At 43.1% G+C, this 125,469-nt stretch overlaps 1 protein-coding gene across 2 annotated transcripts; it reads right to left on the bottom strand.

Moving 5' to 3' along the window:
* Nucleotides 1-32,298: 32,298 nt before the first annotated feature.
* CSF3R (colony stimulating factor 3 receptor) lies at nt 32,299-112,725 on the bottom strand. Of its 2 annotated transcripts, none has more exons than XM_044287720.1 (17): nt 112,590-112,725; nt 95,225-95,354; nt 93,115-93,230; nt 89,000-89,275; nt 86,350-86,473; nt 86,051-86,238; nt 84,584-84,732; nt 81,198-81,351; nt 80,273-80,355; nt 78,689-78,896; nt 76,059-76,238; nt 74,473-74,571; nt 73,933-74,079; nt 47,752-47,892; nt 43,494-43,590; nt 39,689-39,767; nt 32,299-34,176 (listed from the first exon to the last, which is right to left on the bottom strand). In XM_044287720.1, the coding sequence occupies exons 3-17, from the start codon at nt 93,167-93,169 to the stop codon at nt 33,742-33,744; spliced, it is 2,415 nt and encodes an 804-aa protein (XP_044143655.1). In that variant the 5' UTR covers nt 93,170-93,230; nt 95,225-95,354; nt 112,590-112,725; the 3' UTR covers nt 32,299-33,741. The 2 variants fall into 2 exon arrangements, with proteins under 2 accessions (XP_044143655.1, XP_044143654.1); XM_044287719.1 differs by having other exon boundaries at nt 93,115-93,195.
* Nucleotides 112,726-125,469: the final 12,744 nt, after the last annotated feature.

The raw sequence follows: 125,469 nt of genomic DNA, 5'->3' as shown, positions 1-125,469 counted from the left end.
ATTCTGTGTTCCTGGCGAGTAGCGACTGGACATCTTCCATCACCGCACGGCTGAGGATTTCCCCCATCCTCAGCCGTGACAATATGACAGAGAACAGTCCTTTGGGGGAATGAGTACCTAATCGATATCAAGTCTTACCAAAAAAGTGTCAGGGTTAAATGGTAGTTTGATGTAAAGTGAAGAGTAGATTAGAAGGGCAGTTTTTTTTCCAGAAACCTGTAATAATTGGGCATTCCCAAAATACAGTGGTCCCTCAAGATACAATATGAATTCGTTCCTGGAGGACCATTGTATATTGAAACTATTGTAAAGCTACTTTCACATTAGCGTTGATAGCGTTCATACAACCGCATGCATCTGTCATGAACGGATACGGTTGTATTATGTCTTCTATAGCCATGAACGGATCCGGTTGTTTTATGTCTTATATAGCCATGACGGATCCGTCTTGAACACCATTGAAAGTCAGTGGGAGACGGATCTGTTTTCTTTTGTGTCAGAGAAAACGGATCCTTCCCTATTGACTTACATTGTGTGCCAGGACGGATTGCTTTTAGCGTTTTTCTGTCCGCGATGAGGATGCGACTAAACGTAATGGAATGCATTTTGGTGCATTTCTTTTTGTTCAGTTTAGTTTTGTCCCCATTGACAATGACTGGGGACAAAACTGAAGCGTTTTCTTCTGCTTTTGAGATCCTATGACGGATCTCAATCGCGGAATTGAAAACGCTAGTGTGAAAGTAGCCTAAGTTGAGTTATCGGTTCCAAAGCCCCAAAATGTCCTCCAAGATAAGAGAAAATAAAGATTTATTAAAAATAAGCAGAAAACTAAGACAGATAAAACAAGTCCTTACATATAACAGTCGGGAATAGCTGCTAACTAGCTACTAATACAGCGATTTTACCAGAAAAGTGACCTTGATCGGTTGGATCTCAGTCTGAGACATTGGATGTTGAGTCTAGTTTCAAGTTACGATGGGTCAGAAATGACCATTGTAAGTGGAAAATATTATATCCTGAGGCCACTGTATCTTGAGGGATCGCTGTATATGTAGCATAGGCGTGCGCAGCCTATTGCATTAGGGTGTGCACTCTAGAGCACAAACACACATGCTGCGCGCATGTATGTATGTATATATTATATATACACACACATATACAGTATATACACAAATACACTCTGCATACATACATACAGACCCGCACTATCAATATAATGAAGGGAGAACTTACCCCTATTTTGCGCCCTATAAGAGGCTCCGACCCATAAGACGCACCTAGAGGGACACTTAGAGGGGGACAATAAGAAAAATTATTTTTCATTACACCTGAGGTCAAACCACCAATCAGACCCCCAATGTTAATCATACCTCAGCTGACAGCCCCAATAAGACCCCCAATGTTAATAAGACCTCAGATCAGACCCCAATGTGAATGATCCCCAATCAGACCTCAGATAAGAGCCCCAGTGCCTCATATCAGCCCCCAGTGCCTCATATCAGCCCCCAATGCCACTCTTCAGCCCCCCAGCAGCCCCCTCCAGCCCCCCCAGTGCCTCATATAAGCCCCCAGTGCCTCATATCAGCCCCCAGTGCCCCTCTTTAGCCCCAAGCAGCCTCTCATCAGCCCCCAGTGCCTCATATCAGCCCCCAGTGCCTCATATCAGCCCCCAGTGCCTTCATCAGTCCCCAAATAAATAAAAAAAACACTTACCACTCCTGCTCCGGACACCGCCGCTCCTCACCGCCCGCTCTCTGTGTGTGGTCACAGCGTGGCCTCAAACTGTGCGCAGCCTTCACAGTGGAGCACCGAGGACCAGGAAGGAAGAGGTGAGTATAGCGCTTTCAGCGCTTCCCCGCCCTGACAGAACATTGAGTTGGCTTGATTAGTGTGTGCCCAGGCACACCCGTCACGCCCCGTGCGCACGCCTATGATATGTAGTAATGTGCCGACTTGATTACAGCCTCTCCAGCATAGATTGAGAGAATCTTGATATATTTTAGAGAGCCTGTATGGAGTGTAATACCATCTGAAGACTAGTTTGGAGTAAGCATCATGATGGTCTGCACATGATGTGCTGCGCACTGAAGTTAAATAGGCTTTTTTCAATTTTGTCATAGGGATGCTTGTGTTCAATTCTCTCTCCTACTTTCGAATGTGAGAGATGTGTGAATCCAGATAGGGTTCTGCTAGTGTTCTGGTTCTGGCCAAGCTGCCAGTTCGGTTGATGTACTGCTCCAAATTAATTAAGATAAGTGCACGGAGAGATCAGACAGACAACTCACTGCATGGGGTTAAAAAGGATCTCTGGTTTATTTCTGAAAACAACAGACAATACATAGTTTTCACGAGAGGAGGGAGTGAGAGGGGGGTGAAAGATAAAGTATATATTTTCTATTGGCTATGAACTCTCTACTTTTCTGTAACCTTGACGGCCAGAGGAAATTCCTCCTTCCTCCCCCCTTGCTCCTGGGTGAAACCGTTACTACGTCTTTCTTTGTAACTGCTTGCTTGAGCTGAACGGAAACCACAAAGAAACACATGATAAAAACACAAAGTAAGATTCTAGTTTATAGGTGTTGGCTGAATGCCTGGCCGCCATCTTAGCTAAACATAGTCCTCAACAAGCAAGTATCCATTTTGTATCAATAGTCCATAACAGTCCCCCCTTGGAGACTTGATTGTAGACTTTCCCTTCGCCTAGCGAATCCCCTGGGCATACCATTCGTATCCTCTTCACCCGCAGTGGCGACAACCTACCCCTTATAGGTAGGCTCCCGGTTGCTCGGACTTGTGGTAATACCCTGGGATTCATCTCACCCTATCTCAGCCAGGCATCATTGTGAGGAGGGGGAGCTGTGTTGAATGATGTTTCCTTCTGTCCTTCCTCATCGTAGAGGAGCATAATAGGTCGTTCATCAGTTTTCTTCATTCTTTTTGAAAAGCGGGTCACACAAATAAGAACGAGCTTAATCACTACATATATCACCAATATTATTAGGGCTACCTGCAATATTACCTGGACAATTCCCATGAGCCAACCCCCAATACCTTTGAACCAGTTATTGGGGTTAAGGGGAGAGAAGGTATCAGACCACCATGTATCTTTATCAGCTTTATGTGCATCCAGCCACTTATCTCTTAAATCCGCCATCTTCTCTATATCCACCTTAACTTGCAAATTACCCTGCGGGTCTATGTAATGGCAACAAGAGGGTCCCACAATCTGGCACATACCACCATCTTTAGCTGTAACATAATCTAGAACTAATGTGTGTTGGTTGGTGACAATGATTAACTGGTTTTGCACAATGTTTGAGGTATTCATAAGTCTCATCACTTCCCATATTTGGTCATCCAGGTAGTCTGTTGCTACTACCAGATGATCCCACATCTGCGCTATCATGGGATATATGAAGATGGAACTAACAATTTTGTTGGTAATGCTCATCTCTACTACATGTGGCTTGCCATTTGGTCTGGGTGTGTTATCTTTGGCCCTACGATACAAGGTGTGCTTAGGTACTGCATTTATGTCAATTTCAGAGTGTGGTACTATAAAGGTGGCAGGAGTAAGCCTGGCGATGGTGCACAGTCCTGTGACATTCTCGGATAACCATTTGTATGCTTTGTGTCCACAAACTAAGTATATGTCGTCTGGAACTGCTACTGCTGTGCCATTGAATAATCGGGTAATTAGTTTGGCTAATTGTGTCCCTTTCGCCAACTCATATCCTTTTGACTGACTTTCGGTGTCGTTAGCTAATATACCTGTCAGGAGATCCTGTACAGTACGGTTGTTACAGGGCAGATCCTTTCCGTTCTCAGCATCTACACCAATACACTGCACGTGGCTGTCTGTTTTTGAATCATTGCAACCGGAGTGTATGTGTGGACTAAATGTCATACCTTTGGTTTGTACTTGGAGACAATAACAGTGTGGCCAGCTAGGAAAACATGTGACATTAGCCCAGTGTCCCTCTTGCCAAGGAGTAGAGCTATAATCTACCGAGGGTCCTGATCTGTTTATCATGAGCCATGGGGCATCTGCCCACCCTGCAACAGGTAAGGCTACTTCCTTGTCCTTGTTTGTACTGGATTTAACTTGGTGTATACTAGTGAGAAAGATGGTAGAATTAGACAGGTCAATCAGTTCAGAAAGGTCCAGGGGTATTGCAAAATAAGGCATACTGGTTGAACTCACGGGACTGTGGGTACAGATCCAACAATCTCTCAGAGTTTCAGTCTCCTTCAACCCCTGGACTAAAATTTGATGGTGCCGTATCAGTGAATTGTCCCATTCATCACCCAGTGGCGTGAATACTGCAGATATGCCCACTGTCAAAGTCATGATCAGTATGTGAATCCTCATGGCTTATGGTTCCTGGGACGGTGGGACAGCCTTCACTCTTTTACAATGAGAAGCGTGGATCCAGGTGGGTCTCCCTTCGAGTTTCACAGAGGTTGGAGTGGTCAGCAACACCTGGTAGGGTCCCTCGTATCGTGGTTCGAGGGTGCTTCTGACGTGTTTCTTGACCACCACCCACTCTCCAGGTTTGAGAGTGTGGCTTCCCTCTAGGGAGTTAGGATCTGGAATGGAAGAGAAAACTTGTGCATGTATATTAGACAATTGCTTGCTCAAGGCTATCACATATTTTGCAACAGATTCATAATGCATTTGTAACTGTTGTGGGAAATACTGTCCCATTCTTGGCCCTGTCCCAAATAAGATCTCATATGGGGTTAGTTTGTGTGGGGGCCTTGGTGTATGCCTAACTGAAAAGAGGGTTATAGGCAAACACTGAACCCAATTAAGCCCTGTCTCCCTGGTCATCTTCAGCATTTTAGATTTTAACACCCCGTTCAATCTTTCGACTTTGCCGCTGCTTTGGGGCCTGAAGGGTGTGTGATAGGCTAAGTGTGACCCTACCATCTTCCAGCCTTCTTGGGTTAATCTAGCAGTGAATGCTGGGCCCTGATCACTCTCAATGACCTCAGGTACTCCGAACCTACAGACAAGCTCCTGCATCAGTTTTTTTGCAGTAGTGGTTGCTGTCTGGTTTCGGACGGGGTAGGCTTCTGGCCACCCAGAGAACAAGTCTATCACTACTAGCACATATTGAAACCCTTGGCACATTGGCATCTGGATGTGGTCAATTTGAATCCGTTGGAACGGGTACTGGGCTTTGGGGAGACATTTGGTTGGTGTAGGCTCAGGTCTTCCCGGGTTGCACTGCGCACAGATGAGGCAAGACTGAGTATGCCTCACCAGGACAGGGGTTATCCCTGGGGCCACCCATATTTTGTCTATTAGTTCTTTCATGATGGTCTTAGATTGGTGGGTGGGCCCATGAGCTATTGAAGCTATCAGAGGATAGAGAGCTTTGGGCAGAGATGCTCTCTTTCCTTGGGTCCACAGTCCAGATTCTTTCTCTTCTTGGGCTGACTCTTTTAGCCAATCCAATTTTTCTTGTGGCGTGGCCTGTTTCTGTATTTGTTTCAGGAGGTCCCATGTGATTTCTTCTTGTTCCAGGTCTTCCTGTGTTATCATAATCTGGTCTGACTGGACTCTTTCCTCTTTCACTGCTGCTTCCTTGGCCGCTTGGTCAGCTAGGGCGTTTCCTCTGGCCTCAGGGGTGTCAGCTCGAGTATGGGCCTTTACTTTGATCACTGCCACTTGGTTGGGCAGGAGTACTGCTGCCATTAGGGCTGCTACTGCTGCAGCATTCTTAATCGGGGTTCCTGCAGCTGTGATGTAATCCCGGGCCTTCCATATTAGTCCAAAGTCATGAACCACTCCAAAGGCATATCTAGAATCTGTGTAGATATTGGCGGTAGAGTCTTTTGCCATGAGGCAGGCTTCAGTGAGGGCAATGAGTTCAGCTTCTTGTGCTGACTGGTCTGGGCGCAATTGTCTTGCACACAGCACTTCATGCTCACTTGTGACTGCCATGCCTGTATGGAACTTCCCCTTGTCATCGGCGTACCTTGAGCCGTCCACAAAGAGAATCCAATGAGGGTTTGTCAGAGGAGTGTCTTGGACTGATGGTGGTGTCCCTACTTCAGCTTCCATCATTGTGATGCAATCATGTTCTTGTTCCTTGTAAAGAGAGTCGGTTGAGGCCCATAGTTCTTCTTCCTGAAGATCCTCTTCAGCATGTAGATAAATAGAATCTTCATTATACTCCCCCCTTGGAAGAGGAAGGAGTGCAGCAGGATTGAGGATGTGGCACCTCTGAATGGTGACATTATCTGGCAGAAGCAAACTACACTGAAGCCGGAGGTGGCGCTGTGCAGTGAGGTGTTTAGGTTGAGTCTGCTGGAGGATGGCAGAAATGTCATGGGGAGCCAGAATAGTGAGGGGATGACCTAGTACCATATTAGAAGTGGTGGCCAGCAGGGCACTGGCTGCATGTACAGCTCTGACACAGGAAGGGGCTTCTCTGGCTACCGGGTCCAGTCTCTTTGTATGGTAGGACTTTGGGGTCCTTCAGGGTCACAGTGACTGGTGGGACACTGAGGTATCCAATATCCTGGGGTCCTCTGGCCCAGAGAGTATTGGGGATGAGGTGCAAAATGGTTTGCAGCGAATCCCCTTGCTCATATGAATCAGTGCTGAATTTTATTGTCAGACATCCGGCAGCTGTGGGTGTCACATAATTTGAGTGAAAACCACAAAGACCAAGAAGCGAGACAGTTTCTTATCAGAAAGAGGATCTCAAACTAACACAGCAGAAACTAACATTTCTGTGAAAAGAAAAAAGGTGGGGGTCAACTGATCCCCCGCAGCTGTCCTGCAATGTGGTGGAATGATCTGCTAATTTAGCTTTTGTCCATTTCTGTAGTTGTTCTATAAAGAATTCTCCAGACTCATGATCCCGGGGGTCAAAGTTAGCACCTTCAAGTTCAGGGATGTGGATTTGATCCGTTATCAGTGTGGAGTATTCACCTGTCTTGTTTTCCACTATACTTTGCAGGTCCGACCATGTGCACCCATAGGTTTGATGCACTTGGGACAGTTTCCTGAAAAAGGGCATGGGATGGGTCTCAGGGTCAGGCAGTAAATTCACTATGGTGAATAACTGTTGTGGGGTGAAAGACACATATTTTGGTGGTCCCTGTGGCCGGTTAAGTGCTAGGGCTTCTTTCAGTGTCTCAAGGTTTCCCTGCTCAATTTTCTGTAAGTTCTTTTGTAACTCTGTAATCTGACCCTGCAGTATTTGATCTTGTGAACGTCGTGATGGGCGCACGGTCATGGGTACAGTCCACTGTGGTGCCAGGGGTAAAGTTGGCGGATCACCGTAGTCTGTCGGGGTACCCCGCGAAGGAGTCTGCATATTACCCGGTGCATTTTGTATGCCCATTGTGGATTCTGCAGCACCGTCTGCATCCCCCTGTTCTGCTTCATCAGGTTGCCCCCCTACCATTATAGGAGTAAGGGTGGCAGGTGAGTGGGGTAGCATGAATGTACCGTCCGGGTTAACCATGGGGTACAAGGTAGTAGGAAGGGGCAAGGGTGACATAGGAGTGACGGGGGGGTCCGGACCGAATGATATTAAAGGTCCGTTCATGGGCGTTGCCTGGGGACAAGATGGCGCTGTAGCTAACACGGGAAGTGATGGGACGTGCCGGGGAGTAGTTACCAAGGTGTGGTTTTGTGGGTGGGGAACCCCACAGGGAAGGCACGTATCACGGGAGGAGGGATTCTGTTGACCACATGTTTTGCAGGTCCACCCACCTGCTTTCTTCCCGGCGCCATTATAGGGTGGTGGCAAGTCATGTATCAATGCAACACCAGGCTTACAGAAATATCTCTGTCTTTTCTCATCAAAATTTAGTTCCCCCCCGGTCTGTTCAAATTCTTTACTACAGTCCAACCACACACGGACCATGTCTGTCAATTTATCATCTTCTAACTTCCCCCTCTTCTCGTTTAACAACACTTGCCAGGTGGCAATACATAGGATGCCTCCTTTACAGACACTATAACTCTTCTCCAACTTAGTTAATCCTTTTATGAAACGTTTGCCTCTCCTGTCCGCCACGTACTGTTCAGGTGAACAGTAGCCCTTCGGGACACTTTCCTCATTTCCCATTATCTCTCGTACCTACTGAAGCCGCCTAAAGACCTCTGCATAGAGTAATCACTGGACGTGAAGACCTTTGAGTCCCGGTCAGCACACTCTGGGCTACCGCGAACCGCTCTCCACCCATCTGTGATCGTCCCCTTTATGGAGATTCGAGTCAGACACCGGGCTGAACTCCGATACAGGCACACAGGAGAACTCCGTGTCTCAGTCAATGATACTTGTCAACAGGGTCTTCACAACTTATAGGCACAACACAGTACATCAAGACTTTAAAAAAACATATGGGGTTCTTACTTTCATGCCCTCGAGGACGTCCCAGACTGCTTCCGCACCCCTCCCTCAGACGAACACCAAGAGGCTACACCAGGGGACACTTTATAGGCAAGATGACTCAATTTTCCTACCTCATATCACGGGTTGCGATCCCGGTGTCCGTTAGTGCGCCTCTCCTCGTCTGGTCTCTGGGGGTACGGGAACAGAGGGTCCAATCCTCGAGCCCCACGATTGGGCGCCAAAATTGTTCTGGTTCTGGCCAAGCTGCCAGTTCGGTTGATGTACTGCTCCAAATTAATTAAGATACGTGCACGGAGAGATCAGACAGACAACCCACTGCATGGAGTTAAAAAGGATCTCTGGTTTATTTCTGAAAACAACAGACAATACATAGTTTTCACGAGAGGAGGGAGTGAGAGGGGGGTGAAAGATAAAGTATATATTTTCTATTGGCTATGAACTCTCTACTTTTCTGTAACCTGGACGGCCAGAGAAAATTCCTCCTTCCTCCCCCCTTGCTCCTGGGTGAAACCGTTACTACTTCTTTCTTTGTAACTGCTTGCTTGAGCTGAACGGAAACCACAAAGAAACACATGATAAAAACACAAAGTAAGATTCTAGTTTATAGGTGTTGGCTGAATGCCTGGCCGCCATCTTAGCTAAACATAGTCCTCAACAAGCAAGTATCCATTTTGTATCAATAGTCCATAACAGTAGTTGTAGATAAAAGGTTTTTATCCTTATCAATGATTTATTTATTTGATTATTCATTAATACATATACTGTACTTGGGGAGGGATTTTAGGGGGTGAGAACTCGTTTTTATTCAGGAAGGTGCGTATTTGGAGATATTTATATAAATCTGATTTATCTAGTCCGTATTTATTGCTCAAGATTAGAAAATTATGAAGTATTGGGCCTTTGTAAAGATCTTGTATGGTCTTAATACCTGATTGTATCCATGAGGCGACTGATATTTCCGGGATGACAATATCTAGGACTTGTAGGGGAATTTCCATTGTTATAAGGATTGGCAGATTTGAGCATATTTTGATGTAAGATTTCCATGTTTGGAGAGTAGATTTGACTGTCGGCAGTAAGTTGGTATTATTTATATTGCCCACATTAGAGGCCAGTAAGAGAACGTCTAGTCTTTCAGTCTGACTAGTATGTTTCTCTATGTTCACCCAGAGTTTGTCGGATTGGGGAGTCCACCATGTTGTTGATTGATCAAGTAGCGAAGCAATATGATATGTGTTAATATCTGGGAGGGCCAAACCACCATGGTTTTTATGTCTGGTCAGTACCCCAGCTGCGATTCTAGGGTGTTTGTTTGACCAAATAAGGCTACATGCACACGAACGTTGTTTGTTTCCGTGTCCATTCCATTTTTTTGCAGATAGGATGCGGACCTATTCATTTCAATGGGTCCGCAAAAAACGTGGACAGCTGTCCGCATCAGTATGTCCGTTCCGTTGCCCTGCAAAAATAAAAAATAGTGCATGTGCTATTTTTTTCTAGTTTGCGGACAAGGATAGGCATTATTACAATGGATCCGCAAAAAAAAACTGATCTGCAAAAAAACCAAAAACGCTGCCATACGGAACGTCATCCGTTTTATTTTTGCGGACCGCAAAACACATACGGTCGTGTGTATGTAGCCTAAATCTGTTAAGTTGAGATTGAAATTTTTGAATTATTTGTTTTGGGATAGCTAGGGAAATTGAGCGGAATTGGTATAGGATGTTGGGTAGTATTAGCATTTTATATAATGATATCCTTCCCCACCATGATATTTCAAAGGAGTTTAAGTGGTTAATATCTGATTGGAGTTTGAGTGAGTAGTAGTGGTTTAAAGTTCTTAACCATATTTGAGATCGGATATGATAGTTGAATGCGTAGGTATGGAATGCGATGTTCTTGCCAATTATAGGGAAAAAGACTGTATTATCATTTTGCTAGTATGGGATATATTCATGCCTAGAAGTTGGGATTTTGTACTGTTGACTTGATAATATAATATGGAGCTAACGGTTTGGATAATAGAGTATATTTTATCTAATGATCTGAGGGGGTCGTCTGAGGAGGTAATTATATCATCCATGAATAAGCCAAGTTTATGCGTATAATCTCAGATTTTTGTCCCTGAATTTTCCAGGGAAGATCTTTTTTTCTCTGCAAATGTTTCTAGGGCCAAAACGAAGAATATGGGGGAGAGCGAGCAGCCTTGCCTAGTCCTTTTTTTTTTTATTGAGATATAAAGCTTTAATACTTTTTAGGATAGGGCCAGTGAAGCCGAATTTTTCGACTGTGTTGAACATATAATCCCAATGTAGTCTGTCAAATGCCTTCTCTGCGTCTAAAGATAGGAGCAGAGAAGGCATTTTTTACATTTCTATCCATTTTAAGATATTTATAAATCTACGTGTGATATCAGGGCCTTGCCTTGGCGACAAACCCGACCTGATCTGGATTTACAAGAAGCGGGATGATATTTTCTAATCTGCAAGAAAGATTGGGCAATAATTAGTTACTAATGAGCGGTCCTTATCTGGCTTGGGGATCGTGATTATAGTTGCTTGCATCATTTCAGTAGGAAAATGACTGTCTACCATTGCTTGGTTGAATATATTCTGTAAGTGTGGGTTTAGAATGTGTGAAAAATATTTGAAGTATTCATTTGAGAAGCCGTCTGGGCCTGGTGCTTTTTTTTTAATTTTTTTTAGTTTAGGTGAGTTAATGTTTTCCATTATTTCCCTAGTAGAGAAATGTGCGTTTAGAGTTTCTAGTTGAAAGCCTTTGTTGTATCTTGTTTGTGTTGTGTTGTTGAATTGTCATCTTTTAAGTTATATAATGAGTTATAATAATCTCTAAAGTGGTTTGTTATATGTAGGGGGTTCAGTAATTTACTATTGGTTGTTGTATCTGAGGTGAGCGATTGAATTTCTCTTTTTTATATTTTTCACTCGATTGGCCATGAGAGATGAGGCCTTATTGTTTTGGCTATTGTTTGGCTATAGTAGTGTAGTTTAAGTTTTACAAGTTAATAGTCATCTAAGGCTGGTTTCACACGGGCGTTGCGGAAAAATGTGCGGGTGCGTTGCGGAAACACCCGCGATTTTTCCGCGCGAGTGCAAAACATTGTCATGCGTTTTGCACTCGCGTGAGAAAAATCGCGCATGTTTGGTACCCAAACCCGAACTTCTTCAAAGAAGTTCGGGCTTGGGATTGATGTTCTGTAGATTCTATTATTTTCCCTTATAACATGGTTATAAGGGAAAATAATAGCATTCTGAATACAGAATGCTTAGTATAATAGCGCTGGAAGGGTTAAAAAAATAATAAAAACGTTAACTCACCTTATCCCCAAGATCGTGTAGTTCCCGGTCGGTCTGTTCTTTAGCTGTGGGCTTGGGCTGAATGACCTTTGGTGATGTCAGATCACATGCTCCAATCACATGGTCCATCACCATGGTGATGGAGCATGTGATCTGACATCACCACAGGTCCTTTAGTCACAGCTAAAGAAGAGACCGACCGGGAACTAGGCGATCATGGGGATAAGGTGAGTTAACTTTTTTATTATTTTTAACCCTTCCAGCACTATTATACTAAGCATTCTGTAGTCAGAATGCTATTATTTTCCCTTATAACCATGTTATAAGGGAAAATAATACAGTGAATAGACTGTCACCTAGAACCCATGCGTGGAAATCGCACCGCATCCGCACTTGCTTGCGGATGCTTGCGATTTTCACGCAACCCCATTCATTTCTATGGGACCTGCGTTACGTGAAAAACGCAGAATATAGAACATGCTGCGATTTTCACGCAACGCATAAGTGTTGCGTGAAAATCACCGCTCATGTGCACAGCCCCATAGAAATGAATGGGTCAGGATTCAGTGCGGGTGCAATGCGTTCAACTCACGCATCGCACCCGCACGGAAATCTCGCCCGTGTGAAAGGGGCCTAAGAGTAGTGACCTACCTTAATTTTGTCTCTTTTTTTAATCATATGGTCTAAATTTTGTGAGTAGTTTGTCATTTATTTTTTTTTAGTTTTTTTTTTATACTGCAAACCATATTTGATTAAAAGACCCCTGGTGTATGCATTGTGGGCATTCCAGAGAGTAAACTTCTTAGTCTCAGGAAGGTCATTGTTCTGGAAATATTCCTGAATGTCTTTTTTCTAGTTTATGCTGTTACTCTTTATTGGCAATCAGGTAATTATTAATATGCCAAATGTATTCTGGATTGGGTATGTTGGTTTCTTTTATAGTAGTGATTAGAGGGCATGGTCTGACCATGTCACTTGTCCTATTGTTGAGTTAGATATTAATTAAAGAGAGTGTCTATTAGCGAAACAGTAATCTATTCTTGTATATCTATCATGACATGTTGAATAGAAAGTGTAATCTCTCTCCATTTGTGTTAATGCAGCACCAGGAATCATATAAATCCTTCTCCAGTAAGCATAAGTTCAATGAAGGGGTAGGTCTCCTGTTCTGGCTAAGTCACCAAATATGAATAGATGACCCTTTTGAACTTTTGCAAATTTTGGGGCAAATTTGTTTAAAAAAGAAATCTGCGAAGCATTGGGGCCATATAAATTACATATTGTGTATGTTATATTATTCAGCTTACATACCAAGACAAGAAACCTTCCCCTGTTATCTTTCAATAGACATATTTTCTCTAATGCTATGGAGTCTTTAATTGCAATGCATACACCCAACTTTTTTGTGGTTGAGTGTGAGTGATTTATGCATTCTAGAGGCATCTTCTAGCAGTAGATGGGATTCTTGAATACAGATAATGTCTGCTCCATTGTTTTTTGCTTCCCTCCAGAGAGAATGGCGTTTATATGGGTGATTAAGTCCTTATACATTTAAGGAGAATACTTTAATAGTAATTTTGTGTTGTTGTGAATAGCTTACGGTTGTCGTAGATCCTTTGGATAGACTGTAAGTCTTTGGTTTGGCTTGACTGGCATAAATCTGTTTGTCTGGTTGGAAGGTCTTCTGAGGACGAGTTGTTGTTGGGGTGGCCATCTGGTTGTCATCTGATGTTGGTTGCAATAAGGACCTAAAAATAAACAAAGCAAAAACGCAAACAAAAAACAGTAAAACTATTCCTTGAGGAATTAAAGTAATAGAGCGTGATCTGGGCGATCAACAAGTGTACGGGGACAGTCATTGTGGACTTGTTCATCTCATGTGTTGTGAGGTTCAGGCCTCCTTAGAGGCAGGGATCCATTCCTCTTGAATATTCGTTGTATAAGTTGCCACTGAGTAAGTAACTTCTCTTGTTCCACGTTTAGTATGATGTGGGTTTTCCCTTCTTTGTGGAGAATTTGCTTGGTGGGGAAGCCCCATTTATAAGGGATTTTGTTTTACCTCAGACGTGCCGTGATAGGGTTAAATTTTTTCCTTTCTAATATAGTCGCTTGTGAAAGATCTGTAAAAAGCACTATTTGTTCATAGGGCTTAGGTAAATTGTGTATTTTTCTTGCCGCTGCCATCATTTCTGCTTTAATGTGGTAAAAGTGGATGCGGGCTAGGATATCTCTAGGTTTGTTTTCAGGTGTAGAGTTAGGTTTAGGGAGTCTGTGTGCCCTGTCCACTGTGAGATCTAAGGGTGTCGCCTCTGGAGAAGGGTTTTCATTATATTCTGAACATATTTAGGCAGGTCACTGGGGAGAATTGCTTCAGGAATCCCTCTGAGCTTGACATTATTTCTTCTGGAGCGATCTTTGCCTTAATGTTTGTAACGTCATCGTCCAAGGAGTTATGTGCGTCAACTAATGTGTTTTTAATTGAGCTTTTGAGCATCTACTTTATAAGGTCAACTGTGATAACCTTATTAGAGGTGGGAATGTGGGCAAAGACCCCCATAGTATGAGGGGAGAGAGAAATAGACTTTCCTACCTCAGGATCAGAGGCTGGCATGTTTTCCATTCTTGGTCTTTGTTTAGCTGGGCTCTTGACTGAAGAGGAGTCTGACTGTGCTGCCTCATCATTTTTCTCCACTGCTCACTGAGACAATTCTAGGTGTTTTGGGTGTTTTGTGGCTGGCATGGCCAGGTCTATTAGTACTAGAACTTGCATTATTTGCATGCTGTGGTGGGCATCTTTGTTTTCCTCCCTCCTGTGTAGAAGCTGCTGATGAGCCACTGTTGCTGGTGCTGCTGGCTGAATCCAGTCTCACCGCTCTCTCCTTCCTGCCTCTCTTCTCTGTCATGAAGAAGTCAGCTAGATGTTTTGAAGGCTCCCTGCTCCTTCTTCCTTTCACCATGGTCATGTCATAGTGGTTCTTTAGGTAGGCAGAGATTGATTAATTAGCTCGGCCGAGAAATACACAGACAGATGCAGGTTGATTTGTCTGAGAAGATCTAATTTGACCACCCCAAGTAGTTTATGTTATACATATCTCATTAAAGGAGTTAACAAAATACTGAAGATGTTTACAGTACTTATGATGGTGACTATGTCACTTTCCTGCTGCCCTTTTTGGAGAAAGGTTGCAGTTTGGAGGCCTGAAACTGCTTGTATAGTTGCTTGTAGCTGTGTGAGGTGAGGAGCTCCTCTAAAGTGCATCCATCTCAGACGGAGCTAAGCCACACCACCCCACAATGGAAGCTTCAGTTTCAAAGTGACCATACAGCTCACCGTTAACACCATCATTTAGGGTTAGGTATTATTATTTTTATATTATATCACAAATTTTTATTCCTAGAGCGCGTGGGATGTAGATATTACCCTGCTAGTATATCCCACATCTACTTCAAACCCATATGACTTTAATGTGTCCCTTGACCTTGTGACATTACAAGCACCATACAGCGCATGGGATTTAGACAATACCTAGGGGTGAGCGAATCGAGCTTCCGAGCAAGATCCAAAGTCGATTTGTTCCTAAACTTCGTTTTAATGCTGGACGAAGACCTGTCTCTGTACAGCATTAAATTGTGCGTACTGCGGTGAGGTAAAATTTGTTAATTGCTGCATCCAAAAATGTCTGTACAGAAAATAGTGAAAAACCCCTGATTCGCCATTTTTTTGTTATCTTGTCCCCCCAAAAATTGAATAACAGTGATCAAAAAGTCATATCACAAAAATGGTACCAATAAAAAGTACAGTTCGTTACACAAAAACAACCCCTCATACAGCTCTGTAGACCAAAATATAAAAAAATGATGGCTGTCAGAATATGCAAAGATTTTTTTCTAAAAGTTAAAAAAAGTCATTAAATAATAAAAACTATATAAGTTTTGCATTGCTGCAATTATATTGAGCCGCAAAATAAGGACGTCATGTCATTTTTAGAGCACAGTGAATGCTGTGATGTCAAAACCCCAAAGATCTTGGCGGAATTGTGCGTGTTTTTTTTTTTTTTTTCAATTTTACCCCACAAAGATTTTTGTTTCCTGTGTTTCAATACAAGACATGGTAAATTAGATGGCGGCATAAAAAAATGCATCTTGTCTAGCAAAAAATGAGCCCACATATGGCTATCTGATCTGAAAAGTTATGGCTGTTGGAACACAGGGACGAAAAATAAAAAATGTAAAAATGAAAATAGGCCAGGTCTTTAATGGGTTAACATTTTTCATAAATGGATGATTGATGTGGGTCCCATCTCTGTCTGTGGGGAGTTTCATACTAGCGTTTTTCTTTTCCAGTATTGAGTTCTGTCCTAGTTTTATCCTAATGCATTCTGAAAGGAGAGCATTCAGATGTCTTCAGTTCAGTCCCTCTTACGGTATTTGGCCGGAGAAAATACCGCAGCATGCTGCGGTATTTTCTTCTTTCAAAATTCTGGAACACTTGCCGGAATGCCAGATCCGGCATTACTTTCCATTGAAATGCATTAATGCCGGATCGGCCCCAAGTGTTCCGGAAAAATGGATCCAGTTTTGCTGTCTGCGCATGCGCAGACCTTTAAAAATGTGAAAAAATATAAATACCGGATCTGTTTTTCCAGATGACAACCGGAGAGATGGATCCGGTATTGCAATACATTTGTGAGATGGATCCGCATCCGGATCCGTCTTGAAATGGAATCCGTTTGCATACAGATACGCAGTTCCGGCGACCCTAGTGTGAAAGTACCCTTAAGAACGGGATGCTGTCACGCATTGCAGTGAATGGAATGCAGACCATGCATGAGTGGTTCTCTCCATTCACTGCTGAGGAACTTCTGAGTGTGCATGCTCCATAGCAGTGAATGTTGATAGCCAAGGATACATGTCCTGCTCCCCATTTGTGGCAGCGTGCAGCAGTGTCCATCCTAGACACAGGAGTGGGTCCAAGTGGTAGAACCTGCACCTATCAGATATTTATGGAACATCCTGGGCTTTCAATATCAAATCACCGGGGGTTGGACGTCCTGCAACCACGCTGATCAGCTGTTTAGGAGTTAAAAACTGCACAGCTCCATTCTCTGTGTAGTGGATGGAGATGGGTACTTGATAGGTTCAGTCCAATTGAGCTGACCTATACAATGGATGGAGCTGTATAGTTCTGGTATTACAGCTACTCCCAACAGCTGACCAGTGAGGTGCTTGACCCCAGTTGATCTGATATTGATGACATATCCGATGGATATAAAAAACGGCTGATAGCGGCCACTAATTCAGTAGCAACCATTTGTACACAGTGTGCACAAGGTGGAGATTTTACCATTAAAGTCAAAGGGGAATCTGTTGGTGAATTTTCATTTAGCAGCTGAAAACAGTGTCGGACTGGGGTACTGAGGGTCCACCAGTGTAACTGATTCTGGGGGCCCACCTAAGTGCTCCTGCAAACAAACTGATTTTTTTCCATGTTCGTACTGTTCCCTTTACTTCAATGGGGCCGGAAAAAAATTTACTCTGTATGTCCGCATGGCCGTTCTGCAAAATGATAGAACATGTCCTATTATTGTCGGCCTTACAGACAAGGATAGGACTGTTCTATTAGAGGCCGGCTGTTCTGTTCCACATAATGTGGAATGCACCCACCCGTGCACACATCCATGTTTTGCGGCTCTGCAATTTGCATTCTGCAAAACATCCAAAGGTCATGTTCATGAGCACCTACAGTGATAACAGAAATACTAAAGATGAGGTATGATGGCAGACATTCACAGCAAAATGCACAAACATACATGTGGCAGAATTTACACATACAGTTAGGTCCATATATATTTGGACAGAGACCACATTTTTCTAATTTTTGTTCTGTACATTACCACAATGGATTTCGAACAAAACAATTCAGATGCAGTTGAAGTTCAGACTTTCAGCTTTAATTCAGTGGGTTGAACAAAATGATTGCATAAAAATGTGAGGAACTAAAGCATTTTTAAACTCAATCCCTTCATTTCAGGAGGTCAAAAGTAATTGGACAAATTAAATGATTGTAAATAAAATGTTCATTTCTAATACTTGGTTGAAAACCCTTTGTAGGCAATGACTGCCTGAAGTCTTGAACACATGGAAATCACCAGACGCTGTGTTTCCTACTTTTTAATGCTCTGCCAGGCCTTTACTGCAGCAGTTTTCAGTTGCTGTTTGTTTGTAGACCTCTTCTTTGCTTTAATAAACGCCTGGGTTGCTTTCGCTTTATGTTTTGGGTCCATCTTTATTATGAAACGCCAATCAGTTTGGCTGCATTTGGCTGGATTTGAGCACACAGTATGTCTCTGAAAACCCCAGAATTCATCCGGCTGCTTCTGTCCTATGTCACATCATCAATAAACACTAGGGACCCAGTGCCACTGGCAGCCATGCATGCCCAAGCCATCACACTGCCTCCGCTGGGTTTTACAGATGATTTGGTATGCTTTGGATGATGAGCTGTACCATGCCTTCGCCATACTTTTTTCTTTCCAATCGTTCTGGTAGAAGTTGATCTTGGTTTTATCTATCCAAAGAATGTTCTTACAGAAGTGTGGTGTTTTTTTAAGATTTTTTTTTAGCAAAGTCCAATTTGGCCTTCTTATTCTTGAGGCTTATGAGTGGCTTGCACCGAGCAGTGAACCCTCTGTATATACTTTCATGCAGTCTTCTCTTTATGGTAGAATTGGATATTGATACGCCTATATCCTGGAGAGTGTTGTTCACTTGGTTGGCTGTTGTGAAGGGGTTTCTCTTCACCACGGTAATTATTCTGCGATCATCCACCACTGTTGTCTTCCGTGGTCTTTTCGAAATTGTTGAGGTCACCAGTGCTTGCTCTCTCTCAGGATGTACCAAACTGTGGATTTTGCCACTCCTAATAGTGTAGCAATTTCTCAGATGTTTTTTTTTCTGTTTTCACAGATGAAGGATGGCTTGTTTCACCTCCATGGGTAGCTCCTTTTACCGCATGTTTACTTCTCAGCAAAATCTTCAAAATGCAAGCACCACACCTCAAATCAACTCCAGGCCTTTTATGTGCTTAATGGAGAAGGAAATAATGAAGGAATTGCCCACACCTGCCCATGAAACAGCCTCTGAGTCAATTGTCCAATTACCAGTAGTTTTGGTCCCCTTAAAAACAAGGTGCCAATTTTAATGTGCATACCCTCAAATGAAAGCTAAAAGTCTGGACTTTATGTCCATGTCCACAATATAACTATAACTTGAATATGTTTTAGTAAACAGGTAATAAAAACAAAATTTGTGTCAGTATCCAAATATATATAGACCGAACTGTATATGGATATCCTGCACTTAAATCAGTCAGAAACAAGACACATGCAGCACACACCAATCACTTATTGGACATATGTGGCACACAAGACACTCATACATGGGTCACATGCCACTGATACATATATCACATACTGCACATACACCACTGATATATAGAACATATATAGCGCACACCATTCACACATAGGTGTTAAAGGTGTTGTCTCACTTCAGCAATTGGCATTTATCATGTAGAGAAAGTTAATACAAGGCACTTAGTAATGTATTGTGATTGTCCATATTGCCCCCTTTCCATCACATTGTGCACAGCACATATCCGTGATTATTACCACCATGTAATCCAACAGCGGTGGCCATGCTGGCACACTATAGGTAAAGGTGTTGGCCTATGCCTTCCAGCCTTCCCCTATAGAGTGTAAGCACGGCCACCACTGCTGGATTACACTGTGGTAATAACCACGGATACGTGCTGTGTTTAATGTGATGGAAAGGAGGCAATATGGAGTATCACAATACATTAGTAAGTGCCTTGTATTAACTGCATGATAAATGCCATTTACTGAAGTGATGCAAACCCTTTAACCCCTTTAACCACTACATGACCGCCGCACGCAGGATTGCGTCCTGGCTGTGGCCCTGTTATTCCTCCTGGACGTGCCGATGCGTCCTCTCGCGGGACGCGAGATTTCGGGCAGAGCTGACCCGCACATGCGCAGTGCGGGCCGGGAATCATTACAGGAGTATTTCGGCACCAGCCTGCCAGCCAATGATCAGCGCTGGCAGGTTGGTGACTTTTTAAAAATCGAAACACAAGCCATATAACACCTTATATTTATAAATATAAGATGTTAAATGGCTTCTGTGCTCCTCTGCTGGTCCTTTTCGTCGATTGGTCCCAGCAGAGGAGCAGACATCACAGTGAGTACACACCAAACACTACACTTAGCCCCCAGATCACCCCAATTAACCCCTTGATCACCCCTGTCAATCACTAGTGAAAGGGGAAAAAGTGATCAGTGTAAACTGTCACTTTTTTCCCCACTAGTATTGACTGTTAGGTTTTAGGATAGTTTAGGCCTCTTTGTTAGGTAGTTAGCGTCGGTTAGCGCCCAGCCCACCGCACCGCAGTCACTGATTCGCTGATTAGCGTATCGCTAATCAGCATTGGTACTTTTGTAGTATCTGTAAGTGATCAGAACTGATCACAGTTAGATCTATAATAGTATTAGTGTCACCTTAGCTCGCCCTCCACCCAAAACGCAGTGTTTGCCCGATCAGGCCTGATCGGTCGCCTACACGTGCGTTCACCCACGCCCGCCCCGCCACAGTGACAAAAAAAATTATTATTTTTGGATCACTGCACAATCACTTTACAAGCGCTGCGGCAATAAAAAAAAAATCAGTTTTGATATTTTTTATCAATCGCAGCGGCTTCCGGTACTTTGCTAGCCTCCCATTTGTAAGACAGGCTTGCTTTTTTCTTGGGTAGTCTCAGGGAATACCCCCTAAATTTAGTTGACCAAATGGCAAGTAAGGGGTATTCTTCTGAAGAGGCCTACAGGCTTCTGACCCAATCGGATGAGGAATGAGAACCCTCATCTGACGAATCCAGCAGGTCAGAATACGAACCTGTAGAAAGCAGTGGCAGTCTGACCCAAAGTTCGGACGAGGAGGTTCAGGTCCCTGATACCACCAGGCGTACCCGGCCCTGTGTTGCTAGACCACAGGTTGCGCAGGATCCGCTTCAAGGGCAGCAGAGTGGGGCTGGCGCTGTCGGATTACGTGGTGAGGCATACACCAGCAGCGCAGCCCATCCTGGACCTAGTACCAGCACTGCCGTACAAGGTAGTGAACTGGCGTGCACCAGAAGGGCAGTTGAAGCTGGTACGGTGGCACGTGCATTAGTTCCCCCTTAGCAGCCACCGCACAGACAGGCCCGTAGAGCCCCTAGAGTCCCTGAGGTGCTGGCAAACCATGATTGGCAGCCCCCAACTTTAGCCGCACCAGTAGTTCCCCCTTTCACCGCCCAGTCTGGAGTTCGGGTTGAGACAGCTCAGATCGGATTGGCACTGGGGTTTTTTGAGCTGTTCTTGACTGCGGAGCTGTTGGACTTAGTCGTGGCAGAAACAAACCGGTATGCCACTCAATTTATAGCCGCCAACCCGGAAAGCTTTTATGCCCAGTCTTTCCGGTGGAAACCCGTCCAAATTTCCGAAATTAAAACTTTTCTGGGCCTTCTCCTCAACATGGGGCTGACAAAAAGCATGAATTGCGGTCATATTGGTCCACGAACCCAATTCATCACATGCCCATGTTCTCTGCTGCCATGTCCAGGACACGAGTTGAGACCATCCTGCGTTTCCTGCACTTTAGTGACAACAGCACCTCTCGTCCCAGAGGCCACCCAGCTTTTGACCGTCTCCACAAAATTTGGCCCCTCATAGACCACTTTAACACCAAATTTGCAGATTTGTATACCCCTGAGCAAAACATCTGCATAGACGAGTCCCTTATACATTTTACCGGGCGCCTTTGCTTCAAACAGTACATCCCAAGCAAGCGCGCCCGGTATGGGGTCAATTTGTATAAGCTCTGTGAAAGGGCCACAGTCTATACGTACAAATTTCGAGTCTATGAGGGTAAAGATCAGACCCTGGAGCCGATCGGTTGCCCTGACTACCTGGGGAGCAGCGGGAAGACTTGGTGTCCCCCTTATTTGGCAAAGGGTGCCATCTTTATGTGGACAATTTTTACACAAGTGTGCCCCTCTTCAGGCATTTGTTTTTAGAACAGATTGGCTGCTGTGGCACCGCGCGACCTAGTCGCCGGGGCTTCCCCCAACGGCTCGTTACCACCCATCTTGCAAGGGGGGAGAAGGCTGCCTTGTGTATCGAAGAACTGCTCACGGTGAAATGGAGAGACAAGCGTGACATTTACATGCTCTCCTCCATTCACGCAGACACGACAATCCAAATTGAACGAGCAACCGGAGTCATTGAAAAGCCCCTTTGTGTCCACAACTATAATTTGTTCATGGGGGGGGGTGGACTTCAATGACCAGATGTTGGCTCCCTATTTACTTTCCCCCAGAACCAGACGCTGGTATAAGAAGGTGTCTGTATATTTCATTCAATTGGCGATGTATAATAGTTTTGTTCTCTACAGTAAGGCTGGGAGAACAGGATCCTTCCTCAAATTTCAGGAAGAGATCATCGAGAACCTCCTGTATCCAGGAGGTTCCGTGGCCCCAACCACCAGTGTGAGTGAGCTGTCTACATGAGCGACATTTCCCCAATGTCGTTGCGGGTACCTCAAACCAACCCCACCCCAAAAAAAATGTCGTGTCTGTAGCAGGAGTGGAATAAGGCGTGACACCCGCTATTTCTGTCCTGACTGCCCTGACCACCCTGCCCTATGCTTAGGGGAGTGTTTCCGGAAGTACCACACACAGGTACACTTAGCATAGGGATTGCGTCACACAGGACAGGCACACAGGGCTCTTAGGGCCATTTCACTCACAGCTGCTGCAAACCTCTCCTTTCACCTGGGACAAAGCGCATAATGTACTTCGCCACATCTCTGGGCGATTTGCGCTTTGCACATTGTCCCATGGGGAAGGAGAGGTTTGTCCTATAAAAAGGTAAAAAAAGCAAAACAAAAAAAAAATCACCAGTAAGCAAAAAAGTTAATGTTCTGTTCCAAAAGTTCAATAAAGTTTATAAAAGTTAATGTTCTGTTCAAATGTTACTATAAAGTTCATGTTAATAAATTTATTGCGTTGCTGCCTGGTTATTTCTTTTTTTATTTTTATTTTTTACCTTCTGGGTGGACCAACCGAAGAACCAGCTGCAGCACTGATGTGCATTCTGACAGAAGCATTGCGCTGCTGTCAGATTACACAAAAGTCGGTGTATGCGGCGCTGCAAAACGAGATTTCTCCTCTGCAGTAAAAAAGATACGTTTGCCGAGGCTTATGAGCTGAGGGGCGGTGTTCATATGCTTTGGCAAACACTTTGTATATAAAAAAAACAAAAAAAAAAACCCGAAATGATTTATTCATCCACATCGATTGATGTGAATGGAGAAATCGGGTTTGCCAGGGCATACGGGCTGAGTGGGTTTAGATGTTGGGCGGAGCTCCTATGTCCTGGCAGACACCTTTCCCATCCTTTTTTTTTTGGGCAGAGATTTTTCATCCACATTGATCGATGCGAATGAAGAAATCTGTGCCGTTCATTTTTTCTTTCAGCCCAGAGGTTGAACGGAAAAAAAAAAAATCTCATTACCCGTATGCTCAATATAAGGAGAATAGCAGAAACTCCTAATGCTGGCCATACATGTAATGATTGCGGAGACCCTCAAATGCCAGGGAAGTACAAACACCCCACAAATGACCCCATTTTTGAAAGAAGACACCCTAAGGTATTCGCTGATGGGCATAGTGAGTTCATAGAAGTTTTTATTTTTTGTCACACGTTAGCAGAAAATTATGTTTTTTTTTTCTTACAAAGTCTCATATTCCACTAACTTGTGACAAAAAATAAAAACTTCCATGAACTCACTATGCCCATCACGAAATACCTTGGGGTGTCTACTTTCCAAAATGGGGTCACATGTGGGGTATTTATACTGCCCTGGCATTTTAGGGGCCCTAAAGCGTGAGAAGAAGTCTGGAATCCAAATGTCTAAAAATACCCTCCTAAAAGGAATTTGTGCCCCTTTGCGCACCTAGGCTGCAAAAAATTGTCACACATGTGGTATCGCCGTACTCAGGAGAAGTTGGGCAATGTGTTTTGGGGTGTCTTTTTACATATACCCATGCTGGGTGAGAGAAATTTCTCTCTAAAATGACAACTTTGTATAAAGAAATGGGAAAAGTTGACTTTTAGAGAGATATTACTCTCACCCAGCATGGTATATGTAAAAATACGCCCCAAAACACATTGCCCAACTTCTTCTGAGTACGGCGATACCACATGTGTGACACTTTTTTGCAGCCTAGGTGGGCAAAGGGGCCCAAATTCTAAAGAGCACCTTTAGGATTTCACAGGGCATTTTTTACACATTTGGATTTAAAACTACTTCTCACGCATTAGGGCCCCTAAAATGCCAAGGCAGTATAAATACCCCACAAGTGACCCCATTTTGGAAAGAAGACACCCCAAGGTATTTCGTGATGGGCATAGTGAGTTCATTGAAGTTTTTTTTTTGTCACAAGTTAGTGGAACATGAGACTTTGTAAGAAAAAATAAACAAAATCATCATTTTCCGCTAACTTGTGACAAAAAATAAAGCCTTCTATGAACTCACTATGCCCATCAGCGAATACCTTAGGGTGTCTACTTTCCAAAATGGGGTCACCACCACCTCTGTCACCAAGCATCTCAACCATGTCACACGGCAGTATTCAGCTCTCCATCTCACAAACATTTGAGAGAAAGCGTAAATTCCCACCTAGCCACCCTCGATCCCTGGCCCTGAATGCCAGCATTTCTAAACTACTGGCCTATGAAATGCTGCCATTCAGGCTGGTGGACACAGACAGCTTCAAACAGCTCATGTCGCTTGCTGTCCCACAGTATGTTGTTCCCAGCCGCCACTACTTCTCCAAGAGAGCCGTGCCTTCCCTGCACAACCAAGTATCCGATGAAATCAAGTGTGCACTGCGCAACGCCATCTGTGGCAAGGTCCACCTAACCACAGATACGTGGACCAGTAAGCACGGCCAGGGATGCTATATCTCTCTCCCTAACTGCACACTGGGTAAATGTAGTGGCGGCTGGGCCCCAGGCGGAGAGCTGTTTGGCGCACGTCCTTCTGCCGCCAAGGATCGCAGGGCAACATTCTTTGCCTCCTGTTGCCTCCTCCTCCTACTCGGCTTCCTCCTCCTCTTCTTCCACCTGCTCATCCAGTCAGCCACACACCTTCACCACCAACTTCAGCACAGCCCGAGGTAAACGTCAGCAGGCCATTCTGAAACTCATATGTTTGGGGGACAGGTCCCACACCGCACAAGAGTTGTGGCGGGGTATTGAACAACAGACCAACAAGTGGTTGCTGCCGGTGAGCCTCAAGCCCGGCCTGGTGGTGTGCGCTAATGGGCGAAATCTCGTTGCAGCTCTGGGACTAGCCGGTTTGACGCACATCCCTTGCCTGGTGCATGTGCTGAATTTGGTGGTGCAGAAGTTTATTCACAACTACCCCGACATGTCAGAGCTGCTGCATAAAGTGCGGGCCGTCTGTGCGCGCTTCCGGCGTTCACATCCTGCCGCTGCTCGCCTGTCTGCGCTACAGCGTAACTTCGGCTTTCCCGCTCACCGCCTCATATGCGACGTGCCCATCAGGTGGAACTCCACCTTGCACATGCTGGACAGACTGTGTGAGCAGCAGCAGGCCATAGTGGAGTTTCAGGTGCAGCACGCAAGGGTCAGTCGCACTGTGGAACAGCACCACTTCACCACCAATGACTGGGCCTCCATGTGAGACCTGTGTGCCCTGTTGCGCTGTTTCTAGTACTCCACCAACATGGCCAGTGGCGATGACGCCGTTATCAGCGTTACAATACCACTTCTATGTCTCCTTGAGAAAACACTTAGGGCGATGATGGAAGAGGAGGTGGCCCAGGAGGAGGAGGAGGAAGAGGGGTCATTTTTAGCACTTTCAGGCCAGTCTCTTAGAAGTGACTCAGAGGGAGGTTTTTTTCAACAGCAGAGGCCAGGTACAAATGTGGCCAGCCAGGGCCCACTATTGGAGGACGAGGAGGACGAGGAGGAGGAGGATGAGGATGAAGCATGTTCACAGCGGGGTGGCACCCAACGCAGCTCGGCCCATCACTGGTGCGTGGCTGGGGGGAAACGCAGGACAATGACGATACGCCTCCCACAGAGGACAGCTTGTCCTTACCTCTGGGCAGCCTGGCACACATGAGCGACTACATGCTGCAGTGCCTGCGCAACGACAGCAGAGTTGCCCACATTTTAACGTGTGCGGACTACTGGGTTGCCACCCTGCTGGATGACCGGTACAAAGACAATGTGCCCACCTTACTTCCTGCACTGGAGCGTGATAGGCAGATGCGCGAGTACAAGCGCACGTTGGTAGATGCGCTACTGAGAGCATTCCCAAATGTCACAGGGGAACAAGTGGAAGCCCAAGGCGAAGGCAGAGGAGGAGCAAGAGGTCGCCAACGCAGCTGTGTCACAGCCAGCTCCTCTGAGGGCAGGGTTAGCATGGCAGAGATGTGGAAAAGTTTTGTCACCACGCCACAGCTAACTGCACCACCACCTGATACGCAACGTGTTAGCAGGAGGAAACATTTCACTAACATGGTGGAACAGTACGTGTGCACACCCCTCCACGTACTGACTGATGGTTCGGCCCCATTCAACTTCTGGGTCTCCAAATTGTCCACGTGGCCAGAGCTAGCCTTTTATGCCTTGGAGGTGCTGGCCTTCCCGGCGGCCAGCGTTTTGTCTGAACGTGTATTCAGCACGGCAGGGGGCGTCATTACAGACAAACGCAGCCACCTGTCTACAGCCAATGTACAGAGAGGATGGACAGGACAGAGTGTGTTAATGTAAAAACCCCTTTAACAAATATGTTTTTTTTTCTGTAATGGAAGTATACTGTATGTCAATTGTATGACCAGACATAGTGTGAATTTCTGTCCAGTTTGCTAAAAAGCTATAATTCTCAGTAAAGTAAGTTACATACCGATTGAAAAGAAATTCCTAATACAACCAATGATATTTTATTTCGGTAAATATAATTCACATTCATAGTAAAATAGACTTTAGCTTATTCTGTGGATTTCCTATGTAATAACAATATGTAAATGTAAAGAAGAAACCGTAATAATTAAAAACACATCACATTCTGTATAACCAGCATTTATACCAATGACAGCTACTATTTACTTTATGTCATTTAACATTATGGACTGTTCTTGATATTATGAAAGCATAAATTGCAGAGCAGAAGAGGGACAAATCATATTGGCAGAAATCATATTAGCAATCTTATCCACATCAGCTGCTTTGAAAATTGTAGAGGATGTATGTGTGATAGAGATATGGAGGTGGCATTTATCAAAACGGGTGCAGAGGAATATCCTCTTAGTTGCCCATAGCAACCAATCAAATTGATCCTTTTATTTTCCAAAGGAGCTCTGAAAAATGAAAGGTGGAATATGATTGGTTACTATGGGAAACCAAGGCAGTTTTTCATAGCACCAGTTTTGATAAATGTCCTGAAGGGATGTGTGTGCTAGAATGTCAAACAGAAGGGAAGGTAGTGATGAAGCAAGGCAATCCAGAGTAATCCAAATGCTTGGTTTACCATCATAGCTTACATTTCTACTGCAGAAAATAACAAAGGCAAGTATGAAAACTGACAAACAGTACTATACCATAGATGTATTGCTTTGCATTAAACAGGTTTGCTGAGATTTTTATACTAATGACCTAGGTGGGGGTCCGACACCTGGGACCCCCGCAATCAGCTGTTTCAGAAGGCAGCGGCGCCCATGTGAGTGCCGCGGCCTTGTAGCTTACCAAGCAGAGTGCCGTACATTTTATGGTGGCTGTGCTTGGTTTTGCAGCTCAGCCACATTGAGTGCCTTCTCAAACAGCTGATCAACGGGGGTCCCGGGTGTCAGACCCCCACTGATCAGACCGTACTATTAGATGTTCAGCCTGGTGGACACAATTTATAATGCACTGATATACATTGAAAAATAAGGCCTTTGGAAGCCCCTGCTCCCCTGCATGGAATTTCAGTATGGAGTTTGATGCATAGATTTAGGATACCTGCATAAGAAACGGATTACGTGTGGTTTTTCCTCGCGGATTGTTGTAGAAAAACTTCAGTGTAATACCGTACCAGTAAATTGTAGATTAGACAAATCTCATGTACTGTATACTTAGCTTTTTTCTTAGGTGCAGAAATTGACCTGTTGTGCAGGTTTCGAAATCTTTAGCATGTCAATTGTTATTGCGGTTTTATTGTGCAGATTTCAAACTTTTCAATGGAAGGATGAGAAAATCTACAGAACATCCATATCAAATCTGCACCAAATACCACATCAAAAACTCACAAAAAACATACCAAAAAGGTGCTAAATAGTGCAGATTTATGTGTGTTTTTTCTGCAGTTTTGGTGCAGATTCCTTGCGGATTTTCTGCACACAAATCGACACCATGTGCATGTAGCCTAGCTCTTTGATAACGTATTATATGTATTGTATCAGTTTGTTAAGCATATACGGTACTTTACTACCAACAGTAGATGTAGGTTTCCTACAAGATCGTTTGGGAAATGTAAGCTTTAAATTAGTAGTAAGACTTTTGAATTTGAGCTACATTCAGTACTATATTTGTGCTCGTGTGTCTAAAGACAACAAGACAACCCCATTCTTTAAGGAAGCCATCTGCTGATGAGCGTAATTTCATTTCCTGATGTTGTCTGGGGTAGTTGTTTCAGAACACAAAATATGTTCGTAGTTTTACGTAGTGACCATACAAATAAGTGGCCAACCATGTGATACATTGCCAGACTGAGTTTACCAGCTGTAGCTAGGAGGTCCACTGAAAAATCTGTGTGTTCCATATGCGCTAAAACTACATATGGACAGGGTTTGACTTCCTTTCATCTTTTATGAAATTTTAAAACATAAGTATTTAGAAATTTCAATGCTTTCTACAGTTTACTGGCTAGTCTTTTCACAGAGCAGGACTATTTTTTTTCCTTGAGCATCACATGGTCTTATCAATTTACAATTAAATGTTTGATCTGTTTTCACAATTTTGCTAGAAGAGCCCCCTGGAAAAAAAACTGTGTCCTGCTGTTGAGGCAATCAAAAAGGTGCAGTTTGCAGGAGAACCTGACAACATGTAATCATGCCAGGTCCACACGTGCGAGAGAGAAAACAGACGCCAAAATGTGTGGCAACTAAGGATTAGCGGACCCGTGGATGTTGGGGTTCGGGACCCGAACTTAAACCTGAACCCGAACCCCATTGAAGTCAATGGGGACCTGAACTTTGGTGCACTAAAATGGCTGTAAAATAGTCATAGTAAGGACTAGAGTGCTGAAAAAGGAAGCAAGATGGGGGTAAGAGCAGTACAGTTGCTCTGCAAACAAATGTGGATAGAGAAATGACTTAAAATAACATAGAATAGAAAAAAATAAAAAATCTTGAACTAGGAGGCGGAGGTCAAAGTGGAGTAGGAGGTTGAGGAGGCGGTGAACGTGGCAGTGTAGGTGGAAGCGGCGGTGGAGGAGGTGGCCAACACTGTTTTAGTTGTGTTTTTTTTTTTTCATTTATTTATTTATTATTATTTATTATTTTTTTTATAAATTTGGGAAGACCCCAAAACATTTGGAAATAGAAAAAAGAATGCAAAGAGAAAGTGCGCTGGAGTATAACAATGGCTGGATAAGGCCGGTATACATGCCTATTCAGCACAAGGTACAGACAAGTCCTGTGGGATCCATGCCTGGTTCATTTTAATGAATATGAGCTTGTCCACATTGGCTGTGGACAGGCGTCTGCGCTTGTCTGTGATTACCCCCCCCCCCCCCCACCATGCTAAACACACGTTTGGGCAATACACTTGCTGCAGGGCAGGCCAGCACCTCCAAGGCGTAAAGGGCAATCTTAGACCATGTGCCCAATTTGGAGACCCAGAAGTTGATAGGGGCAGACCCATCAGTCAGTATGTGTAGACATGTGCACACATACTGCTCCACCATGTTGCTGAAATGCTGCCTCCTGCTAAGACGTTCCATATCAGCTGGTGGTGCTAGTTGTTGTGGCATGCTGACAAAGCTTTTCTACATTTCGGCCATGCTAACCCTTCCTTCTGAGGTGCTGGCGGTGCCCCAGCTGCGTTAGCGACTTCTTCCTCCTCCTCTGCCTTCGCCTTGTGCTTCCACTGAGCCCCCGCTGTCAGGTGTGAATGCCATCAGCAGCGCATCTACAAGAGTGCGATTGTACTCGCGCATCTTCCGATCAGTTAGATTGTGGGCAACTCGGCGGTCATTGCGCAGGCACTGCAGCATGTAGTTGCTCATGTGTGCCAGGCTGCCCAGAGGCAACGACAAGCTGTCACCTGTGGGAGGTGTATCGTCTATGTCCTATGTGTCCCCACAGCCACGCTCCATTGATGCCCGAAGTTACGCTGCAGCGCAGACAGGCGAGCAGCGACAGGGTGATAACGCCAAAAGCGCGCACAGATGGCCTGCACTTTCTGTAGCAGCTCTGCACATATCGGAGTAATTTTTCAGGAACCTCTGCACCACCAAATTGAGCCCATGCGCCAGGCAAGGGATGTGCGTCAAACCGGCTAGCCCCAGAGCTGCTACGAGATTTCGCCTGTTATCGCACACCACCAAGCCAGGCTTGAGACTCAGCGGCACCAACCACTCATCGGTCTGTTGTTCCATGCCCGTCCACAGCTCTGTTGTTCCATGCCCGTTTTTCCCCCCAAACAGATGATTTTCAAAACAGCCTGCTGTTGTTTCCCCCTGGCTGTGCTGAAGTTGGTGGTGAAGGTGTTACTCTGACCGGATAAGAAGGCTGTAGAGGAGAAGGTGGAGTAGGAGGAGGAGGCAACGAGAAATGTCCTGCAATCCTCGGTGGCGGTAGGGCATGCCCCAAACTGCTATCCGCCTCAGGCCCAGCCGCCACTGCATTTACCCAGTGTGCAGTTAGGGAGATATAAAGTCCTTGCCCGTGCTTACTGGTCCACATATTAGTAGTTATGTGGACCTTGCCACAGATGGTATTGTGCAGTGCACACCTGATTTTGTCCACCACTTGGTTGTGCAGGGCAGGGATGGCTCGCCTGGAAAAGTAGTGGCGGCTGGTAACCACGTACTGTGGGACAGCCACCGCCATAAAGGTTTTTAAAAGTCTCTGTCTCCACCAGACGGAATGACAGCATTTCAAAGGCCAGGAATTTTGAAATGCTGGCATTCAGGACCAGGGATCGCGGGTGGGTAGGGGGGTACTTCCTCTTTCTCTCCAGTGTTTGGGGGATAGACAGCTGAACGCTTCCATGGGACAGTATGGACATATTGGGTGACGGTGGTGGATGTAATGGTGTTGCTGCCACATCTTCTGTTTGTGGGGTGGCAGATGTCACTGTCACTCCAGAGGGAGAGGAAGAGGCCTAGACTGCAGCAGAAGAGGGAGCAAGAGGAGCCTGAGATCTTTTGTGGTTTTTCAGGTGTGTACTTCACTGCAGCTCGTGCTTTGCACTTAGATGCCTGGTCATGCAGGTTGTGCTCAGGTTTAGAACATTTATGCCTCGCTTCAGGCTCTGATTGCACAGCGTGCAATCCACTTATGTTTTGTCGTCAGCACATTGTCTGAAGAACTGCCACGCAGGGAACTCCTTGGAGCTGGCTTTGGTGTGCTCAGTCCCTAGGTACGGTGGGCAGTAGCAGGCATTTTGCCTTGTGGACGGCTACTCTGCTTTTGCACCCTGCTCCCTCTTTTGCTGTGTGGCTGGGGCTTTGTGACCACCTCTTCCTCAGTACTGCACACTGTCACTTACATGACCTTGATTCCATGTGGGGTCTAGGACTTCATCATCCTCCACATCTTCTTCCACCCATTCTTCACCCCTGCCCTCCTTGCCGGTCTGCACACGGCAAAAAGCAGCAGCAGTTGGCACCTGTGTTTCGTCATCATCAGAGACGTGCTGCAGTGGTTTTATTATGGAAGCGCTCATTAGTACCGGAGGACCAGGAAGTGGTCTGTACTCACTGCTTCCTGGTCCTCAGCTGTCGGCTTTGAAGGCTGCACACAGCATGAAGGCGCTCTGTGACCTCAGGCTGTGCACGCCAGTTCACAGCACAGCCGACAGCAGAATTAAGGGGATCGCGATATAGGTGAGGAGCGGCGATGTCCAGGAGCAGGAGAGGTAAGTGTTTTTTTTTTTTTTATAAAACATCAGGCTGCTGGGGGCATAATGGGGACTGAGAGACATAATGGGGGCTGAGAGGTATAATGGGGGCTGAGAGGCATAATGGGGGCTGAGGCATAATGGCTGATAATGGGGGCTGAGAGGCATAATGGGGCTGAGGCATAATGGCTGAAAATGGGGGCTGAGAGGCATAATGGCTGATATGGGGGCTGATGAGAGGCATGAGGCTCTTATCAGAGGACTGATTGGGGTCTGATTGGAGGTCTGATTTGAGGTCTTATTGGGGTCTTATTAACATTGGGGGTCTGATTGGGGCGGAAAATATGGTATATATATTCCCTGTCACGTATAAAGTGCACGTGTATCTCACACCAAAAATGGGTATCTGTCACCCATTGAACTAACAGACGGATTAACTATTATATTTTTGTGTCAGGGGTACAAAAATGGTTAGAAAATTAAGCCAGCACCTCCACATATGGTGTCTCGTGCAAGGAACCGGTCCAGTCCGTACAGATCCAGAAAAGTAGTAAGAGATGTCCAGCACCGAGATAAGTAAAATTCTTTATTCTACCATGATTCAGATTGTATAGATCTAAACGTGTTGGTAGCGTCACCATCATCTATGTACAAAAATCGTGCCTTGCACCCACAAAAAAATCGCTATAGGCCACCCACAAAAAAAATAGCCAGAATCCTAACACTCTTCCTTGCTTCAGCTGCCTGCTTCCTGTCCCTGCACAAGAGCTGATAGGTGGTGCTACACGGGATCCAGCTTGTAAAGAGGCTGGGTCACATGATGCACCGGCCAATCACAGCCATGCCATTACTAGGCATGGCTGTGATGGCTTCTAAGAGCCCACAGCTTAAAAGCTTGTTGATTAGCTGCCTTGCAGCCTTTCAAAAGCTTTATTAAATGCCCAAACACCAAACTCAAACTTTTCCGGCAAAGTTCGGGTCTGGGTACTTTACAGTTCGGGTTCGCTCAACACTAGTGGCAACCCTTTGCTAACTTACAATATCTTAGTAGGATATTTGAAAAAAAAGACTCAAAATGGAGTTTCAATGTAATTGACAAAGTGAAAAGTAGGGTTCTGTATAGGCCCATTTCAGGCTGTGTCCCACAAAACATGATGACTGGAACAAAAAGACATTCATGTGTAATCAATCTAGGCAATAAGGCTTCTCTAGCTGATGTACCCAGGAACAAAGAGCTAATTTTCTGCTTGTTATACAATGATATGCTTGGAAGATGAATGCAACTCAATGAGGGATTGTCTAGACAATTACGTTTTGTTAACAGCGTCAGAACGGTGATATAATAAATTATCCCTGCAGTTCCTGTTCTGATGGTTTCTGGTCCCATGGATGCTTTCGGCCTCCCGATCCCTTTTGACATGCAGGAAATGACTGCTCAGCCAATCACTGCCTGCAGCAGTTAACCACCTCAGCTAGTTATTGGTTAAGTGATTATTTACTGTAGGTTGAGAGGAAGCAGAAACCAGTAAGGGACTGGGAAGTGTCAGAACAGGAGCTGCAGTGGATTAGTGACATAAGTATGACTTATTTTGTGTAGGTTGGATAACACCTCCAAGGCTTAAGCAGCTGTTAGGTGTTTAATATATAAGGACAGTGGAGGGATTTCCTGAACGCTTGGATGCACTGTGGTTTGAAACAAGCATAAGTCTGTAAAGAACAATGCAGCAGCTTATAGGAAAACCAAGTATATTGGCTATTTGCAGAAAACTTCTTGAAACAAGTTGAATCTTAATCCTCACAGAGCTGTAGAGCTTTTAGAAGAGGAAAGTCTTTCATATTTTCCTCTTCCATTAGGAACACACTGTCCTCATGGCTGCAGAAGTGAAACCATGTGTTCTCATAATTCTGGGGGCTAGGTGATGCATCACAGAGAAGAGGTTGGGTGGAGTCAGATCTCACATAGAGAGAAGTTGGAGGACTCTGTTCACGGTAACCCTCTGTGATTACCTTGGCATACTGGACAGTATCAACATTTACATAATACCTCAACTTATTTAGATCTTCTGTAAAGCATGATGATTGTTTATTGGATGCATGTCCATAATCTTCAAAAGACTTATCTTTGACTTGAGGGGGATTCTTTACTTGACATCCCTCCACAATGTTGAGTTCACTTGTGATAATCTGTGATACATCACTAATGGCAAAAGTCATTTTGGGTGTCTACAAAAATAAAACAATTATTAGGAGGAGCCTAAATCAATTCTATATTACCCTGTAGAGATACAAATTATAACTTTAGAGATATGAACAGCATTTGCCAAAAGCTATAGCTTTGAAAAAAAACTTCCCATTGAAATATGTAATGTACTGTACTGTACAATCTGAATTGTGCACACTGGAACATAATTTAAAGGCTACAGACACCTTTGGGGGCAATTTTAGTTAATATTACATTAAAGGGGTTATCTCATGACGAATGTAAAAAATTACACTCCGAAATCATATAGTACATGATAATCTCTTTCTAACAAAGCTAGAACCAGCCCTGTACCTCACATGGGTCTAGAGATTTCCCCATTCATTGCTCTGCTAGATTTATATCAAGCTAAGGGGGCGTGTCTCAGCTCTACCTATCACAGCTCAGGAGGCAGTTGAAAGATGAAACTGAGCATGTGCAGATTCAGGTGCTGGTTTGAAAACTGTAGAATATTTTTCGTGAGACAACCCCTTTAAGCTAAAAATCTTTTTTTTATAGTTTTTTTTATTAAAAATGTTCAGCCCCTTTCTCTGTACAGCGTTGAGATTCTGTAGTAGCACCGGTTTACACTGTGTTCCATCAACACAGCTCATAAACACTTATTATAACTCAATTTGTATCTTACTGATAAGAATATGGCTTAAATAAGTGTTTATTAGCTGTCAGGAGTTCAGACATAAAGTCTATACATGACTACACTATAGATGATGGCTCAAAGTGAAAGTAAGATGCTCACAGACAGTCTAAAACTTTACCCTTTATGACAAAAAACGCTAAAAATGTTTAATAAAGACCAATTGAAAATATATATATTTAGACCAAAATGAGTAAAATGCAATCATAAAAAATTTGCCTCCAAGGGTGTTCATAGCCTTTAAGTATAACATGAATATCTTCATCTACTACAAGACTTATGGTCAAAGTTAAGGTTGTTAAAAGTTTACAAGGTTACGGTTGTGTAAATTCCTTTTATGCATTTTTTACATTATTAAAGTAAACCTCCTGTTCAAGAAAAAAATCACATTCTCTGGCGAACAAACAGATCACTTACATGGTGCCCTATTTTTCATCTTTTCAACTGCAGAGATATGAATTCTCAGGCTCTTCTTTTGCCATCCAAGATGGCAGCACTGTTTCTAAGACTACCTGGTGCATTTGGTGGCCGAAAAATTTTCTTTCTGCTGTCCTCAGTTTGGCCAGCACTGCTCACATGAGCAGTGCTAACCAATCCTAGAGCAGGGCTGAACAAGCAGGGAGTGTCTTGGACTGCCACCGCATTGTGCATCAAGTAGTCTGAAAATCGGTGAGGCCATCTTGAGTGTCAGAAGAGAAGCCTGGGAATCAATGGATCTGCAGCTGATAAGATAAAAATAAAGTCAGTATGTAAGTCTTCTGTTCTGTCCCCCGTTAATTAGATTTCTTTTTCTTGAACTGGTGGGTGACTTAAATCATGTGTTACTTGCTTAAATATGATCTATTAATTTATTCACTTGTGTTTTCCTTTCTCACTTTTTGCACTGCTTGTTTCACTTTCCACTCCGTCATTTTATTTATTCTATGTTGACATCAGGATGAACTCCAGTGAAAGGAAATGACCATTACACACTTTGGAGGCTTTAACAATGTCTCCAGTATGAAACAGGTAGGTGGCAATTTCGTTATAAGCAGGGGCAGACACGGGGCCAATATAAGTAGGCAGGGCCAACATGAGAAGGTGGGGCAAGCAATTCTGTAGTGAAGCACAAAATACCGCCTAAGCAGAACCAAATACACCACGCAGCACAAAATCCTGCAGTCTCCACTGCAGCATTCAACTCTTTCACCGTCCTAGGGACGACAATACAGTTGAGTAAAAGAGGGAACTTTCATGTGCCAGCCATGTACATAAGTACCAGATGCTCCTGTCTATGGGTAGTCTGCCCCTGGTTACAAGCCATTTAAATATGTTTGTGTCAAAGAAGATTTCCCAGTTATATGCATTAATTAATTCCTTCACTACTATAAATAGATGTAGTTTCATAGATAAATGGGAGGAGGAATTAGGTATAAAGTTTGATAAATGGGAATTGCCAAAGGTATTATCAGCCTCAGGAAAAGTTTCTAGATGTGTGAAACTTCAAGAGAATAGCTACAAGGTTCTTACACATTGGTATTATACTCCAAAACGTTTACATACTATGTTCTCTGAAGTTAGCCCTATTTGTTGGAGATGTGACCTCGCTATAGGCTCATAGAGTCATATCTGGTGGTCGTGCTCTAAAATACAAATTTATTGGCAAGAGGTCTGTAAAATTTTATCCAAAATAAGCAGAGTAACAGTTAGGGCGTCACCCAAACTATGTCTTTTTAGTTTAATGGGGGAAATGACGGGTACAAAATCTAAAGTGACCCACATCTTATGCAAAACACTATTGGCTGCCGCTCGTATTCTTGTGGCGGTGTATTGGAGGAAACCTGAACCCCCACCATTACAACACTGGTACTTGAAATGTGACCAAATTTATAGATTGGAACAATTAGCCCATTGGGATGCTAGAACACCTCATAAGTTCTCGGAAATATGGAATCCGTGGAAAAGGTTTAGAGGGTTTGACGACTAAGATAGAACCCCCCCCCCCTACCTAGAGAGAATTTGGCGTTGTCTGCTGGTAATAGTCTTTGAAGATAAAGTGACTACGATACCAAGACTAATTTTTCCTATACCCTTTTTCCCCTCTGCCTCCCCCCCCCCCCCCCAGTTCCCAAACCCCCCCCCCCCCCTACCTACCCTTTGACGGGGTATGTTTTTTCCTCAGGTTATGTTATGTTCTTACCTGATAAAGCGATAGAATGATACATTCCATATATATATTCCTATTGTATTGGATGTTTTTTGCCTATGCTGATATGTACAAGATCTTGTCACTGCAAATCTTTTACTGACTTTGTGTATTTTTCATATTGTTATGAAACAATAAAAAACTATTTGAAGTAAATATGTTTGTGTCTCATTCTTAATGTTTGTCCAAGAGAAAGCACCAGTGAAATATGTGCTGGAGAGTGGTGTTACCTGTTTGGTCTGTATTAGGCTGCTTTCACACTAGCGTTCGCTGGTCCGCTCGTGAGCTCCGTTTGAAGGAGCTCACGAGCGGACCCGAACGCAGCCGTCCAGCCCTGATGCAGTCTGAATGGAGGCGGATCCACTCAGACTGCATCAGTCTGGCGGCGTTCAGCCTCCGCTCCGCTCGCCTCCGCACGGACAGGCGGACAGCTGAACGCTGCTTGCAGCGTTCGGGTGTCCGCCTGGCCGTGCGGAGGCGTGCGGATCCGTGCGGATCCGTCCAGACTTTCAATGTAAGTCAATGGGGACGGATCCGTTTGAAGATGCCACAATGTGGCTCAATCTTCAAGCGGATCCGTCCCCCATTGACTTTACATTGAAAGTCTGGACGGATCCTTACTAGGCTATTTTCACACTTAGCTGTTCTATGCTAAAAATAATGCAGACGGATCCGTTCTGAACGGAGCCTCCGTCTGCATTATTATGAGCGGATCCGTTCAGAACGGATCCGCCCGAACGCTAGTGTGAAAGTAGCCTTAATCATTGTTATTGCTGTCTACAATACTGGGTTAGTATATTCACATGATGTTAACATCTGGTATTCTGGAACTTATTAATTGTTAACCCTTTGAAGTTTGTTTTTATTTATTATGGTGTTTTTGTACAAACCGGATTCCCAAAAAGTTGGGACACTAAACAAATTGTGAATAAAAACTGAATGCAATGATGTGGAGATGGCAAATGTCAATATTTTATTTGTAATAGAACTTAGATGACAGATCAAACGTTTAATCCGAGTAAATGTATCATTTTAAAGGAAAAATACGTTGATTCAAATTTTCACGGTGTCAACAAATCCCAAAAAAGTTGGGACAAGTAGCAATAAGAGGCTGGAAAAAGTAAATTTGAGCATAACGAAGAGCTGGAAGACCAATTAACACTAATTAGGTCAATTGGCAACATGATTGGGTATAAAAAGAGCTTCTCAGAGTGGCAGTGTCTCTCAGAAGCCAAGATGGGTAGAGGATCACCAATTCCCACAATGTTGCGCAGAAAGATAGTGGAGCAATATCAGAAAGGCGTTACCCAGCGAAAAATTGCAAAGACTTTGCATCTATCATCATCAACTGTGCATAACATAATCCAAAGATTCAGAGAATCTGGAACGTAAGGGTCAAGGCCGTAAAACCATACTGGATGCCGTGATCTCCGGGCCCTTAAACGACACTGCACCACAAACAGGAATGCTACTGTAAAGGAAATCACAGAATGGGCTCAGGAATACTTCCAGAAACCATTGTCAGTGAACACAATCCACCGTGCCATCCGCCGTTGCCAGCTGAAACTCTACAGTGCAAAGAAGAAGCCATTTCTAAGCAAGATCCACAAGCTCAGGCGTTTTCACTGGGCCAGGGATCATTTAAAATGGAGTGTGGCAAAATGGAAGACTGTTCTGTGGTCAGACGAGTCACGATTTGAAGTTCTTTTTGGAAATCTGGGACGCCATGTCATCCGGACCAAAGAGGACAAGGGCAACCCAAGTTGTTATCAACGCTCAGTTCAGAAGCCTGCATCTCTGATGGTATGGGGTTGCATGAGTGCGTGTGGCATGGGCAGCTTGCATGTCTGGAAAGGCACCATCAATGCAGAAAAATATATTCAGGTTCTAGAACAACATATGCTCCCATCCAGACGTCATCTCTTTCAGGGAAGAACCTGCATTTTTCAACAAGATAATGCCAGACCACATTCTGCATCAATCACAACATCATGGCTGCGTAGGAGAAGGATCCGGGTACTGAAATGGCCAGTCTGCAGTCCAGATCTTTCACCTATAGAGAACATTTGGCGCATCATAAAGAGGAAGGTGCAACAAAGAAGGCCCAAGACGATTGAACAGTTAGAGGCCTGTATTAGACAAGAATGGGTGAGCATTCCTATTTCTAAACTTGAGAAACTGGTCTCCTCGGTCCCCAGACGTCTGTTGAGTGTTGTAAGAAGAAGGGGAGATGCCACACAGTGGTGAAAATGGCCTTGTCCCAACTTTTTGGGGATTTGTTGACACCATGAAATTCTGATTCAACATATTTTTCCCTTAGAATGGTACATTTTCTCAGTTTAACCTTTTGTTCCGTGATTTATGTTCTATTCTGAATAAAATATTAGAAGTTGGCACCTCCACATCATTGCATTCAGTTTTTATTCACGATTTGTATAGTGTCCCAACTTTTTGGGAATCCGGTTTGTACAACCCAGGTCACACCACATTTTAAAAAGAGTGTAAGATTTTTTTATCAGTTTATTTTCCTAATCATAATAACAAGGAATTTGTATTGTCTGCAATTTGTGTTCTGTGTATGGTTTATTGTTGGATAAGAGGTTTTAACTGCATTTATTGTGATAAAACTGAAATGAAATGGATGGTGCATTGTCACCTCTTCTAAGAAGGAGGCCCACTTTCCCATTTGACTGTTAGCAGGATCTGGAACAATAGGGCACAACAGATTCTTCACCCTGTTATAATAAAAGAAGACAAAACATCATGTTTAGTCAACTGTGCACACAGAACAATTGAAGAAACATTTTAGCCTTTCAATAAAATGTACGTATAGATTAAAAGATAGATAGATACCGTAGATAGATGATAGATAGATACAAGATAGATACAAGATAGATAGATGATTGATAGATAGATGATTGATTGATAGATAGATAGACAGATACAAGATAGATAGATAGATAGATAGATAGATAGATACAAGATAGATACAAGATAGATACAAGATAGATAGATACAAGATAGATAGATACAAGATAGCTAGATAGATACAAGATAGATAGATAGATACAAGATAGATACAAGATAGATAGATAGATACAAGATAGATAGATAGATACAAGATAGATAGATAGATAGATACAAGATAGCTAGATAGATACAAGATAGATAGATAGATACAAGATAGATACAAGATAGATAGATAGATACAAGATAGATAGATAGATACAAGATAGATAGATAGATAGATACAAGATAGATAGATAGATACAAGATAGATAGATAGATAGATACAAGATAGATACAAGATAGATACAAGATAGATAGATACAAGATAGATACAAGATAGATAGATAGATACAAGATAGATACAAGATAGATAGATAGATACAAGATAGATAGATAGATACAAGATAGATAGATAGATAGATACAAGATAGATAGATAGATACAAGATAGATAGATAGATAGATACAAGATAGATACAAGATAGATACAAGATAGATACAAGATAGATACAAGATAGATACAAGATAGATAGATAGATACAAGATAGATACAAGATAGATATATACAATATAGATACAAAATAAAAGAATTCCGCAGCACATCCACGTAGTAAAGAAAATGAAAAAAACTTTATTCACCAAGCATGCTTGGTGAATAAAGTTTTTTTCATTTTCTTTACTACGTGGATGTGCTGCGGAATTCTTTTATTTTATATCGTTGGAGGTGGATCGCCTACTCAGCCGCTGGCACTCCGAGTATACTACACAGACAGTGGTGCTGCCCACATTCCTTTTTTATCAATATAGATACAAGATAGATAGATAGATACAAGATAGATAGATAGATAGATACAGGGCCGGTGCAAGGATTTTTGCCAACACAAGCGAAGCTACATTTTGGCGCCCCCCCCCCCCCATCCATGATCACATCATTACCCCCCCGCCCGGACGGCCCTGGACCCATCCATGATCACATCATTACCCCCTAATGGGTCACATTTTACCCCCCCGCCCATGGCACATCATTCCCCCACGGCCCCCGGCCGACCCTTCCTGGCGGCCTGGCCCCATTCCCATGTCACATACAGTGACATACTCAGAGTACAGACATTTACATTGTCCCCCCGGCCCTCCCTCCAGGCTCCATCATGTCACCGTCACACAAACTAGCGCCAGAGCAGAGGCGCTCAGGCTTAGCAGGGCATGATGTGTTTAAATTTTTTTTATTACAAAACAACAATTAATATTGGGGGAGGGGGGGGCGGTTGGGGTGTGTGACACCCCCCTTCCCCCCCAATATTAATGATTGTTGTTTTGTTATTAATTTTTTTAAACACGTCATTGATGTCGTGCTAAGCCTGAGCGCCTCTGCTCTGGCGCTAGTTTGTGTGTGCGCTAGATAGCCTAGCGCTTTGCGCTCATCTCATCATTTTGAATTAATTTTAAATCAAATGATCATATTAATTATTATAAAATAACATTCAAAATTCAATTGGGACCTACCCTAACAAGTCCTGACCCCTGTTTAGTCCTGAAAGCCTGCCGAGTGCCAGTGTGCGTCTTCTGTCTGAAGGTCTGACTGACTCTGCTGAAGCCTGAATATATATGACTGACTGAAGAATCATGATCTGATCTAAGGCTACTTTCACACTTGCGTTGTTTGATTCCGGCAGGCAGTTCCGTTGCCTGAACTGCCTGCCTGATCAGGCAAACTGTATGCAAACAGATGTAATTTTTTTCTGACTGATCAGGCATTTTTCAGACTGATCAGGATCCTGATCAGTCAGAAAAATGCCTGATCAGTCAGAAAAATGCATTGCAATACCGGATCCGTTTTTCCGGTGTCATCAGGCAAAACGGATCCGTTTTTTTTTTTCATTTTTAAAGGTCTGCGCATGCGCAGATCGGAAGGACGGATCCGGCACTAATACATTCCTATGGAAAAAAATGCATTCAGGCAAGTCTTCAGTTTTTTTCGCCGGAGATAAAACCGTAGCATGCTACGTTTTTCTCTTTTGCCCGATTAGTCAAAACGACTGAACTGAAGACATCCTGATGCATCCTGAACGGATTACTCTCCATTCAGAATGCATGGGGATATGCCTGATCAGTTATTTTCCGGTATAGAGCCCCTGTGACGGAACTCTATGCCGGAAAAGAAAAACGCAAGTGTGAAAGTACCCTAATCTGATGAGAATTCTGATTCTGATTCAATTTCTTGGCGGGCGCAGGCCACGGCTGCCGTCTGACTCTGCTGAATATATTATGTCTGAGTGACTGAATTAGATCAGAATTCGGTCACTCAGACATAATATATTCAGCAGAGTCAGACCTCAGACGGCAGCCGCGGCCCGCGCCCGCCAAGAAATTGAATCAGAATTATCAGATTAATCTGATTAGATGATCTAATCAGATTATGAAATACAACACTTTCATTGTAGCTACTATTATCTGACCTAGAAGAATTTTGCTCATTTCAATATACTGTATGGTACAGAGCAGCCTTTCAGTATAATGCAGTACATATCTATGCGCCTTGTGTATTAACAGCACATACATAGTTCCTTTCACTTGGCTTGGCTAATGCTGTACTCACTGTTCATCTCTAAGCCTGTAACATCTTTCAATTTCTTGGCGGGCGCGGGTCGCAGCTGCCTGTGTCTACTCACGCCCCCCTGTGCACTGCAGGTCAGGTGACTTGAGTTGTCAGTCACTAGTAGTGGCAGCCAGAGCGGCGCGCTGCTGAGCCAATGAATGAATATCTATCATTCATCTGTGCTCATCTATCTCTGCCTGCCAGTGCCTAGCTAATGCTATGTTGCCCTGACTAGCACTACGAGTCCGGCCGGGCGGCCCAGCCAGCACACAGCCGCACTCGCACACTGTCCACACAGGGGGAGGGGGGCGGGGCAAGTGATATCTGTTGCCCTGAGTGAGTCCCTGTCCCTGACTACTGTCTCTAGACTAAACGAGCGCCGCGGCCGCCGGCCGGCACCCGCAGGGTGGACGCGGCAGGTTCAAGTAACAAGTCAGTCAAGTTATAAAAAAAAAAAAAAAAAAAAAAACATTCATCCATTCTTCCGCCCTGCGGCGACCGCTTGGTCTGCCTTATGGTAGCGCCGGCCCTGGATAGATACAAGATAGATAGGTAGGTCTATAGATAATAGATAGATAGATAGATAGATAGATACAAGATAGATAGGTAGGTCTATAGATAATAGATAGATAGATAGATAGATAGATAGATAGATAGATAGATAGATAGATAGAGAGATAGATAGAATTGGTTGTGCAAAGTAGTTATGTAGAGAGTGGGACATGTTATAGGAAACTTATACTGTAAGACATGAACAGTTCAGAGATAGTGTAGGTTTATACAGAATATATTATCACTAGTATGTAGACAAAGCTGTTAGTATAAATTATTATATTGCTTCTTTATAGTAAATTTACCTTTCTTGTTTCATAAAGCAGGTAATAATCATGAAAATAATGACCAGGAATCCAAAAAGAATGAAAATTATGAGCATCATATTGATGTCTTCATTGTCTGGATGGTAAAGATAAATTATCAATGTAAATATATACACAATGTAAACATTTCTTTAGTTACCCGTGTTCTGAATAATATGTTTTTTTCACTTAGATCTGTAGCTTCTATACATCTTGTAGGGACACTAGGGTCGCATATTAACTTGCCTATATATGAATATTCTATGTATATTTTCTTTTCGCAAAAATCTGGTAGATGGTTTTCTGGATGTACTTGTCCCTCCATCCATGTAATCTATTTCCTTTCCTGGCCCTTTACCTTCCTCCTTTATTTGGACTTTTAGCACTTCACTGTGGTCAGAGAGGAAAGGGGATGAGTGACTCAATTAGAGCATCACACATTACACTCATAAGCAGGGGTGGACTGGGAACTTAAAGTGGCCCTGGAAAAAATAATAATAATAAAGACCCCAATGTTGTACATGGCTCCAAATTACCAGGGTAACACAAGTAGGTGGGGTCAGCAATACCATAGCTCAAAATACCGTCTCAGCAGAACCATATACCACAGTGCAGTATAATATACTGCCCCAAAAGCTGTCCCTCTGTGGTGGCAATAGACGGCATGATCTATTCTTCTCCAGTTTTCTCTGGATAAGATGCGGAGCAGGAGGCCTAGGAGGTTAGATGCGAGTCACAGCAGTAGAATTCAGTAAGGCATGTGCGGTCGCTGGGCGGGTATATGAATATCTGATTTTCACAATTAGTACCGTGAGCTCATTATGTACCTGGTCAGCGGCAGAAAAAGGCTTGGGCAGCACCCTGGGCATTGGCCCCCCAGGAAATGTCAAATTTCATTTGAAAGGGGCTGAGCTGCTCCTAGGCCTAGATAATTGTTGAATGTGCCATCACAGGCCTAGGAAAAGCAGAGAGAAAACTGCAGCGCTACTGTAAGCACCGGTGCCTTCTCAAACAGCTGATCGGCGGGGGTCCCAAGTGTCAGGCCCCCACCAAATACTGATGATTTATCCAGAGAATAAGTCATCAGTAAAAATCTTGAAAAACCCTTTTAAATCTGGTTTTGGACAACTAGTGAGACTTCAGCATATACATATAGATGTACCCATCAAACAGAGTTGGTGAAGCCACCTGTTTTGGTTTTATGTTAATCTTCTTACTTTTTACTAACAGATAACATCTTCCTGTCACAGCAGCAGTAAACTTACAATGGGTCGCCTATTAATATAGAAGTTTTATCATGTGCTGACTGCTACAGAAGGACAATAGTTAGCATTTAATTTTAAATAACATATTACTACCAAAATGATAAAAAAAAAAATCTGGCAAAAATTCTATGAAAATGGATTTCTGTGAATATTGATTTAAAGAAAACACCCCTTTCTGACAGAAGTGTCCCTTTTGCCAAGGTGGTTGTGTAGTCTGATATAGATATGGTTTAAGTAACAGACAAATTGAGGAGTTCAAACAATCTAAAGGGTAAAGTGTCTTAATCTCATGTGAGCTATAGCTACAGTGGTGATTTGTGTCTATATACAGTAAGGTGCATATTTATTAAGACCGGAATTTTAGACGTCTGTTTTAATAACCCCGATACCTGGTGGTGGAGCCGCTGGAGTTATTAAGAGGCGCCGGCTTCTACATAACTTCGGCAGATCCACAGCTGCTTCTAAATTTAAGACTGCTTCCTAGCTGTCTTACATTTATACAATTTTTTATGCCTAAAACAGGTGTAGAAAATGGTAAATGAGACGGACCCTTCCCCGCCCACTTTTTAGATCTGGCATGAGCAGGGAGAAGTAGAAGATTGCAGTGCAAAGGATCTTTGCGCCGCAATCTACACCAGAAATATGCCTAATTTAGGAGTATTTAATAAATGACCCCCTATGTGTCTTTTGGTTTTAGTTACGGACTACTCTAGATATCCTGTCTACAGTGTTGACTTTATGGATAAAAGCTCAGTTAGAGATATTTATGAAACAGTCTTTTTTTTTTGCAAATAGAAGCCAATTACAGTGCCGTTTTTATCTCCTTATCTAGTCTTGAAAAATGTAAGCTGTGTTGTGATTGGTTATTATGGGTAACACTGTTTTTCTTTTAGATAGTTCCATACATTTTTCACCAGCCTACATTTAAAGGGGTTGTCTCATCTCTCAGGGCTCTGTTCTCGATATAGAGGTGGGACCCGCACCTATCAGACAATGGGGACATATCCCAGCGACATATCCCAGCGAGATGAGACAACCCCTTTAATACATTTAATACCTCACAATACATGGAAAAATCATGGACCCTCCAATATTGTCAACAACCAATGTAAAAAAGGAGTATAAACATATCCACTTTGATATGAAATGCATGTTGAGGTGTTAGTTGGATTTATATTAATTATTGTATCTTAATCTAACATGTCTTGTAATTGCTGTGACATTTAACCATTTTCTGTACTCTGCTGTGTGAGAGTTTTATTTTTACCCTTTAGCTCCCATATAGTACATTGTTTATGTAATCAGGCAAATATAATAATACATTTTTTATATTTTTGTATATTTGTACTTTTTTTTTTTGCTCTGGTATTCTGGTAAATCTACCCCAATATGTTCAGTCTCCCTGGTTTTAGACCTTCTAAATTGTGACATGCCTGTATTACACCTGCCCATTTTTCGGCAGATGATCGCTAAGGAGGATTCGTATGAACACTCATTAGCGATCATCTTGCAGTGTAATATTGCCGCCAATTTCCCTATGGAAAGCCAAATCTTTTGACATGTTAAAAAATTATAGTTTGCAGACAGCATATCTTGGTTTCTACCGGCAAACCACTATACAACATGGAGACGGGTAAAGGCATAGCGATGACTCCTCCCCATGCTGCAGAGGAGATTGCTGCATGAATAGCAGAAGTCTCCTCCGCTAGCAAGCAGGCGATTGCCGGGAGGGAATCGTTTGCCACATCAGGATGTACAATACAGCCTTAAATGACACATTGCATGCAGGGCCCTGTACGGCACCACATGGAACCCCTCCTGGTCTGTATCATATACCTGCAGGCACTATGTTAGGCAGGGTATTCCCCCCTACAGTATTACCATTATGAAGAATACAGTGGAGCACACCACAACATTTTTCTTACAGATTCTGAATCTGAATCTGTGAAAATAAAAACACTGGGGCAGATATATCAGGATAGGTTTATCTTGTGCCTGCACCATTTATAGTTTTCACCAAATGTATTATTTGGATTGTTAAATGTGTCTAAATCTGTTGTTTTAGAAAGTGGTGAAAGGAAGATGTTACACAATGCACCACAAAATTCCTATTGGCTCCACGGTGCTCCACAAGGCTTTATACTACCACGGAGCTGGTATAGTTTTTCCTAAAACATGCATCAAAACTGACTAAGATTACAAGAAAACAAGGTGCAAAATTAATCTAGACATAAGCTTGATGCAAATGCTAGAAAACTTTTTCTAGCCTGTTATAAATGAATCTAATATGTATTGCTTACGCTTCATATATTTGACATACAAATGTGTACCATGCATGCTGGTCCAAATGAAGATACTTATTGATATATCTGCCCCAATGTGTGTTTCCATATAAACTCAGAGGGTCACAGGTTTACAGTTTGGGCCTATACCACACCAAGGCTGCTGTATGACTAATCTGTGGTCAAGAGCAGGAAACCTTAGTTCTAATGGAGACCCAGGCAGTCTGTTAACAGTCAGAGCAAGATTTCCACAGTAAATTACAAGAGGAAAGTTGCCTCTAAAGGTGGCCATACGCATTAGTCTAAAGTTGATCAAAATTGAAGATTTCCACTAAAATGAACATTCGTTGGTTAAAATTTAACAATGAACTATAGTTTTAGCTGATAAATGATAGATCATTATTGTTTGAAAAGAAGTCGGCCATGTTTGATATTTTCGGCTGATAGTCGGATGAAAGATCTTTTGTTCAAAGAAATATTGTTCTTGAATAAAAGATCTTTCTTTGAAATAATGTTAGCAGAAAGATCTTCCATCGCCCGATTTCATTGAACATGTATGGGCAGTTTGAACAACTAAAGTGTGTATGTCTGTATATGCGAAATGAACATTCACCAGATGTTTGTTCAAATTGTGTTCAACCATCAACCAACTTCCAGCTTAAGTCAATAAAGTCCTTTATAATGTCCAAAATTGTTGAATATCTTGCTTACCTAGTGGTGCAGTACGAAGCACTATAACAGTCCCATTCACGCTTCCCCCAGATGTTGAGCTCCTCAGAAACACTTGATATGTGGTTGATGGGAGCAAATTTGTTATGTTGTAATTTGTTGTTGAGTAATTTAGAGATGAGCCTAAAACAATAAAATAAAATATGTATTTCCATAAAATTCAATAGCTCAGTTATGATTATGATATGGTTTATCATGATGCTCCATGACATAATTAATTGCAATTTATTCACACATTTCCATGAGGAATAACAGATGACAGATCATAACAGGGTTAATTAAACAAGAAAGTGTCACGCCCATGTGTGGGAGGGAGACACCACACCGGACGAAGAAGGAGAGGGAACAAGGAACAAGGCCTGAAAGCAAGGGAATAAAGGAGGACACCTCCTAGTCAAATCCCTATTTATTTATTTTATATAGCGCTACTATATTCCGCAGCGCTTTACAGACATGATCATCCAACTGTCCCCAATGGGGCTCACAAGCTAAGGTCCCTATCAGTATGTCTTTGGAGTGTGGGAGGAAACCGGAGTACCCGGAGGAAACCCACACAAACACGGGGAGAACATACAAACTCCATGCAGATGTTGCCCATGGTCTGATTTGAACCTAGGACCCCAGCGCTGCAAGGCAACAGTGCTAACCACTGAGCCACCGTGCTGCCCAGTCACAGTCCTGACTAGCTATCAGTATGAACAGACCCCAAAGTTCATACGCAGGAGTACCTAGAGTCCTAACTCGCCCTATAATACCCTGGTGATAGTGAGAGGACTTAGACTACCTGTTTCTCCAGAAAGGAAGGACAACCAGGAGTCTCCCTCAGGCCTACAACAAAGGGCAGGGGGAAAACAACACACAGATAAACCAAAATAAAATGCAAAAGAGAAAGGAAACACTTAACTTTCCAGTAGCTTTGGCAGCCGAGAACCAAACACCAGCAGACCACAGATACCACTGAAGCTATAAACCGCACAGCATTGTGGGAGAAGCAACTATAAATAAGGAAAGTTAAATGACCACAATAGCAACACCTGGAGGTTAGAGGTGAGAAACACACAGTCATCTATTGATCCACAAGGAAATCTGTCAGATCAAAGCACATGTTGCCAGTCTCACAGATCTTTTGTCACCCACAGAAAGATGCTCCAGAAGTAATGTATAGAGAACGCAAGTATTAAAGGGGTTTTCTGAGACTTTCATACTGATGACCTGTCCTTTGAATAGGTCATTAGTATCGGACTGGTGGGATTCTGACAATCTACCAATTATTTGAAAAGGCACGGGCACTCACAGTAGCCCTGCGTCCTTCTTTCAGCTCACCAAGCACAGCACCTTCCATTTGATAGTGGCTGTGCTTTGTATAGCAGCTCAGCACCATTCATTTCAATGGGGCTGAGCTGCACTTGGGCCATGTGACCAATAAATGTAACGTCACATGGACTAGGCTAAACTGTGAGAAGGCTGCAGTACTAATACGAGCGCCAGTGCTGATTACTGGGGTTTCAGAGAATTTTGCAGAAAAATTATTTCTAACCTAGCAACATAAAGCCTCATTGTGAGGTATACCAATCTCAATATATTATTTAGCATTCTAATCTTTTTTATTGTTACTGGGCATGGTTAATATATGGCAAACTACCAGAAGGACCTGGCTTTGCACGGGTATATGTCATCTATTTCAATAAATGTTTGTATGTAACCTCTACAGCACCCCGCCCCCTTAACAGTGACCTCCACAGCACCCCACCCCTTAACACTGATACCCCCACAGTGCCCCACCTCCTTAAAATGGGACCTCCACAGCAGCCCACCCTCTTAACTTTGACCTTCACATCAGCCTTCCCCTTTAACAGTGAGTTTCACAGCACCCAAACCCCTTGACAGTGACCTCCACAGGGGCCCGTCCCCTTAACAGAGACCTCTACAGCACCCTGCCCCTTAACAGTGACCTCCACCATTCCCTGCCTCCTTAACAGAGATCTCCACAGCGTCTGCCCTTTTAACAGTGACTGCCACAGTACCCCGCTCCCTTAACAGTGACCTCCACAGCGGCCTGACAATCGTCCAATCAAATTCCTTTTCTTATGGGGCATTATTGTCTTTAATTGACAGTATATAAAACCCCACAGAATTAGTATACACTTAAGGTCATGTGAGTTACATCAGCCTTTACAACAACGTTGGTGAAGCGTCACAACCAAAATCATATTAACTTACACATAGGCCTCATGCACACGACCGTTGTGTGCATCTGTGTCTGTTGTTCCGTTTTCCCTGATTTTCTGCGGCCCCGTGACTTTCAATGGGTCCGTTGAAAACTCGGAAAATGCACCGTTGTTCATCCGCGTCCGTGATCCGTGTTTCCTGTCCCTCAAACAAATAGGACCTGTCCTATTTTTTTGACAGACAACGGTTCACGGACTCATTCAAGTCAATGGGTCCGTGAAAAAACACGGATGCACACAAGATTGCCATCCACGTCCGTGATCTGTGGCCGTAGGCTACTTTCATACAGACGGATCCGAAGATCCGTCTGCATAAAAGCTTTTTTAGAGCTCAGTTTTCATGGGGACCCTTCAAGTTAGATAGGGACGCTTCAAGTTAGAATATACTACGAACTGTGTACATGACTGCCCCTTGCTGCCTGGCAGCACCCGATCTCTTACAGGGGGCTGTGATTCGCACAATTAACCCCTCAATTAACCCCTCAGCCACCAATGAGTTAAATACAGGGGAGGGAGGGGGGCTGCACTGGCCACCAATGAGTTAAATACAGGGGAGGGAGGGGGTCTGCCCCTGCTGCCTGGCAGCACCTGATCTCTTACATGGGGCTATGATACGCACAATTTACCCCTCAGGTGCGGCACCTGAGGGGTTAATTGTGCTGATCACAGCCCCTGTAAGAGATCGGGTGCTGCCAGGCAGCAGGGGGCAGTCATGTCCACAGTTCTTAATATATTCTAACTTGAAGCGTCCCCATCACCATGGGAACGCCTCTGTGTTAGAATATACTGTCGGATCTGAGTTTTGACGATCTAACTCAAATCCGATGGTATATTCTAACATAGAGGCGTTCCCATGGTGATGGGGACGCTTCAAGTTAAAATATACCATCGGATTGGAGAAAACTCCGATCCTATGGTATATTAATAGGGACTTTACATTGAAAGTCAATGGGGGACGGATCCGTTTGCAATTGCACCATATTGTGTCAACGTCAAACTGTACCGGATCATTTTAAGTCAGGACGGATCCGTTTGGCTCCGAACGGCCAGGCGGACACCAAAACGACTTTTTCCTTCATGTCCGTGGATCCTCCAAAAATCAAGGAAGACCCACGGAAAAAAAAAAAGGACACGGAACTACGGAACCCGTTTTTGCGGACCGTGTCGTTGCATGAGGCCATAAGCTGTTTTATACTAAGAATGTCCTTCGTTGCCTATAGCAACCAATCAGAGCTCATATTACTGACCTGTAGCAAAATAGAAGCTGAGCTGTGATTGGTTGCTATATGCTCCTGTAGTTTGGCGGTTAGGTTACTAAGAGTATTTTTTGGCAAATAATTGGAAAGCGCGGGATGAAAATTTCCTCTCAAAACATAGTCTATGATGTTCCCTGAGTCACAGGAGGCTGTGCAAAATTTAATAATTGTAAATGCGATGGTGCAGATTCCTGTAGTGGACATACACACATACATACATACACTCAGCTTTATATATTAGATATTGTGAAATAAAGTACATTTTAGGGGAGATAAAACTTTTTATGTAATGTGGGGATTCGCTCTGGTAGACAGGGTGTGCGGACGCAGTACAGAGGCAAATTACCAGTTCTTAAATCAAACTTCCGTGTTTATTCACACATAAAGCAAAAACAAAATGTCACTTTGCAGTCTTGGTGTTAGTTCACACACAATGTGAACTACCACATAACAAAAATCACCTTGTTGGCAGTTCTGCCTCCAGCAGTCCATAGCAGGCTTTTAGGGGCCCATTTCCCTTACAGGCGGGTCTCAGCCCTCCAGGACGGCAAAAGCCTCAGATCCCAGCACACAGACCTCCTGAGTTCCACTGTAAGGCCTCTTTCACACTACAGTATGTTGCATTCAGTGTTTTGCGTTCCGTTTTTCACGGATCCGTTGTTCCGTTTTTTGCTTCCGTTGTGGTTCCGTTTCCGTTCCGTTGTTCCGTTCCGTTTTTCCGTATGGCAAATACAGTATACAGTAATTTCATATTAAAAATTGGGCTGGGCATAACATTTTCAATTGATGGTTCCGCAAAAAACGGAACGGATACGGAAGACATACGGATGCATTTCCGTATGTGTTCCGTTTTTTTTGCGGCCCCATTGACTTGAATGGAGCCACGGACTGTGATTCTCGGCCAAATATAGGACATGTTCTATCTTTTCAACGGAACGGAAAAACGGAAATACGGAAACGGAATGCATACGGAACACATTCTGTTTTTTTGCGGAACCATTGAAATGAATGGTTCCGTATACGGACCGTATACGGAACGCAAAAAACGAACCGTATACGGAACGCAAAAAACTGTAGTGTGAAAGAGGCCTAAGACTGAGGTAATCCTCATCATCTGGCAGTGCTGGCAGTATTTTTAGGCCTGGCAAAACCCAGCCTGGAACATGGGGAGTAGTCACCCACCCAGCAATTTGACTACTCCCAGTAAGAGCCGTCCCGGATCAGCTATACAGCCATACTAAGTATTAAGGTGTCAAACAGCAACTGCTGCTGACACATAAAAACCGGCTCTTACTCCACCGACGCCAAGAACCTCGGTGACACGTACCTATCATTGACGATGATTCCTTGTATCTTCTTACAATAATTGTAATATTTATATTTATTTTTGCTACCTTGGCAATTCTTCACATAGATCGTAACATACATTGGGGGACAGGTCTGCGTAACAGAGAGATCACTGAGGTTCCAGCTGCCGGGGTACACACTGATAACCAAACTCTGACAAGGAGTACTGTAATTTCATTCCTATATAAAACACTATATATGAATAGAAAATGTTGTAACAAATTTAAAAAGGTGTGGTCATGTTGGTTACAGATAGAGATTACTGCTGTGTGACTAGTGGGTCCTGAATTGATCTGTGAGATAAAACTATTTCCTTATGAAATGAAGGGAGGTGAACACTAGAGATGAGCGAATTGAAGTTGACGAAGTGGAATTCTATCTGAATTTCAGCAAAAATTCGATTTGCACCGAATCCAAATTTACTCACGCTTCGTGGTAACGAATCATATTTTTTCCTAAAATGACTGCTGCACATGTTAGGACATGGAGCAAAGAACTCTGGAAACAAGGGATCACCCACAATGTCATGCATGCAGCCAATCAGCAGCCAGCCCTGTGATGTCACAGTACTATAAATAGCCTCAGCCATCTTTGATTCAGCCATTTTCCAGTGTACTTTGGCGTGTATAAGTGGGGGAAAAAAGGGCTTATTAGCCGTTGTGTGGTGAAGTGAGAAAATTACAGCCCTTTTTGGCTTGTATTAGTGGCAAAAAAAGTATTATTTTCCGTTCAACGGTGAAGTTATATGTTCTAAAGCCTTTTTTAGAGTGTATTAGTGGCAAAAAAAAGTATTATTTGCTGTTCAGCGATGCATTTATATGTTCTAAAGCCTTTTTTGAGCTGTATTAGTAAGATGGAGAAACATTTCTGTACACATTTTTTCATTAGAACTGTTATTTTGCTGTTTGTCCACAAGAGGCCACTGTTCCTCCACACAGCATTCATCTTGATTGAAGTCTTCTCCCGACCGGGCCGAGCGCTGAACTGAATGCGCGTTCGCGGCTCTGTAGAATTCTGGCCAGGAAGAAGTCACCATCATGCATGCGCAGCGACGTGCGCATTCAGGACAGCGAGCGGCCCGGCTGGGAGAAAAGAAGGAGTCTTCTGCGCAAGCGCAGCCACCGGGATTCCAGAGAAGATTTGTGGCCGTAACCAGGGGAGACCAAAAGACAACAATGAGGTAATGTCACCGCCAATTCCGTGAGAAGGTCTGGCAGACGAATTCTCTACCTCTTGCATGACGTTCTTTGTCTTGGTTTCACTTTGTCATCTCCTTTCCTTCTCCCAGGTGTCACCTATTTAGATTAATCATCTCCCTTTATATTCCATCCTATTCTGCCTCACTGTGCGGTTTATAATATTTCCTGGATAAAGTGTTCACTGCTGGAGGCTGCTGCTGCTGTTTGCTCAGATAAGTCTTTTCATTTATTGTGTTTCCTTGCTGGCTTGATTCTAGGTGACCCTGACTCCATCCGTATTAAGTGCAGGGAGCCGGTGGTCGTGTCCCCTCACTATTATAGGGTTTTCAGGTGTCACACAGTCTTAGGTACGTGGGCGTGCAATCGTCTACCATTGAGACCCTTGCATGGGCATAGCAGTCAGGGAGACCTCTTAGGGTTTTATAGGGCTCACCTATATGCTCCTTAGTTTGGGATCAAGCCAGTCGGACGTTTATTCATATGTTCCAGCTATCTGCAACATCATCCGTGACAGGTAAGTGGGGATGAATTTTCTCCTAAAAGGTGGGAATTGGTTAATCAAATATATTTACAAAAATGATCACTGTCAAATCATTAACGGATTTAACAGTGATCATTATGATGGGATAACCCCTTTAAGTTTTGCTAAGTAATTAAATATGCATAAGAAGTAAAGCTGATGACTCATTCTGCTGCTGCTGTAGCTCAGAAGAAACAGGAAGTGAGAGAGCAGACATGTTTGGAGAGACAGAGGCTGGGAGACAGCATCGGGTGACAGCCGCGTGTCAGTGAGACTTGGGATGGCCGGAGTCACTGTTGGAAGTGACTGATGTAATCCAAAAAAGAGAGGATCAGTTCCCGGAAGGATAGAAGAGCCGTGGAACGGAGCTACGGACCCTGCAGGGCCTCATGGTGGATGGAAGGACTTGTAATTCCGTTTAAGTCACCATCGGATAAAGACCATACCCAGGTCGTCGGTAAGCCAGATCGTGCACGCACCGCAGTATATTGTGGATGCCTGAAAAAACTAGAGACTGTGATATAGCCTGCATTTAGTTAGACAGATAGGGATTCTGTGTGCAGCAGGTTACAAGGATCGTGTCACAAGCATTGTGTTACAAGGATTGTGCTACAAGGACTGTGTTACAAAGATTCTGAAACTATTCAGTGCAAACTTCAGCTACTCCAGCGTCTTGGCTGGGAGTATTAGGCTACATGCACACGTCTAAGTAACGTCCATCACACAGCCAATTTTAGCACCAGTGAAAGTCTATGGGGCTATTCACATGGCCGTTCTTTTAACGGCCAGTGAATAGCGTCCATCCAAAAATAGGACATATCCAATTTTTGGCCGTTTTCACAGCCGAACGGACCCCATTGAAATCAATGGGACCGTTTTTAACGGCCGATTGACAGGAGTGCACCCTGTTAAAAATGGGTACACAGGACATTTAGGGGTTAAAAAAAATTCACCTCATCCACTTGCTCGCGGAGCAGCAGTCTCTTCTCTCTTCATTGAGCAGGACCTGAAACTTCATTGAGCAGGACCTGAGCAGGAAACTTTGCTTGAGAAAGATCGCACAGATCGAAACGTCACATTGTATTGGTGAATAAACTTTGAAAGAACAAGTCTGGAGAGTGCTGCAGTTTCTTTTATGATTGCATATAAAAAAATTATATACACTGTGGGGGACATTTATTTATTTAGCTGGGGGCCTACATGGGGGCATTATGAAAGCTGGGGACACTATAAAAAAATTATATACACTGTGGGGAAATGTATTTAGCTGGGGGCCTACATGGGGGCATTATTAAAGCTGGGGCACTATAAAAAAATATATACACTGTGGGGAACATTTACTTAGCTGGGGGCCTACATGGGGGACATTTATTTAGCTGGGGGCCTACATGGGGGACATTATTTTAGTTGGGGGCCTACTATCCTGTGGGTGTTCTCAGAAGGGTGGTCTAGAAATAACTGCCAATCAAATTCATCCATTGTTCATGTCCGTTTTTAAGGGACATGAAAAACGGATCCAAAACGGATGCAAAATGGACATTAAAAACGGACACATGGCCAGAAAATGGATGCACACACTGATGCAAAATGGCCATGAAAAACTGACAGTGTGTCCGTTTTTAACAGACATTTTTTCCACTGTCGTGTGCATGAGGCCTTAAGGACATGTGCAACCGTGTCGTTTAGGAACAAGGGAAGGGAAAATTATAGTATGTACCTTTAAGATTGTGAGCTCTTGTGCTGCACCGCGGGCTGCCTGTATCTTGCATCCCACACAATTATTCCTGTTCTCTAGGGTAATAATAGGTAAGCGAGACAGTGATAGTTGTGCTCGCAATAGGTAAAGCATTGCAAGTGGTGTCTGTCGGCCATATTGGGGTGCCATGCTGTGCTGCACAGGAATCACGGCAGCCAAGCCGAACGTATGTAACTTCAGGACATTTTCACTACATTTGAGATTGTGTTCAATTCTACTGTTCAGTAAAGTTTCTGTTTTTGCAAAAGCTGGTGTCAGTGTTGCCTTCCTCGTCTGTGACTTCACTGTATTCTGGTACACATACATACGTACATATTAGTGGGGAAAAATGGGCTTATTAGCCGTTGTGTGGGAAAACAAGTGGGAAAAGTGAGAAAATTACAGCCCTTTTTGGAGTGTATTACTGGCAAAAAAAAAAAAAGTATTATTTGCCATTCAGCGGTGCAGTAATATGTTCTAAAGCCTTTTTTGGCATGTATAAGTAGGAAAAAGGACTTATTAGCCGTTGTGTGGTGAAGTGAAAAAATTACAGCCCTTTTTGGCATGTATTAGTGGCAAAAAATGTATTATTTGCCATTCAGCTGTGCAGTTATATGTTCTAAAGCCTTTTTTGTCGTATATAGAGACAAAAAAGTATTATTTGCCGTTGTGTGGTGAAATGACAAATTACAGCCTTTTTTGGTGTGTATTAATTTCCTTTATATTTACTTATTTGATCTAACAGTATGTCAGACAGAGAAGTGACAGGCCCTGCACAGGGGAGGGACAGAGGCCTAAATGTTTGTGGCACAGGGACAGGTTGCAGCAGACTAAGGGGGCGTAAGCTAGCTGTTGTGTCTTGACCTGCAACCCAGCAGTTCTTGAATGGTTGACTCGGTCATCCATTTTGTCCCAAGTTACATCAGACACCCCCAGCCAAGAGTCTGTGGGTTCGTCAGATACAACCCTTAGTTGGCATGGCCCGGAAGAAGGCCCTGTGCCCCCACCTGTCCTCAACCTGCCTCTGTTCTTTTCTGTTCCCTCAGCCATGAAAGTATTATATGCTGTGGGCTCAGCTCCACTATACAGCGAGGACAAGCTACTAGAGGACAGTCAGCAGCTACTGCACAGTGAAGATCTGGAGGAGACATCCGCCGCTTCCTCTGGTAGGCGGGCAAGTACTGATGAGGAGAGTGGCTTGGGAGCCGGTGTTGCGAGCGGTCAGGCTCCTGGCTCAGAGACTGTTGAGGAGGACATTAGTGAAGTGCAGACAGTACTCAATGATGATGTAGCCGATCTCAATTGAGAGCCGGGTGACGAAGGGGCTTCATCATCATCGGGAGAAGAGGGTGGCAGCTGGTCCGTGAGACAGCAGCTGATCCAGCAAGTCGGTAGCGTGGCTGGGAGTCAGCAGGGTGGGAGGTCGGGAGCCAAATGTGCCTGGGGTAGACCACCCACTTTACAGGAGCCTACTTGCCTGAAAAGTAGTGGTGCAGGGGTTCACGGAGGCAGCGGCGGTAGCAGTCAGTCAGTGCGGAGTGTTGGGGGTAAAATCACCTACTCGGCGGTGTGGCAGTTTTTTGTTAAGCCGCCGAAGGAGGTGAACATGGCCATTTGTCAAATCTGTGGGCAGAGGGTGAAGCGTGGCCAGGGTGTCAATGTTGGCACCACAGCCCTGCGTCAACTATATGCAGCATCACCAAAAAGTGGCCTGGGAGAACCGTGGTGGTCCAGCCTGCCGCAGAAACCACTACATCACCCAGTGGCATGTACCCAATTTCAGGCAGTCAAAGCTCCACAAACTCAGCCGAAGGGAGCTGTCTGTCCTTCCAATCATCTGCTAGCCCTGATGCTCCTGCTCCTCGCCCTCCTACTCCTCATCAGTTATTCCATCAGCAATCGAGCACCGAAGCGATTTCCAAGAGACAACAGTATGAGTGCACTCATCCAACGGCGCAGAAGCTGAACGTGCTCCTGGCTAAGTTCCTGGTGCTGCAGCCCCTCCCTTTCCAAGTGATGGACTCTGCACCTTTCAGAGAACTGATGACTTGTGCCGAGGTGGAGAGTCCCAAACTGTCATGGTCCTACGACAATGTCTGCCTCTGCCTCATCATCCTCCACTGTGTCATCAGCCTCCACTGCAGAGACAATTCACAGTGTTCTTCCAGCATACCACATGTGCAGGGCATGGCGGTGTCACACTGTTCTACACCTTGTTTGCCTGGGCGAACTGAGTCGCACAGGGGAGGAACTGCTCCGTGTCCGTCATCAAGACAACTCAAAATTGCAACCATGGTGTCCGACAACGGGAAGAACATGGTGTCGGCGCTACGTCAAGGACGGCTGAGCCATGCACCCTGCATGGCGCACGTGTTCAATCTGGTTGTCAAGTGGTTCCTAAAGTCTTCCGTGGCCAGGAAACCTTGCATGCACTTCAGCCACTTGTACACCGCCAAGCACACTCTCCTTAAGCTGCAGCGGCAGAACGGGGTCCCCCAACATAGGCTGATATGCAACATTTCCACCTGTTGGAATTCCACCCTCCATATGTTGGACTGACTATATGAACAGAAAAAGGCCATAAATGATTTCTTATTGATCCAAGCAGACAGGAGTACTCCCCTGTGTAACTGCAATGTCCGCCAGTGTCAGCTCGTGCGTGACACCTGCCATTTGCTGAGGCCCTTTGAGGAGGCCACGTTATTTGTCAGTCGCTAGGACTACGGGATGAACAACGTCATTCCACTGCTTCATATCCTGGAACAGATGCTGGTACATCTGGCTGGTCAGGGGACTGGAGACATGGCATCTACATCTCATGGCCACATGAGCCCTGTGGGGGCTGAACTGGAGGAGGACATTGGAGCACAAGCAGTGTGTAGCGAAATGGGTTGTTTTTGTACACAGGTGATAGGAGAGGAGGAGCAGGAGAAGCCGGAGGAGCAAGAGGGAGATGAGGAAGACGAGGAAGATGACCCAGGCACACCGTGGCAGTATACAGTGGAGATGGAGGCAGGGAGTCCCTCCGAGTCACTTGTGCAAATGGCCCGCTGCATGCTGACTTGGGTAGTGACAGCCGAATTGTCACCATTCGGCAGAGGGATGACTTCTGGCTCTTCACCTTGTTAGACCCCCGCTACCGGTCCAAAATAGGGTCTTTTTTTACACCAGCTGAGAGGGAGGACAAACCGAACTACTATAGAGACATCCTATGTAGTGAGTTGGCCGCTGCCTATCTTGCCCATCGTCCATCCTTTCACAGGTCTGACCGCTCTCTCGTTCCACTGCCATGGCTGCTGTGGCAGGGTGGAGGGGTAGGAGCAGTACCAGCTCCATCAGCAGCAGCTTGAGTCTAGAGTAGATGATGAGCAGCTTTCTTAACCCGCCTAGTGAAGAAACTACTCACCAGCAGCAGCAGCTAGACCTGGAGCAGAACCTGAACCAGCAGGTGGTGGCATACTTGGACAGCACCCTGCCATCTCACATTGAAGATCTGCTGGACTACTGGGAAGCCAAACTGGATTTGTGGCCTTAACTGGCTGAGTTTGCCCTGGAAGAGCTGTCCTGCCCAGTTATTAGTGTGGCATCAGAGTGGGTGTTTAGTGCGGCGGGGTCCATAGTTACCCCAAGGAGAACTTGCCTGTCCACCTAAAATGTGGAGAGACTGACCTTTGTCAAGATGAATCAGGCATGAATCAGCCAGGATTTCCACCCACCAATGCCTGATGCATCAGAGTAGATCATCCATGCTGCCTCACCCAAACCTTGACAAAAGAGACCTGTTTCTTCTGGCTACCTGCCTCAGCTACTATTCTGATGCTGCCACCCGCCTGATGCCACACATCTGATGCCAAGTGCTCCTTCTTACACCCACCATCGTCAGCAGGTACTGTTATTACCACCCATCTCCCCACTCTGTCACAGGGTCACTCTGTGGTCTCCTGATGCTGCTGCCATCTCACCAGTCAGGTCTCCTCATGCTGCTACTGCCACCTCCATACTCTGTCATTGTGCCACTTTGTGCCCTCCTCATGCTGCTGCTAAATCAACACTATGTCACTGGGCCACTCTGTGGCCTCCTCATGCTGCTCCTGCTCAACAGACAGAATCAGTTTTTTGGGGGGTTATTGTCCTGACGGATCAGAGGAAGGGCAAAATAATCAGTGACATCAACACAAACTTACTGCTGACACCCTCTTCACTCTGTCAGGGGGACTCTACTTGTATAAGAGTTTAATAGAACAGGTTCTGTAGACATCTATGTGGAATCAGCTGACGACGGTGTAAAACGAGTGCGCTCTTTCACGCTACAGTAGGATCTTGGGCCTCTGCACCGTTCTTTATACCTGGCGCCAACATCGACCTGTAAGGCTGAGTTCACACTTGAGTTATTTGTGCGGTTTTGGCCTCTTAACTGCCCAAATAAGTGAAGTGTGCAGTGATTCTAAGAGCGACACCTGTCATGTGCGTGTCATAGTGACACACAGTATTGTTTCACTACTACAGGAGACTCCCTATGCGTACTACTACAAGGCACAGTGTTCTACGCCACTATATAGGCTCTCTGCAGCCAGGAAATAGATGTTTTTAACGCGATTCGCCGCAAATAAATTCCGATCGAATTCCGATACACATGGTGTAGGAAGGCGCAAGGGTCCGTCATTGACGGAAGGTATGTGTTACTGGCCTCGGTAAGGTAAGAGCCGGTATTTTAAGTGTCAGCGGCAGTTAGTGCTGACTGACACTATTTGTTAGTTAGTATGGCTGTAAAGCCGATCCGGGCCAGCTCTTATTGGGAGCAGCCAAAGTGCAGGGTGGGTGGCTAATCCCCACGCTCCAGGCTGGGTTTTGGCTGGGATAAAAACCCAGCCAGCAGTCTCAGCTGGGGAGATTATCTTCCACTTCACAGTGAAGCTGTGGTTTTGGGAGCTCTCTGTGCTGAGGTCTGAAGGCTGTGTGTCAGGCGAGCAGGCTGCCTTACAGCCTGCAAATGGACTTTCTGACTTTCTGAGGCTGAGCATTCAGTCGGGTGTGAACTGACACCCAGGATACCAGGTGAATGTTATTTTGTTTTTTCTGTGTGTGAACAAGCACCAAGCCTGAAAAGGGGCTGTTCTGTTATGTTATGCGTGTGAATAAACACTGAAGATTGATTTAAAACCTGGTCCATTGCCTCTATAATGCGTCCGCTAACCCGCCTACCAGAGCGAATCCCCACAACGGATACTGTCTGTGTGTGTTCCACATTTTGAAGAAAGGAACGTCAGGCCCTATGATGGAAATGCCCATTGTTGTCTGCAAAAATGGACAAAAATAGGACATGTTCTATCTTTTTTTGCGAGGCCACGGAACAGAAGTATGGATGCGGACAGCATGCAGTGAAATGAATGGGTCCGCATACAGATGCTGACACAAATATGCGGTCGCCTGAATGAGCCCTTAAACAGCAGTTGATTGGGGCTAATGTATGTGATCGACAACATCATTGATCGTATACATTTAACCCCTCAAATGTGACCCAGCATCTGGGCGGTCAAAAAACAGGAGCACACGGTCCCGCCTGTGCACCAGCTCCCCCTTACAAGAATTGGGGTAGCTGGATTCAGTGGGTGGCAGCCTCTGTCCCCCTGAGTGACAGAAGGCTTCTGCGCATTAGTCTCTATTAGTGTTGAGCGAACTTGTGTTTTAAGCTCGGCGTCTAAAGTTCAGGTTCGGGTTATCGAAGAATCGCGTTATGGATTCTGCTACCACGGACCATAAAGGAATTTAGAATCCGTAATGCGATTCTTCAATAACCCAAACTTTAGACGCTGAACTTAAAACACAAGTTCACTCAACACTGCCTGCCTGTGGCTGGTCTTCATAGAAACTTATAAGGGTTATTTATTAATACTGTTTTAAACGCCGGTCTTTATAAGCCCCTGCGCTGGCGGTGAATCCGACGAAGTTATATGGAGGCGCCGATCTCTACATAACTTCGGCAGATCCACTGCCGCTTCTGAATCTACGCCAGCTCCCTTGCCCAGTCATTGAGGGGTTAAAGTACATTTAATTAATTGTGACCCCAATGAGATAGTTGCATATTAGTTTTTCTTATGGAAATTTTTCAGTGAAGTTTAACAAGTGCTTCTTAATATTTTTGTAACTCATTGAATTTTTCGCTGAGATTTTGTAACCATTAAGCTCTCCTGAGAGTAGTCATTTGTAAAATGTAAAACTCCAGCAGTTTCCCTTATCAGTCTGTCCACAGATGAGTTGTAGCCCAGGTTACAACACACTGCCATCTGCTAGGAACTACGTAGTCATCAATATAGTTAAGTAGTCACAAGAGAGAGAGGAATCTTTTGGGTTTTAGATTGTTCAAGGGTTTAAATGAATTACAGCAAAATGATTAACACTATGGTATATTCTGACGCTTTATACTTTCTTCATTGGACATTTTGAACATTTGAACTTCTGTTTAAGGACTCATTCACACGACCGCACAGTGTTTTGCAGTCCGCAAATTGCGGATCCGCAAAACACAGATGCCTGTCGTGTGAGTTCCGTAATTTGCGGAACATAACAGGCAGTCCATGATAGAAATGCCTATCCTTGTCCGCCAAATGAAAAAGAATAGGACATGTTTAATGGATGCAATGGATGCAGACAGAAAAGAAAAATTTGGGGTCAGTCAGCACATCCAGTACGCAGGTGAGTGTTGCCATGGCAAAACAATATACAATGCAGCAGCACTCTGCAAACCAAATAAAGTACAATAATGCCAAAATAATAGAAAGTATTCTGGTGCTCATGCTACACTAATAAATTTGAGATGCTTGGCAAATCATTTTGTACAAAATTATTTGGAGCCGTCTGCCAAACGTCAAGGCGATCTCAGTAAGACGGGAACCCAACACTAAATACCACATTAACTGGTGCTATACTGGCCTCCATTACATTCAGGGAATGCAGGTTCCACATGCATGCCGAGCCCACATTATATTATGCCTCTTATGGTGCCAAAATGGCCTCCATTATATTCAGGGGATGCAGGCTCCACATGCATGCTGAACCCACACTATATGATACCAAGTTTCTCAAATTTATTAGCGTAGCATTAGCACCAGAATACTTTCTATTATTCTGCCATTATTGTACTTTATTTGGTTTGCAGAGTGCTGTTGCATTGTATATTTCTTTGCCTTTGTGCTTTCAGCCATGGCAACACGCACCTGTGCACTGGATGTGCTGACTGACCCCCAATTTTTCTTTGCAGTTTGTATTGGAGGTGTGGCTGACTCTGTTGGTCGTGCACTCCTATAGGCTGATTTTAATTAGTATAGCTATAAAGCTGTAGCCTACTCTACCTGTATGTATTGGTGGCCATTTGGCACCAGGAAAGGTGGAATACAGAGTGGGCTCAGCATGCTAGTGGAACCTGCATTCCTTGAACATAATGGAGGCCGGCACCAAAGAGGTATCATATAGTGTGGGTTCACTACTTTCTATTGTTTTGGCATTATTGTACTTTATTTGGTATGCAGAGTGCTGTTGCATTGTATATTTTTTGGGCCAATGGATGGGTCTGCATTCATTACATGACAGCTATTCAGATGAAAGGGCATCCATGTAATACCTGGACAGCTTAAAGTGGTTTTGTCACTTAAGCAAATAGCATTGCAAAGCATTTATTACGTAGAGAAAGTTAATACAAGGCACTTACTAATGTATTGTTATTACCCATATTGCTTCCTTTGTTGGCTGAATTAATTTTTCCATCACATTATACACTGCTTTTTTCCATGGTTACGACCACCCTGCAACCCATCAGCGTGGCCGTGCTTGTACAGTCGTGGCCAAAAGTTTTGAGAATGACACAAATATTAGTTTTCACAAAGTTTGCTGCTAAACTGCCTTTAGATCTTTGTTTCAGTTGTTTCTGTGATGTAGTGAAATATAATTACACGCACTTCATACGTTTCAAAGGCTTTTATCGACAATTACATGACATTTATGCAAAGAGTCAGTATTTGCAGTGTTGGCCCTTCTTTTTCAGGACCTCTGCAATTCGCCTGGGCATGCTGTCAATCAACTTCTGGGCCAATTCCTGACTGATAGTGTACTGTCTTCTTTCATAGTTTGTTAATGTGAGTGCTCATGTGTGTGCCTTCAGCACCATCTAGTGACCTTTAGCTGTACGTGCATCTTCTGCCTTTTTAGGTTATGCATATTCATTAGGTCACCTGACTTCCTGCTCACAGTGCTTTCTGGGAAAGAGACAAGCTCCTGCTTCCTTTTTCTCCTCACCTCATGGAAGGAGCAGCTGCACATTGTGTGTCTCTTACTAAAGCATCGTCGGTAAGGGATTTATTTATGTTTTTGTATTGGTTTTGTGTACATTGTGCTGTATACTCAGTTCTTGTATGTTAATTTTCCTATAGTTTACCTTATCTACTGCCGGTTAATAAAGCCACAGATTACAGAAAGAAGTCTCATCTTATTAACTAGTAGAATGGTGATATCTGCCTGTTGAACTGCATATAGACCCCGGGGGTACATGTTGTGAGAACAGGACAGTAAACGACGACTTCTAGCGAGAGAAGCACACCTGACTACACAGAAGTCTGTTACGGTCCACGCAATATCTGCAGACGGACACTACAGCGACTTCTATACAGTCCAGTGCTGCAAGGAGATAGCCGCTTCAAGCAATGTAGACACATTTGATTGCATACTGTGACCGCTCTCTAAGCACAGCGACCGGCATTCCACAGCACAGTAGTCTCCACGCGGTTAAGTGTCTTCATCAACACCATGTCGCGTAGCACAGTATCAAGCTACAAGACAAGATCAGGGAAGGATGGTTCCACCAAATCATCTTCCGTTAGCAATGCAGCCGCCATTGCCCGCGCAAAGGCAGAAGCCGCGAAGGTCAAAGCAGCCTTTGCCGAACAAGAAATGAAGATGAAAGAAGAAAGGGCTGAGAAAGCAAAGCAACAGGTCCTCTTAGATGCAAAGCTAGAGAAACTCGCCGTAGAGAAAGAAACGGCAGCCGCCATAGCTGAAGCAGAGTTCTTGGAAGCAATGGAATACCCGAAAACCGGAAGTCACCGCAGTGTGCTTAGTCCAGAACTCGGCCAGCAAGATCCTGTACAACGCACTTCAGAGTACGTCCGTCAACACTCCAGACCAAACAGCAATGCCGATCCATTCCCTGGAACCGAAGATGTCACCTATGCCACAGAGCAATCGTACCGTCCAAAAGAAAGAGTAACGCTCGGAACCCAGTCCTACAAACAAGAGAGCCCAGAGCCACGTGACAAAACTCCAGCTAACTTCCCTGCACACCACGGAAGCCAGCTTCCAGTCCAGCCTGCAGAGCCACCTTATCCCACAAGACGGTATGACATGGGCTGGCCTAAGTCAGAGACTCCATACAGGTATGATCGCACACCACACTCTCACTGTGACCTTCCACCTCCAACCAACCTTAGTAGTAACCAGAGCACAATAGACTTTGCCAGGTTCTTTACTAAACGTGAGCTAGTTACAAAGGGACTGGCGAAGTTCAGTGATCGCCCTGAAAACTATAGAGCATGGCGGGCCTCCTTTTATAACATTACAAAAGACTTGGGTCTGTCATACAGTGAGGAGATAGACTTCCTTGTAGATCGGCTTGGAAAAGACTCTGTAGAACATGCCAAGAGAATCAGGGATATTAATATAAACTACCCAGAGATTGGCCTAAAAATGATCTGGGATAGACTTGATGAATGTTATGGTTCTGCAGAGGTCATAGAGGATGCATTGTTTAAAAGAATTGACGAATTCCCTAAAATATCTAGCAAAGGGTTCCAGAAACTTAGGGATTTAAGTGATCTACTGATGGAATTACAGGTTGCCAAAGCCGAAGGGGACTTACCGGGGCTTGCTTTCCTCGACACTGCCAGAGGTGTCAAACCTATTGTATTAAAGCTTCCCCACAACCTACAGGAGAAATGGGTCTCCCACGGGTCAAGGTACAAACATACCTACAATGTGCCATTCCCTCCCTTCAGTGTATTTGTTGACTTTGTAAGGCTAGAAGCTAATATTCGTAATGACCCTAGCTTTGATCTATCACAGTCTTGTGCCACTCCCTATGACCATAGACCACATAAAGGATCAGTGGCAGTGCACAAAACTAACATTTCACCTGCAGATTCTTACAGGCATTACAGCTCCCCCAGCCACGAAACAGTCAAAGATCCTGGTAAGCAGTGCCCTCTACACAAGAAGCCACACCCTCTTCTGAAGTGCAGAGCCTTTAGAGAAATGTCCATAGGAGATCGCAAAGCCTTCCTCAAAGAGAACCGCATTTGCTACAAGTGCTGCTCATCTACATCACATATTGCCAAAGACTGTCAGGTTAGTGTAAAATGCACAGAATGCAACAACTCAGATCACAACACGGCCCTACATGCTGGGCCTTCCCCATGGACCTCATCACAGAGTAACAGTGCCAGAGAGCATGGCGGGGAGGAAAGTACCTCTGAAGCTAACCCACCAGCAGTTACTTCACAATGCACTGAAGTCTGTAAAGGTCTCATAGGCGGCAGGTCCTGCTCAAAAATCTGCCTAACAAAAGTATACCCAAAGGGCTGCAGAGACAAAGCCATCAATGTTTACGCCATCCTAGATGACCAAAGTAATGCGTCCCTAGCCAAATCTACTTTCTTTGACATTTTCAACATCAAAGGGCCCAACACTCCTTACTCTCTGAAGACCTGTGCAGGTACTGTAGAAACAGCGGGGAGGAGAGCTAGTGGTTACCTAATTGAGTCCATAGATGGTAAAACGTGTCTTTCCTTACCAACTATTACTGAATGTAACCAAATCCCTGATAATAGACACGAGATCCCTACACCAGAGGTAGCCATACATCACCCCCATTTACAGCGTATAGCCCATCTCTTACCAAAACTTGATCCTAACGCTCAGATAATCCTACTCCTGGGGAGAGATATCTTACAAGTTCATAAAACTAGAGAGCAGATTAATGGCCCACATCATGCTCCTTATGCCCAAAGGCATGACTTAGGATGGGTCATAGTAGGAGATGTCTGCTTAGGAAGCATACACAAACCAACTTCCATTAATAGCATGCTTACAAGCACATTAGATAATGGAAGTCCCTCTATCTTCCAACCATGTAAAAACAACTTCCTCATAAAGGAATTGCCACATAGTACTCAACTACCTTGTTCTTTCATAGACTCTGTAGACCACGACATAGCTTGTGACAGTGACAAAGACCACTTAGGTTGCTCAGTGTTCCAAAGGACCAAGGAGGACAATCAGGTAGCAATGTCCCACGAAGACAGATTGTTTTTAGAAACCATGCAAAAGGAAATCACTAAGGATGAAACAAATAGTTGGGTAGCACCCCTTCCCTTCAGGCCTCAAAGGCAACGTTTGCCTAACAACAGAGAGCAAGTCTACAGACGTTTTGTCTCTCTAAGGCGTAGCTTCCACAAGAAACCAGAAATGAAAGACCACTTCTTTACTTTCATGAGGAAAATATTTGAGAATGGTCATGCTGAGGTAGCTCCTACCCTTAAAAACTCAGAAGAATGTTGGTATTTACCCATATTCGGGGTTTACCACCCAAAGAAACCGGGCCAAATTAGAGTAGTGTTTGACTCTAGTGCAAAATATGAAGGCGTCTCCTTAAACGACGTCCTGCTCTCAGGTCCAGATCTTAACAACAAGCTCCTAGGAGTACTGCTTCGTTTTCGCAAAGACTCTGTTGCCTTCATGGCAGACATTCAGCAGATGTTTCATTGCTTTCTCGTTAAAGAGGAACACAGAAACTTCTTAAGATTTCTTTGGTTTGTTGACAATGACCCCACAAAAGATATTGCGGAGTACCGCATGCGGGTACATATCTTTGGTAACAGCCCCTCCCCTGCAGTTGCAACTTATGGTCTTAGACATTCTGCTCAGGAAGGCGAACTAGAATATGGGTCAGACGTCAGACAATTCGTAGAAAGAGACTTTTATGTAGATGACTGTCTAAAATCACTACCCACTGTTGAGGATGCAATAAGTCTCCTTAAGGGAGCTCAAGAAATGCTTGCATGCTCAAACCTGAGACTCCACAAAATAGCCTCTAATAGTAAGCAGCTGATAGAAGCATTTCCCTCTCAAGACCATTCAAATGACCTACAGAGCTTAGACTTAGGGACTGACTCCCTTCCTATACAACGTAGCCTTGGTCTCCTCTGGGATCTAAAATCAGATACGTTTACCTTCCAAGTCAGCCAGGAAGAGAAGCCCTTTACCTGTAGAGGTGTCCTGTCTGCCTTAAACAGTCTTTATGATCCCTTAGGATTCACTGCCCCTGTTACAATCCAGGGCAAATCGCTACTTAGAGACTTAACTCAGGAAACATTGGATTGGGATCACCCACTATCCCCTGAAAAAAGAAACCTATGGATAGAGTGGAGAAACTCCCTAAAGACTTTATCTAGCCTGCATGTTCCACGTTCTTACGCTCCTGTGCCATCCACAGAAGTAAAAACACAAAAACTCTATGTATTCTCTGATGCGTCCATCAAAGCAATTGCCGCTGTAGCGTATCTTAAAACTATAGATAACAAAGGTCAGTGCCACACAGGGTTTGTCATGGGCAAAGCAAAACTCGCACCACTTCTCGAACATACAATACCCAGGCTAGAACTCTGTGCCGCTGTACTAGCCGTTGAACTAGCGGAATTAATTACAACAGAGATAAACCTAGAGATTCGAGACACCGAGTTTTATACAGACAGTAAAGTGGTCCTGGGCTACATTTACAACCAAACTAGGCGTTTTTACGTTTACGTTAACAACCGAGTGTTAAGAATCAGGAGGTCCACTATCCCAAAGCAATGGCACTTTGTACCTACTGACCATAACCCAGCAGACTTAGCAACCAGGTCAGTTGCTGCTAGTCACCTTAAGAACACAGTTTGGTTCACGGGTCCTGCTTTTCTATACAACTCAGAACATTCTTCTGCCTGTGACTCATATGAGCTGTTAGATGCAGATTCTGACAAAGAAATCCGCCCCCAGGTATCTGTACTACTCACTGTAAATTCGTACAATCAGCTCGGTAGCCACCGTTTCATCAGGTTTTCCACCTGGAAGTCACTTGTGCGAGCTATCACCTGCTTAGCACACATAGCCTGTAGAATCTTGAACTCTATTTTCCTACAAGTGGGTAATGCTAGACTCTCTCATGAATGCCTTACAACCTTTATGGCCGAAGTCTCAGCCATTATCAATGCCAGACCCTTGGCTCCGATATCAAATGACCCAGGAGATCCAGTACTGCTTACGCCTGCCTCTCTACTTACCCAAAAGACTGGTATAGTGAGTGCTCCTTCTGGAGAGTTTGGCACCAAAGATCTCTACAAACGCCAATGGAGACAAGTGCAAGGCCTTGCCGATACCTTCTGGAATAGGTGGAAGAGGCAATATCTTCCCACCTTACAGACAAGAACCAAATGGCACACAGTTAAGCCCAACCTAAAACCTGATGACATTGTTCTTGTTAAAGACTCTCAGGCTCAAAGAAATTATTGGCCTTTGGGCCTCATTACTAAAGTGTTCCCAAGTGAAGACGGACATGTCCGTAAAGTAGAGGTCAAGATTTTCAAACAGAATGAGACCAAACTGTTTATCAGACCTACTTCCGAACTAATCCTACTGTTACCTGTTGAGGACTCTAATGGTGACATCGGCTGATGTCAAGCGGGGAGTGTACTGTCTTCTTTCATAGTTTGTTAATGTGAGTGCTCATGTGTGTGCCTTCAGCACCATCTAGTGACGTTTAGCTGTAAGTGCATCTTCTGCCTTTTTAGGTTATGCATATTCATTAGGTCACCTGACTTCCTGCTCACAGTGCTTTCTGGGAAAGAGACAAGCTCCTGCTTCCTTTTTCTCCTCACCTCATGGAAGGAGCAGCTGCACATTGTGTGTCTCTTACTAAAGCATCGTCGGTAAGGGATTTATTTATGTTTTTGTATTGGTTTTGTGTACATTGTGCTGTATACTCAGTTCTTGTATGTTAATTTTCCTATAGTTTACCTTATCTACTGCCGGTTAATAAAGCCACAGATTACAGAAAGAAGTCTCATCTTATTAACTAGTAGAATGGTGATATCTGCCTGTTGAACTGCATATAGACCCCGGGGGTACATGTTGTGAGAACAGGACAGATAGCAACCCATTCTTTCATAATCACTTCTTTGTCAGAATTAGTAAGTTTTTGTTTGTCCACCCGCCTCTTGAGTATTGACCACAAGTTCTCAATGGGATTAAGATCTGGGGAGTTTCCAGGCCATGGACCCAAAATGTCAATGTTTTGGACCCCAAGCCACTTAGTTATCACTTTTGCCTTATGGCACGGTGCTCCATCGTGCTGGAAAATGCATTGTTCTTCACCAAACTGTTGTTGGATTGTTGGAAGAAGTTGCTGTTGGAGGGTGTTTTGGTACCATTCTTGGCTGTGTTTTGGGGCAAAATTGTGAGTGAGCCCACTCCCTTGGATGAGAAGCAACTCCACACATGAATGGTCTCAGGATGCTTTACTGTTGACATGACACAGGACTGATGGTAGCGCTCACCTTTTCTTCTCCGGACAAGCCTTTTTCCTGATGCCCCAAACAATCGGAAAGAGGCTTCATTGGAGAATATGACTTTGCCCCAGTCCTTAGCAGTCCATTCACTATATTTTCTGCAGAAGATCAATCTGTCCCTGATGGGTTTTTTTGGGGAGAGAAGTGGCTTCTTTGCTGCCCTTCTTGACACCAGGCCATCTTCCAAAAGTCTTCGCCTCACTGTGCGTGCAGATGCGCTCACACCTGCCTGCTGCCATTCCTAAGCAAGCTCTGCACTGGTGGCACTCCGATCACACAGCTGAATCCTCTTAAGGAGACAATCCTGGCACTTGCTCGACTTTCTTGGACGCCCTGAAGCCTTCTTAACAAGAATTGAATCTCTTTGCTTGAAGTTCTTGATGATCCTATAAATTGTTGATTGAGGTGCAATCTTAGTAGCCACAATATCCTTGCCTGTGAAGCCATTTTTATGCAACGCAATGATGGCTGCACACGTTTCTTTGCAGGTCACCATGGTTAACAATGGAAGAACAATGATTTCAAGCATCACCCTCCTTTTAACAGGTCAAGTCTGGCATTTTAACCCAATCAGCCTGACATAATGATCTCCAGCCTTGTGCTCGTCAACATTCTCACCTGAGTTAACAAGACGATTACTGAAATGATCTCAGCAGGTCCTTTAATGACAGCAATGAAATGCAGTGGAAAGTTAATTTTCATGGCAAAGAAGGCCTGTGCAATTCATCTGATCACTCTTCATAACATTCTGGAGTGTATGCAAATTGCTATTATAAAAACTTAAGCAGCAAATTTTCCAATTTCCAATATTTATGTAATTCTAAAAACTTTTGGCCACGACTGTACACTATAGAAAAAGCACCAGCCTTTGTGAGCTCCCCTGGTCCCAGCCGCCAGAAAGGCTGGCATATTTTCCTATAGTGTGCAAGCACGAGCATCACTGATGGATTACAGGGTGGTCGTAACCATGGAAACGAGCAGTGTATAATTTGATGGAAAAAATGGGTCCAGCCAGCAAAGGAAGCAATATAGATAATAACAGTACATTAGTTAGTGGCTTGTATTAACTTTCTCTACATGATAAATGCCACTTGCTGAAGTGTCAAAACCCCTTTAAGTGTGCCAGGGAAGAGCGTATCTATATGTCCATATCAATAACTATCAATAACCCTTTTAAATAGGATGAATATATTGCTGTCTTTAGAAGGGTCTTTAAGGCTACAACATTTTTACAGCATTTTACTAATGCATCTAAAATGAAGCAACTTTGAAAGCATTCTTTGTTAATAATTGCCTTTAGTTTTGTGTTTACCGCTGTTATGCAGAACTGTCTCCATAGTAACAGACAACAAACAAGGCCTATGTACAGGTCCTTCTAAAAAAATTTGCATATTGTGCTAAAGTTTATTATTTTCTGTAATGTACTGATAAACATTAGACTTTCATATATTTTAGATTCATTACACACAACTGAAGTAGTTCAAGCCTTTTATTGTTTTAATATTGATGATTTTGGCATACAGCTCACGAAAACCCAAAATTCCTATCTAAAAAAATTAGCATATCATGAAAAGGTTCTCTAAACGAGCTATTAACCTAATCATCTGAATCAACTAATTAACTCTAAACACCTGCAAAAGATTCCTGAGGCTTTTAAAAACTCCCAGCCTGGTTCATTACTCAAAACCGCAATCATGGGTAAGACTGCCGACCTGACTGCTGTCCAGAAGGCCATCATTGACACCCTCAAGCAAGAGGGTAAGACACAGAAAGACATTTTTGAACGAATAGGCTGTTCCCAGAGTGCTGTATCAAGGCACCTCAGTGGGAAGTCTGTGGGAAGGAAAAAGTGTGTCAGAAAACGCTGCACAACGAGAAGAGGTGACCGGACCCTGAGGAAGATTGTGGAGAAGGACTGATTCCAGACCTTGGGGGACCTGCAGAAGCAGTGGACTGAGTCTGGAGTAGAAACATCCAGAGCCACCGTGTACAGGCGTGTGCAGGAAATGGGCTACAGGTGCCGTATTCCCCAGGTCAAGCCACTTTTGAACCAGAAACAGCGGCAGAAGCGCCTGACCTGGGCTACAGAGAAGCAGCACTGGACTGTTGCTCAGTGGTCCAAAGTACTTTTTTCGGATGAAAGCAAATTTTGCATGTCATTCAGAAATCAAGGTGCCAGAGTCTGGAGGAAGACTGGGGAGAGGGAAATGCCAAAATGCCTGAAGTCCAGTGTCAAGTACCCACAGTCAGTGATGGTCTGGGGTGCCATGTCAGCTGCTGGTGTTGGTCCACTGTGTTTTATCAAGGGCAGGGTCAATGCAGCTAGCTATCAGGAGATTTTGGAGCACTTCATGCTTCCATCTGCTGAAAAGCTTTATGGAGATGAAGATTTCATTTTTCAGCACGACCTGGCACCTGCTCACAGTGCCAAAACCACTGGTAAATGGTTTACTGACCATGGTATTACTGTGCTCAATTGGCCTGCCAACTCTCCTGACCTGAACCCCATAGAGAATCTGTGGGATATTGGGAAGAGGAAGTTGAGAGACGCAAGACCCAACACTCTGGATGAGCTTACGGCTGCTATCGAAGCATCCTGGGCCTCCATAACACCTCAGCAGTGCCACAGGCTGATTGCCTCCATGCCACGCTGCATTAAAGCAGTCATTTCTGCAAAAGGATTCCCGACCAAGTATTGAGTGCATAACTGAACATAATTATTTGAAGGTTGACTTTTTTTGTATTAAAAACACTTTTCTTTTATTGGTCGGATGAAATATGCTAATTTTTTTTTTTAGATAGTAATTTTGGGTTTTCATGAGCTGTATGCCAAAATCATCAATATTAAAACAATAAAAGGCTTGAACTACTTCAGGTGTGTGTAGTGAATCTAAAATATATGAAAGTCTAATGTTTATCAGTACATTACAGAAAATAATGAACTTTATCACAATATGCTAATTTTTTTTAGAAGGACCTGTAGTCTGTCCACTACTTTTGCCCAATTTTATACATTTTAAGCTAAAACTAGGTTGTGAAGTTGGACATTAAAGTCAGCATAAATTAGCATCAATCAACATCATTATCTTTTTATTATTTTGTTAAAGATTGATTTAAAAAAAGGCAGATATATATGTATGAACCCTAACTCTTGGGTCAGGAGGTAAGTAATCATGACAGAATATACCAAGGCATCTTTTTCTGCTGTTGCTAAGGAATATGAGAAATCTTACTGTGCTCTCTTCCACTCGTGTCAATCCAGAAAACAGTGTAGTTGGTAATAAATCCATTGCATCTTTGCTCCGGAATTGGCTTCCATTGCACCGTTGCCTGGGATTTGCTGACAGTTAACAATGTGATTTTTGGAGAAAAATCTGGTGCTATGAAAGAAAATGTAAAATATAAACGATAGGCATTCCTTATAGCGTTGATACACCATCACCCACTGCACCTTACAGATCATGTTTGTCAAACAGCAGAAAGAAGAAAGGCCTTGGGCCACTAACCTTGTGTTGACTATGTGTATGATAAAACGTTATCAATTTAGGTGGTTTTCATTTATGAGTTACTACATACTATAATGGACTACACCTACAGAAGAGATAGTACCTTTAGTCAATTCATATGTTACTGTAAATTTACAATCTGATACTATGAGTGTCTTATAAACAATCCTTCAGTACATTTGCTTCTTTTCGTTCCTCATTTTTATTAATGAAATCCACATATGAGATGTATGATCTGATATTTGAGTGGATGCAGCTGTACATTACCTCCTTCTTTTAAGTACACCTCAGTCTCCCTGGCCATTCCTGTAGAGTCGTTATACAATGGATATAGTCTCACAGTGTACTTTTGGAATGGTTGAATATCTGGAAAATGAACACATTGGTGGACATTCTGGAATATGGTAATTCAAATGGATTTGCATTGTAGCCCACTCCTTTTCTTATAAAAAGTAAAAAAAAAAATAATAATATCCTCATGTTGTTCTCTTGTATCACATGGCCCATTGTGTATCCAGTTGGATAAGAACTAATATAGCCACCATTATTGTACTCATAATGGCTGTCATCGTATACTCCTTAATTTCTAGTCTGTCCAGATATGCAGTGTTAGATTATCACAGCTTTCACACTGCACAATTAGATAAAATTTATTTTCATAGTCGGGCCAAGCATCAAGACAACCGCTGTGAATACTGTAGTGGTGGGCATATTTGTTGGTCCCCAGCTTTTCATGAAATAATACACTAGTCACATAAGAGAGCAACCCAAGAATCTTAAATGGTAAAGATTAGGTCTTGGCTGCTGCCCATCTGCTTTTGCCCTTGTCTGGCACCAGCATGGTATAAATATACTTTTTATCTGATTCTTTTCAGACACAGCTTGCCTGGGATACATCCCCTAATAGGACCTTTTAAATGGCATAGTCAGAAAGCACGTCTCTAACAACTAGTTTTCACAGACCACTGAAAATAAATTATCATTAAACCAACAACAGTAAAGGGTCCAAGTGGTTTGGAGTTAAGGCCCTTTTACATGGACCGATGATCAGCCCATCTAAACACCCCACAGATCAACCAACAAATGAGAAAACACTCATTTGACAACATATCAGACCTTTTATGTAGCCAAAAAGATCATTGCTTGTTGGCAGCACATCTCCCACGTAAATAGAAATGTGTTGCCAACAATATTCAAACTGTATGGGTAACAAACGATCATTTGGCCCCAATGCAGCTTGCATTGGCCTCTATGAAGGCCCTTTAAATGAGCTCCAATTGACATTTTATGGTATCCACAACAGACCCATACTTAAAACAATCAGACAGAGTAATCAGACAGAGTAATCAGACAAAATAATCTCTTATTAAGTGAACCATTCTATAAAAAGTAAAAATATAACAAATTCAATTGCTTAGGCTAGTTTCACACTAGCACTAAACTATTCCGGTAGGCTGTTTCAGTAGAGGAACAGCCTGCTGGAGTTTATCACATCCAGCACAGCTGGAAACTTCCACAGCACCACAAGGCCCCATTGACTATAATAGTACCCAGCGGGGTGCTGATTCCTGATTTACTGATGGCCTGATTCCGACATTATTGCCGAGATTCAGTCGAATTCTTGCACTAATGCTGGAAACAGGCCAGATGCTCACTGGGTCCTATTATAGTCAATGGGACTGGTGGGGAAAGGTAGTATCCGGCTGTGCTGGATGCAATGAACTCCAGTAGGCTGTTCCGGTTTAGCGCTAGTATGAAACTAGCCTTATACAGCACCGCCATAGTCTGTAGGAAGTGACAGTTCTGCTAAAAAAATCTATATCACTGTTTATATAAGTGCCACTATCTCTTACCATGCAGAACTGAGCTTCTGCCTGCTTTCTGTTCAGTTTTCCAGTATATTTCACAGTCAGGCAGCTCCAAACTTTTATACCACTCCACTAGATAACCATTAGCTGAAGCCTGAGGATCCCAAGTTACTTGCAAGCTGGAATCACCATCAGAAGACACTTGCATTTTAGACACCGGTGCTCCTATAGTAACAGATGAAAGGCATTTTGTAACATTTTCTGCTAGATTAAAATAATAGATTTAGGTCTATCAGATATCAGGAAAATTCTGGTTGATCAAATTATTCTCACAATCACTTCTATATAGGCAAGCTCACTACCGACAATAATAAAGGGGTTTTCAAACAGAATAAAAAAGCTTGGCCATGGGCTGAAAATGCTTTAAAAACATAACCGAGATTATAGTCGCCTCACCAATCTCCCGCTTCTACCCTTTGTGATTAAGATTGGTGTTAAAGGGCATCTGTCAGCAGAATTGTACCTATGACACTGGCTGTGATGACATTTACACTGCCTTGCCCTGTCAAAGTAGAGTGGGCGTGACAGTTGCAGAGAGAGCAGAGCCTCTAGGTATAACAGCAATGCCTCCGCCTAGAGGCTCATTTGCATACAATAAAACATAATTTTTCTCAGCAATGCGGGCACATATGCCTTCAGCTGCCAACATGTAACAGGTCAGCCAGTTTCATAGGTACTGATCTGCTGACAGATGACCTTTTAATAGTTGTGGATATGCTCATAGGAGTGAATTTATTGCATCCCCCACTCCAGTTTTCTGGTGGAAGAAAACTGCAAACACTGTTTGTGTCTTTTTCCCACCACTTGTGCAAATATTTTTGCGTAAGTGGCATTTTTCCACTACCCAAAAAGTAGACGTGGCGAGGGCAGGAGGGAGCGGGACCAATAGGCCAGGCATATTTGTCTTCTTTTACGCCAGTTTTGTGGCGTAAAAGAAGACTGAAATCTACGACAGCTAGAGACTGGGATAAATTTTAGTTTACATGCAAACACTGCTAGAGCCAGCCCTGGGATATCATAGACCTGCGTTAAACATCAGCACTTTATGATTTTACCAACAAAATATAAAAAAGGCAAAGAATCCCAACAGTTTTAAATTCCTAATGTGTTGTTCACACTTATCTACAGGAAGCTAAATCTAGTTGGTTTGGAGCTATAGATTGTAAGCCCTGGTAGGGTCCTCTCTCCTCCTGTACCAGTTGGTAACTCGTCTTGTTCATGCTTATGGCAGTTGTTCTTTATTATGTATATACACTCACCTAAAGAATTATTAGGAACACCATACTAATACGGTGTTGGACCCACTTTTGCCTTCAGAACTGCCTTAATTCTACGTGGCATTGATTCAACAAGGTGCTGATAGCATTGTTTAGAAATGTTGGCCCATATTGATTGGATAGCATCTTGCAGTTGATGGAGATTTGAGGGATGCACATCCAGGGCACGAAGCTCCCATTCCACCACATCCCAAAGATGCTCTATTGGGTTGAGATCTGTTGACTGTGGGGGCCATTTTAGTACAGTGAACTCATTGTCATGTTTAAGAAACCAATTTTAAATGATTCGAGGTTTGTGACATGGTGCATTATCCTGCTGGAAGTAGCCATCAGAGGATGGGTACATGGTGGTCATGAAGGGATGGACATGGTCAGAAACAATGCTCAGGTAGCCCGTGGCATTTAAACGATGGCCAATTGGCACTAAGGGGCCTAAAGTGTGCCCAGAAAACATCCCCCACACCATTACACCACCACCACCAGCCTGCACAGTGGTAACAAGGCATGATGGATACATGTTCTCATTCTGTTTACGCCAAATTCGGACTCTACCATTTGAATGTCTCAACAGAAATCAAGACTCATCAGAGCAGGCAACATTTTTCCAGTCTTCAACAGTCCAATTTTGGTGAGCTTGTGCAAATTGTAGCCTCTTTTTCCTATTTGTAGTGGAGATGAGTGGTACCCGGTGGGGTCTTCTGCTGTTGTAGCCCATCCGCCTCAAGGTTGTGCGTGTTCTGGCTTCACAAATGCTTTGCTGCATACCTCAGTTGTAACGAGTGGTTATTTCAGTCAACGTTGCTCTTCTATCAGCTTGAATCAGTCGGCCCATTCTCCTCTGACCTCTAGCATCAACAAGGCATTTTCGCCCACAGGACTGCCGCATACTGGATGTTTTTCCCTTTTCACACCATTCTTTGTAAACCCTAGAAATGGTTGTGCGTGAAAATCCCAGTAACTGAGCAGATTGTGAAATACTCAGACCGGCCCGTCTGGCACCAACAACCATGCCACGCTCAAAATTGCTTAAATCACCTTTCTGTCCCATTCTGACATTCAGTTTGGAGTTCAGGAGATTGTTTTGACCAGGACCACAACACTACATGCATTGAAGCAACTGCCATGTGATTGGTTGACCAGATAATCGCATTAATGAGAAATAGAACAGGTGTTCCTAATAATTCTTTAGGTGAGTGTATACTCCATGTACAGTGACATGGAATGAATTGTGCTTTAATAATAATAATAAAAACAAGTGTAAATTGTCAGTAAAATTATAATTTTCTTTATCAATTGACTAGATGCCGACCCAGTTCTTGAGATTTCCTTTCTGCTTACCATTCCTGGTGAGGAAGATCTCTGTCTCCGGAGAAGCTCCAGCCTTATTGTGTGCCCATATAAAGACACTCTTCTTTTCAGGAGGCATGGAGATAGTACAATTGAGAACGGTTGTGTTGCACAAAATGGTGTCTGCCTCACGTGGATCAGAGGAGTTCCTTACTATGTACCACAAATGTTCTGCATTAGCCTTATTTTTCTCCAGTTTCTGAAGAAAATGAAGAAATTTATCAATATCCTTTACTCCCAAAAGCTGCAATTGTGCAAGTAAATAGTTTAATACTGAACATTCAAAGTTATATATACGATGTGTAATGCATCGAATGTCATTTCATAAATAGTACTATGATATCATATGTCCTTTTTAGGTGAATTGGTTAAAGCGGTTCCGCAGTTTGTTTAAACTGAAGATCTATTCTCTGGATAGATCATCAGCATCTGATCGGCAGGGGTCCGACACCAGGGACCCCCGCCGATCAGCTGTTTGAGAAGGCAGCGGTGCTCCATCAGCGCCGCGGCCTTCTCACTGTATACCGCAGGCCTAGTGACGTCGCGACTAGTATCAACTGGCCTGGGCGGGGCTAAGCTCCATTCAAGTGAACAGAGCTTAGACCCGCCTAGGCCATTGATACTAGTCGTGACGTCACTGGGCCTGCGGTAAACAGTGAGAAGGACGCAGCGCGACTGGAGCGCCGCTGCCTTCTCAAACAGCTGATCGGCGGGGGTCCCGGGTGTCAGACCCCCGCCGGACAGATGCTGATGATCTATCCAGAGCTTTTTGTGAAGTGAGGTGCAATAGTGATGCCCTCATTGCACCAAACAGCTCATTTGCACATAAAAAATGAATGATTTCTCAGGAATGCAAGCACTGATTGGAATGAGGGAAAAGCGTTGGAATCAGGCAACCACAGCACATCTGACACTATGGAGGTATTTGGTGACAGATTCCCTTTAATATAATTAAAGCAAAATATTGTCTGTCTTTTTCCTCTCATCATCGTCTTCTTTTTTTTTTATATCTTCCTTCTCCTATTCCTTCTGTGACTTTCCATGTCTTTGTCATTGGTGGTATGGTTCCATCCATATTTTAATTCATATATTTACTTATTTACTTAATTCTCATCTGCAATAAAAGTTCTCATGTACTAATATTTTGTGTCTCCTCCAACTTTTTTCTGAGTTCTTTACCCTAAAGCCCCTAAAAAAATTTACAGTTATAAAAATCCCTGTCTCGTTGTACATGCCCACCATTTAGTATAGAGCAGAAGCTGCTGAGCTTGGGCAGTTCTGCTCAATGATTGGCAGCTATCTCTGTATGCACAGTCACTGCATCGGACCACCCATGGGCTCCTAGGCTTAGAAAAGCAGGGATTTAAATGAATAAAATACATGTTATACTTAATCTTTTCCTACAAACGATTTACTGTATATGAATCTGCTCAGCAACTCTATGTTCAAAATGACAGGTTCCCTTTAAATATTTTAAGCCAAACACTATTTCACTAAAATTAACCTAATATTTCAAATATTCTATTTTTCTTGTTCGTTATAGTAGCAAATTAGTGCATGTTCGTGTGACCATACCTTCCACATTAGCTGAATTTTCAACGGCGTCTCATGTGTAGATTCCAACAGCCGCCACCAGGTCTCTAATTTTACAGTTGGAACTATGATTTGAATAGTATTCAAGAAGATAAAAAAAAATATTTTAGTGGCTTACTATATAGATGCTAATAGCAAGGAATTAGAACATGGAAAATAATGGGGCATTTAAACTCTGGTCATTTTTGCCAAATACATAATTATATACTAAGTTACCAGTATTAAATGGAACGTGTCTTCAGAAAAGACCTATTGTTTAAATCACGATTTTATGTTACAGAATTTTTATGTGTTTTTATTTTATTTTTTCATGTCAATGTCAATTTTCACAGTGGTCACTAGGCCTAAAATATGTTCTGTCCATTGAGATCAGCTACATGAGCCATAGACACAATGGACAAGTGTTGACCCTATTGACTTATATGGGAGAGTTTTTTAGGCATGCTGTATGATATTTGCTGTGCTATCACCTACTGTATATGGTGGATCTTGTGTTATCTACAAAACGTAACTGAACAGAACTGAGTGCTCCAAAATGCATTTCGTTCCGTTCTCATACCGGAGAGCAAACCGTAGTATGCTGCTGTTTTCTTTCCGTCCTGGGATGCGGACCAAACGGATCCATCATGACGCACAATACAAGTCAATGGAGACAGATCAGTTTTCTCTGACACAATAGAAAACTGATCCGTCCTTCCATTGACTTTCAATGGAGTTTATGACAAATCCGTCTTGGGTATGCAGATGGTTGTATTATCAGTAACGGAGGCGTTTTAGCTGAACCCTACCGGATCCAGCAAAAACGCTAGTGTGAAAGTAGCCTTAAACAATTTGTCATTTTCTGATGACACATTCCCTTTATGTAGTACTGATTATTGGTAACTTTTGTCTCGATAATAAAACTTACCTGATTCCAAAGTGGTAACGCTTGTTATTGGTCCCCAATCGCTCCATTGTCCTGTTAGATTTTTACGGATACAACGAATTTGGAAATCATATTTTTCATCACTTAACAAGCCACACTGGTCCATTGTTTTTACATTAATTGGTATCTCTGCAGGCTAAAGAAAACGAACATAGTTCAGAATAGGTTCTTTTATTGTAGTGAGAACAAGTTACTTTTAGTTTTACTATACCAAATCATATTGGGAGGTGAAAGCCCAGCTTCGAATTTATACAATTAGCATTGATCTCAATGGAAACTGTGAAAATCTCATTGCACTGATTTGCCTTTAATGTCTGCTTCAGGAAAATGCTGCAGTTTCATGTCGGGGGAAGCAAGAGAAGGAGTTCAGTGCATGGACCCCCTAGTACCACCACCACCACAGACCCCAAAGCACTGGCATATTCTGTCTCCATGGTGAGTATGCCACTGACATGGATCCAACTTATAGTCATGTATATGATCCTTTAAATAAAACTCACCTGGTATATATTTGGAACTATCCAGTGTAAGAACCTGCGTGAATACATGGATTTTATGTGTTGCAAACAATTTGCATTAAGAACATACACTTGCTAAATAGATACGTGTTCCACTGTACATATATGATCCAAAAACACCCTTCATAACAATTTACTAGTTTGGAGACCATTTAAAGAGTAGTGCATAAAGGCTTACAGGATGGAGCAATATACTAAACCAGAGCTTTTCAAATTATAATGTGCCACCAAGTTGTTGGTAAGGTGTAGCTAGAGAGGCAGAGGTGACAAATTTGATCAATCTCGGTTTCAGCATTAACATTGCTCTTTTTTTAAATTTATTTTAGTATTATACTCTTTTTTGCATTTATTTTAGTATTATATTGGATTCAAGAGAAAAACGAACTAATGAACAAATTGAGATTAATTTTATTAGTTTGCCATGGACTCCGAACAATGGTTAGGTCTAGGCATTAGTAAATTTGGAGAGAATACCACGGCACTCAATGTCTTACTCTATAAGGAAGGCATAGATGAATGACTGTGGTGTTGGTATAGAAAATATAATGCTCAATATATCAGATATAGATGAATAAAACAATATCCATTCTGGATTAAAGCTCCATAGGTCAGCTCTATTATTAACCTTCACAGTGAGTCTATGCGAGTACAAAAACTAGAATAAAGAAAATCTAGTAAAATTAAACTAATATCCGCTAAGTATAAGTTCTTAAAGACACACATTATTATGTGGGGCAAGCCAAACCAATCAGAGGGCTATGCTGTAAATAATAGCTGCCAAGATTCCAGCGTGACCAGTTAGGTGCGTTCTCCTGTCCATCTTCCGCAAACCAGTTCTCGTACCATCCTGGACTGAGCAGAACCCTAATCAGAGGGAAAGCTCATGCCTAGGAGTCATCCCGGTCACACCTTACAAAATCACAGCCCTTGGAAAAATACTGATTCAGCACCAGAGGCCCCATGCACTCACCGAACATCATATCCCCAAAGGCGTAGATGATGCCCATTTAGTGGACCACCTCCCTCTCTGGGTCTTTCTGGTACAAGTGATACATGCATAGCTCCCCCAAATAATAGGGTATTGCTCATGTTTAACAATGTGGTGTATGCGGATTCAAGAAAGCCAAAAGAAATAAGTGACTATCCAATGTTCTGGGGTTAAGCCATCACTTAGACATGGGTGTGTGCCCCCCCACCCTGGAAATCTGTGAACTGAGTTCTGCCTCCCCCAATTGCTCGAGGGGGGGCAATTGCTGCTCAGAAGTGGGGGGGGGGGGGTGGCGACTGGGCACAGGGAGATGAACGCTTTCATTGTGGGAGCGTTCATCTCCATAGTCATCTGTATCACCGTCTTCAGGACAGCGATACAGATGACTGTGCTGAGGCAGGGGAGGGAGAGGCATGTCCCTTTCCCTTCCTCTGATCTATCAGAGGCCGGCGCAGGCGGCGCGATGACGTCATCGTGCCGCCTGAGCCGTACAGCGCGGGACACAGGCCGGAAGAGGCCTACATCGCATCACTGCTAAGGAGGTAAGTATAAGTTTTTTTGTGTACAATACTGGTGGCTACTGGCACATAATGGGGGTCTCTGGCTACTGGCACATAATGGGGGTCTCTGGCTACTGGCACATAATGGGGGTCTTTGGCTACTGGCACATAATGGGGGTCTCTGGCTACTGGCACATAATGGGGGGCTGTTATTACTGGCACATGATGGGGGGCTGTTATTACTGGCACATGATGGGGGGGCTGTTATTACTGGCACATTATTGGGGGCACTATAGGGGCATCTACTGAGGCCACAAAGAAGGGGTGTTTTATATGGGGGGGCTCTGTACAGTAGAATTTTATACTGGGACACATTATGGTGGGTACTATAAGGAAGGGGGGAGGAGTACTATGGGGTCATCTACGGGGGGGGGGCACTAAGAAGGGATATTTTTTACTTGCAAATTATGGGGGACACTGAGGGCACCTACTGGGGCATTTTATACTGGTACATTATGGGGGGCACTAGGAGGAAGGGGGGAGAGGAGCACTATGGAGGCATTTACTGGGGGCACTATATAGGGGTATTTTATACTGGCACATTATGGGGCACTATGGGGACATTAGCTCAACTAGGGGCATTACAAGGGGGTATTTTTTGCACTGTCACATTATAAGGAGAATTATTTCTACTGGGGGGGGGGCATTATAGTGGGCTTTTACTCCCCCATGGTATGAGCCCCCTAGTAGCAGCACCAGCCTCTCCCTGCTCTGCTATCCCTCTGCCCTTCTCCAAATCCTTATTATGAAATCTTTCTCAATAGGATAAAACACAACATCAGCTCCACCGAGCCCCCGGCCAAAGTGTTGAAGTGGTGTCCGAGATCCCAAGGACCAAGCCAAGTAATTGTAAGTTTTCATGTGAAATATGTTTGTTATACACATATAGCATACACTGTGCCACACAATATACAGTATACCTCTACACTGTGTAGTCTGTTCTATAAGCACCATTGTTTTGTGGCGGAGGACAGAAAATAATCTGGCAGTGCCCCTCCCGAGACCAGGCTCTGGATCCGCCACTGCACAGCTCATGCGTTATTATACTTTGTGATAATGAATATGCCCCTCCTCTTCATTACATTCTCAGAAACAAGCAGAGCATGGATGTCAATAAAATTATGCCCGCCCCCCCCGGAAAAATTTCTGCGGACGCCCATGCACTTAGACTGTCTCCGACTACCTAAAAAAGAAGTGCCAAACAATAACTAACCTATAATGATAAAGAGCCCAGGCATCATCATCTGCAGGCTGGTAAAGCCCTCTTATAAAAAAAAAAACAGGTGAAAGCCAAAGACTTACCCCGGTCCATTCCTTTTCTGTAGCCTTTTTGTACTGAAGCTGACACCTCATGTCTGTTAAAAAGCTTTCCTTTTTTGCATATGTCCATTGCAATGTAACACAGTCCTTATGAGGTATGGCATCTTTAATTTCTATCGGCTCAAGCTTCACTAAAAATGTAGATATACAACTTATTCAGAACATGCCACCAGAGATAACACAAGACTATCGGGTGTAATACAGAACTGGCTTAGTTGCCCATAGCAACCAATGAGATTCCACCTTCTATTTTTCAAAGGAGCTCTGAGAAATTAAAGGTGGCATGTGATTGGTTGTTATGGGCAACTAAACCAGTTTTCCTTTAAACCAGTTTTGATAAATCTCCTCATATATATTTATTTTATTATTATCCATACTTTATGTAGTGGTGATATATTCCACTCCAATACAGAATCCTAGTACACTTGCTTAGTCCACACAGGGCAACTTTTGTGACGCATCCATATATGGGTTTTTCTGGCACATATTTGCAAGCTTATTACCCTTTGACAGCTCAGAAATGGCTTAGGTGGGGTCCACATCGCCATATATTTTCCATTCTTCTGATCTGTCAGAAGAACAGAAAAAAAAAAAAGATCCTATATTTTAAGCGTCCATTATGCTCATTTATGCACATTTGGCATCCGTTTTAGCCATTTCCATCTGAGATCCGTTATTTTATACAGAACAAAGGATCCATTTTTTCTTTATTTTTCTGTTCTTCTGATGGATTAGAAAAACCGAAAAATAAAAGGTGATGTGAACCCACCCTTACTTGACCTCTTTTTTTTTTTTTTTAAATGCTAAGTTTATCACCACGCCTGGTTGCTACATGTTGGACAATAAGAAATGATATAATGCCCTACAAACACTGTGTTTTTTCAAGTGTAGTTTTAAGAAACTTTCCTACATTTTTTTTTCTACCTTTGACTTTTTTTTTATCGTATAGTATGGTCTGGGTGGGGCATTTTTTCAACCCATTTCTCAGAGGCTTCTCTAGAGGAAAAGAAAAAAGTTTGAAAAAACTATGTCAAATGTTTAGTGACTTAAAAAATCATAAAAAAGGTGCACACATTTAATGTTTTTCTACAAGCTAAGTTGGCTCCATACCCTTTGGATCTGCACTGTAGGAACCTGCACAGGGACCCTTTTCTCTCGCTCCCAACTAGTAACTTCTATTTGGTGTGAAGCTGCTAGAATAATCTAAAGTTCTGGAAGGGTCTTACAAATGTTCTATTCTAGTAAATATATATATATTTCCATAATCTGCAATGTTTGTAAACCACAAGTCTCAGGTCTAGGTTTTAGGAATGATGAAGTCATCAGGGAAGGATTGTGCAAATATAGTCTATTGGTATGCCTTATACACAATATTAATTTGTCCTTATGAAACTTAACACACAGAGTATGATAAAAATGTTAAGCCACATCCTAATAAGCAGAATATACCTTCCCGTAATGGGATCAGACAAAGTAGGGATGAGGCGGCAGATCCGATCTTGTTTTTCACCGTCACTTGTACTGCCAGTTCCTTGTAATTATCAAAATATTTACGGGGAATAATACAAAAATGTTCCTCCTTTGCAGCATTACATACATATCCGACACCTGCAGGAGTACTGCAGTTGTCCTTGGACCTACAATAGACAGTTAATATAATTTATAAAGGCAAATCTTAAAGTTGATATACAGTAGGCACAGCTACAAATAGCAGGCAAAGTTTCCCAGTCTTACTTCTGAATACTTGCCTAAAAGCGGACAGTGTGACAGTTTCTTCTAAGAGCGAGTCTTTCTGATGTTGCCATGTGCATTTGACAATGTTTTTTGGAATGTTCATTAGGCAGCTAACGTTGGTTGGTGCAGTTGGTAGGTCTGTAAAATAGTGGAATTGGTGAAGTAATTGTAAAAGTAAAGCTTGTAATGGAACCCCTACTGTTTTTTGCTTCCAAAGATTTGCGAACTCGGAATATGAATTTACACCTTAAGGTAAAATCTTGAGGACTAAACAGCATGTAGATATAACAAAACAAAAAGGAGCAAAGTCATAGAATAGCTATATCTCAATTAATATTAGACTTCTACATTTAAAACCCTTAGACCAATGATAACGCATAGCCGGCTCTCCATATCTCCATTCGCAACGCCAACAATGTAAGAGCTAATGACATAGCCCTAGATAATTTAAAGTAGGACCGGTTGTATTTTGGTCTGTTTTTTATAATCCATCTAAAATCAGCCTAACAATCTCTCAGACTCCTAATAAATGTAAAAATCTGCAGTTTTATGGAGGAAACACCATATTTTAGTAAGAAGGGAACAAATATAGACTAGAGACCAACAAGTTAGTAGCTACTTTCTGTGTAATAAGTGTAATCGATACATGAAATAAAACATTTACTATAAACAACTTATTGTCATTTTTACCTTTTATATTATAATTTTTTTTTCATTTCCTAATTGTTGCACCATAATTGTTGTCACCTACAGCATTTGTGCAGTCAGTTGCCACAGACACATAATCTTGTTCCTTTACCACATTCCTTGTCAGTTTTAACTTAGGTTGGTTTTGAACATAATTTTTAATTTTTTTTTATGGCAGCATTTTTAACTTCAAAAATTCTGCCTCAACATGTTAGCTGTAAGTCTATGGTAAATTATTAAACCGTATGAATGAGTTCACATCCGTTCTGCAATTTTGCAGAACGGTTGCAGACCCATAAATTTCTATGGGGCTGTCCACATCCGTTGCTCTGTGCTGCGGCCCCTCAAAAAAAAACTGAGGACAAGAGTAGGCATTTTTTATGACAGCGGCAGCATGTGCGGTCCGAATATTGCGGAACGCACATGGGCCGGTAACCACGTTCATGTGAATGTAGCCGAACACGGATACCGGTCCATGTGCATTCCGCAATTTGCGGATCGCACGTGCCGCCACTATCATCAAATTTTTTTTTTGCAGGCCTGCGGCACGGAGCAGCAGATGCGGAGTGCTGTCCACATCTTTTGTGGCCCCATAGAAATTAAATTGCGGAACGGATGCAGACTCATTCATACGATCATGTGAATGTAGCCTAAAACATGACTTTTTTGTGGTGTTTTTATTAACTTGTGTTGCATTTTTTGGGACCATCGCATTTTTGGGGGTAATCGCAGCATTATCTGGGTATGGCATTTTTTTTTTATACTTATTTTCTGCCTTTTCTATGCCATAGACATTAGTTGATTTTACCCCTCTTCAAAAAATGCATGTGTCAATGTATTTTTTGTGTGTTTGTACATTTTATTTTTATTTTTTACGTCACCATACATGAAATAAGAGGTGGCTGCAAAAATGTGTAGCTTGCAAAAAACGAATTCAATAAATCTACATATACAAAAACATCCGTTAAAAACACAGCAAAAAATGCAACAAAAAAGCCACATAACTTTGGGCATTTTACGGACTCAAAAGAATGCCAAAAAATATCCGTGAAAGAGGCCTTAGGCCTCATGCACACGGTCTTTGTTTTGGTTCGCATCCGAGCCGCTGTTTATGCGGCTTGGATGCGGACCCATTCACTTTAATGGGGCCGCAAAAGATGCGGACAGCACTCCGTGTGCCGTCCACATCCGTTGCTCCGTTCCGTGGCCCCGCAAAAAAATAAATAACATGTCCTATTCCTGTCTGCGCTTTACGGACAAGAATAGGCAGTTATATTAAAGGCTATCCGTGCCGTTCCGCAAATTGCAGAACGTGCACGGACGCCATCCGTGTTTTGCAGGTCCATGATTTGCGGACTGCAAAATACACCAGAGTTGTGTGCATGTAGCCTTATACCTCATGCAGACGTGTCAGTTTTGGATCAGTGGTAACACGGACCGTGTTCGATCCGTGGTTTCTCCCGTGACAGATCAGTGTTGGGTCCGTGGGTCATTTTTTTGCTGTCCGTGTTGCATCCGTGTTTCACTGACACTGAGCAGCTGGAAAATAATTTTCAAAGCATCTCTTTTTAATGATCCGTGAAATACTTATGCAACACGGATGGCATCCGTGTTTTTCACTGACCCATAGACTATAATAGGCGTGAGGAATCCGGGAACAATGACCAAGATAGGACATGCATCCATGCTGAAAACACGGACCGTGCTAAAACATTGATGTGTGAATACACACATTCAAATGAATGGGGAAGTGTGCTGTCCGCGGAGAACATGTACAGCACGCGTACGTGAATCACTGACGTGTGACTGAGGCTTTATGCTGAAATAACCTGAGTAATTCGAGAGAAATGATGAGCACCATGTAAGGGGCTTTAGCAGTGTTTGACTGGCACTGTGCTGACAACATTCCATAGTTTTTTTTTTAAGGTAGAGAACCTCTACAAATGTCGATTAATTATACATAAAAGTGAAACTCACAACCAGCCTTGATGTTAATTTGGTCCATGAGCTGAAGTCCATCACTACTGTTGATGTAACACTGGAGCAATCCTGAGGTCTTGTCAAAGCTTTGGAAGTACACTGAACAATTGTTCGCCTGAACACTGCTGTATCGACTACATGGGACAAAATCGTCATCTAGTTTCCAGATTACTTCAGATTTCCCACTTAAGTGAGAGCAGTCACAGGAAGCAGACAGAGGGGAACCAAGTTGAATGACTGAAGAAGTTGCAGTAATTTGACAGGACTGGACACCTATAGAAGAAGATGATGCAATGACTATTGTATGCTAATTAAAAAATGCATATTGTGAATTTTCTTTTGTAACTGTAGTAAATTATAGCTGCAAGGGGTAACAGGGGTGTCAATATATACAGTATGTGGTTTTATTCATTTTGTCATATATTTAAAAAAAATCACACATTTCAAAGTAAAAAGGATCCCACTGCTGCAGACAGGAAAGCATCGAGTAATAGGACCTTAAAGGGCTTCTGTCACCCCACTAAAGTGATTTTTTTTTTTGGGCTGGTGAAATTAGTTATATTGCGATATATCACAATATAATTGTGTTACTTACTTTGATCCAGCAGTTTCTTCAAAAAACTAAGTTTTATCATATGTAAATTCGGTCTCTAAGGCCTCTTTCACACGGGCGTCATGTTTTTTGCCCGGATAAGAGCCGGGTGCGTTGCGGGAAAATGCGCGATTTTTCCGCGCGAGTGCAAAACATTGTCATGCGTTTTGCACTCGCGTGAGAAAAATCACGCATGTTTGGTACCCAAACCCGAACTTCTTCACAGAAGTTCGGGCTTGGGATTGATGTTCTGAAGATTGTATTATTTTCCCTTATAACATGGTTATAAGGGAAAATAATAGCATTCTGAATACAGAATGCTTAGTATAATAGGGCTGGAAGGGTTAAAAATAATAAAAAAAGTTAACTCACCTTCTCCTCTTGTTAGCGTAGATCCCGGTCTGTTCTTTAGCTGTGGACTGAATGACCTGAGGTGATGTCAGATCACATGCTCCAATCACATGGTCCATCACCATGGTGATGGAGCATGTGATCTGACGTCATCAAAGGTCCTTCAGCCACAGCTAAAGAACAGACCGGCATCTACGCGAACAAGAGGAGAAGGTGAGTTAACTTTTTTATTATTTTTAACCCTTCCAGCCCTATTATACTATGCATTCTGTATTCAGAATGCTATTATTTTCCCTTATAACCATGTTATAAGGGAAAATAATACAGTGAATAGACTGTCACCTAGAACCCATGCGTGAAAATCGCACCGCATCCGCACTTGCTTGCGGATGCTTGCGATTTTCACGCAACCCCATTCATTTCTATAGGGCCTGCGTTACGTGAAAAACGCACAAAGAGGAGCATGCTGCGATTTTCACGCAACGCATAAGTGATGCGTGAAAATCACCGCTCGTGTGCACAGCCCCATAGAAATGAATGGGTCAGGATTCAGTGCGGGTGCAATGCGTTCACCGCACGCATCGCACCCGCACGGAAAACTCGCCCGTGTGAAAGGGGCCTAACAGCAAGTAGGGCGGCTACTTGCTGCTAGCTGCTGCAGAAATCCGCCCTCTCGTCGTGTTGATTGACAGGGCCAGCCGGGATCTCCTCCTCCGGCCAGCCCTGTCGGCATTTCAAAAATCGCGCGCCTCTGTTGATTCGGCGCAGGCGCTCTGAGATGAGGAGGCTCGTCTCCTCAGCACTCCCTCAGTGCGCCTGCGCCGATGACATCACCAAAATAGAAGACGTCATCGGCACAGGCGCACTGAGGGAGTGCTGAGGAGACGAGCCTCCTCATCTCAGAGCGCCTGCGCCGAATCAACAGAGGCGCGCGATTTTTGAAATGCCGACAGGGCTGGCCGGAGGAGGAGATCCCGGCTGGCCCTGTCAATCAACACGACGAGGGGGCGGATTTCTGCAGCAGCTAGCAGCAAGTAGCCGCCCTACTTGCTGTTAGAGACCGAATTTACATATGATAAAACTTAGTTTTTTGAAGAAACTGCTGGATCAAAGTAAGTAACACAATTATATTGTGATATATCGCAATATAACTAATTTCACTAGCCCAAAAAAAAAAAATCACTTTAGTGGGGTGACAGAAGCCCTTTAAAGGAGTTGTGCAGGCCATACATATCGATGACGTATCGTCAGGATAGGTCATCGATATCTGATCAGTCTCCGACAACCTCCCTCCGATCAGCTTTTTAAAGAGGAAGTGGTGCTCAGTTGTGTGATGCCTGAGGAAAGGGCTGGTTCAAGCAGAACATCACAATTTTTAGGTGACACTTGGGGGGAATTTATCAAAGACTGGCGCTATATGCTAGCCTTTGCATCACCTGTGCCTCTGGAGAATATACTTAATCTATGACAAGGCACGTGCCTAATCATAAATTAGGCACCTTCTCTGGCAGCCCAAGTGGGGTAACTGGGGTAGATTTCACTCATCATTTAAACCAGAAAACTGCTGTATATCATGATGTGACTGGGCTAATGGCCCTGTATCATGTTCTAGGGGGTCAACAGAACCTCTGAACAAATCACGAGCATACAAAAACCAGGCAGACGGATCAGAGAAGACAAAATTAGACTTTATTAAACATGACCCAACACGAAAGGCATAATCTTGGACAAACAGGCAGGGTAAACAGTGGCAGATGGATCACCACTGGACCAAGTGCATCGGTTTGACTTGGTGCCAAACCCTAAAGGTGTTGTCAAAGTGAACCCTCAATCTTCACAGTACCCCTGATGGTGTGGATAGACTTTCCCAAGGGTTCACCAGGGCGCTACCTCCTGGGATGGTCCCGGTACACTGGGTCAAAACCTGCAAGATAACCGATGCTGGTGCATAACACCAGCGGTCCAGTCACAAAAACAAACAGAAACTGGAACCTAAACAACCAGAAACATAGGGCACAGTTCAGACATAAATCACATACTGAAACACAAATGGACAAGGACAAATGCCTGGACCCCATACAGAACAGATGCATGGTGGTCACAGACAGAGCTGCTTAGACATGAGACAGGCAGATACCTGGACCCCATGCGGAACAGATACATTGTGGTCACAGACAGAGCTGCACAGACATGACACTGGAAACCATGTGGAATGGATGCATGGCGTTCTAAATCAGACAAGGCCAAAGACATAGAGACATGGTGACATCAATGAAATACCAGGTGACCACACAGATCAGAGTAGAATGGCAAACATCCAGGTCAGGATCATACACCCTACACACAGACAAGCTGGAGACAGACTACCCCAGGCACACAGCTTACAGGTCTATATAGCTGGCTGAGAGCACCTGGTCAACTGGTACACAGGCCAGAGAAGCATTAACCCTATGAACACAGAGCATACAAAACACAGGAGACAGTTCACACTATGCACAGAACGCCATAACCAGCAAGCACCACAAGCAACCAGCATACTTGGGAAACACCCACAGCCAGTATGCAATATTGCAGGCAGCCAGCCAACACGGTAACACAGAGAACTGTGCTGTGATACAAACACAGGGAATATCCACATACACAGGCCCACATTAAGATACAGAAGACTGCAGCCAGCACGCAGCACCCAAGCAACCAGCCTAGACAAATAGCAGCACGCAGCCAGTACGCAGAGCACATGCAGCCAGCCTGCACGACAAGCAGTGTTAGGAACTACACTGTGATACAGACACATTCACAGTTCACACACAGGTGATTGTAGCCAGCACGCAGCCCCAAGCAACCAGCATATACCCAATATGCAGCCAGTAAGCAAGAGAGCCTGCAGCCAGCATGCACGGCAACAAGTGATACAGTGAACTACACTTTGACACCCTGCCCAAACACGAAGGTGAGTGACAAGGGCGGCAAAGAAACATCTTTTGTGCCTAGACTTTTGGCACAGTGGCATTTAAAAAGTTGCAAACCCAGGGTTTGCGACTTTTTTTACGCCACAAAATTGGCATGATGCTTTATAAATTCCCACCTTAGCTTTTATATTGTGCTACCACCACTGTGTGTCCTCTAAAAAATTGTTATATTGCAGACACAGTCATATAAAATGGCTTACCTTGTGCTGCAAAGAGAAGCAGCAGCACTAGACGCACACCCGTGTCATTATACATGTCCTTAGTTTTGTTTGCACCATAAGCTGTTGAAGAATTAGGAGAACTACATAAGTTTTGCCTGGCAAGTAAGAAATACAATGTTATGTGTAAGCAGAGACGGAGTATACATAAAGTAATACAATGGACAATTGTACAGTAGGATGCTTTGAAGAATTTAAAATTCAGGAAAACTGATTTACTAATACTGTCCAAGATTTATTATGGTGACTGATGCTAAAGTATAAAACTGGCAAACTACCGTATCATGCACACAGCCATAAGTGTTTTGCTGTCCTCAAATTGTGGGTCCACAAAACACAGATCCCGAAATTGTTTGTACCATAAATCTCTGAGGAGTAAAAAAGTAGTTTTGTAGCTTCAGGGTGGCTGCACATGGTGCAGATTTGTGCGCATAAAATCCATACCAAAATCGCAGAAAAATTTGCACAATTTATTGCAGTTTTGGTGCTTTTTTATACAGTTTTTATGCAGATTTTTGTGCAGATTTTTTGTTTATGTAAACCACCCCATTGAAGTCTATGGGGAAACCCACTTTACAGAAGGTGCAGAATCTCACAAACAATTGAAATGCTACAGATAGGTCCGTTTCCTGGCCTAAAAAAGAAAAGAAGCTAAGTGCACATTAGATTTGTGAATCTCATTCCCTTTGCTGGTACTGTATAATGACATCAGTGTTCAGTCAGTGATTTCCATCAGTGATTTTGAGTCCACAAAACACGGATCGACAGAAAATATGGATGACGTCCGTGTGCATTCTGTATTTTGCGAAACGGAACAACTGGCCCCTAATAGAACAATCGCATCCTTGTCCGTAATACAGACAATAATAGGACATGTTCTATTTTTTGCAGAACAGACATATGGGCATACAGAAACAGAATGCACACAGAGTAGCTTCTATTTTAATTTTTTTTTGCGGATCCATTGAAATGAATGGTTCTGCATACGGTACGCCCAAAAAATTTAACTGACACGAGAAGAAAATGCGTTCATGTGCATGAGCCCGTATACCTTATCTCTGTGGAGGCTCCACTCCTGGTTTTGGTTCACAATCACTGATGAAAATCACCGACCAAAATACTAACGTGTGGATGAGACGTAACACTGTGTTTTCATAAAGTGGGTTTTTCAGTATAAATTTGGTGCAGACAGTCGCGCAGAAATTCCAGCACGCCACGTCCTTTCTGCCTCCCACACATCTCAATGGGAGGAATTGGGGAGTTGCGGCTTTTAGCCACAGCCATACAGAGGAGGCACACATATATTCTCGGCGTGACCATGGTTCTAAGCAACCTCAGCGCTGCTTCTCATTGAAATGAATGGGAGGTGGAATGGATGCATCTGCTGGTGGGTTTTCAGCGAAATTTCGGAGTGGTTGTCTGTGCAAAATTACGCTGTAAAACCCAGCATGTTAACAGGCTCTAAGGGTATACACACACATGGCAAAATTGTTGTAGGAATTTCTGTGACTGCCCATTCATCTGAATTGGGTTTTCGGAAATCCATACACATGGTTCAGAAACAACCTCATTCAGATTACGAAACAGAGGTTTCTGCCACTTGTGACTATACCCTTAGGGCTTTTTCACACGAGCGGATGCCGTGAGGGTAATCCGCTACGTGACAGAGTGCCAAGCCCCGCTCTAGATAGTAGAGACACGGAGCATTACCATGATTGATAATGCTCCGTGCCTCTCTGTGACCTTCTTACTACAAAATCACAGTGACAACTTTATCTCACTGTGGTTTTGTAGTAAAAATATCACAGAGAGGTACGGAGCATTATCAATCATGTGCACTGGAGCACACAGCATCATAGATTACAATGATGCTGTGCACGTCGGGCCGCCCGCGGGGTTATTGTCCCGCACTCATATGATCATATGAAGCATCCAAGGTCGATTCGCTCATCCCTATTTACAATAGGTCTATAGTGTGGATCAGAGAGAGCATATAAGAGACAGCAGGGAAAGCAAAGCAGATTGCTGACAATTGGAAAACACCTGGACCAAGTGAAGGCAGAGAAAGTGACAGAGAAAATACCGTACTCACCTTTATGTGCGATGACTACAAGAATCAGTTATAATATTCATAGCCTTTTTTCTGCACTGCTTGCTGTTGGCAGCGGCCATAGATCAGTGGAGTCCCATTCCAGGTTGGTTCCAGTGACTACTTGCTACACCTATGGTAAAGCATAAGACAGTTAATTGAGCACGTCCCTCAAATTTCCAGTGAAAACAAGACAGGAAATGTTGCACTAACAACTACAACCGGCAATTCAGTATTCCCCATTGTGTCACGGACAATGCATCAAATAAAATGGTAGAAACAGTAGTCTTACCATAGAAATAAATGTTATTTTTTACCTTTCAATTCTATGTTACACGACAATATACAAATAGCTGTATGTCCCTTTTTACTGTGCTTTATAGTCTAGGTTAATCTCTTTAAAGTATTCATACCCCTTGATTTTTTTTCAAAAAAAATTGTAACATTTTTTTATGTTACACCCACAAACTTAAATGTATTTTAATGGGATTTTATGTGGTAGACCAACACAAAGTAGCAAGTATGTGTGAAGTAGAAAAGAAAATGATACATGGTTTGCAATATTTTTTTACATTATTATTATTTTTTTTTAAGTGTGGCATGCATTTGTATTCAGCCCCCTGTGCTCTGATACCCATAAATAAAACCAAGTGTGAACAATTTCTTTCAGAAGTCACCTAATTAGTAAATAGTGTCTACCTGTGTGTAATGTATTCTCACTAAGACTACAGCTGTTCTGTGAAGGCCTCAGAGGTTTGTTAGAGAACATCAGTGATCAAACAGCATGATGAAAACCAAGGAACACGCCAGACAGGTCATAGAGGAACATCCAAAATCCTACCTGCAAGGTTTTCAAGGACTTAAGTACTTTAATTGGCTGCAGGGTTTCTCAGGTTATATTACAGTTTTACTTTAAAAACCTTTTTTTATGAAGTTAAAACTACACTATTGCCAGCAAAATCATGTGACCAAACAAGTAACCATTTGAAAACCCAGTTAAAAGAGTTTCAGGCCACAGGTAGGTGCTTGGTGTATTCTTACTCTAAAAAAATGAATTGTATATTGAATTTATCAATCATTTTTATTAAAACTGAACACAAAAGTAGCATAATAGTGACATTGTCATATTGTCAGTGACATGTAAAGATGATTGTTTTACTGTCAAATAGAACTCGAAAAGAATCAGATCAGAAAAGTGGTGCTTTGGAAATTTAATTTGGAGTTATGAAATGGATTTGGGGCCAAATGTTGCAAATAGAGCATGCTTGGAAAAACCATAAAGGGAAAAGAGTTAGGAATAAGGGGGAGAAAGTAAAATTAAATATTGTGTTTTTTATCTTTTGATCTGTATATTAAGAAGCCAGAGCCTTTGGATGTAGACTGTCTGCCAGGGCTTCAATGAACTGCTTTGTAGTGGTCATTAAAATATTGGCTAGAATTTTGATATTTACGTTGTATATGTTTATGCTGTCTTTTGGATCATGGGCAGCTTCTAAAAATTGTTAAGGGGTTAAAGTGGTTGTGGGGGTTTGACTTCTTGCACCCACACTGATCAGCTGCTTGAAGGGGCTGCTGTGCATGTGAGAGGGCTGCGTCCTTTTAAATGTCTACCTCTATGTCAACTTCATTGTAGTGGCGAGGAAGTATAATTACAGCTTTCTCTTCAATTTACTAGAATTGGAGGGTGGTGTAGGTGTAATTAAACTGCACCACTACTACAATCTAGATGGCATGAAGGTAAACACTGAAGAGGACACAATGCTTGCACAAAAACTGCAGCCCCTTCAAACAGCAGATTGGTGGGGTTGCTTGGAGTCAGACCCCCAACAATCTGATATTAATGAGTATAGATAAGTGACTCGAAGTTGACGAAGTGGAATTTGATCCGAAAATTTCATTTGCACCGAATCTGAATTTCGTGGTAACGAATCACATTTTTTCCTAATATGGCTGCTGCACGTGTGAGGACATGGAGCAAGGAACTCTGGGAACGCGATCACCCATAATGCCATGCATGCAGCCAATCAGCAGCCAGCCCTGTGATGTCACAGCCCTATAAATAGCCTCAGCCATCTTGGATTCTGCCATTTTCCAGAGTACTTAGTGCAGGGAGAGACATCAGCAGGCACTAGGAATAGTGTTAGGAAAGACTTCATGTGCTAAAAAAAAAAACCTCAGGATCTTGTTGTATTGCTATGAGAGTGAAGGGTATATGTTTGCTGATTGCGATGCTAACACCTCTCGCAGCTGATTGCTATGTGCAATGCAACCATTGTGAGTATTTTGTGTGGGACATTTTAGGGATTTTGCCTTCTTAAAAATGCGTCTCTTGCAGAAAGCATATGTCACTTTTGCTTTTCGCTAAGAGAGTAAGAATCTGCAACCTTTTTTGAGGTGTGTTAAGGCCTCTGACATTGAAAGTAGTTACATTTACTGACGCCATGTTGGGCTGGATGTGGTGATCAATCCTAGATTCTTTTGTACCAACCCAGGCAACTCAAATGAGAAAACATACAACAAAATATGAACGAAAAAACATTTTTGAACAGTGATTGACTGATATTTAAGTATTTTTCCAAAGATGCTGGGCCCCACCTCATATAGTAAATGCCACAGTATAAGTAGCAGTAATGACTGTGCGGCCTCTGTAGTAGGCCATTGTACAGGGGCATGTGGGGGCAGGTGGTTCAGATATATCATCCTAACCCGGACCCTCACACCCGTGCTTCTTTTAATCAATACACCTGCTATTCAGAGGCAGTTATGTGTTCTAAACAAATTTTGGGCTTGTATTAGTGGGAAACAAAAAGGGCTTATTAGCCATTGTGTCATAAAGTGCTAAAATTACAGCCTTTTTTGGCGTGTATTAGTGACACAAAAAAAATGTATTTGCCGTTCAGCGGTGCAGTTATATGTTCTAAAGCCCTATTTGTCGAGTATTAGTAGCAAAAGAAAAATATATTTGCTGTTCAGCAGTGCCGTTATATGTTCTAAAGCCCTTTTTGTCGTGTATTAGTGGTAAAAAATATATATATTTGCCGTTCAGCGGTGCAGTTACATGTTCTAAAGCCTTTAGTGGAGTGTATAAGTGGAAAACATAAAACGATATTTGCTGTTCAGCAGTGCATATATATATTCTAAAGCCTTTTGTGTCGCGTATTAGTGCAAAAGAAAAATATATTTGCTGCTCAGCGGTGCAGTTATATGTTTTAAAGCCTTTTTGTATTGTGTATAAGTGGAAAAAATAAGGGCCTTTTTGCAGTTCAGCGGTGCAGTTATATGTTCTAATGCCTTTTGTATCATGAATAAGTGGAAAAAAATAAGGGCCTATTTGCCGTTCAGTGGTGCAGTTATATGTTCTAAAACCTTTTGTATTGTGTGTAAGTGGAAAAAATAAGGGCCTATTTGCCGTTCAGTGGTGCAGTTATATGTTCTTTTTATGCATGTATTAGTGGCACAAAAAAGTATTAGCCGTTGTGTGATGAAGTGAGAAAATTACAGCCGTTTTTGCCGTGTATTTGTGGTTTGCCTGGGTGAACGGAGTCACACAGGGGAGGCGCTGCTCCGTGTCCTTCATCAAGAAATCGAATCATGGCTTTCTCCGCGACAACTCAAAATCGGAACCATGGTGGCTAACAACGGGAAGAACATGGTGTTGGCATTGCGTCAAGGAGGGCTGAGCCATGCACCCTGCATGGCACACGTGTTCAATCTGGTTGTCAAGCAGTTCCTGAAGTCTTCCACCCATCTGCAAGACATCCTAAAAATGGGCAGGAAACTTTACATGCACTTTAGCCACTTGTACACCGCAAAGCACACCCTCCTTGAGCTGCAGCAGCAAAATGACATCCCCCAACATAGGCTGATATGCAACGTTTCCACCCGTTGGAGTTCCACCCTCCATATGTTGGACCAACTATACGAGCAGAGAAAGGCCATAAATGATTTCTTGATGATCCAAGCGGACAGGAGTACTCCTCTGTGTAACTTCGATATCAGCCAGTGGTGGCAGCTCATGCGTGACACCTGCCTTTTGCTCAGGCCCTTTGAGGAGGCCACATTATTTGTCATTTGCCAGGACTACGGGATGAACAACGTAATTCCACTGCTTTATGTCCTGGAACAGATGCTGGTAAACCTGGCTGGTCAGGGGACTGGAGACGTGGCGCCTAGATCTCACGGCCACATAACTCCTGTGGGGGCTGAACTGGAGGAGGAGGAGGAGGGCATTGGAGCACAAGCAATGAGTAGCGAAATGGGTGGTTTTTACACATAGGTGACAGGAGAAGAGGAGCAGGAGCAGCCAGAGGAGCTACAGGACAATGATGAAGACGAGGAAGACCACCCAGACACACCAATGCAGTGGAGATGGAGGCAGGGAGTCCCTCCGAGTCACTTGCACAAATGGCCCAATGCGTGCTCACTTGCTTGCGTAGTGACAGCCGAATTGTCACCATTCGGCAGAGGGATGACTTATGGCCCTCTACCTTGTTGTACTCTCGCTACTGGTCCAAAATGGGGGCTTTTTTACACCCGCTGAGAGGGAGGACAAACTGAACTACTATAGAGACATCCTATGTAGTGAGTTGGCCGCTGCCTAGCTTTATATAGTAAAAAGGCAAAACTATTTGGCTATCTTTGATAGTATTTTATACTTCCAGGGTAGAGATCTCCGCCTCTAGTGCAGTGAGGCAATGGGCATTATTTCTGGCAAACCTAGCTGGTAAAAATGTACAATTTATTTTAATGCAAGTGCTGCTAATAGCTTGGAGATTTTCCAAGTAGCATGATGCCCCTTAGTTCTGATAGTTTTGTGATCTGTGCTGGTCTCAGCTCACCAGCACCCAACAAATGCTATCTAACAGGTCTTAATGATACCGTATGTCAAAAGGTGGTAGGTACAGATGTAGGAGCGCTAGAGATCACATTAGAATCTCGTGAACGCAGAGCGATATAATAATTAATTAGCTAACGAACCGCATAAAAAGAGTAGTGAGAAAATTCAAGGTGCAATTTGGGTTTGTAAACAGCAGATGGCGCATGGCTCCCTACTGTACTTACTGCAATCTTTTTTAGATTAAAGGCTCAGCCGCACCGTGTCAATATGCATTGTCATTTCGCTAGCGCTGCTACATCTGTATACTGCACATTTTATTTTGTATGTGTAAACACTACATAGTACTAAATGTGCCTATCCACTTTAATTAACTGCTGACTGAACACTTGTGTGTAGATATATATATACTTGTGTGTATATATATATATATATATATATATATACACACAGTATATATATATATATATATCTATATAGTGGGGGTCAGCTCAATAGTGGTAGGCACAGCAGTCAGAGACAGTGACACAATGGCACAGTTCACACAGGCATTTGCTTGTTTTCTTTATTCTCATCCACAAGCAAAATATAAGGCCTTTACATTCAGGCAAAAATACTAAATAAATTCCTGCTCGGCTGAGCACTAACTAAATATAAAATTACCCTTTCTATACGGGCGGCCTATTACCAGCCACACGACACAATTCAAAATAAACTCACAGTGTCCTTTTTGTTGTTGTTTGAGCAGACTTCAGCTGCAATTGTGCAAGCCAGTCAGTTCAACCAGTCCCCCCACCCAGACATGCTCATAGTGCAAACCTTTATAGCCCAGAAAAGAGCTGAGCTCCATCACCTGGGTGAGGGCTCTATATGAAACCTGTTCGGACAGGAAGGGAATGAGGAGCCCCGCTACCAACCTGCATCCTCATTCCATTAAAATCCAGGCACGATAACACATTTACCAAAGTCCTCAGCACCTTATGTTTTGCTAAGGCAGACCACATTTCCTGGATATCCACCTCCTGTAGCCTAGTACATGGTATACAAAAGAAACCTAGGTAAAATATAACGATTCTCTACTACTTTTCCAGTCACTGTCTCAATATATATATATATATACTAGCAGAAGGACCCGGCTTCGCACGGGTATATTTCTTCTATTTCATGTAATGTTTGTGTGTCGTTAAAAGATATCGACAGTATCCCCCATAACAGTGACCTGTACAGCACCACTGTGTCTGCCCCTTTACCCCTTAGTGACCAAGCCTGTTTGGGCCTTTATGACCAAGCGTTTTTCTTCCTTTTTTCATGGTCTCGTTCCAAGAGCTATAACTTTTTTATTTTTTCGTCTATATAGCTTTATGAGGGCTAGTTTTTTACGGGACAAGTTGTAGTTTTTAATGGCACCATTTTGGGGTACACATAACTTTCTGATTAACTTTTATTAACTCTTTCTGGGAGGGAGATGGGGAAAATAGCAATACTGCCACTGCGTTTTTACATTATAAATTTTACGGCGTTCATTTTTCGGTACAAATAACATAATATCTTTATTCTCTGGGTCAGTACGATTACAGTGATACTAAATACTTATAATTTTTTTTACGTTATACTACTTTTTTTTCCAATAAAACCCCTTTTATTAACCAAAAAAATGATTTTGCATTGCCACTTCACAAGACCCATAACTTTTTTTTTTCTTTTTCTATGGAGTTGTGTGAGGGCTTTATTTTTGAGGGACAGCTTGTATTTTTCATTGGTATCATTTTGGAGTAAATGGCGCTTTTTGACCGCTTGTTATTATGTTTTTTTCGGTGGAAACTAAGAATAAATTAGAAATTCTGTCTTTTTTTATTTTTATTTTTTACGGCGTTCACCATAGGGGATAATTTATGTAATATTTATGTAGTCCGGGTCGTTACGGACGCGGCAATACCAAACATATGGGGGATATTTTCTTTTTGCAATTTTTTTCATTGAAAAGCGTATTTTCAATGGAAAAAAAAGCATATTTTTTTATTTTATGGAATTTATTTATTTAATAAATGTTAATTTAAAAAAAAAATATTTACTACTTAAAAGTCCCACAAGGGGACTATAATATACAGTATTTTGATTGCTTTTAAAATGTAATGCATTATCTCTATAAGGCATTACATTTCAATAGCAATGCTATTCAAACCTTGACCAGCAGGCTGCGCCAGAGAGGCACAGCCTGCTGGAGATAACTACAGACTGGCTCGGGGCCCTGATCGGAAGCAAGGTAAGCTTCCCAACACATCAGCACCCCGCGATCTTATTTTCCGGGTGCTGATGGGAGACAGAGGGAGTCCGCTCCCTCTGTCACCACTTTACATGCAGCGGGCGCCATTGCGCCCGGCATGTAAAGGGTTAAACAGCCCGGATCGGCACTCCTGCCGGTCCGGGCTGTTAGAGCAGTGTCCCGGCTCTCATGTGAGAGCCGGGTCCGTGCTCCCCGCTGCACGGGGGAGCCGTGCAGCGCTTAGACCGGGCCGCCGTAAAAACGCGGCGGCCCAGCCTAAGGCCCCTTAGTGACCGCCGTAAAAACACGTATAGGTGGTCACTAAGGGGTTAACAGTGACCTCCACAGTGGCCTGCCTCCTTAACAGTAACATCCACAGTGAAGACCTCTTTAACAGTGACCTCCACATTGCCAGCCCCTTTAACAGTGACCTCCACAGCGCCCTGCCCCTTTAATGCTAGGGCTACACGACAACATGTGTTGCCCGACATTTTGTCTCAACAATTTTTATAATGATATGCTATGGTGTAGCACGACAAGATGGATTTTTCTGCGACTAGCGCATCGCAGCATGTCACATGTCACAGTGCAACACCATAAACTATCACTACAAATATTGTCGTGCAACATCAATGTTGCGCAACACATGTAGCAGTGTAGTTGTGCCATATGTGTCGTGCGACTGATTGTTGCATGACACATGTAGTCGTATAGCCCTAGCCTAAAGCTGACCTGCAGCTAGGGTGGCCACTGGCTTCACCCTAGAAAGCCAGACCTCACAGTCACGCCCCAAAACCACACCCACAACACCCCAAAACCATGCCCACAACACATCCAAACCACGTGAAACCACGTCGCAGCAGTGAAGCCACACCCCCACCGCTATCCGGGAAAACAAGGGAGAGGAGAGGGATGAACTTTGTGAATGGAAGGTGAGCGGGTGCAGCCGGGGTGCTTCTCTCCCCCTCAGTCAGCCACAGGGAACCATATCTGCTGCTCTAGTGACTGACTGGGGGTGGAGGAAGCCTCGGTCAGTTGCTGCAGCTCACGCTCAGACAGCACAATGCTGCTGTCTGAACGTGAGCTACTGAAAAGGAGGACATCCCTGTGTCCGTCCAGGCACTTCGCTGGACAGAGAAAAAGGAGCCTGAAAACTGGACTGTCCAGCCTAAAACCAGACGTCTGGCCACCCTACCTGCAGTAGTGAAGAAAAATGGCTGGGTTGTTATGGAAACCTGCAGTAAAACTGTGTGTATGTGGAGACTAAGGGCATGCAAGCTTCTATTGGCTGATAAGGGACATGTGACCGTGTGTATGGCAGTTCAGTGACAATGATGTAGAGGTTGGACTCAACAGTCCCCAGACCTCAACCCAATTGAATATTTGTGGGTAGAGTTGAAGAAAAAGCTGTATTTGTACCCAAATGAGTCAACCAGAATCCACCAACATTGGGAATGTGTAGAAGAGACCTGGGAACAGATTTCGGTCAAGACATGCTTGAATCTGATCGAAAGCACATCACCGGCACTATAATAGAAAATGCCTAATCTGGTCTGCAATTGCGGATCCGGACAGCACGTTTCGGCCCCATTAAAAATTTATGGGGCTGCATCCGTTCCACAAAATTGCGGAACGGATGCGGACCCATTTTGCAGACGTGTGAATGGAAAAGATATCCCTCAAAATGAAAATAAATTAAATTATTAAAGTTAAGCAAAACCATAGATGCGGTAGGCAATAACAAGTGCTCGGCGGCACTAAATCAGGTGCTCGGTGGCACCAAATCAGAAACCATATGTCCTACCACAATCCGGGGGGTTCCAGTGCACATCCATGAATCCAAGAGGGAAAGCAAAAAACATCCATCCCTGGGCTAGATAATGATGTGGTATTGAAGGAAAGGGTGGGCAAAGAATTGTCCCTGATATTGCCCTACAGGGGGGTGCTATTCTGGCCCTGATAGCCTAACCACAGACCACCCACCCTCATAAGAGCGACCCTGTCTGGAACCTTATCCTATATAAAAATGGCCCTAGTAAGCCCCTAGGCCCCTGACTTCCAGGTGATCACTATATAGATCTATGTGTTTTTGACTCTTTATAAAAGTATATTATAAATATATCCCACCCCTCTGTGTATCACACCTATCGATAGCACACCTATACCAGTCCTTAAAAATACTTTTGTGGCCCTATTAGGCAACTTTTGGTGTCCCTAACAGCCTATCTCTGCTCCACACAGCAACCTCTCCCTACACTGGCAAAACACTGAATGTAAAATGTTGAATACTTGACCAGGATCGATAGTGGTCTGAATGCTGAGCTATATGTGAGTCTCCTACAAGACGAGCTACTTCGTACACTCGAGTACTATGGGTATGAAAAGGATGACGTAGCTTTTCAGCAGGACAATGACCCGAAGCATACGTCGAGATTGGCAAATAAATAGTTCAGTGACAATGATGTAGAGGTGCTGGATTGGACTCCACAGTCCCCAGACCTCAACCCAATTGAACATTTGTGGGTAGAGTTGGGGAAAAGCTGTATTTGTACCCAAATGAGTCGACCAGAATCCACCAACATTGGGAATGTGTAGAAGAGACCTGGGAACAGATTTCGGTCAAGACATGCTTGAATCTGATCGAGAGCATGCCCAGAAGGATTCAGGCAGTGTTGCAAGCCAAAGGTGGATTTATAAAATATTAACATAATAATAAAAAAATCATATTTAGAATTTTAGGAGAAAAACAGTAACAATGCAGTTACAGGACAAGAATCTCCATATCTAATCATATGCTAAAAAGTTGGAAGTCCAATATGTATGAGATAGCCAAGATGCTTGTCTATAAAATGATGGTAGTCTCACGTTTGAAGCTGTAGTGGATTGTGATATATTGAGCCTGAAGGTCAAAAGTTCAAAACATTGTTACCCTTTTGCTCGTCAGTGTATATAGCTTATATATCTTAGTTAGAGACAACTGGAGGAGGAAGAGGACAGATTATGAGGAATATTGATGGCCACCACAGAGGGACAGCTTCTGGGGCGGCATTTTGTACTGCTTTGTGGTATTTGGTGGTATTTGGTTCTGCGGGGATGGTATTTTGTGCTGCACTTTAGTATTGCTGACCCTGCCTACTTGTATTGTCCCCATCTACCAGTGTTAGCCCTGACTAAATGCGTTGCCTCACCTTCTGTTAACTTGGACCAGCCTGCAACATGGGGGCCACTTTTCTATGCTTTCCCTGATAAAGCTACCTAATAATATCCCTATACACTCCTTATACTCTTCCTATCACACATTGATTGGTAGCTTGTGGCTGTAATTGCTTTTTGGCAGACACAACTATCACACATTATCATATCGCAGGCTAGACTAAGAATGGCATTTCTTTATTCTGAGCATAAGGACCTGTCTGAATCCTGCCCCCTGATTGGCTGACAGGCTGTCTGTTCGCCTCTAAGCCAATCAGGGTAAGCCCCCTTCCTCCCAGTGTCATGTCAACCTTTATCTTCATCTTTCCTTCTGTTTTCCATGACAATTTTTACAGCAAAATGATGCTGGCACCATATTTGCACGTTTCATGTAAAGCAAATCATCAAAACTTTGGATTCGTTTGACAGACAAATTTGTGTTAAAATTGAGAATCAGAATCGGTCCGCTTATCTCTAGTGCAGACATACAGTCCTGATCAAAAGTTTAAGACCACTTGAAAAATTGCAAAAAATCATATTTAGCATGGCTGGATCTTAACAAGGTTCCAAGTAGAGCTTAAACATGCAACAAGAAGAAAAAACTTTTTTTGAGCATTCAATTTAATGAAAACAACGAATAAACTGAAACAGGCTGTGTTTCAGCTGATCAAAACAGAAATCCAACTTCCAAATATGAACTCAGTAATGAGTAGCTCCGCCGTTATTGTTTATCAGTTCAAAAAGTTTCGGCATGCTTGATGCAAGCGTTTCCATGAGGTGAGTGGGAACATTTCTCCAAGTGGTGAAGACGGCCGCACGAAGGCCATCTACTGTCTGGAACGGTTGTCCATTTTTGTAAACTTCCCTTGCCATCTATTCCCAAAGGTTCCCAATTGGATTTAGATCAGGGGAACACGCAGGATGGGCCAAAAGAGTGATGTTATTCTCCTGGAAGAAGTCCCTTGTCCTGTGGGCATTGTATACTGTAGCGTTGTCCTGTTGAAAAACCCAGGCGTTACCACACAGACGAGGGCCCTCAGTCATGAGGAATGCTCTCTGCAACATCTGTACATAGCCAGCGGCCGTTTGATGCCCCTGCCCTTCCTGAAGCTCCATTGTTCTACTGAAGGAAAAAGCACCCCAGACCATTATGGTGCCCCCTCCACTGTGGCGAGTAGAAAACATCTCAGGTGGGATCTGCTTGTCATGCCAGTAACGTTTGAAACCATCAAGGTTACATTTTTTCTCATCAGAGAATAAAACTTTCTTCCACCTTTGAATGTCCCATGTTTGGTGCTCTCTTGCAAAGTCCAAACGAGCAGTTCTGTGGCGTTCAAGGAGACGAGGTCTTTGAAGATGTTTTTTGTTTTTGAAACCCTTCAGTCTCAGATGCCATCTGATGGTTATGGGGCTTCAGTCAGCACCAGTAAGGGCCTTAATTTGGGTTGAGGATCGTCCAGTGTCTTGACAAACAGCCAATTGGATCCTCCTGCTCAGTGGTGATTAATTTTTTTGGGGTCTTCCACTTGACTTTTTTGTTCTATAACCCTCAGGATCATTTAAGAAATTCCAAATGACTGTCTTACTGCGTCCCACCTCTTGCTTATGCAGTTCAACAACCCGACAACGTTCAAAAAGGGAGAGTTTTTTTGCCTTTGCCATCACAACGTGTGACTACCTGACAGAAAATGACAATGAATCCACATCTTTGCACAGATTTGGCCTTTTAAAGGAATGTGGTCCTAAAATTTGGATCAGCTGAAAAACAGCCTGTTTCAGTTTAATCGTTATTTTCAATTAGTTGAATGCTCAAAAATTGTTTTGTATCACTCTCATTTCTTCTTGTTGCATGTTGAAGCTCTACTTGGAACCTTGTTAAGATCCAACAATGTAAAATATGATTTTTTGCAATTTTTCAAGTGGTCTTAAACTTTTGATCAGGACTGTATTAGTAAATCTGGGCCAATGTGCAAGATCCCTTTCTCTCCCTACATCATTTTTAGGTTGAGTTGGGAGATTTTTCATACACATTAGATTATGGGCTGGTGCTGCTTAATGAGAGCTGAGCTGCAGTACTCAGACTCCATCTGCTGTTTTGTCTCCAGAGGTTTGTTGGATCCCCCCACCAATTGATATTGATGACCCAAATGGAGGACAGGTCATCAATATCTAAAGGGTGGAACCATCCTTTAATAAAGTTTTATACCTAAGGTTAGGGATAAAAACAAAAATATGTTATTTTTCTTTTTGAAAGAAATTGTAATTTTTTTTGTCTTAGTTTTGACTAAGGACCAGTTTTAACCATTGGCTGGCTGCCCGTCTTTCTTATTCCTTGGAAGAAACCCAATATGATCTGGTTCCTTTTTTGTTTCACATATCAAATTTAATTACAAAGGATTGAAAAAGACGAAGATGATTAGAAAGAGAAACTGATATGGGAACAACCCTCTATATGACAGAGCACTTAATCTACAACAACATCTGCAACAAAAGGTTATGCACCCAGAGAAATGGTAGAAATTTGAAACTTTTTTTTTTTTATAAATCACTTGCGCGCCGCCGGCCGTTCGCCAGCAGCTGTTCTTCTCTGTGTGGTCCTGGTATCTTCTCTCTGGGCTCTCGACAAATTTGAGGACCTTTCCCAATCAGTGGCCGCAGCTGTGTCACGTGTCAATCCAGTGATTTCCCGCTGAGCCAATCACTGGCCTGACACGTGACACAGCTGCGGCCACTGATTGGCTGAGTGGTACAGGTCCTCAAACTTGTTGAGAGCCCAGAGAGAAGATACCAGGACCACACAGAGGAGAAGGGGAGCTGCTGCAGATGGGACCAGGGCCAGGTGAGCATAATGTTTTTTACACAACATTTATAGAGGGGTTGTGACATGGGAGGGGGGAAATGTGACATGGGGAGTGATGTGACATGGGGGGTGAAATGTGACATTAAGGGGGAGAAATGTGTCATGGAGGGGGAAAAATGTCACATTTCTCCCCCTTCATGTCACATTTCTCCCTCTTAATGTCACATCACCCCCTCAATGTCACATCACCCCCCTCTGTGTCACATTTATCCCCCCCATGGCACATCATCCCCCCCATTTCACATTTCTCACCCTGTATGTCACATCACCCGCTCCGTGTCACATTTCTCATCCCACCCCATGTCACACTTCTCCCCCTCCATGTCACTTTTCTCCCTCTCCATGTCACTTTTCTCCCGCTCCATGTTACATCACCCCCTCCATGTTACCTCACCCACTCCTTTTTACATCACCCCCACCGAGTTCTGGTGGGGGGAGGGGTGCGCCAAAATGTAGCTTTGCATGTGTTGGCAAAAATCCTTTCACCGGCCCTGGTTTGGAGTAAACCAGTGTGTTTCTTTACTGGAGAAATTCAGGTGCAGTCACAGTCCCTTGCTGCTTTGATTGTCAGGTCCAGGCAGTGGCAAAACAGCAAGGGAGGGGCTGGCTACAGAAAGGAAGAGAACTTGGGTGCAATGAGAGCAATGGTGACTCCCTCACTGCACCAAAGGCCTAATTTGCATATTAGAAAAAATATCATAATTTGGAAACTGAGCCTCAGATCCACAAAAGAAAAACAGTGTTATAATCGGGTGGACCATGGCTATGTGTCTACTTAAACAGTTGGATAGGAAGGTCACTGGTGACAGATTCGCTTTAATTACATACAAGTACAAAAGTTTTCAGATCCAGATGCTGTTTTGAAAAATGTAGAATATTTTTCATGGGGCAACCCCTTTAATGATCAGTGCTACAAGCAGATACCAGACAATTATATTTCACAGTTATTTTTTTTTGTTATGGCTAAAAGTTGATATTAAATATAGCTGATAGTAAATATATAAACTGCCTATTCCTTCCCCAGGGAGAATGATTACTTCATGTAAATAGGCGACAATGATGGCTAACAAGCCATCTGATCCCGAGCATTGCCATTTGCATTGACCCATGTACATAGGCCCTTATAATAATCAACCAACCAACCAAATATAACAAAGGCCTGCTGCGTGTCTGAAACTGAGAAACCCTCCTTTAGTGTTAGTCATCACTTCACATACCAAGCAGTGTTTGGTAATAGTAAGCAGTGAAGAAACATTTTCTACAGTGGGATAGGAAGTTGAGGTCTTGATTGATGGGGGCAGGGCTTTTGATGTTCCATAAAAATATATAACAGATTCTAATTTTGAACTTGCTGCATGTATGTCTGTGAATTCCCTCTAAAATTAAATGTGATAATGAAAAGGATGTATGAGCATATCCTAGAACAGGGATGCTCAACTTGCGACTCTCCAGCCGTTGTAAAACTACAACTCCCACCATGCCCCGCTGTAGGCTGATAGCTGTAGGCTGTCTGGCCATGTTGGGAGATGTAGTTTTGCAACAGCTAGAGGGCCACAGGTTGGACCTCCCTGTCCTAGAACAGTGAGTGTACCGAAGAGTTTGGTGACATTTAACATGGCGGTGGTATTGGATGCCACCTTTTTATCTGTATATGTACTGTTATTGGGAGGTGGAGCAAGAAGGCACAGTGCAGCAGTAGGTCATATAGGCCCACAGCTACATAAGATATAAGAACTGGACACAATTAGGGATGAGCAAATCGACTTCGGATGAAACATCCATAGTTGATTTGCATAAAACTTTGTTTCAATACTGTACGGAGCGAGCACTCCGTACAGTATTAGAATGTATTGGCTCCGATGAGCCAAAGTTATTGCTTTGCGAAGTCTAGTGAGACTTTGCATAATAACTTCAGAAATTGATTTCTATTGTAAAAAAAGATTTACCGAACTCGGTTTCGGTTCTAAATGGTAGAAATACATTTTTGAAATTAATATGCGAAGTTTTGCGAGACTTGGCGAAGTAATAACTTAGGCTCATCAGAGCCAATACATTCTAATACTGTACGGAGCTCTCACTTCGTACAGTAGTAAAACGTAGTTTTATGCGAATCGACTTTGGATGTTTCATCCGAAGTCGATTCGCTCATCCCTAAGCACAATAGTAAATGACTATTGGATGATAGCGCTGAGCGGAGGGTTGTTAGACTTGTTCAGGCAGACAAGCATATACAAGTATATTATATACCAAGGATCAGCAACGTCCAGCACTCCAGCTGTGGTAAAACTAGGACTCCCAGCATGCACACTTGCTTGGCTTTTGTCAGAACTCATAGAAGTGAATGGAGCATGTTGGGAGTTGTATTTTCACCACAGCTGGAGCGCCGGAAGTTGCTGACCCCTGTTATATACATATAATGTGAACTAGGTACTAAATCAGATCTCCCTGCTCAATTTACATTCCAATACAGAGGTATGGACAACAATTTACCTAACACAGTACAATATTAACCCCTTCTGGACACAGCAATTTTACGTTTAGTTTTTTTACTCCCTGCCTTCCTGGAACCATAACTTTTTTTTATTTTTCCATTCACATACCTATATGAGGGCTTGTTTTATGTGGGACAAGTTGTACTTTCTAACAGCACTATTTAATATTACATGCGATGGAAACAAATTCCAAATGAGGTGGAATGGGGCAAAAATGCAATTCCACCATAGTCTTATAGGATTTGTTTTTACAGAGTTCCCTACTCAGTAAAACTGAAACCATTCACGGTTAGCTCCCTTTCACTTTGGGGCCCTATTCAGGAGATTGGAGCAGAACCCAGGGATGGGACCCACAACTATCTGACATTGATGGCATATCCTAGTAATAAGCCATGAATGTCTGCAGTGGGCCGTCCCCTTTAAGGCAAATACAATGCTATTCTTTCAGTAATGAGGAGTGACACAATTTCCCAAAATGCATTTTGTATTAATTCCTTGTTGTCTTGGACATCTTTCCCTCGCGGCTGTTCAGTATAGATTCCAATGCATAGAAACCTTTCAGGGGCACAGCTATCAGAGTTCTTTATTATAGGGAGCTGTGCACCTGTGTACCAATCACATGACCAGGGCACATTTTTATCTCCTGGGAGTAATCTATGAAGCGTTCTATTAAGTGACTGCAAGCAGAGATCTTGAAGTTCATGAATTGATTCAGAATGTGTACTGGACATCTATATAACTTAATTATGCAAATAATAAAATGTAACTTTCCAACTGGAACTCCCTTTAGGTATGAAAAGGAAAACAACAGGAATAGAAACATAATTTATCTAAAAAAGTGAGGAAATATTATAGAACAGACATAGCTTTCACATAGACATAAATAAGCAATTATGTTTCCTGCATTGTCAGCTTTTTAATCGATTTTATCAATTCTCTTGTACCTGTCTGTAGATTTTACAGAGTATGCATTAAAGTACTGGAAAGTCTGGTAGTGTGGCTAAGTCATGTACCTTACTCATGACATAAATCTGGAGGCACACGTCTGTACATGTATGTAAAGTTTTACTGTATTTCCTTATTTTATGTCTCCGTGATGAGACAGGGTGTTCTATAATGGCTCAGTTTTACAACACCCTGCTAGTTTTAATGTGTTCCCAGAGTTTTTTCCCCAGTGTCGGACTGGGGTACCTAGGGACCACCAGTAAAATGTATTTTGGGGGCCCACCGTACAGATACATTCAAATATAATAAATAAATAATCTAACAAGTTTTTTTTACATGAACATAAGCTGGTTGAGGTGCTGTACATTGAATATATGTGTGTAGTTTACTAAATCTATTGTGTTATGTGCCACTTGTGCAGGCGGGGGGGGGGACGGGACTAGGGGCCCACCTTGCTCAGGGGCCCACCGGGGGATTCCCCTGTACCCCTGTGGGCCAGTCCGAGCCTGGTCTTCACAACCAGACAGCAATGGACACAAAACATACATAAAAAAAGAACATTTGCCTTAACTAAAATTGTTACTTATCTAAAACATGTGCACGAGCAACTAAATTATACCAATCCTGCCTCTATGCCATAAATACTAACACACTCCCATGGCTTTGACTAATATATAGTGTACATCTGTCCATTTCTATAGATAGGTGTGTATTGGAGAAAACCAGATGTAGAATTATTCCATAGGTTTCTAAAAAATGTGTAGAGAAGTCCTTTTACTTACCAAATGCTCCTTCACCTGCGTAACTAAGTACTCACACATACATTTGTCTTATCAGGCTGCATACTGCTTTTCCTGCTGCTTTGATGAAGCTTTTGTACCAGCAGCTGTTCCCATCATAATGATGCCGTTACCATCTCTCCAACCCACTGGAAATTGCAAAATACTTCCCTGACATTAGGCGTATATGACAAAGCAGGAGGAGGGGTGAAAATAAACCCACAGAAAAAACAGCTAATGGTACAACCACTCTTCCAGGTTGAGTTTGCATCAGTCTTACAGTTATTTGTTCTTAAGAAATGGCAGGTGAGAGTCTGCTATAATGTTTTGTTAGAAATACACAAAGGAATTAATACAGGTAAAATATAACCTGGTTATTAAAGGCTGTCATTTCATTACATTTTTTGTGAAAGTGTAACACAGCAACTGTTTCCTATCACACCACGTGATTCTAATGACCAAAGGGTGCTAGACATTAGGTGGACATGCAGTGAGCCCCTGATGAGCTAGTGTAGAGGATGGAAGTGGTAGTGTCCCTGCTGTGGTGTTCTTGTGTCATGGTGTCTTACCTCGTCGCTCCCTGGGGTTCGATGTAGGGGAAAAAAAGGTGAACTGAAGAAACCAGGCACAGTGGAACAAAGAGTGCAAAAACAGCAGCACATCCAACAGCAGTTCATACAAAGTGCAATTCCTCTCCCTGTGGCTTTACTCTCGCACCTGTAGCTGTAGGTGTCCACTGTATGATGCAGGGTTCTAGCTATGCCTGTCCTGAACTGCAGTGATGGTGTCTTGACGTGTTTTCCACCACCTTGCAGTGGAGTTTTGATAGCTTAATCACTCTGCTTACTCAAATACGCCATAGTTTGCAAATTTTTCTTGGCCTAGGATCCTGCAGTCTCTCTGGGGAAATTATGTCCTCCTAGATGAGCTGCCTCTGTGGTCCACATGGCCTAGAGGAGAGGGATGTGGATCAGTCAGATGTTTGCTCACTTCTAACTTTCCTCTTTAAACTCTAAACTGACTCTATTTTGCTCAGCCCCTCCCTTAGCAGGAAGTTGGACCATCCCACTCCTGCCAAGAGGGAGGAATGAGATGGTAAATCCCATTCCTGCTGCCAAACACTGCCAACCATACCCAATCTGCTAGTGAACAAAGTGTATAACATTATATTACATTGCATTACACTACAAACCATTTACAATAGTAGTGAAGAATGTCTTCAGTTTTTTTTCGCCGGCGATAAAACCGTAGCATGCTACGGTTTTATCTTTTGCCTGATCAGTCAAAACGATGTTCAATAAAATGAGTAAAAAAATAAATACAAATCAGACATCATATAGTACACGACAATCTCGTTCTAACAAAGCTAGAACCAGCCCTGTACCTCACATGGATCCAGAGATCTCCCCATTCATTGCTCTAATTGTTCCTAATTCTTTTCAGCCTGGCAGCTCAATGGGGTGTGTCCTTTCCGCTGCAGCACTCTCCCTGTAACTGCCATAGCTTCTAATAGAACATATGGCAGGTTGCAGTTGGAGATTTAAATTGGGCATGTGCGACCAACTCAGTGAGACGGGCAAAAAATAAGGAAAAGAACCAACAGCAGGTGGCGCTATACAGATACATTTTATTGAATAACTCACTGGCTATATTACATTTTTAATTGCATGCAACTACAAAAGTATTCAGAACCAGGTGCTGGTTTGAATAATGTAGAATATGTTTTGTGACACAACCCCTTTAAATAGTATTGGACTCAAAGTTAAAACCATTGTGCTGTGTTCATGTTTCCTCTCCTTATTGTGTAAAGCTTTTATACTAATTTATTTTTTCATTAAAAGATTGTATTTTTTTGCTAAAAATTATAAATTGTCATTCTTTAAAGCATTCTTTAAAGGTTATCTGATGATCTTATACGATATATCAGTATAAAAAAGCAGTCCGTGCGTGCTTTTTTATACTTGCACTGTAGATATGGAGAACTTACAGTGTATTCATTCCAGACAGGAAGTATTCATGATATGTAGGTTCCCCCTGTAACAGGGAGAAGTCTGTCAATCAGGAATACATTACATTCCTGTTGCTGCCATTGGCCTGAAACAAGTAAACTGTATGTTTTCATATATGCAAATGAGCCCCTAGGAGCAACAGGGCGTTTCTGTTACACCTAGAGCCTCAGCTCTCTCTGCAACTGCCGTAACCTCTGTACGGCAGATTGACAGGAGAAGGCAGAAGGGTCTGGGATCAAAGGAGTTATTGTGATTACCTGGAGCCGGGAAGAAATTTACCCCTAAAAGCAGGAAAATTGGTTTCTACTTCATAGATTTTTTTTTGCCTTCCTTTGGATTAACTTAAAGGATAACTGGCTGAACTGGATGGACGGATGTGTTTTTTTCAGCCTTATTAATGTATGGGGGTAATACTGATCTTCCTACAGTGGTCTGTTAGTAACAGTACGGTGGTAATATTCAGTCACTATTTAGCTGTATTACTAGTAGTCATAGTGCGGCATTATCTGGATTGAGAGCCACTCAGGTGCTGACCCCCTATCTATGCCCCAGAGTCATGCCACCGATGACATCACAGATAGTGTTTCTAAGGAAACAAGAAGTGTTATCGTGCCAGGATTCTAATAATCCTTTATTAACAAACAAACGGATCCCACAGGAGGTTGCCACGCTAATAAATCGAGCAAGAAAAGAAAAATCAGGTGGTCTCTAGGACCTTAGCGTGTTATTGCAGCCTCCCGGCAGTAGTTAAAACTAATCTTTATTGTGTGGCTTCAACCCTTTAGGGTCACATTAGTTCAGAAGTGAATCACATTTCAACAATATAGATTGTCATCCCGTGTATGACCTATTCCTGATAGTTTTAATTGTTTGATCCCTAGAGTTATATGTTCTTTTTAGTTGTAAAACAATGAAGATTAGTTTTAACTACTGCCGGGAGGCTGCAATAACACGCTAAGGTCCTAGAGACCACAGGATCCTAATAATGACATCACAAAGGGTGGCTAAGTATGAGAGCGGCCATCTTGAATGTACTTTATTAACCTACCCTTAATGGAGATATCACTAGTGGATGGAGTATTACCTGGGGGGGATCATTTATTTTGAAACTTGTACTAGTTTTCCGGCTATAATAACAGTCACAAACTTTAGCACATGCTAATTTTATGGAAGAATTTGTAACTTTAATTATTACACTTTTAAATATTGGTAACGCGCCCCTTCAGGATCCAGCTCTGAGCTTACTTAATATACCCTTAGGATACCCATAGAAAATAGGGTCTGAGTACGATTTGTGCAATTTGATAATTAAGAGAAATAAAACAAAAAAATTTAAAACAAAAAACACTATGTTTATTTATAAAACGTTTTAAATGAATTTTCTGCAGCTTTGGCTCCGTCTTCAGAATTGGCTGGATTCAGGTCCGCTAACTTGTAGAGAGGAGGTCAGGGGTCGCACCTCTGGCAGATTTTCAGGGACAGAATATTGTCACCAGAGGTTCCTGATGTTATTTTGTAGTCGGGTTCTAGAAGAGAAAATAGCTAAATAAAAAAACTGTTTACAAAAACACAAGGAGAAGATGGAGGGAAGCGGCCAAACTTACCGGACCTGGTGGTGCTCTGCTCATCTTTGATGGAATTTCAGATGGTTTGGATGGTAAAACCATCTATAGATGGTAAGTGGGCCCCAAGGGGTAGATGGTAAGTGGGCCCCAAGGGGTAGATGGTAAGTGGGCCCCAAGGGATAGATGGTAAGTGGGCCCCAAGGCATAGATGGTAAGTGGGCCCAAGGAGGTAGATGGTAAATGGGCCCCAAGCTGCAGATGGTAAATTGACCCAAGCCGCAGATGGTAAATGGCCCCAGGCGGCAGATGGTAAGTGGGGCCAAGCAGCAGATGTTATATGGTGGCCAAGGGGCAGATGGTATAGTAAGGGCCTATCGGCAGATGTTATAGCCGGCGGCAGATGATACAGCTTGGCAGCTTTCTCTTCCGGGTACTTGAGGCCCTTATGTTAGTGGTGTTCCCCGAAAGGTCCTCCATCTCCACATCCTCCGGATACTGGCGAGGGCCAACATCCATTTTCTCATCACCGTGATCGGACTTCATGTCAACATCATCGGGATACTGTCGAGGGCCGACATCCATTTTCTCTACAGCATTCATCACAGGAATAGTTTTTGACATCAACCTCCTCTTCTTCCAGGACTTCCCCATGGTGAGAGCCAGCTAGAGATACTGACACTTCTGTCAGGGTGTGACCCCAATTTATGGGATTAGACCACACCCCCTGATTATTAAGTAAATGAGTCATGCCCCATTATGACATCACAAGTAAAAAGGTCATGCAAGAGGAGGGGGGGCCAGGGGGACAAGCATCTATTGATGACATCACAAGAAGTGCCTTAGCATGAGAGCGGCCATATTGGATGTACTAAACTCACGTTTTTAATATCACATCATGTACATACATATTCTTCCCTGAAATTTTCTTCATGTTTGTTCATTCTCTTCACATAGATTTTGGGAAGAGGGGTGGGATATATGACCACAGAGGACTTTGGTCCCTATAGAAGCCAATCACATCACAGCTTTCTATTTGGCTCTTTGAAAATAAAAGCTGCGCTGTGATTGGTCGCTATGGGCAACAAAGACAGTTTTACTGTTAATCTGACCCGATGTGTGGGAGTGATATAATGTGTAAGAGATGATGGGAGTGATGAATTATGTATAAGATGATGGGAGATATGCATTGTGTGTGACATGATGGGAATAAAACATTGGTTGTATGATGGTGGGAGTGATAAACTGTGTATGGGAGGATGGGAGTGATACATTGTGTGTGAAATGATTTGAGTGCTTACAAATATTTATCTATAATGTAATATTTTCACAATAAAAAATATTTTAAAGATATTTCTGATACTTTACAGTGGATTATTGTGTAATATACAGGACTATACATGGAGTGCAGTGTAATATACAGGACTATACATGGGGTGCAGTGTAATATACAGGACTATACATGGGGTGCAGTATAATATACAGGAGTATACATGGGGTGCAGTGTAATATACAGGACTATACATGGGGTGCAGTGTAATATACAGAACTATACATGGGGTGCAGTGTAATATACAGAACTATACATGGGGTACAGTGTAATATACAGGACTATACATGGGGTACAGTATAATATACAGGACTATACATGGGGTGCAGTGTAATATACAGGACTATACATGGGGTACAGTATAATATACAGGACTATACATGGGGTGCAGTATAATATACAGAACTATACATGGGGTGAAGTGTAATATACAGGACTATACATTGGGGACAGTACAATATACATGACTATACATGGGGTACAGTATAATATACAGAACTACACATGGGGTGAAGTGTAATATACAGGACTATACATGGGGTGCAGTATAATATACAGAACTATACATGGGGTGAAGTGTAATATACAGGACTATACATTGGGGACAGTACAATATACATGACTATACATGGGGTGCAGTATAATATACAGAACTACACATGGGGTGCAGTGTAATATACAGGACTATACATGGGGTGCAGTATAATATACAGAACTATACATGGGGTGAAGTGTAATATACAGGACTATACATGGGGTGCAGTGTAATATACAGGGCTATACATGGGGTGCAGTATAATATACAGAACTACACATGGGGTGAAGTGTAATATACAGGACTATACATGGGGTACAGTATAATATACAGGACTATACATGGGGTGAAGTGTAATATACAGGACTATACATGGGGTGCAGTATAATATACAGAACTATACATGGGGTGAAGTGTAATATACAGGACTATACATTGGGGACAGTACAATATACATGACTATACATGGGGTGCAGTATAATATACAGAACTACACATGGGGTGCAGTGTAATATACAGGACTATACATTGGGGACAGTACAATATACATGACTATACATGGGGTGCAGTGTAATATACAGGACTATACATGGGGTGCAGTGTAATATACAGGACTATACATGGGGTGCAGTGTAATATACAGGACTATACATGGGGTGCAGTGTAATATACAGGACTATACATGGGGGGCAGTGTAATATACAGGACTATACATGAGGTGCAGACAGGGGCGTAGCTATAGGGGGTGCAGAGGTAGCAGTCGCTACCGGGCCCAGGAGCCTGAGGGGGCCTAAAGACCCTTGTGCTACACAAGAAGACACCAGTATTATAGCAAATGCATACTGGTCAAGTTGCCGGCTGGAGGGAAGGGGTTAGGTCAGGAATATGGCATGGTGGGGAGGGGGGTGCCTCAGGCCGCATGAAGGCTATGTGCTTCCCTGCCCCTGGCTACAAAGCACTGAGGGAAGGGGGGCCCAAGCTGAACTCTTGCACCGGGGCCTTTAGCTACGCCCCTGGTAGTAACCCCAGGTCTGGGGTACTACAGACCAATACAATACAATGTATAATGACAATATATAAAGTAAATCAGTCAGTCAGTAAAGGAAACCAGGGAGATGTCCCCTTGTCATATGAACCTAATGGTGTTGGTGCCATCTCATTCCTTGGCTGCACTGCAGAGAAAACAGAGTTTTAATAATATGCAAATTATGTATGCAATAATATGCAAATTAATATGCAAATACATTGTTGTGCAATACCTCAGATAGGGTATTTGCAATTGTTATGTTTTATATGTTTTACCATGTATCTTTTTATATATATATATATATATATATATATATATATTGTATATATTGTGAGAGAGTGACTGGAAAAGTAGTAGAGAATCATTATATTTCCCCTAGGTTTCTTTCATAAACCATGTACTATGCTACAGGAGGTGGATATCTCAACTAGAAAACCTGGGTGAGATATCAGAAATCCAGGAAAAGATGGTCTGCCTTAGTAAAGCATAGTTTGCTGAGGACTTTGGTAAATTGTGTTGTCAGGCCTGGATTTTATTGGAATGAGGATGCAGGTTGGTAGCAGGGCTCCTCATTCCCTTACTGTCCAGAACGGGTTTCATATAGAGCTCTCAGCCAGTTGATGGAGCTCAGCTCATTTCTCGGCTATAAAGGTTTGCACTATGACTAGTGTTGGGTAGTAGTAGTATAGGTACTTCGAAAATTCGCGAATATTTCGAATATAGTTATATATATTCGTAATTTCGAATATTCGATTTATTTTTTTATTTTTATCAGTACACATGATCCCTCCCTGCTTCTAGCTTGTGGGCCAATAAGAAGGCTGCAATATACTTGACCTTAGGAGTAGTAGTGTTTGCGAATTTTGCTCTATATTCGTTTTTTCGAATATTTGCTATATTGCTATATATTCTTGTTTTAGAATATTACGAATATTCGAAAAAAGGAAGTTTAGCAATATAGCAAATATTCAAAAAAAAGGAATATAGAGCAATTTATCTAATATAGTGCTATAATCTTTTTTTTTTTATAGTTGTAATTTTTTTTTTCAATGACATCATCTTAACCCTTTCCCGACCTCTGCCATTATAGTATGGCGGAACTCGGGCCTTTAAAGATGGAGTCCATACGGCAGCGAGCTGGCAGCATACGGCAGACACCCGGGGGCAAATGGGCAAATGTTTGCGATTGGCGATAAAGGGTTGTCCGAGTGATTATTTTATTTTTTTTTTTTTGTTCTTTGTATGTTTCTAACAAAAAAAATGTAAGGGATTTACAATTCACTTGCCTCAGTCTGCAGTGGCTCCTTTGTAAGATATCACTGAGGGTCACATGACCTGTGATGTCAGCTACTCTCCTTGCTCTGATGATGTTTCGTGCACAAGCCTGAGGGAGCAGATCTTTATCTGTGCACCAGACGTCACTGCGCTAGCCACGTCCCCCCTGCACTGGCCAAGCGGCTGCTGTCTGCCCTGTCTCCCCTCCCACTGGATTCTTCAGGAAAGTTTTACTCTTTCTACTGTGTGTATCAGCAGTGTCATTGTACAGCTGGTACTTGTAGTCTTACACAAACAACATGCTGATGAGTATCCCACCAGTCAGACATTTCACTCAGGGCATCAAGGGGCACTCTTTTTTTACGTCCACAAATATTCAGAGATTGTTGTTACTGCATGTAAACAAAAGGCCAGAAGAGAACTAGGGAAATGAGTAAATATGTAAGTGTGTGTGTGTGTGTGTGTATATATATATATATATATATATATATATATATATATATATATATATATATATATAAAAAAATTATGATTAAAACTTTTTATGTATATATTGCTGACATCAATTTTTTTTTTTTTTTCATGTGACAATGGTATCTGAGAAGGCAAAACCCAGAAGTGCTGTGCTTCTGTGCCTGGAACAGCCCCTCTATGCGACGAACGGGGCAGTTGTTCATTGTCTGTGTAGAGCCAGAGCCCACTGAGGCTCCCAGAAGGTGGCAGCACTACATTGAAATATTCAGAATTTTCTATTTGTCAATGGATTTATTTCCAACTTTATATAGAAGTGCCAAGTGCATGATATTAAGCCCTTAAGGCCTAAAAGGAAGTAGGGAAAAAAAAGGTTTAAAAAGTTTGTAAAAATATACAAAAATTAAACAATATAAAAATTCAAATCACCCCCCCTTAACCCCTGAATAAAAATAAATAATTGAAAAATAAATCTCATATGCATCGCCGTGTCTGAAAATGCCCGTACTATTAAAATATAAAAAATGTATCCCATATGATGAACGGCATAACAGAAAAAATAAATAAAAAATGGCCAATTAGATTTTTTTTTCCCGTCACTTCACCTCCAAAAAAATGTAGTAAAAAATTAGCAAAAAGTTATACATACCCCAAAATGGTATAAATAAAAACTATAGATCGGCGTACAAAAAAATTTGCCTAAGGCCTCATGCACACGACAGTTTTTTCACGGTCAATGATTTGGCTTCAGTGGTTCGTGTCCGATTTTGCTTCAGTTGTGTTCCTTGTGTCTTCCTTTTTTAAAATTTTTTTTTTTTTTTTTTTTTTTTGTCTGACAGGGAGAAAAAAAGGAAGGTTAATAAAAAAGTGTAATTTTATTGCACCAAGGTCTTGTAGAAAAAAAACAGACACGGATGACATACCAGTTGTGCATCCGTTTTTTTTCTGACGGACCCATTGACTTGAATGGGTCCGTCATCTGTTTTTACTGACAAGAATAGGACAGGTTATATTTTTTTGACGGACTGGAATCGCGAATCACGGACCCGGAGAAAAAACGGAGGACGATCAGTTTTTTTCACAGCTCCATAGAAATGAATGGGACCTCCGCTAAACTGTGAAAAATGACGGAACGGACGTGGATGCACACAACTGTCGTGTGCATGAGGCCTAATACAAAATATGAAATAGTAAGTCCAATAGGTCGGCACTGCAGGTAGATAATTAGTGGTGCTCGCGTCCTAGGATTGGCATCCCACAAAACAAGAACAGAAAGGACCAGGACTCACTAACTTGTCTGCAAAATATCTTGTTCATTGCCACTCGCAGGTGTCTTTATCAAACAAAGTGCCGGTCCTTTCTGTTCTTGTTTTCTTAATTCAAAATATGGTGATAAAAAGAAATAAATTCTTCCCAAGTTTTTTTTTTTTTTTGTATTAAAACACACAAAAAAAACTATATAAATGTGGTATAGTTGTAATCGTACTGATCCAGAGAATGAAGGGCATAGGTCAGTTTTATGGCTCTGGGAAGTCAGGGAGTAAATCGTGAAACTGCCCAGGTGCAAAGAGGGAGAATTGGAAAAAAAGATCCATTATTACTTACTATGGGTTCATGCACACAGACATTATCTTCTGTCTGCATTCGATCCACATTTTTTAGGGGGGTAGGTCATGGACCTATTCACTTCAATGGGACTGCAAAATATGCAGACAGCACACCATGTGCTGTCCAGATCTGTGTATCTGTTCCATGGCATCTGCAAAAATATAGAACATGTCCTGTTCTTGTCCACATTATGGACAAGGATAGGACTGTTCCATTATGGCCCAGATGTTCCTTTCCGCAAATTGCATGTTGCACACGGCCGGTATCCATGTTTTGTAGATCCACAATTTGTGGACCGCAAAACAAGCTACGGTTGTGTGCATGAGCCCTAAAAATGATAGATTGGATACTGGGATGAAGTCAACCACAGAGTCAGGACACTGGTAAATTCAGTCTGACTCCTGAGGCTAAATTCACATGGCAAAATCTCCAGCAGAAAATCAATAGCAGATTATTGCAGATTACTATCTGAAAACAAGTCATTTTTAGTGGCAGATTTCTAATTTGCTGGTAGATTTAGAGACGTATTACAATCTTTTTGGAAGAATATTTGGAATTAGGAAGAGGATTTAGAGCTCTTTTACACTTGCGTTGTCCGGATCCGGCGTGTACTCCATTTGCCGGAATTACACGCCGGATCCAGAAAAACGCAACAGAACTGAAAGCATTTGAAGACTGATCCGTCTTCAAAAATGCGCTCAGTGTTACTATGGCAGCCAGGACGCTATTAAAGTCCTGGTTGCCATATTAGTAGTGGGGACTTGGGGGAGCAGTATACTTACTGCCCCCCCTGCTCCCCACTACACTTTACCATGGCTGCCAGGACTTTAGCGTCCCGGCAGCCATGGTAACCATTCAGAAAAAGCTAAACGTCGGATCCGGCAATGCGCCGAAACGACGTTTAGCTTAAGGCCGGATCTGGATTAATGCCTTTCAATGGGCATTAATTCCGGATCCGGCGTTGCGGCAAGTGTTCAGGATTTTTGGCCGGAGCAAAAAGCGCAGCATGCTGCAGTATTTTCTCCGGCCAAAAAACGTTCCGGTCCTGAACTGAAGACATCCTGATGCATCCTGATCAGATTTCTCTCCATTCAGAATGCATTAGGATAAAACTGATCAGGATTCTTCCAGCATAGAGCCCCGACGACGGAACTCTATGCCGGAAGAAAAGAACGCAAGTGTGAAAGAGCCCTTAGCAATAGATTTAAAGGATAACTGTCATATTTATTTATTTATTTTTGCTAAAGTGTAGGGCAAGTGATAGGTAACAATTTTGCAATAGACTTTATTTAGCCAAAATGTTTATTTTGGGTAGAAAACGGTCTGAAATGGCCCTCAGCAGCACTCTTCAAAAGAGCGTTGCTAAGGGCCATCCATCCATTAGAAAAGACGGGCTGTGCAGACGCTGTGCTTCTGACTCGTGCTTCCCTGGGAGACAGAAGGCTGGGCACAGGAGTCTTAGGAGTTAAAATTACATTTATATTCCCCCTTTCTATGCAATCTAATGCTCCATAACATTCACTGACCTGTGATAATAATTCATGTAGCAGCCGCCGGAAGTAGAAGCACTGTGCGCAGTCAGCTGGCGTCTGCTACATGAATTATTATCACAGGGATCGCAGGTCAGTGAATGTTACGGGGGAGCATTAGATTGCATAGAAAGGGAGAAGCCTCCTGTGCCCAGTCTTCTGTCTCCCAGGGAAGCACCAGTCAGAAGCACAGCGTCTGCACAGCCCGTCTTTTCTAATGGACGGATGTCACGACCTTTGGTCATGGTTGTGACTTCTTGTGACCGCATGCAGTTGCCTGCGGTCTAGGTGTGGTTGCCGCTGGCAACATTGGATATGTGGCAGCAGCGCTGCCTGAGTGGTGTTAGGCAGCTTGCTGCGGTAGGCATGCGGTTGCACCTGGCAACCTCTCCTTTAGGTGTGCCTTTTATTGGTGGGCACAGTGTGTTTGTTGTGTGTGGACACTGTTCCTTTTAGTTGCTGTCTTCCCTTCCCTTCTGTGGTGTTGGAAGGGTTAATTCCCTTCCCAGTGTGTCTGTGAGTCACTGGGTGTGTCTGACCGGTGGGTGGGGCCACTTGGCCTATAAAGCCTCAGTTCCTGGCTTGGTTCAGTAGGTTGCTCTCAGCCATGCTGGCTGGAGCAGCCTCCTGTTTCCACCATCTACCAGTGGGGACCATCCTTCTGGTCATAAAACCATTGTCAGTTAATACTATGTTTCACGGTGTTATCTAGGTGTGTGTGGGGTTATCTTGTTAGTGCAGCTTATGGTTTCCTGGTTTCCCGTGTAGTGTCTGGTGTGTGCTGTGTCCTTTATGTTGCTGTGGACATCAGCACTTGTTCATGGGTTCCAGGTTTGTGTGTCTGTGGCAGGTAAGTGCAGGACTAGTCTCACTTACCTGTCATTTCCATATGTCTGTTGATGTTCCCCCTGTGTTGCTTGGCCGTTGAGACCCCGGCTCCTCCGTGCCTAGGAGGAGTAGGGCGTCTGACTCTGTCCCCTAGTACAGGGCCGACTTGAGGGCTCGTAGGGACTGTAAGGTTCCGGCGTATGAGTCCTCCTACCATCAAGGTCGGCTCATACTGATAGGAGACAGGGTCAGCGTTAGGGACGCAATAGGAGGTGACCTGCTCCCTAACTCTGTGGTCCCGGCCAAGGGGTAACCCTATCATCTCCTGGCACCGCACGGCTGGGGGTTTCCCCCACCGTCAGCCGTGACAACGGATGGCCCTAGGCTGCTAAGGGCCATTTCAGCCCCAGTTTTCTACCAAAAATAAACACTTTGGCGAAAAAGTCTATTGCAAAATTGTTACCTATCACTTGCCCTACACTTCAGCAAAAAAAAAAAAAAAAAAATATGACAGTTATCCTTTAAAAGAGGTTTTGCCAGCGTTTTTCTTATCCAGCCCTTGGTTCGGGGCAGACATACTGCCTGTGCAGCCAGTTCAGCCACAATCTGGCAACAATCCGTTTGTGTCCGACCAAATCCTTGCATTGTCTGCCGGATCCGGTAGCCGGAGCGTAGTGCCACAGCTGTGAAAGTTGCCTTACTCTGTATG

Source organism: Bufo gargarizans, chromosome 3, assembly GCF_014858855.1.
Source record: "Bufo gargarizans isolate SCDJY-AF-19 chromosome 3, ASM1485885v1, whole genome shotgun sequence".
NCBI lineage: Eukaryota > Metazoa > Chordata > Amphibia > Anura > Bufonidae > Bufo > Bufo gargarizans.
This window is presented reverse-complemented; position numbering and strand designations above follow the sequence as displayed.

Coding starts and splice junctions, on each gene's coding strand:
- CSF3R (XM_044287720.1), bottom strand. CDS start 93,169: ATGTATAATGACACGGGTGTGCGTCTAGTGCTGCTGCTTCTCTTTGCA. Junction 80,356..81,197: donor CGTTACCACTTTGGAATCAG/GTAAGTTTTATT, acceptor TTCAAATCATAG/TTCCAACTGTAAAATTAGAG. Junction 78,897..80,272: donor AAATTCAGCTAATGTGGAAG/GTATGGTCACAC, acceptor CATTTTCTTCAG/AAACTGGAGAAAAATAAGGC.